At 40.4% G+C, this 144,179-nt stretch overlaps 1 protein-coding gene across 1 annotated transcript; it reads left to right on the top strand.

Annotated features, from left to right (window-relative positions):
* Positions 1-36,292: 36,292 nt before the first annotated feature.
* Positions 36,293-95,324, top strand: cdh2 (cadherin 2, type 1, N-cadherin (neuronal)). Its single transcript, XM_071490819.1, has 16 exons — positions 36,293-36,585; positions 38,358-38,466; positions 72,216-72,436; positions 76,656-76,823; positions 78,065-78,220; positions 79,447-79,591; positions 79,946-80,118; positions 81,523-81,660; positions 82,136-82,321; positions 82,872-83,125; positions 83,866-84,008; positions 85,126-85,359; positions 86,267-86,500; positions 86,775-86,914; positions 91,234-91,398; positions 94,077-95,324. The coding sequence occupies exons 1-16, from the start codon at positions 36,526-36,528 to the stop codon at positions 94,281-94,283; spliced, it is 2,733 nt and encodes a 910-aa protein (XP_071346920.1). The 5' UTR covers positions 36,293-36,525; the 3' UTR covers positions 94,284-95,324.
* Positions 95,325-144,179: the final 48,855 nt, after the last annotated feature.

The following is a 144,179-nucleotide window of genomic DNA, read 5'->3' as shown; positions in this document are numbered from 1 at the left end:
GAGGTGTATGCATGTGAGGAAAAGTTTAGAAAATCACCAGGAATCTCAACAACTTAAAATCTTGTAAAAGTGGGATTATGATTTCGGAGTCTCTTTTATATCCCTGAGCCTGACAGCGCTGTTGGCCTAATACCAATCAAAACAACCAATTGTCGAGTAGACGGATAGCCTCAGTCTCCTGGCGGTATCAAGGCATGCTGCGGAAAGTGAATTTGACAGAATTTCAACAGAATAAAGCTATTCAGACACCACTGCCAGGGGGTGCAGGTTAACAGTAGCCAGGTCTATATCCTTACATTTCTGAAGGAGGTTAATAAAATATTTTCCCAACACTTCACATCGATAGAGCGTCCTTTGTTGATGAAATCCATACATTCGCACATTTTGCAGAGGCTGGATGAGGGCTGTGTATAGAGAGGTCTATCATGCAATGAAATATAATTTAAAAAGAAATATACGTCATTTTATTTTGGCCTTCACACAATTTGCTTTTCAAAAGTGCAACCAGATATGTCCCTGGAAGGCATCAGAACACAGTGTGAGAAATATACACTATTCAGAGACAATATGAGGATATAAAACAGGATATTTACATTGTGCAACTCATTTAAGAGCCTTGCTGTTGAGTAATTGGCATCAAGTAATATCTGTCTAACTCCATGTTAGTCTAGGATATGTTAAACTCTTCATTACAAGGATGCTGACCATTATCGCACAGCACATACCGCACAAATAATAGTGTAATATTAAATTTTTCATGTACTCATTGTAATTATCTTGACATGGTGGGTATGAAAACATATACGGGTGAAACAAGAGAAACAAGGGAGGTATTAAAGCCCTTGTGTGTGTGCCTTGAGGCTTGCATAATTTCCATCTCTGTTCAAATATCCCGTTAATTGTGTTTCATGGCCATTTATTCTGCCAACTGCACACTGGCAAAAGACACAATGTATTCCTCATAACATACACTCCCGTTTATGATGCATCTGATGAATGTAAAGCCTGGCCATATGGACACATACTTCCACCTACAGCCATATTTATGTGACCTTTTGCTACCACAGCTCCTGTGTAGCAGACTGTGGGTTTGTAGTTTGCTGGTAGCCAGAACTGTGTGTGCTGAAGAAATGTTTTAGAAATTGGGCGATTGACAATAATATCATGTCTTAATGCTGAGGGTGCTGCTCTTGTAGCGACCAGTTGCAGGTTTTTCAGTATCTGCCCATGTGTTTTACTGCTGTGTGCTTCTGTGTTATTGATGTTTTGCTGTTGCTCCTAGATAAGAGACAATAATAGTGAGATGAAGCAAAAAGAACTAGAAGTATCTTGTTATCATGACATTTTAATATTAACCTTTATAAAAAAAAAATTATTATGGTGTGATGATAAAACCACTTCCGTCAGATTACAACATGGTTAGGAAGACCATTATTTGATATGACTAGAATAAAACACAATTCATTGGTTCAAACTTCAAAAGAACATCCGTCTCCTGAAACTGAGTTTTAATGAGTAAAAGTACCATTTTTGCCTTTACAATCTGAGATTACAATTTAATTATCTCTGTTTCTCAACATAACAAATAATAACATGTGTTAAAAAAGAAAAACACTTTCCTTACATCATTACACCATCAACAGTTTACTTATTCACCCTACAAATTTAAGTATTTAGGATATGTTACACAACACGTTTCCAGTTTGCCTGCAGGGATTGTTAAAGTTTAATCTAATTTAGTCTAGGACAATTAGGAGAATTTAGCTAGATGTTGTATATTTTGACAAAACTGAGACTCACCTTCCTTTATCAACATCTGCAAAACTGGTCTTTTGGAGTTAAACTGTTGAACTTGCAATATATTGAATGTTGAAAGCCGACCATCGTGAAATTGCATTAAAATTGACATTTTCTGTTCCATTAACAAGACTGAATACAACAAATAAACAACCACACAAACAAGAGACAAAGAGAGATATGCAGAGGCAAAATGCTGCATAGAGCCGCATTTAAAACAGCTAGGAGCAGACTGTTGAAAAACGCAGAATAGCAGATAATCCTTTCTCATTAAGTCACTATGTTAAAACTGTCCATAAGTTTAATCTCTGAAGTTTTTCAGCTGAAAATCAGATCTTGATTTATTTTTTTTTTCTGATGCTCTCATCTCCCTCTAAATGAAGACAGACTGATTCATTTATTTGCATAATTTATTTCCTATATTAATTTGTTATTCATGGGATACAGCAAATCGGCAGGAGTGTTTCCTCCCCTGTCTTCTTCAGATATCAGCTCAAGAGCTGCAGATGTATTCCACTCTTTGATTGAATGACAGCTTTTTATTTTAATTGCCAGGTCTGTCGCTACATTTGTCCACTCCTAGCAGCATGTTTACCGCTGGATAAATCATGCAAAATGCCTGTTTTTAGGTGTTTCCCTGAATCCTGTTTAGTGAACAGGGTGCTACAGTCCTGTCACATCTGCATGGTAACAATTCAGAGTTCATGAGGCTCAGCCAAGGAAGCTCAGATGTTTTTTTTTCCTTTGGTATTTTCTCACTTTGATTCCAGGGTCTGGGCAGAGGAAAATGATAACTTTTTAGCAAAATAAGATTTGACTGGAGATGTGCTTGTCATGCTCAGTGCCAGTAGATATGACTGGATCATCGTGACACAGAGGGAAATGTGTTTAGCAGAGCTTACATGAAACAAATTGTTCTTTTTTTGCCTTTGGGAAAAGAAACCATAGCATTTACAAGTAGGATTAATATTAGTCTCTAAAGCTTCACATCTGTTTCTCTGATTTATCAGATCAATGATGAACTTGATGAAATCAAGCCTGATATAACATTCACAAGACAGTTAAAATGGAAGAAAGGGTGATGTAATGCATTATACTTTACAAACAAAACAACAGCAAAATGTATGAATTCTGCTGTATGCTACATATTTCTTCCACTTTCAAGTGATTTATGATTAATAAAGGTGAACAAGTGTGAAGCCAGAACCACCTCAGCCTTTGTGTGAGCTTATTTTCTTCTGTTCAACTGATGCACATCGACCTCATTATCCATCTCTGAAAAAGGCTCTGAGTGCCTGGTTAATGTGAGAAAGAGAAATGCAGTCTTTTTTCTTCCTTTCCTTTTGCATTTGAATGCAGACAACTACCACCAGAATAATAAAAATGCACTGAAATCCAAGTACAGTAGGCAGGTGCCCATCTTATCTCACAATGATAATTCAACACTTCATCCACATCAGAACACTGCCTCAGGGGACGAGGATAAGAAACACAGATAGGGCCTGTGTATTTCTTTGAGTGATGCGTAGAGAGAAGCTGAAACTGTCACATAAATCATGGCTTGTTTTTGGGTGCACCATTATAAGGCAATAAAATCATATTTCTTACCTTCTAATGAGACCCACTTGTATATTAACAATGTGATGGAAAAGATCACCAGGGTCTAGGTTGTGATTTCTCATAGTAAGTAGTTGCATATATAATATTTATAAATGAAATGCAGCAGTTCAATTAGCAAAATTATAACACTTCAAAATAAATTCTGTTACTTGTTAAAACATTAATCATATTTTTTAATAGCAAATTCACATATTAATAAACCAATATCTATCACAGCTAGAGTGCAGACCTGTCAACAGTGTCATCAGTCTGACATAAAAATATCAAGTATTATATTATATTATTATATTATTAAATTACATAGTCAGATGTGACTTAACCTACTAGTAGTTGGCAACTATCAGTAAGTATAACAGTGCTTTTAAAATCCATGATTACAATTGAGTATAAATAAGTAATATTAAGTCAACCAATAAAGTATTTTCTTGGTAAATGTGGGCTAACGTTGAGCATTATCCTTTGGAAAACAAGTTTACCGTTGACATTTACACTTACTGACTGTTTAAAACAAGAAAACTGGAAGGAAAGGCATCTAGAGAAGCGACTGCTATGGCTGTCACATTTCAAAATCCTGTTCAAATGAATTAAAACTAAGAAAGATTCAAAGAAAACCCCCGTAGCATAATTCTATACTGTGATGTTGTACACTTGATATACCATCAATTCAAGGTGCCTCTGCTGTTTCAATGAGTGACAAGCTGATGTTACAGTGTAGCAAACAGCCTCATCTTAATTTACAATTTCTCCGTCTCTCTGTCAAAGCCAGAAAGCTTCCACGTATTACTCCTCATATGGGTTGATCTGTTCAGCGAGCTCAGTAGTTTTCTCTATGTTGCATTAGCAAAGAGAACAACTAAAGTCTTGTTAACTTGAATTGATCAGGTGGACAAACCCGACAAACTCAAGTCAAACTCAGATCAGCACGGATCATACTGTTCAATTTTTCAGACAGCTCTGGCAACTGTACGGTTAATCTGATTCTGTTTTTCCTTCAACATGAATCTGTTCATGTAGAAACAAGCTTGTGATAATGCTTGGTGCAATCATATCTTGTTAATTACTATGTAGACACATGTAAACACACAGTTTATTTTAAAGAAAATAATCGCAATCGCAATGTTGGTCAGACAAAGCACAATTACATGTTGGGCTCAAATTGTTCAGCCCTAATTATAACTGTACAATACATCACAAACAACAGATTGCTGGTTCTTTCATTCTCTCAAATGACACATCCACATTGTTGCACAAGATAAATATCTATTATGAACATTATATAACAGGAACTGTACTGCGAGGTAAAAGGTAAAATCAAGAAACAAAGCATTAATCTTATGCTGAAGCTTCTACTCGTTTGTGCACACACACACACACACACACACACACTGGAAATAAGACATACAGTGACTTACAGATTTTGTTAAGAACTTTTGCAAATGCTCTAATTTGCAAACAGACTAAATAAATATGAATTTCATTTTTATAATCCTCTCATGACAGCGACACAAGAGCGTCATGTAATTATTATTTAAACTTTGATTTCCTTCAGCAGTTGCAATTTCTTTTTCAAACCACTGATCATGAAGAGAGAAAACTCTGTCAGTGTAGTCAAGGATTTAGCAGTGGATACAAGTAAAAGATTCAACAAGCTCCTGCTGCTTCCTTAGATTTCCTTCCACGTCCCAATCAGAGCAATATGCATCATGAGCACTGATTCAGGGATAATTGTTCCATATAGTCATCTCCGACTACTGGTTATACAGACCAGTGGTTTAATATCTAATCAATCTGAATGAATTATGAGCTCCTGTCAGCTCTATTAGAAATACAGACTTGACCATTACATTTTTAATTAACCCCAAGTACAACATATTGGAGAGCTGTCCCAGATGTCACCATGTATAACTCTGGCTAATAGAATGAAATGGCCCCACATATTTCACATACTGAATTTGAAATCACATTGGAAAGTGAATGTCTTTGGCCAGCAGATGAGAGCAGGGTTTGTACTACTTATCAAGTGATTAAGGCAATCTCTTTATTCGTCTCTAGTTTCCATGGAGACGTGGCTTGATTTGACGAGCACAATGTGTGCATGTGTGTATATGAGAATATGTTTGTGTGTGTGTGTGTGTGTGTGTGTGTGTGTGTGTGTGTGTGAGTGTGTTCTTTAATTTGCACAGAAGGCTGAAGTGGGAAAGAGATACAGCTGAAAGTAAAACCCCAAAAACCATTTTCCCAGTGTAAAATGTACATCCTCTACTATAGACTTTAGGATCCCAGTAACCATGGCAACCAGAAGCCCATAAGGAACAAACCGTTTTGATGTTAAAGACTGTGTGTCGACTGTAAAATAGGAGATTGGTCTTGTTCATCTATTTACCAGGAAGACTGTAATTGACTAAAACTAAACACAGTCAGAATCAGACACATGGTGTACGTGGCCCAAGGCAATATACAGTGTCTGGAAAGCCAGATGTGATTTTTAGTGATAGACGTTTTCAGTGCTATATAACAAACAAAAAAAAGAAAAAAACTACTTGAAAAAGCTGCAGGGTGTGGAGTTTTACCAGAGGCAAGTCTTGTTTGATGAATAATGCAGTCATCTATGATCAACAAAAACTGCAGAAATCCTTACAGCACAGGTTTGCACGTCTCACATGCTAGCTTTTAATATGCAAAGCTATATGTCCAAACAGCTTCTTAAATGTTGTCCACCACTAGTTTCACACAGATGAAAACCAAAATCCTAGACACACCTAAATCCAATATTAAATCATAATAGCCTACAGCCTTAAAATCAAAATAGAGAATCAACACCTCTGTGGCAGTGTCAACAAACACTGATTACTATCAGTCTGACAAAGAAAGGATTTATCACAAAGTTGTTGTATTAGATTGTGTGTGGGTTTCTGGGGGAAAAAAGGTTATATCAGTGTTGGTTGATTACTTTTTTAATTAGTTTCGTTAATTACCAGATAGACACCTAAAACACACCTGAAAGTGAAGCATTTTATGTTATATGCATGATAATACAGACTCACTCCGTCATACAAACGCACACACATTCATAGTGTACACGTGAACACATGCACTGGCTTGGATAAATACACTGTGAGAGAAAGTGGGTTTGGGGACTGCCTGAGGAGATTCTGAATTCGCTTGATCCTAATTGCACTGTCCTGCTGGGGAGAAAATGTACATCATTACAGCCATTAGCTCTAATCATCGCCGATTAAGGCCAGAGTTAGCATGCACATGGGCCAGGCCATATCGGCTAACATGGGCTCATGAAGCTGGCTATGCAACCGTTATCACATGCGATGAGCAGCAGCTCCTTGGCCAGGGTAACGTGACCGCGACTGCTTGCTTCGATTTCTATGATGTCCGCGTGGGATTGCGTTGCAAGGTGCGGACATGGCATTGTTTCATGGAACAGAGAGATTTATGACGAGAGATGATTGGTGGATGGTTGCCATGTGCCACAGGTTAATGACCGTGGGTGATGGATTGTGACAAAGCTGGGTCAAATTTCCAGATCTTACACCTTTGAAGAATGAGGCTCTGTGAGGCTTTGTACCCTTAACTTCTGTCCATAATGATAGATAACCCTAATATATATATATATATATATATATATGTGTGTGTTTTTTTGTAGCTTTCCTTTATTTTGGTCTGGTGTTATCTTCCAAAATCACATCCTAGCTTTAGTTGCCACATGAGAGCCCAGACTAATCCTTTGAGCGCATCCTTTCTCTGTGGTACATCTATTACACTCTTCTCTCAGGGTGTACGCAGCTACAGAGCAGTAGAGGTCATCTGTAGTTCAGTCCGCAATTAACTCTACGCAATTAATTGCTGATTTCAGGAGAATAAACTGTTCTGAAAAATAAGGCACACTGTGGAATTTGGAAGGCTATGGTTTGATTGGCTTTCATGGTAGCTTAGGCTGAAACGGTTCATGCATAATAGCTAACACTGTGCATTAGTATGCCATTAGGTCCCCTTTTGCATATGGGAATGAGTATGCATTTGGCAGGAATATATAATCAAATAAGCCTTGTATGTTTGAATTACTATGGAATAAGGGGTCTCTTATTGTATTATTTGTCCAGGCTGCCCATTAGTTATCCTTGACTTTCATACAAATTAATTTAGCCTTCAGACCCGAGAGGAAGACACAGCTATTCAGTATGCATTGCCTGCTACATTATGATTGTACAGTTTCTGTACCACCACAGGTCAGAGGTATAGGTCAATTACAACCTCCAGTGGCCCAGTGTTATAAGCCCTACGTGAACCCAGGTTTGATCTCTAGAAGCGTGAGGAAGTCAGGAAAAGACAAGCAGACTGTCACAGTCAGGGCTGTGATCCGAAAAAGAGAATTAGGCCTCTTTGTCTGTTGGAAGCAAACGACTTTGAGACAGAGCCATCCCTTTACAATTAGTTCAAGATCTGGCCTTTTTTACCGGGAGAAGAAAGGACATTGTTGATTAATTTAGACAGAAAAGAGTTTGCGGCCTATGAACCATTTTAGAAATGACACGGAAGAAACTAATCAGAAAAAAAGCTTCAGCAGCCTCAAAGAAATAAAGATGACAGGCTAATTAGTTTGGTTCCAGCCTGGTTCAGGATCGAGAGTACTGATGCTGTGCTGTGAACCAGGGTGTAATGATGAGAGAGCTAGAGTGTGACTGCCAGCGTGGCCTTGAGACCCAGAAGTTTTCGGGAGGCGTGGGAGGCAAGGCAGCCAAGCTCTCCCCCGCGACTTGACAATGTTTGTTTCACCATCTGATATTTGACATAATGAGCAAAAGTATGTGTGTGTCCGTGCGTGTGTGTGTGTTTATCTGTGGGCTACTACTTTCTAGTAAGCGTAGCTTGGGCTGTTGGTAATAAATGGGGAAAAAGAGTGCTCCATCTGGTGCTAGGCACTACAACTTTCCCTGTCAACAATCCCTAATCACTGGAGACAGGCCCTATTAAAGGACACAGACAGAGATGTCCGGCCCTCACCAGTGCCCCCTCTGAGTGCAAATCATTACTCTCCATGCGTTAAATAAAGAGATAGCTGTGCCCCTTCTCTCTTGTCAGCACAGGTCATTAACCAGTGTAAATATGCAATGCTCTGACATTTAGGCTATGGGATGGGGCGTAATGTAAAAGTAAATTTAAACTCGAGCAATTAGGAAAAAGAGAAATGTGGGAAAATTAAATGAAAACAATTAAATAAATCCATGTTTTCCTGTCCAACAGAGGGAACTTAATTTAGTACTAACCTTTAGCAACAACCGTCTTCCTAATATATTTGTGTTAAGGATCTGGGATGTGTAATCAAATTCACAGAAGGTCAAATAGGATTCACGGTAAGTATTTCATTTCTCAGTTAATGGTCCAGTGATCATATATTATTAGTAATTGCATGTTTTTAATCACTGTATATGTCACATACTTTGCTGCAAATTAATTATATTAATTGGTGGTTACTCATTAAGAGGGAAGAGTTTTGTATGTGGTGGCTAGTCATTTATTGGTATGGCTACAACTTGCTACTTCCACTGTGCGCTGCTCATCATAAAAGGCACAACTGTATATGCGAGAATGTTTCTAATGCCGATGTGTGAACAGATTGTAACGTAACTTAAAAAAATGAGATCCTCCTCAACTTTCTCAGTTGCCTGCAACAGGAAAATCCAAAGGTTGTGACATTTAAGCTCGCTCCTGAATGCCTCTCTTCCACTCCCCTACAGCGCTAACAGTGTGTAACACTGGCGTTGTAACGTTAGCTCAGAAATGGAGTCGGCTAATGTTAACAAATGACTGGCTCCCAGAACAACACAGACTCCAACACATCGATTTCCACATAAGCACAAACAAAACTTCATCTAGTGAAGCCCGTCTGGCCAAATGGGAATGTGACCGACATAGGGGAAAACTATGGTCAACTACAAATGATAATGATATTAGGCTTTATAAATCCTATTTCAAAAGAATATAACATTAGTCTAACTATAGTCTTGCGTAGCTATAAATATCTCCAGACTTCATTATAGTGCTGTGCCAGTCTAAAATCTAGTTTATAGACAAACCATAATAACAGTGTAACTTTAGTTTCCTCAACTATCAACATGATGCTGATCAATCACATGTAGTCAGACTGTCGGGAATATCAGTACAAATCCAGAAAGTTTTTTACCGTCTCTTTACTTTACCCTCTCTGTATGCCTGTCATTCAGGGTGCACAGGATCCTCGCTCATGCCTACCTGCGGAGTGGGACTATGTGCACGAGCAACAGGCTGCTGACTGCAGTTCACTTGTTATTAATGACACAGCCATCTGTGTCATTAATAACAAGAGTTTTCTGAATGTCACATAAAACCTTTAAATATTTTAGTGACCGAAATGGTGAGGCCACTTTTTAAGAAGATAAATATTTTATTAGCAGGGGAGAGATCACCAAGTTCATCTTCTCACTGACATACAGCACTGCACAATGCAAAATCTTTGTTGTTAAGGGTAAAAACCACTACTGCAGTCAATGTACGTTAGACGCATTATTACATGTAAACATCATCACTACAAGTTGTCTCTAGCATTATATAATATATAATATATAAAGAACATATATATCAATCATATATATATATATATATATATATATATATATATATATATATATATATATATATATATATATATATATATATATATATATATATATATATGATTGATTGAATCGTATGATCAATGAAGAATTGTATTTCCCAAGGATCAAAATGGGTTTGTGTCTGTCAATACCAGATGCAGTCAGTTCTCTCCTCTCTCGGTCAAGTCCTCCATTTAATCTAGAGAGCTTTTACTTCAGGTTAATGTGTGCTATTGAATGGGAGAGCTTATTGGGTTGTGTGTAAGTGGATTTGGCTGCGACGATGACCAAAGCTCAGCACCAGAGATCTCTCAGACAACACATTTGGGGCTTGAGAGAGCCAGCTCTGACCACCTGTCAACTTAAAAGCCATTTAAAACAAACAGCATGGTGAGAGATGCTGGGAGAATATTGACTCGTGCTTTACCCAGGGGGCAGCAGGGCAGAAGGAAATAGCAGTGTGTCAAAGAAATCTGAAGAGGGGAGACGCAGGTTGTTTGCAGCACCTGGAATACTTTGGTGGGTTGCAAGACATGACTTCTGCAGGAAAATACTGATAGTTTCTCCTCTGTGGAGAAGTGCCAGCAACCTGGAAACCTCATAAGTCATTACAGCCTGTGGTAAAAGCAGCTCTAGTGTATTGTAGTCCAGAGGATTTACCGTCCCACACCGTATCTGCTCTAGTCACTCACTGCATCCATCCTTTAATGTTAGCTTTGCAGGATAAGCAATTTAGAAGGACAAAAAGGGCAGCCTGTGTTAATTCCGCGAAGCTCCAAACTTTTAATTAGGACAAGCGACAAAACAACAACAACATTAACAATAGAATACAAAACAATAAAAGGGTAATTATCGTGAAGCCATACTGAGGCTGCCAAGAACACCATAAAACTAATTACCAGTGTCTGACAGCAGATGGTTTGGGGGTGGCAAGGAAAACTGGGAAGGTATATGTACATCAGAGGATATGCTTGTGCATGCATGTAAAAAAAAAAAAAAAAAAAAAAAAGAAGAAAAATTAATAATAATAATAATAAAAGAGTTGTTGATTCCAAACAGAGCCTTATTTGTAGTTCTCCATAGTCTATGTCTTTATTGCAACAGCAATACAGTAGAGTGACAGAAAAGTAAAATGATTGACAGTTTCTCTTTGGAATTTAATTAAGGCACCAGGCTGGCAGGATGTTCAGCCAGCTCTAACAAGAAACTATTCTATTATACACGTAGGAGATGAGAGAACAGATATTAGAGAATCACACCCAGGATGGGACACTCATGAACTTTAAACTTCACTGGTCTTGTCCAGCGACATTTTTAATTGCCTTCAGATGTTATGAAAAGTGACCATTACTGCCTGTGGACCTGGAAGAACAAGTTCAAGGGGAGGTAAAAAAAAAAAAAAAAAATTCTTTAAAAGTTGAAGAAAGTTCAACTGATGTGTCACTCGAAGAGAATAACAAGCAAACATGGCCGAGTCAAAGCAAACATCCAACATCCTGGGAGTGATTTCCAGTTTGATGTACACCATATCAAGTTATTACGCCCTGTCACGCTCACCCACGCAGCTCAAACTCTCCTCTAATGGAGAAACGTATTTGTGTATGTCAGAGTAGACTAATAGCACATTGGCAGGTTGGCAGCCAATTGAACAGAGCCTGTGTTTCATTTAGTTTAATGCTGTTGAGATTCTATCTAGTTTGCTTTTAAAAATCCGACTTTGTTCTTTAAATGCCCTGGCATGTGAGGCCTGTCTGTAACCTGGAAAAGAGTGCTACTTATCGAATTTCAGGACTGATCGCTCAGGCCCATTTAAAAGTCTGAACCTGGAACATGTTGAGGACACCACTTTATATTCCTGAAAGCATCATGGCTGCATTCCAAAAGCACTGGAATAAATGTAATTAACAATTATGGTCTGCCCTGCTTGACATCTCATTATTTGAGCTTTCCTGATGTCCTTCGCCTTTCCTGCCTGCATCTCTTTCTCTCTGCCACGGGAAATGTTTTAGTCAGTCAAAACACACAATGACAGCTGGGGCTGAGACAGGCAGGAGTCTAAGGCAATGCTTGTGTTTAAGTACATTTTTGGCTTGGGCTTCAAAACCAGGGGCTGAAAGAACTTGCAGCAAACAAGTGGATTAGAAAATCCATTTGTGAGCCCTGACACTGTGCTGCCTGCTGATATTCTGACATAAAAAGAGTAAGTGGGTATGTGGTATGCACACATCAAACACAGAGTCAAACATGCCTGTCTGCAGCGAGCCATTAGGCACAGGTGAAGTTGCTGATGGATGATATCTCTGTCTGCCTCGAATCACTCACAACCAGCTCAGTCCAGAGCGTGACTGGATCAGGTCTTGTAGAACTTCTCAAAGTCATGGAGTGAGATGATTGCCTCAACTAGCTCACCTCCAAGCACAGTGACAGCAACGTATCGTTTCTTCCTGAGTTACTTGCATATCATAATGAAATGCTTGAATTTTACATATCACACACAAGCAATCCAAGCATGTACATGTAAAGACATGTCTTTGCTCTTCTCGATATATTTATCTTATTCATGTCTGTTCTCATTAGCAGTCAAAAAATATCATCCGCTAAGACTAGAGGACACGGTAACGGAAAAAAACAAACAAACAAAAAAAAGAAACAGTATAGAAATTTAAATTTAAAAGCTGGAGGGCTGTCTGTCTGAGGTGTCTGCAAGCAAAGAAAAACCTTGTCACTCACTCAGCGATTCCACATTAACGTCTAACATTACTCACCGTCGTCGGCCATGTGCATCAAATAAAAATTATGCATGACTGATGAAACGCTTGCAAAATGACTTTTAAGCACACCACACAGGGCTGACAGAAAGAAGCTCTAACATGGACATAGAGGAGGCACTTCAGCACTCCAGACAAGCACATTCTTTGATTTTTGAGGGCAATCCCACTTAAAAACTAAATTATTCAGTCTGTTATGGAAAAATGTGCGCCTTCAATGTGAGAAAGGAGTGGGCATACAAAAGAGGCCACAAAACAAGAAACTGTGCACTACCCACCCTTCATAGCCCCTGCATGCTGGGTGGAAACATCTGTTAAGGGTGGTTTTCAAAAAAAAGGTAAGCAGTGGTAGCAACTGATGTAGCTAGTCATCCGATGACTGATCATCTAATCATGGAGATTTAGTGCCCGTATAAAGCACCACACTGCATCCATCTTATTGTTACTTTTAAACAGTTTTATAGCATGGAATAAATGGCATTGCAACAGTGTGCGTGTATTTGAAAACCCTCTGATTACTCAACACCATATTTTTTAAAATGAAGGTGTGCCTGCAATAAAAAAAACAAAAAAAAGGTTTTCATCATGTGCGTGTAGCACTTTTGCTTGAATTCAACACCGCACACAAAGATGGAGACTTAGACAGTGACAGTGAAGGTACAAGTGTAATGAGGATTTGATCAAATAAACTGTATCCTGTGAATACAAAGCCTCATACCATTAACGTATGACAATATGTGATTTCAACATCCTACTTCAGTATACCAAATTTAAAACTGAAGCTAACAACCACATCAGATTTTCCCCAATAATCCAGCATTTTAAGTAAACCCGTGAAGCTGAAAAGCAACAAAGATTTGGCAAAATATTGCAACAACACACGGGGTTCAAACAGGTGCCATGATGCCTGGATACCAACTGCTGTTGGCAGGTACGTTTGCATGTTTAATGTTATTGTTTTTATTGTCAAAAGCCTATTATTCCTCCAAACAGTACATTTCAGGTTGTTGCAATCCTAGACCACACCTTTGCTTTGCTTTCAACTTCATCTTTTTATAACAAACATAAACTGAAGTAATTTTACTCTAATACTACTTAATACTGCTACTAATTACCTCTGCTAAGGAGGTTATGTTTTTACACATTTGTTCGTCAGCAGGATTACACCAAGCGGCAGCCGGAAAGCTGAAATTGAAGTCGGCACAGAGGTGCCAAAAACTGCAGTTCTTCAAATGACCACTTGAGGCTGGCTCCAAAAGCTGGTCAATCCCCAATGACCCCCATCTCAAGATGCCCAACTTTATAGCAGAAATAAACCTGTTTACATCCTGGTACAAAATGGTTTTGGTCTGTAGAGCTAATTTCCCCCTTCATGACGAGGCTATAAGTTATGCTCATTGAGGGTGTGGCCACTCTGAGCGAGAGGTGGGGGGGCGTCTGCTCACAACAAACCAGCATGCACCAAAGTCTCAGCTCCACACACCTCTTTGCCCATTTTTGGATTAGCCGGGAGTTAGGTGGAGTCAGGCAGTGCCAAGATGGCGATGGCCAAGCAGCCCACTCTGAGCTTCAAAATCACTCTTCAGAACCGGTGATGTCACTGAGGCTACGTCATTTATTTACAGTCTATGGATTAGGCGACAAGTACTGAACCAATATGACCCAAACTTGGAGTAGCAATGGAGGATGAACCAGAAAGAACTCCATAAAATTTCGGTGCATGTCTTGTAAATTTATCACATTCCTTAACATTGCACAACGGAGCATTTCACTTTAATCAATTTCTCAGAAAATAATGTGTGACTCTTGATGTGAAAAAGATGAAATATCTATGGTGTAGACATGGTATGTATTTGTACCATTTGGTGGACCTGACAGGCACGTGTAGCCTTGACAGAGGTATGTGCCCAATGAAGGCTATTGTAGTTATCAAAATTATTATCATCATTCATCCAGATCCAAAATAAAAAGTTGTGAATAAGAGCAACAAGAAATGCTCCTGTAAACACGGGGCTGTGCAGCATTTCACTTGTGACAGATTTCACTGCGGTGGCATACTGCAAAAATATTTACTTGCAGCGCATCAGCTTTTCACCATTCTGCTCTATCATATCAATGTTAACAGCTTGTCTGGATGTAAGGCACGTGGCGAGTGTGGCCCAGATAAGTACGGAGAAGAGTGTTTTCTCTCTTACTGCTACAGAAATCCCTGCTAAGAGAGAAAAAGAAGCTACACTTTAGGAGAGATCAATACCAGCTCTGACCAAAGTAAAATGGATGACTCGTCTGACCTGCTGAACTCGCTGGAACAAAAAGTCATCAGACTATTATCAGTGCATTCGTGCAAGATGCCCACAACAGTGGAGAGAGCAAGGACAGACCTTCAGGAGCAGCTTGCTGAGGACACAGACTGCACTCAGTAGTAAAGAAATATTGTAGCTGCCAGGTAACGACACTGATAACAATAACATCCAAAGAGAATCAAATTGGGAAAAAGTTCAACTCTGGGTTGAAGAATTTTGTCATGCTGGTGTATGTTACCACAACTTTTTCTGTCATATTAGTATTAGTATTTTATTTCTGCCAGTCTGAGTAATTGTATCTTAATTGATTTGATGGAGCCTGTTCATGTACCTTTTATCAAACATCCTCACTGTATTGATCAGGTGAAAATGTACAATTGCCTTGCACCGCCATAAGAGAGTGGAATCACTCAGGGGAAACTGTCCTATAATTAAGAACCTGCCCAAAACCATTAAATTGCTCAGTAGCTCAAGCCTCTTCAGTTCGGCGTGCACAGCCTCCGATAGTCCATTACTTTGATCTACAGGTCACAGAGGAACAAAACTCAATACGCAGGCTTAGGCGGTGTTATGAGCTATATCAAGTTCAGTTCGGTGTCGGTTGGAAATCCATGACTTTTCAACAGTATATCAGTTGTAATTTCTCAATATGATGGAGAAAGGAGATAAAAATAGCTTAAGACTGTCACAGTGCATCAATTCAGTAATACCGCTCAGCAGCTCAATGGTGACAGAATAAATGAATAGGAAGCCCCAACTCCAAACAGCTCCATCTAAATCCCCATAAAAAGATAACTGCATTTCACCACATTTGAATTTCTGTGAGGTATTTGCCGATGGTGCGCCACACTTCAAAAGATAAACCAAGGTTCTTGAACAGCGAGGACATATTGACACAGCTTTCCATGCCATAAAAATTTAATCATCAACTTTGACCATGAATGTAGGGAGTGAAAATCTACAGAGCTACGGTGAGAACGAATAAAAAATACCAACAAACTGCTCCAATGACCAGGTTACATTTTATAATATAAGACACAGCTGTGTCATCTATTTACCAACATTCAAAATCTACTCGGTCACTTTTAGGAAAAGATCATGGCTCTCTGTTAAATTAGGGTAGAGAACCTTTGGGGGTTGATTCTCACAAAAGGTTGGTCTTGCTGCTTTCAATCGACAAATTTCAGGAGTGCTGCTCATTTTAAAGGTCATTTCATAGAGAATCGTGTCCACAAATGCACAGACTGGAATACGAGGTGAGATTCTCCCTACGTCCTGACCACACTCCTCCTTGGACAGAACTGCCAGATTCCTGTCAATCACTCGTGCACAGCTCAGTTTAGTCCATATATTCTATGTTGTGGTAAGATATGGTTTCACTCTATATTCATCTGTAATGAGTGTTATGTGCTCCACGGTATCATTTCCTCAAAGAAGCTATTCCACTTAACAGATAGCATGTGTTCACAGCTACTACATGGTGAGCATAAATACATATTATGTGCTCAAACTATGTGTGCAATTTACTTACATGATGTCTTACCAAACCTACTGTTGGGTTCCACTAGAGGTTTGCTAATAAATGGAAACTGTGCCACTAATGTGTTAACATTAACTGTTTCCTGCCCAACACATTGTTGTTGGTGTCACTGATTTGTCTTTGGTAACACATTGGACACATATTCGTCGTTCTGTAACTTTGTTTTTTGGGAATCTGCATCTTTTCCCTACAAGAGCTGAATGGGGTAGGAGGAGAACAGCATGGCAGGTGGTACATTTTTACAAACTGAGTCATGCCTCAAAAGTACCTCACAAGACAACTAACTGAGAGGGGTGAAGGGAACAGAGGGTCTGTTTTCTGTTTGCTGCTGCGACTCTCTCAGCTCTGATGCTGAATGTTAATGAAGTCAGCTAAACTTCTGAACCAGATGCTGGTAAAATCTCCTCTACTTGTGTCCAATTTGAGCAATTCAGCTGACAGCACTGTCGGGAGTCAGGCAGGAGAGAGACTCTTTGGTGCATCGGGACTTTATAACAGAACTATGACCAGGTTTAAGAAATCTGATGTTTTCACATTACAGGTAATGAAAAAAATTGGATCAAAACACGAGGCTTAGAGCTAAAACATCTGAGTCCGGATGTCGGTCTGAAGTGCTGACTCTGAGTCGACTCTGAAAATCCAGACTTGGGTATTACCCTAGCCCTCGCCAAATATGTTCTCTCCCTGAGCACACATTCGCATCTGTGCTTTCACCCAGTTACACTAACCTCGTATTTCATGTGAAACTCTCCTATAGCTTATGGTTTCACATCATTTTGTTCCCATTGTTGCACTGTGTGCTGTGGTGAACATGTCTCCGTTGTCTTATGTCCTCTGTGCATAATAATTTTGTTTGGTTTCAAATTCTAGATGAGTTACATGAGTCACAGTCTGGAAAAGAAAAAGAAGGAGAAACTGCAAAGGTTTACAAAAATCTTTTGAGTGAATTATTATATCATAAATTATGATTTCCTTTTATCAATGCTGGCATGTTTTTCCTGACAGTTGCGGTCTGCATAACAATGACGTCAAACTGTTGACATGTTGTCTACACTGCTGGAAACTTGCAAAAAGGAGCTGTCATCACATGGGGGGAAAAAAAAACCAAGGGCTAAAGTGTGGCTTTGTTTCACGGAGAAAGATGATGACAGGGCAGGTTGTAATGGCTGTAAAACGGTCATTTCAAGTAAGGGTGGAAACACCAGCAATATGCTGAAACATCTTTCTATGCAACATGGGCTTAAATTCCAGGAATGCCATGTATGACACTCTAAGCACCGACCGAGCAGCACGTCTGTGATATCCTTGTAACATTCGCACCATGTAGGAAACCTATATGAAAACAGCGGTAAAACAGATGAGCTATTGCACACCTGAGTTACAAGTCTTTTTCCCACTGTTTCTACACTGTGTTCAGACATTAAAACAGTTGCACCAACAGTGTTAACCTGTGCAGGCCTACTTTTTTCTGCACAGAAAATTGATCACCAAATGTCAAAGCAATCGAAAGAATCAAACCTTTAACTGGTGACCTTTCAATTTTCATCCCTAACTGAGCTGGTTTTATACTTCTAACTTTGACTGAAGAGGCTTGAGACAAGGATTGATTTGGTAAAACTTACCATATAACATTAAAAAAAAAAGGTCAGACAAAAGATTTCACAGTCTGCTTCCTTGAATTGCCTGCTGTTTCAAAAGAATTTCACTTTCACAAGCAGTGGCATTGGTAAAAAGTGTTCCAGACTCACACACCTAGTGACTGCATGATGTCCAGATATGTCCTCAACATTCAGAAATAATAACAAAAGTAACCAAGAGAGCTCTCAAAGACTGCACTGCTTTCACAAAATGTAGCTCAACAACAGAAAATTCACAAAACGTCACTGAAATCTGTTCAATTTCAAACAGGAAAATCGACAAAGGAATGGTTGGGGGTAAAAACAAGAAAATTAGGAAAAAGAAGAAACGAGAAAAAAAAAAGGAAATATAGACAGAATGCTGTGTGACACAGAGTGCCGCTGGGCCATAAGTAATGATTGAGTAGTATAATTTAGGCTAATGCTATTTCAAGTCGGGAATCCTGTAGTCTTGTAAGCATCTTTGAGCACTGCGGTTTACACTGGCCTGCTGTCTGATCAACACTTCATTTTTTTGTGTTTTTACAGCAAATTTACCATGAAATTGCTCTAGATTTAACCAAACATGAAACATGGTGTTCAAAAGCTGTCGCGGACCGTGTTTTTGCATACCAACAAGCATGATGTAATGCTTCTTTTCAATCTCTTAGCTCTTGCTCCGCGTCGACGAACAAGCCGATGCTCACAGCTGTACTTTGAATTTGAACCCTGAGCCAAGTGTCCGAGCTGTACTAAATTAAAAATGAAAACACAGACATTAAAAAAACATACAAGAGTGGCACAATTACAGTAATAAATAATACCGCAAGAGTGTGTTGTGAAACTACTAGAGAAATACGGATGATATTCTCTGATTAAATATCCAAAATGTCCTAAAATACCATAAAGTTGCCATTAAGAGCATATGATCTGGCTGAAATACCTACAGGCAACATATGCACTGAACTCCTTTAATGTTTTGTGAAATTGGTTTTCCACTTTTCCCACACTTGGGATAAACTCAGGTGATTTGTCTCCGTAATTACCACCACAACTCTGCAGCAGCAGTTTGAAAATCCTCTTTGGCCTCCTGTACAGCAGTATCATTAGAATATCTGATTTCAGTGGTCTTAACACGCAGCTACAATAAGTGGTAAATGATGCAAAGTTAGTCTCCCCACAGAGAGGAGCGCTCTGACTACTGCAATGAATTTGCAGAAACCCTTGTGAGCTAATTATGTTATATTTCAGGGTAAATTCATCTTCAGCACAAAAACAATAGCATCTAAGGCACAAGCAAAATGCCTGCCAGGCCTTTTTTGTATTATCAACATTTCTGCACAAAAAGGAGTCCAGAATAATCCCCCTCTGTCTACCAAATGTTAAAATCCTACAAAATGCCACCCCTCCCCTTTTTTTTTTTTTTTTTTTAACAAAACATAAAACTGCCTTATTGTTGGGTGTTTTGGAGAGGTGGAAACCTTTACTTTCTAGAAATGCAAGTCTTGATTGAATGTTTCTTCTTTCAGGAAATTTAATTATATCGTTTATGAGGTGAGTAGATTTCCCATGTCAGGTGAACAGCAATATCCTTTTTATGATAGCTCCCGCCAGATCCCAACTGTCATTGCATGTGACAACAGCACGAGTAGCCACATTTTAGTCTGAGAACAGAGTTTTTTTTTCCCGTAAAGTCTTAATCAGAGCTGTTCAGTGACAGTTTGACACCAAAAGATTCTTTGTTTTTCTTATCAAAAAGTCCTTTTCTACAATCAGCCTCTTGTTTTTGTTTTTTCCGTATCTGAAAGGCTTTAATGATAATCATGCTCAACTAAATTTAGGCATCAAAATGTTTTGCTGCTCCTTTGAATAAGCCACATATATCCATTAACTGCAATGAGCAGTAGGGATGTACAATACAGTATATCTCTTGTATCCAAGGGTGGTCAGTCATTCTTTTTAAGTCTAATCCATTCCAAGCACTGTGACATTTTATTAACCCCAGTCAATTCTTTGTGAAAACTGTATTTTAAACGTAATCTTTACTCGGAGAAATGAGAGGTCATAATCCCCAGGGCAGCATAAAAATTAAAGCCAGGGATCAAAAGTAAAACTCTACTGATTTGTTAATTAGCTTCTTCTGGCTGTTTTGTTGTCTTTGGAGTGTAATGAGGATAATGTTCGGTGTGAGAACAGAAGAAAGGCATTTTCATATAATCCTTAAATGGAAAAAAATGGCTCTAAATATCCCTGCTGTTCTGCCTGTATCGGCTGCTGTGGTGTTGGGGCCATTTTTTCATCACTGCTGCCATATTAGCATGATCCTAAGAGCCTTATGACATGCTGCATACACATTTATTTATTTATTTTTTAACTAATGTTTTTCATTTGTATTTGCTGTTTTATCCTCCTGAGGTCCCATGTTGGTTTCCACTTAATCTGAATAGCCCATACTCAAAGGGCTGCAGAGTTTCAAGTGATTATCATGATCATGTAAAAGATAGTCAAGAGAGAGTCAGTGTAGTTCAAAATAAATTCAGACTGGTATTATAGATATGTTAAGATCAAGGCTAGGCTGGGTTACCTAACAGTCAAATCAACCAAACAAGGAAGGAGGGGTAAATAATCCTGAACAAAAATTAATACACCACTCTCCACTGAAAGTCACTGAGACCGGCAACACAACAATGTCGAGCTCCAACAAGTCTATGCCCAACTTAGGCCTAATGTTATAGCTGCATCTCCGTGGTGTGAAGAATGGCTGCAAATGCTCTTCAGTGTGGAAAAGTATATGTTACATGTGGCAGTGGGGGCACAGTGAAGGCTGGTTCCACTGATGCGGCAGGGAAAAAAGCCATCTGCATCCATCCGTGACCCTGTTTTTGTACCGTGCATCACTCACAAATCAGCACGTTTGGAGGAGTGGGAAACGCTGCTAATTGACTTGGTTCGGTGGTTTGTCCATGGCCTGCGGTGGAAGGCAGCGTGTCCTGGCAGAGCAGCTGAAGCAACTTCGGGGGGGGGGGGGGCTAAAGGGGTGCACCTGACCAGCGCCAGCCGGTGAGGCGACTCTTTTGCGGGCGCAGGTGTCTGCCTCTCCAGCTTGGCTGAATTTCCGCACTTGTTGCTCTCGCTTTGACCACAACTTACCCCTCAGCCCCAGCAGTTTTCTCCGGTTTCTCTAAAACAGACGGTGCTTTTGTTTCTTTTCATGTCTCTTGTTAATGTTAGCTAGCTAGCTCTTTTTATAGTCGTGAGTGCTGTTTCATTAATGACCCCCCCCCCCCCAGTAGACAAAATCCGCACAATTTCTGCAATGCCAAGCTAATTTAGGAAATTTATGAAGTGTGTGTGTGTGTGTGTGTGTGTGTGTGTGTGTGTGTGTGTGTGTGTTAAACGTCCGTTATTTGTCACCATTTGTTTGGTCGTGTGCTTTCCAAATGTCATTTTCTCTTCCATTTCTCAAAAGAACACCGCTCGCATTTAGTCCAGTATTTAAAGATAAAGGAGTCTCTCTCACTTCTGAAGAATGTGTTCTGTGATGTATTACTGCACTCCCCTACTGTCATCACACTGAGCGAAAACACATGTGACTGTTAGCTGCAGGGGTAGTGCCAGGTCAGGGAGGATGTGTCACTGCTGGTCCAAGGCATTTTCAGAGAAAGCACTCAGGCCAAGGCCTTTAGAGATATCCCCGGGTGAAACTGAAGCGTTGCCAGCACCACAGTTGAGTCTCACAATCACTGAAATAGTCTCAGCCGCAGCTTGAGTCAAAACCCAAAGTCAGGCAAATAAGGTGTTGAATGTGTTCAGTATTTATTCAGCTTATCTGACTTTGATTACTTCAGACATGTTTATTTTATGACATATTCTCAAAAGCTGCACCATTTCGAGGAAGGTAAGAGCGATGTGAGACTGATATCTGCCGTTGAAATCTGGTGCTTGAGAGTGTAAGAGCTACAGAATAGTAAATATATGCTGCAAAGGAATGTGGTCTCAATTTATGTGTGTCCCCCCCCCCCCACCTCCACTGCATTGTAGTGCAAGTGGTCATTTCAACTTTCCATCTAAACAAAGGGGAATGGAAAATGTTGCTATATTGATGCAGTGCTGAATTATTTTCTGTCTAATAGGCCTGTGAAGTCTGAGTCCAAACTTTTATTATTCCCCAACTGGGAAATAATCACCTGGAAGTCTGCTGTGTAGTTAAGTGCTCCATCTTTAGGCAGCCCTATACGCTAAAAGAGGCCAAGCATGGGGCCACCTAATTTTTCTATTTGTGGCATGTCTCACCAGGAGATCTTGCAGAAAAAAAATACAGCTGGCAAGTTTCACCCAGCAAAGGCTAAGCACTCTCTTTCACAGGAAAAAACATTTGTATTGTTTCACACTTTCTGATAAAGCTTTATTGTAGGCCACATGAATGTGCAAGACACATTATCATCAAATAAACAGTAGTTCAAGCACATTGTTTGTGTGCATTTCAATTATGCTTTCATAATGTCTCCATCTGATGACCACATATAATTGCAAAAATATAGAGAGCTACTATAATAGTCCATTAGCAAATCAGGGGTGATTAGCCCATTGGAGGAAGTGATGTTAGCTGCAACCAACAGTATGCAAATTCTCCAGGTAATTTGTTATTGCACCAGCATTAGAGATATCCCATTTAACAGAGCAGTAGGGAGGAGCGAAACAACAAACAACCACGGACCCTGGCATGCTCCGACTGGACAGGATCATCAACAGATCAGCATGATGTTAATAGCATCTCAGCCATGTTTCCACTAACAAGGATAGGCTGCATTAATTTGTTTATAAAAACAAGTAGAAGCCATGTTATTCTTGCTGTAACCTGCAACCCTGAGGAACATTCATTTTGAAAGATTAGAGGAGGTGCGTGGACTTGGGTGTCGGACAATGTCTAATTTTTCAATTTGTCGAATATGTCCTATCACCCTGTGCTCAGACAAGTGCACACAGTGGCGCTAGAAGCTTTATTTTGTATATAATGCTGGTTAGAATTTGGGCATAAAATGCATTTAGAGATCTACAACTAAATCAAAACCTTGTGAAGTAAGATGTGGCATTTTATCAACATTATCATATAATAATAAAGTATAATTTGCTGGAACTACTCTTTTTTTACTGCAGAGCAAAAGCACATGTTTATACCACTGGATACTGACTAAAACATCTGTCTACTAGTCGAAAAAAATAAATAAATAAATTAGTCCTCATAACTTCAGTCCAAATGCTCAACATCAGCAGATCAACACAAGAAAGAACTCTGCCAGTACACAGACAGCAAGATGTTTCCACTCTGTTGGCAGGATTAATGGTAATCATAAACATGAGTATAGCCCATGAAGGACACTGGTAGGAGAAGCCTGTTTAACATGTCAGTATTCACATAAGAAATCTAATTAGCTGTTATAAGATAACACGTTTTTTTTTCCTACTTTGCATGCAGGGAGTTCTTGCATTGTCCTCTCAAATCATAATGTGGGAATACAAATTTAATTAACATCACAATATTGCAAGGGCAATTTTCAGCCTCCTATTCGAAGCATTTGTTATTTTCACCCAGTGCAGGGCTGAACACATCTCAGATGTCTGATATGTTTGAGAAGCGGAAGCGACACAGTAATGCATATCATAGAATGAAGTGGGTTTTTGAGGTAGATTTTTGCACATCTTCAGCCACATTTTTGACCTATTTTTCTCTAAACCCCAGCAAAGGTTGGGACAGGAAACCAAAACTGTCCAGCTCAAAGCTCAAAGCTTTGGCAGGAGCCACATGATGAGCACAGGGAGCCCCAAAGTTTCCTCTCTGCAGAGTCATCATCATCACTTTTCCTCAATCAAAAAAACAGCTTTCACCTTGAAAAAAAAAGACATGCCTTTGAAATCAGTTATTTCAATCCTGTAAGTAATAATACAGGTTGAAAGGTGATTCACAGCATATACAACAACATTTTAATAGAAAAAAATCGTATACCATGAAATTAGCTAAAAATGAAATTTCATGAAACACAGTTGATTGAACTCAGAAGATAAACTGCAGTATAACGGCAGAAGCATTTAAAAAGAATCAGTTTGTCAAGGACAACAACGGTATGAGAACCTGCAAGAAAAACAGAGAATAGGAAACCAGTGAATGAGAGATCAGGAGGGCAAATGTTGCATGGAAGTTTTCTTCTAAGTTTCTTAAAAGCTGAAACTAAATATAGAAAATCATATGAAAACAGTTACACAGTTTTGGGGCAATGTAGGTATGAAGACAAAGTCACCTTTAGATGCTTTCCTAGATCCAGAATCGCTCAAAGAATTGCTAAAAATAAAATGCAGGTAATGGGAAGTGGTAAATCTAAGTTGGGCTCCTTCTCTATTCTGCCACAATATTTTGTTATTCCAACATGATGCCACAGGGAGACTGGAAGTTAGACCTGTTCTAAGTTCATATCGTGGAGAGGGAGGTTTGATAAGCACAGGGGCTTTTAGCTTTTATCCGATTGTTTCTGTGTGACTTAAAGGCGCTATGGGTTTGTTTTCAGATTTCCAACAAACATGGTATTTGTATGTTTGTTTCTATTCGAAAAAGAAAAAAAAAACAACTAAGAATGTCACTTGTGGGTTGTAGTGAGCAGTGCAAAACCTGGAAACGTAAAAATCACTGGGCTACACCGGCTCTTCCTCTGAGCGCTTGAACAGCATAAGCTTGTCAGGAGTGAACAGTCTCATCTGCTGACTGCCTCGCTCCACCTCACTGCCACCTTGTCTAGCCTGATCCGCCAATCTTCAGCAAGCTAATGCAAGATGACACTTTGTCACCAGAATCCTAAACTCCTACCCACAATACAATTTGTCATCACATTCAGGAGCCCGTGACATTCATAAGAGCGTCTCTGTCAGTATCAATTTCAGTCTTATTTTAAGGGTTGTGAGCCCTGACATTCTCACTAACAGTTGCTCAAAAAGTGTCCCCAAGGTTCATTGCCATTGAGTAAGCTGCGAGTGTCCACATCCCAGACTAACAGCTGCTCATGCTTTCCTATGCATTTTTAGGTTTGCACCTGATTAAAACAGTCATTGTGAAACAAAGAAACAAAACAAAAAAAACCCTCCTTTGCCTCATTTTTACAATGCTGATTATGGCATCACAATAATCTATACCCATTAAAGAACATGCAATTATAACTGCATATTGATTATTGCTGCATGTCCTGCCCTATGAAGCTGAAACTTTGTAACAGCAACCTCCAATCAAGGTGACATCTGTCTAATTTGACCCGCAAGGCAGAACTGAAATTCAGGCGTAATGATGCGTTTATGAGAAGAAGTAAATTAGGCACCAGGGCATTAACATTTCAGCACTTGACCTGGTGGCCATTAGACTAACATTTACATTACTGCTCTCCATATAGTATGAGAAATGTGAAGGAGGTTTTAATTGAACGTTGATGTAACCTTTTTATGTGTAAGGTTGGGCAATCAGTCTTAATGTAGGGGGTGCAATGCTCGGTTAACCTACTCAGGTTACATCAAGTCTAATATATCTGCTGTTTGCAATCTGCCTGCATTAGAAAAGCAAAGTAATGAAGTGAACAGGGAACCTAATTAAAAGTTGACTGCGAATCTGTGTGTCAAAAGGTCAGCAGTCTGTCTTACTGTACACTGGGCCTCATGAAATTAACCTTGTCAAGTTAGATTAGGTTAAAAATACTTATGGCAAATCCAGAAACACAAATATGACCAACTCAGTGTAATCGATTTGAATTTAAAAGGTGAAGTCTTAACCTTCTGTAAGTTACTGCTTCCCACAGCAAGGCCTGGCAAAGTGATTAATCTTTCTATTTTTAGATCAGTTTCCTACTTATTTATTTCTTTTTTACTTTCTTTTTTTTATGTAGAAGGGAGACGGCAGCTCTGCCAACAGAAATACTTTGTCAGCAACTTGATTGCATTTACATGGTAGAGTGAAGCCAAAGCTGGAGCAAATTAGAGAGCTCAGCCATGGGCTGTGCTGAAATAAAAGGCACTTCAAGAAATGCCATGTGAGGAGACTTCTCAGAAATCAACACCTCAGGAATGTGATTTTTTTTTTCCTTAATGTGCCTCGAAATTATTACTACTCACCATGTTTGTTTTACACAGCATCTCTTCAACATCTTTGCCCTTTGATTTCATTTTCTACCCTTAACGTACTGCAACAGGAGAAGAAAATTGGATGCTGAAGACTGTTTACACCAGCAGATGGTGGACCACTTTCCAATTCCTCAGTGAATGGGAACATGGTCCCAGACTATTGGACCACTCTGCAAATCTTAAAGGGAAATTTTGCTGTGGGATACTAGTATAGTACATACAGTGGATATCCATTTGTGAGGTTTAGGGCATCTGAACACACAATTATTTTACAGTTTGTAATTAAAATATCATAAATACAGTTTTGCTTTACCCATTTTCTCAAACTAATAAATATGTCTGTTAATTTTCACTTCTGTTTTTGGATTTCTGTTGTTTTCCAGTGTGGTGCTCAACAACCCAGAAAACTTTCAGTTTGACTTATAGTCAAATATCTAGCCAGCCAGTTATAACTTGGGCAGCCTAGCCTGTGAGGCTATGAAGACGTCCTTGCCTTCAGATTTAGAAGGGTTGATGACAAAACCACTGATGTTTTCAGTGAAGCATTTCCACTGTGATGTAATTCACTACCAAACATGTGGCAGCTCTGGAAAAATCTCAAGGTGACCTCACCTCACTTCACATAAGTCACCAAACAACAGGCCCAGAAAAGTGTTGTACATTACCAGTGACTCTTTGACTGTGGAGTTTTTCTTCAACTGTAGAATGATTCAACTTGAAGTAGAATTTATTGATTAACTGATTAATTTTTACACAGTTGCTTATGTACACATCCAACTGAGACAGTGCAACTTAAACATTCATTTGGCGTCGTGTTTCTGGCCATCTGATGGATGTAGGTCCCAAACTAAGCTCTTTAGCTCTGTTTTGGTATCCACCAACTCCTGCAAAAATCTGGCCCCTGCTGCTGCTCCATGCTCTTCACTGTTCCCCAGGAAGCTGCCAACTTTGTCTGTCAGCTGCTTGGTGCTTTTGTTGCGCAGAAAGTATCAACCTGTTGCAGCTGGAAACGAGGTTAATGAGAGCTGTGAGAGTCAACTGAAACAGTAACGCTGTGTAAAACCAAAACAATGAGCTGAAAATGCTAAAACTCTCCGCAAAGGGGAAGTGCTGAGTTGGGTGATAATTCTAATAATTCTATTTTAATTATCCTATTAAAAATGTAATTGTTCATATAAAACAATTGATAAGTGCAGCTTTAAAAATAAAATAAAATATGCTAAGCATGTGCAGCATTCAGTATTTTGTACAATATCTTTTAGTAGAGCTCACATTCACAAATCATTTTAGAAGTCAAATATACTGATATAAGACATCCCTGCAGCACAGGAGTGCATGTGTAATCTTTTGTTATGCCTTGTGGCCCTGTGGCGCTCTCTTGGATAGAAAATGTATTGCAGTAAGACCTGCTTTTTAGACTGTCTTTGCAATGTGCTCCACGAATCTAAATCTGCCCATTTTGTCCACTAAAATGTAATAATGTCTCCAAAATTAAACAAATCCGAGTTCATGAAAACACCAGTCGCCCATAAAAATCTAAATCAGACAATAAAAGCCCAATTTAGACTGTGAATTTGGATCATAGCACAGTGAATACAACAGTTCTGTGAGGCTGATTCATGTAATATCCCCCTCTCTCAGGCTCCAGAGTCCTGCTGACACAGCAGCTGTGAGCAATACGTACGCGCGTGGGTGTGTGTGTATGTGTGCACTTCTGCTCGTGTGTGTGTGTGTGTGTGTGTGCCAGTGCAGGTGGTAAGAGGGAGGGACAGCAACGCCTGTGAGCTGAATAACAAATCTAGCATACTGCACACCTGAGGAGCTGTCACTGTCATAATCAGCCGTTTATAATGCATGGCAGAAGGGGGACAGGAGTCGAGAGGAGGAAACGAGGACACAGTTGATATCAAAGCTCTGTCTGTATTACATCCTTTTTTCTTATCCTCTCTATTGCTATATGGAGAATTGAAAAGGTGAGTGTATTCGTTATTTCTTTCTTTCTTTCTTTCTTTCTTTTTTTTAAATTTTCACTCTCCGCTCAAATTTCCTTGAAGTTATTACTTAGCTCTCTCTCATCCACTGAGCCACAGATGTCACCTATGGAAAGCTGGAGAGCTAGCTCTACTTCCTCTCTGCCTCCATCCTGCCTCCTTCTTCACACCCCGTCTGGCCAAGCAGGTTTGTGTCCGGACACCTCCTCCAGAGAGCTCAAGGTGACACATGGCTGCTCAGGCACAGATGAGTGGCTGTGTCCCCGGGCCTCTTGATGACCGCCAGTTGGCCCCTCAACTCTTGCTCCCTCTACAACCGTACTAGAGTCCCTGAGCAGTGGGCACAAACACCTCCACCCCACCCCACCCCACTAGAGCCTTTTGTTTTTTCAGTGTGACGCTAATCTATGGTTCTGCTGTGGGGGTCACAGGAGCGGCAGGTTGACGCACTTCCAGCTCACTGAAACAATCATTCAGAGCTTGCATTGGGAGTGCTGTGTGTGTGTGTGTGTCACCGGAACACTGCCTGTTAGACAGCCGGGCTGATATTTTTTTGCAGGGTCAGCAGAGAGTTGGCCAAGCCAGCATCATGGAGGAGTAAATCAATGAAACCCAATTAGACACCAAGGAAGGTGAGAGAGGAATTGAGCGGCTAAAAAAGCACAGACTGAGACAAAAAGTGAAATCCCTGAGACTTTTTGTGAAAATACCAGAGAGTAAATAAAACATCTTTCCCATAGTGACACATGCGAGGGTGTTCTTTATGCTTAACTGTGCAAAGCCTGATATCAAAAATGACATATCTGAATACAGCTTCGCTCACGATTCATGGGAGTTTCAAAAGTATTGCGTGGGACATGCTGGAGAGGTGTGAGTCACATTGATGCATCATTCTGCTTCACTTTAACCAAATAAAGCTCTGCTATAAGACTATATAGCTCATAAGGAGCTTTTGATATCACATGACATATTATTGCTAAAAAAAACTGTTGACTTCAGCCTAATATTTAAGATTTGTGTAATTTGGATTAAACTGTTTTAACATGAACCAACTAACATAACATAACAACATGATAAACTTAGTGTGATGCATATTTGTCAGTCAAACATAAATGAAACAAGTAAGAATTAGATTTATATAATAGCACTAATAAACCCTATGTGTTTTTAATACACAGTAACCAGGTTTAGATTTATATTGCATAAACCTGGTTGTGCATTTTAAACACCATCAAAATACATGAATCCTAGATATTATGCTAAAATATTTTTTTGAGTGTACTAACCCTTTGATATTAATCTTGCTGAAATTCCCCAGCGGGGGGAGAGTGCAGTCATGTGTCTGTGTGGAGGGCGAGAGTAAAGGCAATATGTCTCATGATCACCTCCTGAGTGAGCCAAATGAAGCACCCTTTGCTCTGAGCAACCTGCCACCAACATCTGCTGCTTTGGCTGCAAATGCCCTTCTAACTTGTAGAAATCTTGTCTGCTTATTGGTTTGCACCACTGTCTATAGCACATAGGTAAAAACTTCAACTACATCAGCACGCACACTTTCAAAGAACTCATCTTTTCTCAATTTCAATTATTTATTTCATGGATGGCAGGGCCTTCCTTTACTGAACGTGAACGCGAGTGGAATGCAAGCAATGGTGAGTTTTTCAATGCGTCATATTATTGGCATGTAGGTGTTTTTTTTTTTTTGTTTTTTTTTCAGCAATTATCTGATTCAAATCAAAAATACAGCGTTATTATTTTCTGAATTAATGAAAGAAAAACATCATCTCAAGCTTCTGATAACCTGCTGACTGCTAATGAGCTGCGGAGATAGCAGTATGCACTAGATAATAATCCTGTTCACGTTGACAGAGAAAAAGAAAAAGATACTAATACCCACAGGCAAGTGTGTTGGAGTAGGCACTAAGGCAATTACCATGAATTCAGATCATATTTTAATCTCATTAAAACACAGTATCTTGTATCAAATCAACAATATTGTCTACTGTAAAATAGATAATGTCCTTATTTAGTTGTTGTAACAGCTTTGCCAGTGACATTTTTTAAATATTACATACAGTATGTGTTAGATAAGCTGCCTATATACCACCATAATAAAGGAAACATACAATAACGAGATATTCTAATAGTCCATGTTTCATTTGCTATAGTGGCATATTAACTAGATTGCCTTTTATCGTACTTTTCATCATGATTTTAATCCTTCTAATAAACACACGCTACCTTTTTATTCAGTCTGACAAGCCAGACATTTGCCACCGTCTTAAACCCACAATAATTATTAACACATTTTTGTAATCAGGCTTCACCACCATTTGCATGAAAGCAATCTAATAAATGTGAGGACTAAACTCTCCCAGTTGAAAACATTAAAATAACCAAAAAATCAAACATTTGTAGAAGTAACCTCCAATCTCATTACCACTGTGATTAAAAAAAAAAACAAAAACAAAAAACGAGGGACTCATTCCCTGACTGCCTCCAAAATTAAGCTCTTGATAAGAAAGCCCAGTTGAGAAGGAGGAAGGTGCGGTGGTGAATCAGCAACAGAAACAGCCTTCATATAAATCCATCCAGGCTCCTGTGCTCAGACAGGCTGTTGGCCCCCTCCTAAATCAGACAGGCCAGACTGTCACGACCAGAGACCTTGTCTTCTTGCAGATCAATGGTGATAAAGGGAAATAAATTTTGAGCTGCAAACACTGAAGACACCAACGAGGCACTGCAAAGAGCTCCATAGGTATCTATACCAACTAGTTTTTTTTTATATTACTGTGGAAATATTTCACAGTGAAAGCTGTGATAATGATTTGGTCGACTTTGTTCATGCTGAGGAAAACAGCGAGAGAAGACTGAAAATAGTGTGATAGGTCACTTTGTCACCGAGGCATTATGGTTTTTCTGTACTTGTTTGATGTCATGTGGAATATAGTTGTGCACTGATTGAAAACATGTGCCTGATAATAAAAAGCTATTCTAAATAACTCTAAAATGTTCACTTGTACACTTACTTGTAAGTGAAAGTGTCTGTGTGTGTGTCTGCAAACTCTTGACTGACTCACCTATCATGTATGGAAGATAAAGCCATTTATTAAAATAAAACTTTTCCTGTTTTGTCCTGAAAGCTCAGATAACAACACCACAGCCATTTATTATTTTCTCATTTTGTGCTGAAGAGAGGACTATAAACTTACTTTATCTTACTATGTCTTTGGAGGCATTGTACTTTGTACGGTAAATATTTAAAGTCATGCTATTGGCCTGGCTTTATGGATGGTAACACTGGTTTGGTTTGCATTCTGCCACTGAGGCACAGACTAAATGATGTGGTTGACATTTATGTTTTTATGTAAAATGTCTCAACAACTATCAGATGGATTGCCATAAAAATTTGTCCAGACATTCATGTCTTACTCAGAATAGACTGTAATCACTGGTTAGGCCCTAATCTTTCATACTCATCTGGTCAACACTTTAATTTGTGCAGTGCTTTAGTTTATTACCAAATATTTCAAAGAAACTAATGATATTTTATCAGCCAATTTAATGTTTAGTGCCAGTAACCAAATGTTAGCATGCTAACAAGCTCAATTATGATGGTGAACATGGTAAACATTATAGCTGCTAGCATGCTAACATTAGCATTTAGCTCAAAGCAGCAACATCTCATCTCACATGACTCTAGACTCCAAGTCTTGTTAAGAAAATAAGAACATTTTCATTTCCTCTGTTGTAGACTGCCATATAATTGCTGTATTTTTGTAAGTACTGTACATACTTGGTTAAACTAATTGAGCTTGAATATGCTGTTTTTGTCCAAGACAAATTCAGTGATTTTTCAAATAATTATTAATACAGAAATTCTTTGCATGAAAGAAAATAGAGCATAACAAGTGAACAATAAATAATTGAGACAACTGCCATTTTGCTCACGTGTCATAATCAATAGCCACACTTTTATTGCATCACTAACTAAATATGCTTTCTTCTCTCCTTGGGTTTTTTCTGGAGTTCAACACAATTTGCCTTAATCAGGCAATCAATCACTATTAGATCTGTGTGCCACACCAGCACACAGCAGGCACATGTGGCCCCCAGCAAAAGCTCCAGTCCCTAAATTGGGACAGACACACTCTTGCACGAGCCCTGTGACACAGCAGACATTGCCAGAGCTGCTGCCAGAGCTTGCAAAGCAGCATTTCGCCTTTATTTGTCGACAAGGGGGTGGCACCAAGCTGCTTTACTGACATGTCTTTTCACAAGAAATTACAGAGAAAACGCTCAGCAGAAATGTTCTTGCATGTCTTTGTCACCGTTTGTCACTTTGCATACAGTACAATATAATCGGATCCCTTTTAAGGTTGCAGATTTTCAGTGAAGTAATCACGAAATATTTCATGTCTAAAACGTGCCGTGCTTTATATTTGTGGGAGATGACATTCTGTGACCTTTCTATAAAATACTTGTGAAAGCCAGAAGCAGCTTCAAGTAAGCAGATAAGATTTACACATACACAGTATAGATACATACTGTGCATTTACACGTATGTGTGTACGTGCAATGTAATACATGCACGTCTCTATTTGGTTCCATTGTTCAAAGGATATAAAAGCCTGAATGAGCCGATTTGGCATGAGAGGAGAATAATCAGAGCATTACTGTGGTCCTTAGAGATCCTTTATTGAATGCATCACAATGAAGCTTGATTGGAATTGATAATGGCTTCGAGGACTAGGTTGCTCCTTTCCACTGACTAATTTGTTCCAAAGCAACCTTTGACATGCAAGGGATTGGCAATGACAGGGTAATTAGCCAACTGTTGTGAGGGGTCAAAATATGTGTGTTTATACCAGAAGAGAATACTTGATTCTCCCTTATTGATTGAACATTGAGGCTCAGTGTCATTTCAAAATACTGCATCTGTGCCTCTGTCGATTTTATCAGCAGCCAATAAATTCAGCAGAAATAAGCTGTGTGCATGCGTGTCGCTGAATGTTGTCACCTATATTCATCTTTGAGTCGAAATGACTGAGCTCTGCATTACAGTACGCAGGATCGGAGGGTGAACCCCATGATATTCCTGTATCAACACAAAGTCAGCATGAAGAAGTGCGGTGGATGTGAAAGTGCTGCTGACCTGGTCCATTTTTCTTCCAGTGCCATCAAGGCCACCGTGCTGCAGTGCTCCACACTGCATCCAATTGTGCAGAGTTAAAGGTGTAAAATCAAGGGCTTCTCTGCGCATAGAGCCCTCGGACACCTGCGCTTATGAGAGTCAACCGCAGTGTCAGCACCACGACCAACATGCATCATACAGCTGCCTCACACATGCCTGCAAAATAATGTTATCTGTCTACACACACAGCCAGCGCAGACCTTAGAATACATTAAGCATAGACTGCACAGCGACCTTGATGGTAAATTTTCTCCTCTGAATGCACATTTAAGACCATGCCAAATTCAGGTATATGCTGCACACAGAGTTCTCAGGGTTATCAGACTAGCCTTATGAATTGTGCAACATGATATTGTTTAAATGAATGCACCAAGTCCAAATTGGATTCCCACTAACGCCTCCTCCCCTCCCCTACCCAGACAAGTACTGATGAAAGATAACCGCCTCTGCATTAATCAAAGAGATGGAGCATTTTGATCCCACTCTCAATTAGATTAGATTACATAAATTTAACAATTTGTACAAAATGCGATATCAATTATCAACAGGTCATTCAGTTTGATCTCTTGCCCAGTTCTGCCACAGCAGACAAAAGAAGTGCCCATTGAATTTAGCTCCCTGTGGTAAAAACATGATTTTGCCATGTTCCTTAATAGCTGCGAGAAAAAAACTGGCTGTGGGAAAACACGGCCACAATAGGCTTCTTTAAATGGGTTAAGTGTGTTATCTTAATTTTGTTACACTTTCTTTTTTTTTTTCTTTTGTTAGCATTCTTTTCCACCAAAGAGACAAGTCTAATTATTTTAAAACATGGATGATAAGGCGTGCTAATCAATGGCAAGAGTGTGAAGTGACGTGAAGTGAGCACTTTCAAAAACTATTCAGCCCTCTCTTCCTGTGTATGTGTGCTGACTGTAAGTGGGATGTGATAGTGCTTACTGTTTGTTTAGGATTACAACACACTCTCAGGGGCGGATGATTTGATTTGTAGGAGGAGGGGAGCAGCATCGCTCCCATCACATACTTGCCTGCACCTCAAAACGCCAATAACTTGGAAAACAACAGATTGCCCAGGAGGAGGTGAACCAAAAGTCAGCCCTTGTTTATTATTTGGAGATGGTATAAGTATTTTTCTCGTCCACCAAACTGAAATATCTCTGTATCACAGATGCAATCTATTCCATAGAGCCATCTCTTGATAGTTAATTAGGTGTCAGCGGCACAACCGAGGTAATTTAACCTTCATCAGGCTGTATCACATGAGAAGATAATGTAAGAGAATTATTCATTGCATATTTTAATGGAACATGAAAAAAGCTTTACTGACGAATTCTGGGCTTAAGTGAAGATGAATGAATAGAATGCAAAATTCAAAATTCCATGGTGATCGGGTCATTTGTGAAACAGTGAGCTTATTAGGCGATGCGGGAGACTATGTGCCTAAATATATGTGTGTCAGAGAGAGAGAGAAGGAAACACACACAGACACACACACCAAAAAACATTGACAATTAATAATCCTTAAGATCAAATGTGCAGTAAACAGCAATTATCTAGGGGCAATGTGATCAAAATCTCTCACCTAATGATCAATAGAGTCTGGGCTCTTTGAGTGAGCTGAGAGACAACTGACTGAATCCTGAATGACTTGACGTCCATGACATTCAAATAGCATTTTACTCACAGGAATCTGGAGATAATAGTCAGAGAATTTAAATGAAAAACAATAGCCTGTATGTACATACAACCTGCGCCATTTGAAAACTTCAAAGTCTTACACGAAAAGACTAACAATTTCCAGTAGCCTATACTTGCAAATAAACTACATTGTAAATTATGATGAGATTTGTATAAGTCTTACGATATGTACATTCCCGTATGTCTATTTTGATCATTTGTCTTTCCTTGTATTTCTGTCAGTCACAGATGAGAGTCTCATTTAATATAATGTGTATGAGTAGGCTAAGTGAAACCAGACAATAAGCAAATAAATGGCAACCTCAAACTGACCTTAAAATGCTGAAGTACTGTAGGTCATTGTTGTAATCACAACTGATATGGTATTTTCTTTCAGAGCAAGGAAGTAACAGGAGAGTTTTTTTTTTAAGTCTGACTGGAAAGATAGCTTATAGCTATACAGTATTTATGAGACTCATATCATAATTGGATTGTGTAGGTATTATGGTTTTAATCAGAACACTGAATCCCTGCTTGCAGTTTTGCATTTACTTACAGTACCCTTTTAGCCTGACAATAAAATAAATTAATTATAAATGTTATAAGAATATCACATTTTAAAATACTTTACACGTCAAAGATAACATGCAACAACAGGGGAAATAGGAAAAAAAAATACATACCGTAATGTAAAAATATATACGGTAATGTGTTATAAACCCAGCATAAACCCAGCACTTACTACCCCACACTGTGAATGAACATTACTATTGTCTATGCGGATTATAAAACTCTGTCATTTGGGATGATGGCTAACACAGGAGACCACCGCTCCGTCCCAGCAGTGAAATTGGCAGTGTGACCAGCAGGGAGAGACAGTGAGATGGGCGGTATGTAGACTAGTGGCCGGGGCTTTCTTTTTTGTTTTCGTGTTGGACTGGAAGGGAGGGAGCAGCGGCAGCCTCAGTACCAGGCAGTGCTCTCCCTCAGTACTGACTGGGTAGACAGAGGAGGAGGCTGCTACATGCTGCCGCCGTCACCACCGCTCCTGCTGCCACTGCCGCTCCTGCCTTTGTCGTAGAGAGGGGCGCTTTTCACCGCGGCCACACTTCAGCTACAAGGATATTGTTTTTTTTAAAAGAAATTCCTGATTTTTAAAAAAAAAAAATCTTCATCTACACGGATTCCGGAGTGGGAAATTAAGCAGTTACGAGTGTACCAATGTACTCACTACAAGAGGGCAGCGGTCTGCTTCTGCTGGCGGTCTTGGCAGGACTGCAGGTAATGTAACATCAGCGGTTTGGAGCGGAGTTACGCCGGACACTCCAGAGGCTTGTTCCGTACCGGGCACGATGCTGTTCGTTGAGTTACGAGCCCGCTGCCGAGCTGCTAGCTTCCCAACACTCACTTTACATGGCGTACTGTGTGTTTAACATTGCTTTGTATGAAAAAAAAAAAAAAAAAAATCACCAGAAAGTAGGACTAGCGGGGGCTGTAATTACCAGCTAACGGCTCCCTTTTTTTTTATTTAACGCTTATGAGATACTGCGTTGTTTAAAACAACTACGCACATTTAAATGACTGATTTCAGGTCGGGGAATTCAAAATTGCCCGACTGACTTCGCCTAATTTAAGTTCATGTGGCTGAATCTTTTATTGTGTGGAAGTTGGGTGACACAGGCCCGCATCAAAATCGTTCTCACTTGGTTATATTTAGTTTAGGTTTAATATTTATGTAGATTGCTGCAGCGTGTCCCCCCCTCCTGGCGAGTTAATTGCCTCTCTGGTAAAATCGCGTTATGAGCAACAATGAAAAGTAGCCTACTGCAAATAATTGCGGTGCTACTGGTTATGTATAGCCCGTGTACGAATAGCGGTGGTGGGATAATGAGTGTTTTCCAACCCTAAGAATGGAGGCTGTCGATGTAATGTAGTGCTTTTGTGGAAACAATTTATTTTCTTGACTGTGTGGCTACTTTGTTACAACCTGGTCTCCTGAGTATCAGCGAATAGCAGCCACACGCTTCATGCAAAAATAGTTGATGAAAAGGATTTGACTTGTGTTTTGACACTTGAAACCAGAATATTGTACATCCTGGTGCCATTGTTGCAACATGCTAGAATTCCCAGAACCCCCCCCCCCCTCTCTCTCTCTCTCTCTCTCTCTCTCTCTGCATGCATTTTCTATTTAAATTCCTCTGATTAAGAATGGCAAGTGGCACGAATACCCACAATGCTCTTTTTCAGAGGGCCTCCTCTCGTTTTACATTCTTTTGAGAGTGTAGGCAAAGAAAAAAGGCCAGACCTCTGTTGCTAAGAGCTGAATCAGTGCTGAGGTTGTGTGATTGAGTATATTTGGACATGTCTGGACACCAGAGTGTTTTCTTCAGTTATGCTCTGTCTGTGATTTCTCATTGCCAGTGATTTCTTTCTTTCATGCTAGATTCCTGCTTTATGGAAACACCAGCTGCAGTGATTTAAAGATTTTTTTTTCTTTCTTTGCAAACACCGCCGTTATTCCTTAAATCTTTTGTGTTGACACCCCAAGCACAGAGTTTTCCTTTTCAAAAGAAAGGGAAAAAAGACACTGTATTGATCACAGTCATACTCTTACAGTTTCTTTAGACGTCAGCAGTTGTTATTTCTTGTTTACTCAGACACTCACACATAGATGTTTATTCCCACAACAGTGGATCGTTACCATTTACTTTTTATTCCCTTGTTCCTGCACTTCAAAGTGGAGTGTTTGTCCAGAGTAGTGTGTTGATCAGAGGGGCCGACCGAGAACGAACCCTACCCTGTGCCTGGGCCCCACCAGGGGGACAAATGGAGCTTGTTCTTGCCTAGCCGTGCTTTTTGGCTAATGCTTAACCCTTTTGGCCTCATTATCCTAATTGCAGTCCCCGCTATAAAAACAACAGATGCTTTTGTACAACTGGGGGGACTCCAGAACGTGACCAAGAGGTTTTGGAGGCAACAGGGTGCATTTTTGAAGGTTGATTTATGACTCATTGTTACCCCCCCTTTCTCTCTCTGTCCCTCCACCATCACAGATTGCAGCAGAGGGCAGGGGCACCACACCATGCAGGCCAGGCTTCTCTGAAGATGTATACAAGGTTGCTGTGCCTGATATCACAGAGAAAGGACAGCCCCTTTTCAACGGTGAGTGGTGAAATATTCCCAGTGCTGTTCCGTGGTGAATTCTTGTTATGTCTGTGTTTGATTGAGTGTGTGTATGTGTCGGCATGTGCACCAGTTGTGCGTGCTTGCTTGCCTCCGTGTGTTACATTTCAGGGAGGATCAGAACAAGCCTGACATATTTAAACAATTAGCTCTGGTTTGGTTGTGTGGTACTGCAAGTTGTGTAGTTTGCCTTGTAAACCAGCTCAAATGTGGTTCAGGTTTACATAGCTCCTGTCCATTGTGCTTACGTGCCGTTTCTTCTTTCAAAGCAGGCACAAGCACGAGCAGGTTGTTACCTAGATCATGTGTTGCAGCAAAAAAGTTTTTGCAATTTGCATTTTGTTGAGATGAATTTTAACTGCTGGCATTGTCACATTGTCATTAAATGTAGGAAAACTCTGTTGATTGAGCTGGGGACACTTCCTGTTGCAGTGAATAAAAATCAATTACACACAGATTTGAATTCTTATGCGATTTGAATCAAGCAAATAACCTATATTAAACACTCCATGCCTGATGCTGGAACATTGAATTATACCATTATCATATGCCATAATTATGCATTTGTTTTGTCCCAATTTAACATCAATTCAGTATAGATTTAAAGCATATGCTAAGTATTTGTGTCTGCTACCTTAGACACTTAAATGCCTAAAGGTTCCTGCGTGAATCACATATAATGTGCTCAATTGCAACGTCATACTGCTAAGCCCACTCAGTGGCAGTAATAATGGCAATTTAAGTATCTTTAAAAGTGCATATTATAGCAATTGTCCTCCTGTTGGAAATCCAGTTGTAGTAGGTTTATCTTTTTTTCTAACATATAACCTGGTGCAAACAAGACAGTGAAAAATAATGATTTTTTTTTTGCAGTAGTCCATTACATTGCCACAGGCATGACCAATACTCTTTGGAGTTTAATACTGGCGGAATGAGGATGCAGCTACCGTGAAACGGTATGCAAACCTACAGACGGTAATAAAACTGGAAAATATCACCAGTGTGCCATTAGAGAGGTTAGAGCCTTGAGGTCATCTGGACCAGAAAACATTCTCACTTGTGTTAGATTTCACAGTGTGTGCCTAGAACTTGCACGCTGCCATCGGTGTGAGTCAGAGAGGTGGTGGTGGTGGGGGGGGTAGCAATGACGAGAGAAAAAAGAAAAGAGGGAAAGGAGTGCTTAGATGGGTGGGTACAGCTTTCACTGGGCTTTACCTTGTGCACAAGTTTCCGTTTTATCCTGCAGGTGATGGATTTCCCTCTGTTGGCTTGTGGATGAGCCGTGACCGGGGGTAATCAGGTTCCTTTTTGTTTGCCCCTCGCACTACCCCCTCTCCTCTTTTCTCTGCCTTCCCCTCCCCCAGCGAGCTGTTGCTCTGTGGAGATTTCCTTGATAGAGAGGGGCACTCCTGTGTCATTGTAATGCAGCAGGGCTCAGCAGCGTGGGATGATGTTAATGAAACTGCATTCTCTAATGAAAAGCTCCTGTGGCATGTTTTGAAAGACAAAGCCCCCACAGTGTGGAGAGAAAGCCCAAAGTTTTTCAACTTTGTTTTCACCATGCTGGTTAAGAATATTGTTTCTAACCAGGAGCAGAGGGTTTTTTTGTTTTTCAGGTTGATCCCTTTATAGCTGCATGTAGCAGGCTAATACTTCAAATTTCCTGGTATTTCATTAACTTGGTCAATTGTTCCTCTAAATACTGAATGAAAAGGCAGGGAGTGGATCTTGTTGGAGTTATTTTATTAAACATATCTGAAAGTCTGAACATGTTAGACCAGAACACAATATGCTTGGTCATGTTATAAATAACCAATTCACTAATTCCAGTATGCATAAACTTCTCCTTAAATTATTGATGAATAGTCAACATTTGTCTGTCGGGGTAGTTATTTGAAATAAGATCTGGCTGAGCATTAGTGTAATAATATCAGCAGATTGTCTAAGGTGTCAGTCATATGACTCCTTTGCTCATATTGTATTGCTTTTGACCGCAAATGTGCACTGAGATTCAGTGGGGGTGAGCTGTGAGATATCTTTGTCCCATCTAATTGCACTCTTGTCCTTGCTATTGATTAAGAGAATACACATCCTGAGGCTTGTAAAACCTGGAAATGGTGACACTTAACATGTAAACAGCTCACATTGTATTCGCTAAATTAAAGACATCCTGTGGATTTGATGATGGCAATTGTGGCTAACCAGTTAACCAGTTTGATTGTGAGATTTAATCACATTCCTGTGGGCGTAAACTGGGCCTTAACTGTTAGCTGGCCAAGTGACGCCCCATTGATTTGCAATAGATTTGTTAAAATACATTTCTTCGAAGTTGCTTGGCAGAGCGGGTAGGAGGAAAGCCAGGAAGGACAATTATTCTTCTATGAGAACTCATCTCCAATGATCCATTAAAGGGAGGTTACGCTCATTGTTTGCAAATGCAAAACCACATCAGGCTTTGGAGGTTACCCACTGTCTAACTTCTGGGGTCAATATGACCTTGATTTTGAGGTTGCAATATTTGCTCTTGCCTGATAGTGAGCGAGAAGAAACAACCACATATCATTATTTATTATCAGACCATCATACAGATGAAAGCAGCTAAGTCTTTTAAACATTAGTCCCGTGTTTCCTCTTATCTTGTTTGGTTGCTTGATAAAGTCACTTGTTTTACTAAATTGCATTTAATTTCAGGTAGGCTGCAGCTGCGGGTGGTTTGCCCCTGGGTGTCTAATGGAATTCTGGTGGCTTTGGAGAGCTGACACACATTGTGCAGTTTTTTCCAGATGAGGCCTTTAAAGCATGGTTGCAAAGTGAGTCATTCGCAGCATTATTCAGCAGAGGTTTCCCTCCCTAAAAACTGGGTTAATGAAAAGCCCAAAAGCCTAATTGAGCTTAATACACTCTCTTATGCTGCTGTTCTTCCTTCCCTACCCCCAATCATCTATTCTGCTTTCATTTTTCTTCCCTCCACCCCTCAGCCCTGTGTTTTACTTCTTTTCTCGACAATTATGGGAGCTCTGGTGATGAAAGAGATGTATGTTTATAGTCTGCTTTAGCATTGGTTCAAGTGCTTTGAATGTGAGCGTGTCAAGAGAGTCCAGTGAGCTGGCTCCATAGATGTGTTGGGGGGGAGGGATTTACAGTTGACCAGTTTAATAATGTGATTAAAACAATTAGTGTCAACGTCTGCAATAAGGACATGAGCTCACTTGGACTGAACATATCTCCAAATTTTCAGTTAATCTATCATTAGGTGTAATTACTTCTCTTTACTGTGTTTGTTTAAGACCAACCTTTAAAACAAACCAAAGTTCTCCCTTCTGACAAGAAAAACATTGTATTTGTGAAATCCAAAACTGGCTGCCCCGACTGAACCCACTTTTTTAGGTTGTTCTGGTTCTCTGCGCTCTGTTGAGATTCTGATGGCCCTGGGTACAGCTGGGGCCACTCAGATATGTTTAAGGGGCCCCAATGTTTTGTGAGACATGACCCTGGTCGACCCTCTCCTGTAAACTAGCCCAAGTGCTCAGAAACATACTCAACCCCTTTTTCCTGCTCTCAGGAATGAGAAATTGGGAATGGGGAGTGGTGGGGGTTTCCTGGCGAGGTGTAGATGAATGGAACACAAGCCAGAGAGGCCCTGACCTGCCACCTGGGAGGCCACAAAATACATGGCACCCCTACCTCATGTTGTTCTGACCTACGAAGCTTGTTCATCACTTAGGGAAACAGTCTAAGCCAAAAACCTGGGTTTTGAGGTTGTCTTTATGGCAAGTTTCTAACAGCATTATGGACGGTAAATAACCATTATGGGATTTTTGGTATTGGTCAAGGACTGTAAGAGACTGTCTTTTGAACACTGCAGAATTTCAATTTTATATAGCCCTGATGTTTATTGAAACATTTGGTGATAACTGAATGAGAAATACCTTGAAAAGGGGTATTTGCTAAAGCCCACAGTGTCAAAAAAAGAGAGTCTGCTGTGTTTGAGGTAGAGGAGGGTCTGCATTGATGTCTGTGGCAATGCTGAATAATTCAATCGTCAAACATGACTTTCTTAATATTCAAATCCCTGCTCAAAATGAGATCCATAAGCACAGAGGAGCCATCATGCAGCAGATGAGAAAAATTAAGAGCAACATGAGACTCTGTGAAATGCTTCCTTTTTAACAGTATAGGAGCTTCTGCACATTTCACATATTCTCTTTGTCACTGTGGGACATCAAGAGAAACCCCATGACTACCCTCCTCCTTTTGGTGGGATTCGAAGTCCAGCTCGTCTTCATTTTTTTTCAGGCTAAGGCAGTTGTTTCACTGTAAGTTTGTTCGTAAGAGCAGGCTATTGCCCCCATCCCCCCTCTTTTTTTTTTTTTTTCCTCAAAGTGGATCAATGAATCCAGGGTCTTTGTTTGCAGTGATCAATATGTTGTAATGAAGGCTGCGCTCCAATTCCCAGCTAAAGCATCACTGGCGGGTTGGGGTTGAATTTGTTTTATTCTTTATTGTTATCAGCCTGCATAAATTTATTTTCATCTCCCGTCACTGTGTCTTTTTTTTTTTTTTCCCTTCCTGGGAGCACCATGGCCTAGATAACCACCACATATTGCGACAACAGATTGAATCTTGGCAGTATATGGTTTTGGAAAATAACCTTTTGATGCAGTTTGCCTACAATATAACAAGGATGCAGAGTTAGTTGAATGCTACTGCTTGGGGCAGGGCCACCATTGCCATTTTTCAGAAGATCACAGCTCCATTGCAGACCTACGGCTATATCATAAAAATGAAATAATAATAATGTGAGTGTATTAAAGCAAGTGCAACCATTTGTGGCTAATTTGCGGTTGTGCTTTCTGAGCCTGCAGGGTGGCATGATGGGATAGGATATATTTTATTTATGTCTGACCTTTTTAGGCTCTAAGTTCTTAACCAAACCAGAGGAGGCAGACAGGTACTTGTGCAATGCCAAAATGTAGATAAAGTATTTTGTGCAGGGCTGACATTGCCCTGGTGGCTTCTCATCACCTCTGGTCATATCGCTCTTATCAGCTGCAGGCCCTGCCCTCTGCTATTGGCACCTAACTGTGTGCCTCTGACATTGGGCAGTAGTTAAGGTGTCCCTCTCTCGTTAGTGTGTGTGTGGGGGGGTTTGTCCTTGGTATATAATTAGATTGTTCAACCCAGACAGCTCTTAGTGGTGGACAAATGCTTGAGCTGCTTCTGGTAGCAGAGACTTCTATAACCAGCTTTTGGTAAAGGCTTCTTGGCCTAGACTGCCAGCATTAACACAAGATCGTCTCTCACGAGGTTGCATGTAACTATATTTTCCTGATCAAAATTTCATCGTGTATCATCCACAGCGATTGGATACAGATTTGAAAAGGAGCCCTTTCACCATATTGCTCCTTCAAATGGTCATGGGAAGGTTCGGGAGTGGGGGAGGGGGGTGTTTATTGGTTATTTGGTTCTAGATCACACCTGGGCTCCTCCATTCAAGATGTCATATTGCTAAGGTTTTAAAACTGATGTGTGTGCTTCCAACTGAAAGACTGTCAAAAGAGAACAGATTTATTTTTCCTTCTGAAACAATCCCTCCCTGTTTGCAGTTGGTCATGACATGGTAGGGAGCTGGAATCATTCTCAGTGACTGTGGTGTGGCGTGCCTGGCATTCTGGTTCTGATGGGTTTTATTTAATGTGAAGAACACCCCGAGAGCACATAAGATGACCCCGCTATGTAATGAGGCCACGTATAAATAGCTGTATTGACCTGGCTTTCTGCATATATGCCTCCTTATAACTAGGCTAGTGTTATTTTTCACAAGTGAAATGCTAGAACCAGTGTGAGAAAGAAAATGCCAGCTTGCACCTAGAAGACAATACATCTGCAGTGCGGAGTGAATTGTTAACTTTTCTAGGGACTGATTTGTGGATTTCAGTGCCGTTTTTCTTCAGTGGGACAGCCTTTTTTTGGTTGGTAGAGAAAACAACTCTATATCTCTTTCAGAGATCCTGTCTCTACAAAGAAAGCACTGTTTGCAGTGTTGCCGCAGCTGTTCATTGTGCAATACCGTCGTTCGATTATTACCCAGTTTAGCGCTCTACTGTGCTTGTTTTTCTCATCATGTAAAGCTAGATGAGAGTATAGAGAGCCTTGTCCTCAGGTTTACTATCGGCAGGCATGTGAAGGGAAGCCACTCCCATTCCCCTCTACTTTCTCCAATCTTTTGTTCGTAAGGCAATACATTTAGCCTCAGCTTTGTTGCTCTGAGACAAGAGTGCATTCACTGACTGCCCAGATGCAGATTCAACACCATTACCTGTCTCACGTAGCTGTGAGCGACAGACAGCAGGCAGACACAGTGTCTTTGTGTGCAGGGTCAAAGAGGGAAGCTAATACTCAAATGAATATATTAATGAGAGTTTGAGCAAATGTAGAAAATAGAAACAGGACCAGCCCTGGGTTTTAGCCTTTTTTTTTCTGTATGCATGTGACACACATAGCTGACATTTTCAAACCTCATGCTGTGTTCAAGAGGCTACATGAATTGGCACACTATTATTCCTCTGACAACAAAAGAGAAATTTGACGCAGGGACACATTAATTGACCCAGATAGTCTAACCATGTTCACAAAGGCCAATATCCTGCCTGGGAGGAGACGGCTACCTCCTGTGGGCCACGCCAACTATTGTGTTCCGGCGGAGGCTTCAATTTCAACACACCAGCTCTTCTCTGGACACCGGCCTCTGATGAGTCGCTGGGCTGTATCTCGTGACATTCTCCATGCATGCTGCTTTTATCCAACCCTCTTATCACCTCCACCACTCTCCTTCCCCGTCTTCCCTTCCCCCTCTGCCACACGTGAGCTTTAAGATGGAGGAGCTCCCTCGGCTCTACGTTATGATTGATGTGCCTTAATTGAGTGATGCAAGGGCAGCACTGAAGCATTTAGCCCTTTATTCTACAGCTGTTTCTTGCGGTCATCTTGGTTGCTCCATGGCCTCAGTGATGAGTGCTTTACACTGACTTGTGCTCTGTGTATCTGCATCTGTCGAGACAGGATGTGCATAGAGCATTCACTATTGATTGATCATATAATTCCAAGGACCTCTGGGATGACAGTTATTTCTATTTTTGCTTGTCTTACAAAATAGAGAATATCATTACTTTTATTTATAGCAAAGCTTGGTCATTGGTAACATTACCCCCACCCCACCTTACCCCAAAGTGTTGGCTCATCAGATAACCACATATGGCCCACCATATTACTTGTCTCAAGTGATCTACTGTTACCAGGCCCTGCTGACACCAGTGTTTGCCATCACCACACGGATATTATGATTGACCTGAAGCAATTTCTGGTCTCCATTTGAGTGCACACTATGGCAGTAAGCAACATATCGCTCTGCGGCCTGCGTTGTCTAAGTTTGTTTTATCTCTTCCTCTGTCGATATTTACTGAGGCATTAAAACGCGGGCAGCATGTTGCCACTTTATTTCCTGTAGCACTGCCTGCTCAGCAGGGCAGGGGCTGGAGGGAGGTAGATTCTCACTGAAGGGTATAACTGCTGCTACCAACTGAAGGTCTGCTAATTTCTCCAAACATGTTGAGTCTGACTTTTAGAAAATAACCTTGTGTGTTAGGCGAACATGCACCAGTGAGCTGGCTGAGACAAAGGCATATGGCGTAACAGTCTGAATATGATTTTGTTTTGAATTTGTCTTCTTGTAAATTACTTTCTGCCTCATGTTGTGAGCACAATGAACCGGATTGTGGAGATAATCCAAAGGTTTTTATCATCATTTACCTAGAAGTGGCTAAACCAAGAGACGTCTGAACACATACGTGCCTGTAATACTCCATTGCAAACCTCATAACTATATTTATATTTTTATACTAAATCAGTGTTTAGATTCTTTGCAAACACTTTTTTAGAATAAATCTAGAAAAAGGTAGAGCAGCACCAGCAATCCCAATAAACTCTTGCAAGATGGTTAATGTTTTACCTTGCAAGATGGTTAATGTTCTCCAACAATGACATGTTTGCTTTTGCTCGCTGCCATTTTATCCTTGGCAGGTAGAATCTGCTTGTGTGAAGTTGTGAGCTGGGATCAGGTATCTATTAGAGCCGCTCAATTAATTTTATTAAAATCTATATTTACCTTTATAACTCTGAAATCTCATTCGTACATGACAATGACTTTGCTGGTTTTGGATAAGTAGGAGGTAAATTGCATTAAGCCAAACACACCTAATTTCTCTTGCAAACTGCAAATTGAGATCAAAATGAGTCAGAAAAAAAGGAAACCCTGCTGGTGATGGTGAGAAAGAGGAAATAGATTTGGCACTTCTGACATAAACATGTTTTTACCCAAATGAGGGTCACATTCTTTTTGCATAAAAACTTTTGGATTCTAAGATGATCATGACGACCAAAGCCACATCGCAAGCAAATCATTAAAAACTTTTACACAGTGATCATGCTGTATTGCTGCTAGTAAGACCTCTCATTATGCCGGCTTCGCTTGTTTACACTGAACCAAACAAAGCCGCCCCAGTGTGTGATTTTAGATAGAATACTGGTATTCTGGAGACATTGTAAGACAACAACGTCTGTGACTACCTCCACTGCTGGCTTAAAGGCAGAACCACAATGGCACCCATTCTGTGTTCATACGTTTTATACAGAATGGCGAGTTGGAATAATGGCACAATGTTCCTGCCTTGAACAGGTTTTGTAAAAGGGGCTGCAGTGATAGAAGTCATAAAAACCTCCAGAAAATCCTTGCTGCCTGCAGGTTCTAATCTATTGGTGTTTGGAGGAGAAACAGTAGTCTCAACAATAACGTTCAATGTCCTGGTGTTGCTGTTTTCTGGTCAATGACTGTGGGTTTTAACCAAAAGAAATTAAGAGTATGCCTTTCACATTCTAGCGCCTCATTTGATTCAGTGTCAAAAACAGTGATAAATACAGCAACTAAATTTTGTTCTGTAAACGGAAAGAAATACCTTAGTCCTGTCTCGTGATCTTTGTGTTTATCTCATAACACCATGCACACTGTATGCTCAACAACCATAACGCAGGTTTCCAAATGCAGCATCCCACCTACCTTTCATCTGATTGAGTGCAATACACTCAATCTTCTATAGGTCCTGTGTCAGCCCTTCACTCTCACACTAAGTGTTCCAAGCACTGTGACCTTTGTAGAAGATAAGCTTCCTAGGGCTGACTTGAAGAGTTTGGAATAACGGCCTCACCCATTAATTTATAGCGTTGCTAACCATATGAGGGCTATGAGCCAAGGTTATTGACCTTTCACGCCTGTCACTAGTGATAGAGGAAGCCAGACCCAGGAGGAAAATGAATTGGGCTTATTATAGAGCCGGGCTTCGAATCAAACCTAGGGGGCAACTTTATTCTCCAGTTTTCTCTTTCATTTAATCATTACTTTTTTACACTGTTTGACCAATTGTCTGCTAAAATAGAAACTGAGAGAACTGAGAGTTACACTGAATCATAATGTAATACCCCTGTGAATGTGTCTGGAAGCGATCAGGGTGCAATGTGTGAACTGCCTGAAGGATTAACACTTGGAGCACAAAAACCATTACAGCAGCACATCTTGAACTGAGGTCATCATTATCAGATGAAGGATTTTGTAGATTCCGAATGACTTAATCAAAGTTTTTTTTTTTTTTTGGGCCAAGACGATTTAAACTTCTAGAGAGACATCACAGTTTTATTTCAGTCACAAATCTTTTTGTCTTTGTGGGTCTTTGCTAATGATTTACATTTGTAGCTGTAAGACAAAGGAGGAAAGCTGAACAGGCAGAAAACCGCTTGGTTAATATGAAGCATGTAAAGAATGTTGTGAGGACTGCGGAGAAACGGAGCCATGGATAGAGAAGATTGAGCACAAGTTATTTCAGCCCCGTCCTCCCTCAGAGCTCCCAGTCTGTAAAACCTGGTGGGAGGCAAGGGAGGCATGCATTTATATTGGATCAACATACTATGATGTTATTTTTCCAGCTCCAGTTCTTGTCTTTATAATCATACGTGGTCCCTTATGGGGTTCAGCTAAAACCATTTTTATTGACTCTGGAGAAGCTTATCTCTGCCTGATGCATTGTTTGTACATAGGACCACAATCAGATCCCAGTGGAAATAAGCAATAGATAAAAACAGAGAACTTGTACCACAGATGTGTTTTTGTTATTAGAGGACCTCCGGAGTGAGGTCCAGCCTAAAGGACATTTTTTAATGCTGTACATTTATTCTGTTTATGCATTTGCCTCAGATAGTGCAAGTGGGCTTTGCTCTGACCCCATTTAGTTTGCAAGAATAGAGACAGAATCACTGATGCTGCTTCAGCCATCCACTGTAGTATTAATTTAAAGGAGCTTGTTGAATTTTCAAGTGTTTGTTTATTTGCAACGAGATAACCAGAGGATGAGGTAAAGGGACTAATGCATGCAAGCATTATGCTCTTGGGTGTGTTATTTGTAAATGCAGTGCATACTTGTGTGTTGAGGGGACTTCCTCATGTGTTCAGGTGTACTACTTACCAAAATGTACAGTATGTACAAAATGGAACAAATATTATCTTTGCCTGTGGGTTTCGTATAAGTGGGAGGGCTATTTTGGACTTGAAAAGCTCCATATCACAAAAGCTTCTACCTCGAGCAGTGACTGTGGACAAGTGGGTGCCAGCTGAAGGAGAAATATGCACTTTGGGTATGATCACACTGCAGCTAAATATGGTTGTCATTCTAAATCAGAGGTTCATACACAGTTCAGCTATAAAAGCGGATGGCCACCAAATGCTGAGAAGTAAAGTCACTGCTGGAAATCTTCAGCTGAATTTTAATGTGCATTTATTTGAAATCTGCATCGGACAGCTTTGGCAACATCATAGTTACAGCCTTTCTTTTTTTACACTCTCTTCCTTCCTCTTTGAGGTGTGAGTCTTTTTTTTCATGCAAAAGATGCCAGTAACACAGAGATGGAGATGAGATGTAGCATTCTCACATTTTCAGCCCAGACGCCGCCTTTCCACTGGAGTTGCTCCCACTGTGGGCCATTTTGTGCTCTGGGACCAAATGCTGCACTTTGCACCGAGCACTTTCCTTACAGTTACTAAATTTGTCAGGAGGAAAAGCATATGAAATCACTGCCGGTTTATCACAGCGTGGTGGATAAAATCACACCTCTGGTTGTTTGAGCAATCAAGTCAGGCTGAACGAAAAATCACATCATAAAGCCAGTAGAGACGCCATTATTAATCTGTACTAAGGTTGCTGTGGTTATGGGTGTTAGTAATGGGTAAGGGTCCCAATTCCACTTACCTGTTTATTCTCATCATGCTCTGCTCTGATTTAGTATATCATTTAAAATCCTGTCAGTGGTTGATAGAGCTGTCAGTCATTAACAGTCAACACGAATACCAAGGCTGCCCCCCCCCTTACTCCATTAGTCATTAGGGTTTCTGTCAACTGAGAAATTTTTAGACACTGAGTCAGTTTTTATGGAGAATGAGCCGTTCGCTTGTATTTATCCCTGGGACATTTTAGGGATGTTAATGTTGGAGAAACATTTTATTAGATTGTGCAGTTAAAACAACAAATAGCTTAAGAAATCCTATGAGGAGTGAACAAAGAACGTCTTCAGCTGAGAACAGTCCTAAACGAAGTAATCTGCGGATGGCTCGCCAAATACATAAACCATCAGCATGACTGGCATTATTACTGCAGTTTTTAGTGTTTGTTTAAAGCAGCACGCATACACACACACACACACACACACACACACCTTGTCTTTTAAAAGGGATCTTATTAGATAAAGAGCGGAAAAACAACTGTTGTGAACCCGTTTGAATGTTTCCCCTCTGTCCTACCAAGAATGTGTTGTCTAGGAGAGCTGAGGTCAAAAGACACAAATAAGGCTTTGTTCTGCATTTTACCCGGCTTACTCTGTTCAGAACGACTGGAGTGGGCAACACTGGCACACATTGTTCTTTTCAATCTGCTGAAAGATTGGGTAGTTTATTGCAAGAGAATATATATTCATGAGCTTTAAGACTGTATATTAATTTTATTTCTTTTTGACAGCCAAGATAGTGGCAGTCTTGTCTTCTGAATTGGAATATATTTTAGTTGTGCATTTAGAGTTTTTTTGTCATAGACATAAAAACAATCTAAACAGAAAATATTTATGACCTGCACTAGGTTACAGAGATCTGTAGCTTTTCAGTAATAGATATTTGATGATACAAGATGGAGTACAATAAAATCCACTTTTGCCTTTGAGATTTTAGACTACGGATGTAGTGCATGCAGCCATGCAACGCTGTCAGGTATTTATGACTTCAGACTTCAATATTAGCCTACCAGTTGTTCGTGGTGTTGAATCCAGAGGTCAATAGTAAAGTACATCTGCCTCAATGAATGTCCTGAGTGATAAGGCTGACAAATCATTCCATTATGAAGATGATTCACCCTCATTTTTGCACCACTCACAGCTATAATCAGTACATTCTCACAGGAAAACAGTGTTGCCATTGTTGCTTTTAATGGTAGGCAAACTAACAACTAAAGCTCTCTCACGCTGAGCACCTTATGAACAGGGCTGTTACAGGCATTAAAAAGTATGTGTGTCAGTATGTGTGTGTGTGTGTGCGTGCATCAGTAGGTGTTGGACCCTGCTGACAGCTGGAACAGCATTCTGTGAGACTTGGCTACAGCTAGTGCAGTGTCTCGCCTCTCCTCAGCCTATCCTCTGATCCTGGGCCTTCATTTATTGGTCCGTCTGCAATGTGCTTGGAAAATGCAATTGCCCCACCATTGATTTGTGTCTGTTTGAAATAGGGCGGTCCAGACACTGGGCACATGCATAAGTGGGAGTTTTTTTTTTTTTTTGCTTTTCCTTTTACGGATTTCCTCTCTCATTCTCTCATTCCTATCTCTCTTTCTCTCTCCCTCCACTATGTGTGAATCCATGCTCAGCGTGCCACACAGGCGAGACGATGGTTCCTTAGCCGCTTATCATGCCTTCCACCAGACCACCAAGGGGTCTAAGCATGTGTATACACAGGCAGCTGTGCACCACTGTTAAACTCCATTCTGTGCGGGATAAGTGGGGATTGGCATGTACTCTGCCTGTCAGAGCTGTTTCATCTGCTCAAAAGTGCGACAGCTGGACAGAGCTTTTTCACTCCTCCCATATGAGACAGACAGACAGAAATGAGACATAGAGAGACAGAACAAGAGGAGGGACGGGTAGAGCGGGGTAGCCACAGCTTCCTGACTGTGGCTTGGAGCAAAGCAAATGTTGGCACATGTGTTATGAGTTAGCACCGACATAACTGTTTTTAAGAGTGGCCTAACACATTAAAGATGTGTGGCTGGCTCATCCTCTTTCTTGCTTTACTCTTTATGCTGTAAACACTGAGCAGTAATGGGAGGAAGGGCATAAGAAGAGTAATTTATGTGCGAAGGAGAAGCCTGAGATGAGCCCTCCCTCCGGGATTAATGGGAGTCTCTGTCTCTGTTCAGAGGAAATATGAAAGGGCCTTTGTTGGTAAAGGGCTTGCTGCTGCCAGCAAATAACTAGCCCCTGTCATATCGAAAATCCCGCAACCTCTAAATTCATTGCCTCCTCTGCTGCTCATCCTTCACCCCTTTTTTTTCTGTAAGCCTATGTGTTTTCTGTCAAAGTCGCTCATTTATGATTCCACATCGTGCCTGCTGTACAGAGGCCCAGGAGACACTTGCTTGCGTTGTTAGTATTCACTGTCACTTCTAGAGTTCCGGCCATTGGGTGAGCAGAAGGAAGACTGGGAGAAATAGCGCTGTACAGGTGGTGATTCATAGTTTCACCTCTGATATCATGTTCAGTATTTTCCCTCTCCTGTTTTCTGTCTGATGTGTTTAATTCCCAGACTCACTATCATATTGGGGGGTGGGGGGGTGGGGGGGTGGGGGGGGGGGGCTAGTTCTGCTGTGGTTAATGTGTGACCAGCGGGCTGTGCTGGTGGTAACGGTTTATTTTTAGTGTCGGTGCCGGTGTGTGTGTTGGTCTGCGTGATGGCTAAGCACACCTCCTTAGGCTACGCTAAATAAAGAATGGCCTATCAGTGAGGGGAAATGACTGTTTGGCACTACACTGGTAGTGTGTCTTTCATCAGGTCACACATTGGTCTCCTCACACCTGCGTCTCAGGGCAGGAGGGTGAAAGGCTGTTGGCAGGTGTTAATTGCTAAAAAAGGCTCCAGAAAATGAGGCAGGGTATTTTTGTAGTGTCTTCTGCTGTTCCCTGAGCTGATACTTCACACTGCTAAGTTTATTATTTCTGAACAGTGGTTTAGAGTTTTGTTCATCCACACCAAAGTGGGAGGACCAAAGTATTGTTCTGTTCTTTGTTTGCCTTACATTTGAATTCTCTGTTTGCTCAAGGAATTCAATAAACTATACAGATTAAAGTGTTTGTACAAGAATTCTCCTTTCAGTGGTTCTGAGCGTACAAACCCTCTGAAAGGAGCTTCATTCTTTTCTCCCTCATGTCCAGCGTTTCATTTCAGCACGAGGGCTTTAAAAATGTTTCGTTTACTTGTACATAGCGCAGAAGAAAAACAGTTTACACAAACATCTCTGCCACACCTGAATAAATCTTTGCTGAATGTGTGAAGAAACAGCAGTTGAATTGTTGTTCCCAATTCAACTGTATATTCTTGCTTTAAATTAAAAAGAAAATGTTCCGAGCTGTCCGTGATCATTTCAGCTGCGTTTGCCTGCCCTGCCTCAGGACTTCCACAGTGAAAGCAGAGAATCTATTGGCTCCATTGACTTCCTCAGGCTGTCTCCAATGGATTTGACATGGATAACGCGGTTGTGTTTGTAACGAAAGGGGGAGGGGGCTTAATAAAAGCAGGAGACCCCCAACTGACAAAAGAGGGAGGAAGAGTGAAATGAAGAAGACGGGAACTTAAATGAAGAGGGCTTAACTTGGCAAAAGCCATGGGTTGTCAGGGGCAACAAAAATGGCTCTGTGTAACCTGCCTCTCTCTCACCCTCTCTACAAGACTCTCTGATGCTGGTGTATAGTAGGACTGAATATGAGCCTGACATTGAAAGGGTGAAACAAAATACACACATTGGATGTCTGCCTTATAAATGATTTATAATTGAGTTTTCCCGGGCTCTGCTTGGAGTGTAGATGGAGTAGCGCTTTAATGAGCTTCATAGTTTCATGTTATTCTATGCTTTAATTGTAATACTGAGGACGCCATTCATTTGTTTAATTTACTAGACTGGGAACTGATGGCTGGGCTGGCATAGTAGGGGGGAGTTTAATGGCCATCCTCTGGAAAGGATAAGGCTTATTAGGTCTGATGGGCCTCCTGTCTCACATAACCTAATGTGGCCATGATAGACAGAGGATTCTGGGTTTGGATACATTGGAACTATAAATCGAAGCATATTCCCAGGCCCAGGCACTTTGTAATTGCCCATTAAGGGCCATGTTTGTAGATGGAGGGCCCAGATGTCCCTGATGTGGCTGAGGGTCCAATGCAGGCTTTGAGGCAGCATGCAGTTGAGGAGGAGCAAGGGCTGGACAATGCCCCTCATTAAAGTGACCTGTTCTCTGCTCGTAGACCCATAAAAAAAGCCCTTTAATGTTCTTACCAGAGAAGCTCCACAATTTAACCACAACTCCAGAGCCATAAAAAGGGGAATGGGATTCCATATGAATTCTCTGCTGTCATAGCTCATGGCACCAGCTGTCTGTCCGTGTTTAAATCTAACCCTTGGGCGCCACTACCTCTCAGTTTGGTGTGTTCCATATGTTACATTGATCCTAAAAACTCAGCTCCCACTGGTCTACTTGGGCAGAAGGCTTTAGCATGATTGAGTGGGACATATGCAAGGACAACATCAAACATTTCAGTATTTGGTGTAAGATCACATGACCCTGGTGATGTGATCCTGATTGATTTATGATGCCAATGGGGTTTCTCATGTTACCACTCGCCTCATTTCTCATCCCTATTCCCTCTTTCTTAGTAAATATACGTACATGTGTAGTCTGGTTCCATTAAACCGGTTGTCATGAAACTGTAATTTAATTTACCCGAGGCACACTGTCAGGGATAGTGTGTCAGCATTATACTGTACATGCATGGCAGCACCCATCCCTCTCTGTACACTCAATCTCTTGTTTGTGTTTAGGCTGTAAACCCCCGTACACAGCTGCCACCGGGGCATGTCTGGGGGGGGGGTTCTGTAATGCCACTGACCTCCTAATGTGAATTCCAGTGAGGCAGAAAGGCAAATGTTTGTGCTTCCAGGTCCTCCTGGTATCCTGGGTCGCTACAGCTGTCATGTTATCCCATCCCTGCACCAACGCTCAGAACGCAGCACAATATCTGCTGGCGTTCCAGCTGCAGAGACTTTAAGGTATCTGCTGTTATCTTTGACAGAAGCCTGCATACTTAATCATTAGGCCTCTGGCATAATAGCCATCTTTGAGCCTCAAGCCCCAACTGGAAAACAACAACTGTAGTTTTCAAGGAGGAAATCTGATTTAATTCCCTCATAATGCTATGCTCCCCTATTAGTGCTAAATGCACTTTATGTGAACTACACATTTTTAGATAATCTGCACTCTGAGTGTCCTGGGTTAGGTAGTAAACTCTCTGCTTAGCTGCACTTTGTATGCAAAAATCATAACCTCCCACCAGGCCTTAAATTTTATTGTTTTCTTTTTTGGGGGGATGTAATGGCCTTGTTTGTATGCTAGTCACAATGAGAGCCAATGGAAATCTTATTTACACTAGCTGGCTTTAGGAGTTTTGGCCAGCACAGTGGAAAGTGTCCCCTCTTTGCCAGTCTGCGGGGACTTCACACAGCTCTGTTTCTGACGGATGGGTCTTTTAATGTGACAACTGAAAGAAACCCCACAGTTTCCACCATAGACCTGGATACAATAAAACAGCTACTAGTACAGCTCTGCTTTTACCCCCTCCCTTTCTCTTTGTTTCACAAGGTTTTTATCTGCTTTAGTTTGTTCCCTCTTTTACAGTTAAAAATGGATATGCAATAAACTGCTTCAGGTTTCAGTGCAGGCTGTGAGATTCTTTTAAAATGATAAACTGGGTGAATAGCAGGATGAAGCAGAAGTGCGGATAGAGGGATGGAGGAACGCAGTGCCAAGGGAGGAGCCACTCTCTTGTTTGCCGCTGGGTTAAAAGCAATCAGCTCCTGCCCATTGTGAGTCCTCACTCGAAGGGATTTGTGATGGGGATGATCTTTGACCCCTCTACAACCACATTATGCAAATGCATTTAAAAAAATGAGGAATGATATAACTATTTTCGTACACACACACACTGACGTTTGTGAGTTTGCATGGAATAAAGTGGTTGAAGTTAATGTGACACTTGCTTTAGTTGTAAAGTGGACTTTATGTGAACATGCAGAATTTTAGTTGTGTTTTTACAATACAACCTCCCTAACATTCTGCTTCTGTCTCCTGTGTGTGGAGGTGCTCCTTTACAGTCAGTGTCCCGAGGCATCTAGATGGCATAGAGAAGTACAGGAAGATGAACCTGTTGTCATGTAACTGAGCTTCTTCCATATGTTGTTATGGCAGTGGTTGGGAGGGTAACCAGATCCCACCCCCCACCATCAGCCCCGCAGTTCCCCCCTCCCAAATGCTGTTATTGTCCCTGTGCACAAAGGATGGGGGGATGTGCAACACAAGATGGAGCAGCATACTGAGGTTCATGGACAACGCCCTTTCCCAGACTGTATCAACTGACCAGTCCTGGTCTTAGAAGTGTTACGTTTCACACCAAAGAAACAAGCTGGGAAAATGTTGGCTTCTTTTTTCTGCCTGCCTAGTGCTGCTATAGTGGTGACAACTTCCATTCATGTCAGCCAGAAAGGGGATAAATCTAAAGCCCCCTTTTACACAGAGATCCCGTCATATTGCTGTCAATCAGACCCCTCGTTGACATCAATGTCATAGAGGAACTACAACTTTTAACATTCTCCCATGGAAAGCAAGTAAACATTTATTTACCATTTTTCTGTGTTTGCTTTAACCAGAAACTGAAAACCCACCTTCCACTGCCTTTTGTGTGCAGGGTTAATGAGTGAAACAACACCCTCTTTGACGCTAAATGAAGTTGCATGGCTAGACTTAATGCATCTCAGTATTCCGTATTGTCTTTTTACACACTTCTGTCTGCTTTTATGTTGATTTTTGTTCACTGCAGTGATGTACTTCAGAACGGAGTAATGTGTTTGAAATAAAGGATGGCCTTCAAGCTCAGTTAACTAAAGTAAACTTTTACCCCTGCGTGACTGGCAGCAGTGGGTTAATGTGTGTCTATATCTGAACATGTGCAGGAGGCGGTGGGGGGTTGTTATCTCAAACTCTTCAAAGCTTGTAGGTTGACACTGTAAGGTTTTATATACACAACAGCTTGGATAACTGTATTTATTTTAAACCATATTGATTTTTTTAAAACACCTGAACATTTTTTAAGGGTGGAAAAGGTGTATATTATATCATCAGAAAACAGTCAAAATGAAATACAATTTAATCAGGATCACAGTATCTGCAGGGAACGAGGTCATATTTTGGACATAGTTTGCTGTGTGTGGCTAACATTAGCACTGTTAGCACAAGTAGCTTTCTTACCTCGCAGGATGCCTGCGTTGAATGTTGTTACACATTGCTCCGGTTGAATGGTTTCCACCTTGCTTGTTTACAACATCTGGACATTAGTGCGGGTAAAGGGATGTTGTCTGTGGGGGCTGCAGCCCTGGCTAGTGGCGGGTGGCTGTATAACATCATGAATAAAATGTCAATAATTAATTTAAGTGGTTATTATTCCTGGTGCTGACTAGTGTGGGTAACAAATGTAACCATTAAGTCGACTAATCATACTGTATATAATATACACTAGCACTCCCTTATAGGCTTAAATCCTTGATTTTAAATGGATAGGACACTGAGCTTGACTGTCAAATGCTGTTTTTATTTTTTTCTAATTGAAATCAGTTGCTGGATAATACTGAAATACCAAGACAAGCCAAGAATTTTTTTTTTTTTTTTGTGCTTTTGAATTATGTGGTCACATAAGTACAGAGTCAGCATTTCTACACGTCAAGATTCATTTCATGATGTGATTTTCAGTGTTTTTAATTAATATAGTATTTGCAAACGCATGGGACCTTTGCTTGTTTTTAAAACCCAGTATGACTCTGATGTACTTGATGCAAACCATATGTTGAAGGGGCTTGAAAGAGTTCCCCAGCATCAACAGACACAGCTGGCCAGCAGTCTGTGATCTCATAGCGTGCCATGTTTGCCTTATTTTGCTGCACTCGTCAGCTCTGCCAAAGCCTTACCTCTGCTAACTAATTATTTGCCCTCAGATGCCAAATCACATGCTGATGAATAACCTTCAAAAACGGTTAGTGTCATGCTTTGCTGAGAAAACAATAAGAGCTGGTGAATGTATTGTGGTTTGTTTTAGGGCTCCACAAGTACAATGCTGACGTCACAGAGCTGGTGAGCCTCTAAAAGTGTCAGCTGAATGTTGTTTATGGGTGCTGTGTCTGCCTGTTTGGGAGGGACATCCTGTTGACACTCACGTGTAGCGTTAGCATGAGAATTACAGTCTGCATTGGGAGTGAGGTGGCCGTGGACAGTGAGTTACAGCCTATCTGCCTTCAGCACTGATCATTAAGAGTTCTAACACACTGGGATATTACAGTTTGTTTTACTGCTCCTATCAACAACCGTGCAGGGCTATAGACATGTGTTATTGAATTCATATAATGTGAGTTATTAGGCTGTACATCTTGAGCGTCCTTGTATATTGCCAGATCTGTCCTGTGTGGTCCTGGAGGAAATAGAGTAGCGGAGGAGATCATATTGGTTAATAAGCAGCTGTGCCATCCCTGACCACAGAAGATATTAACAAGAAATAAAAGCTTATTATTATTGTCATTATTATTATTATGATTATTATTATCACCCCTGGACTGCTTGTACATCCATCTGAACACGCTCACACACCTGGTGCAGATGGACTTTGTTCAAAACAATAAATAATGGGGTTACTTTTAGCACAGAGTTTTATCAGCAAATGAAAGTAATGAGATTAAGCTAGTGAAAAAAAAACATAATTTTTGTGCCCACTCCAGTGAATCAGAGGTATGTGGATAAGTGGAGAGAACAGGCTTAGATGAGAAGCAGTGTAAGTAATAAAACCAGCCACAGACCAAGTGATGCAGCCCCCACCATTCCCATTGGTCTGTTCATGCGCTTTAAAAAATAGGATCAATTTCAGTCTCAGGAATTGCTATTCTTATACCTGCAGGCCTAGCAGAGGAGTTTTAAAGAAAATAGGACCCCACCTGGAACAATTTAATCCTCAAACTATTTCCAACAAAGAAACAGTGCTGCATCATGTACCTGGTGGCCAGTTGTTGCCAACTTTACTCAATTCCTCAGTAAAGAAAAAACAGATGAATGTTCATCAAAACCACAATTACATTTTCTTCATTAAGTTAGATGTAGCTTTTCTTATTCGTATGTAAGCTGCAACAAGGGAAAATCTTCTCAGCTGTGTAAGAAAGTCTTACTGCCATTTCTCAGACACAACATCGTGCATTGAGGGATTAATTCTGAATAGTGTTAGGAATCAACTTGTCTCCACTTATGTATATGTGAAGGAAGAAAGCAAGACAAACAGGGCGGCACATCAGGAATTGGGTGGTGGATTAGGGTGCAACAGTGTGGTTTGATGTTTAATCACTCCTTACGCGTAAGCTGTTCTAAGGGGGATAGAAAGGCTTTTCAGTAAGCTTTAATGGCAGTGGGATGTCTTCCTGGTGAATCTTGCCTCTGTTGGCATAACACACTGTGAACCTGCATTTTTTGTTTGCTTGAGAGGTTCCAGTGAAGCAGAATGATAGGACAGCACAGACCAAAACATAGTACCTCACTCCTCTCCCTCTCATCTGTCTCTCTTGCTCTCTTTCTGGGTTGGTTAGAGTGACTCAGGTAGAGACACCATGATCGCTTTGCATTCGCTTTCGCTTGCATTTTTGAAGCTTAAAAGCCCACTTTTACAACTGTGTAGATGTGCTGTCAGGCCAAGCCTGAAAGCATTATGTAATTAGGCAACAATTACCCTGCTTAGTAGCAGATCGGGCTGCTTTTGTGACATTCAAAATCAAGAAATAACAAATGGAAATAACAGGAAAGCAGCACATCAGTCACTGTAAAACCAAGGGTCACGATAAAAACAGTACTGATTGTTGCCTTGAGATACATGCAGAGAGCACACGATAGCACCAAAAGCTGTCTACAGTGATTCACATGTGTGTGCCACCTGCTTGTTTGCGCCACCACCGTCGATGTTACTGTGACCCTGACGAACATCGCTATCACTGCGAGGCGACAGACTATTCCCACGAGTCCTAGTGTTAAAAACCCAAGGTCTGGAAACATTTCCGCAGGCGGCCTTTCCAAATGGAGACAGATTTGTACATGGCCATGCTTGTGGTTTGGTGTTATACTGCAGACAAACTGAGGACAGATGTGTTTGGAGTCATTTCCACCCCCCCTTCCTACTCCCCCATGATCCTCTATTCCCTCCCTCCCTCCTTCCAGTTCCCCTAATCTGGGAGTCATTGTGTCTGTAATAAAGCACAGCTGCACAGATCCTTCTCTGAACCCACTCAGTTCAGCTGATTACACGAGAGTAAGAGGGCTCTCCTCTCACAGCCCAGTCACACCGCCATGCTCCCCACATGGTAATGCTCTACTGTTCCCTTAACACACATAATGCATGTGAGAGGAGACACTTCCTTGTCCTGGATTCATGCCAAACCTAATTGTTCACACCTGATGTTGCATTTGCACTGGGGAGCCGTTACAGTGCAGGGACTGTAATATCCGTTTCTGTTTGTGATGTTTACCGCAGATCTTTCTAACATAAGGGAAATCACGTGCCTTCGTTATCTAAGCACCATGAACTGTTCACTATTGCAGATTTTTAGACCGCAGTTGTGCATACATATTTCTCAACTTTCTATAGGCCTTTCAGAATAGAAAAAACTTTTTTTGAATTATCAAATAGTTTGTGTAGTTTTAATGCTGCTCACACTAAATTATGTGAAGGCGAGACTCCAGTGCAATATGTCAATTTGTCGGGGTGGATTGTGTTAAATTGCTTCTGCTCAGAAATAAAAAAGAAGTCATGCATATGAAAGTGGGTAGCCCTAATAGAAAGATGTGCCTCTCTTACAAATTGATGCCACATTGAGCATCACAGGCTGAACTTTTGCATTAAAGACAAAAAAAAGAAAAAAGAAAAAAAAACAGTAACGGGGATCAATACCAGCTCTGAGCTATACACAAGCACAAGATGCCTGTATCACAACATAGCAGCTTTCATCCAAATCAAATAAACAACTCAAGTTCTCAAAGTCCACATAATGGCAACATTCAAAAGGAAGTTTTAAAATGGATTCTTTGTGTACTGCACGTTTACAAGTTTGTGCCATCAAATTGAAAATATGATTCATCCAGCCTTAAGATACAGAAATTAATTGCTTTGCACAGATGGGTGTTATAGTTCTATCCATCCAGCCATAGAAAAACCTGCCTCCTCCCCCTTTTCTGTTCCATGCAGTTGATCTCTTTTGAGCTCAAACTATGTGTGGGGGAGGGTCAAGCAGGTCGAAGTAGGTTAGTAGCAAGATGCATGCCGGCATTTCAGTTGTAGTTTTGATAGCTCCAGGTGCCAGCGCAGTACAAAGGGATAAGCTCAGTTGACACATTAAGACGACGTTTGTAAATTCATACAAACGCATGCTTTCCTCTCTGTTTTCTTTCTCCGACTGGAGCGGCACATAACAAGCTGTCATGTGTCTGAAAGGCTGTGTATGTGTTAGATATGAAAGCTTTTGAGAGGAACATCGGGTTTGTCTTTAATCTTCCCTCTGTGTATTTTTTCGTCCTTTTCTTTAAGCAGGAGCTAATTGTGTTTCAAGCAGAATTTGACACGTATTGATTCAAACATGCAATGGCAAATGCGCACACCCTGTGTATTGGCAGCTGCCCTAATCCGTCTCTTTGAAGATGCTTTATTTTCCTTGCTGTCACTGTTTTGAGAATGTACTATTTTTTTGTTTTTGTTTTTTTTTTACATTCCCTTTTCTCCGCAACCTTTCAGAGGAGGTATGTTTCTACACCCAGTGACTCAACAGCCTAGGGTTTTTCCATATGTTGGTTTGTTTTGCTCAGATGAAGGCGTTTAGGAGAGGGAGGTTTTCAAGAGTCTCATGATGTGCGGCATAGGGCAAGAGAGTAAAAGGAAGATAATGGTTGGTAGTTGTGACTGTAATGGTCTCCCCACCACGATGACTCATTTGCTTTGTTTAGCTTGAAAAAGAAGCACTGAAATGTCCTTATGGCCTCAACAGCATAAGACTATGTTTTTCCCCTTGTCCTTCTCCTCTTTCTTTAATATTCTTTTGCTTTGTAATTTAAAATATTCTACTCCTTCCATCTAGGAATATTTTAACTGATTACCATCATAACTGGATTTAGATTTGTACAATGTATAGATGTTGGTATGTAGCTTATATGTGTGCCAATGACTCAGTAAATCATTTTCTTTTATTTCCAGAGAGATGCAGAAGCAGCCCCTATCTTACAGTATAACAGTCTTCTCCAGAGGCTGTCAGCCTCAGCTTCCTTTGTCTACCGCTTTGTTTCTCAGCCAAAGAGGATTCACATGCCTTCTCCTTGTTTCTCCCCGCGCCCCATCTTCTCCAAAGGAAAAGGCAGAGAAGCAGGAATTCCATTAGCTTTGTTCTCAAAAACTCAGTGTGAACTTGTGTCTGTGCCACACATGACATAATGGCCACAGAACTGGTCCCAGATCCCCATGCATTCATCTACAGCTTTTATTTTACATCTTATACTGTAGGTGAATGCTTTACATCCTTTTACAGACACTCTCTGTTGATAAAAAAATCCCCCACTTTTTGAATCTGGCTCAAATTGCTGCGCTCTTCTGTTTTGAGGACACAGTGGGATAAAAGGGAACCACACAAGTGTGTGTATGTGCATGCATCCATCTGTGCATGTTAAAAAAGAAATGTGAACAGAATTGGCATGTTTGTGTGTGTGGTTAGGTTTGTAATTGGATGCAGTGGACCGTATCAGTCTTTACCTGAGCTAGTCATTTGCATGGGTTTGATTGACAACTGAGCTATGCAAAGCAGGCACAAGTATTATTCCTTATGAAGGTAGAGAGGCTACACAAATCATGCCTTTTTCATTAGATATCACTGTCTTGTTAATTAGTATTGAGTCATTATTGCTAAGAAAGTGATTGAATTTTTATTGGCATGAAGGCCTAACCACTCTATCCTGCTGTGGTCTATCTACCAGAGTGTTTGAGTTTATATTGGCAGATTAGATCTCAGCTCAGGTTAAACACAGTGGGAGGTTTCTGTAAACTTGTTGAAGTCATCAAACCTATTGTACTCACAAGAATCATAAACACAAGTCCACCTTAACAAGTGCAGCTAAGCTGAAGAAAGGGGATCATCAGGGAGATATCAATCAAGTACAGCCTAAAGACACCATGGCAAAATTAAAAAAAGGAACTAGACAAACAAAAAACCCACACCTCCCCCTGTGTGTCATGTGTACAGTGTCACTAAACACAGAAATGAAACTAACTTCCTTTTTTTTTCTCGTATTCTTACCCTAATATTTTTCCAATATACAGGATGTTGTTTTTTTTACACCCACTGCAATAGGCTGCCTTGACTACCAGTCACTTGTGAATGTGTGAATATGACTCACTAAGCAGCCAGTGGGAAGTGGTGCATATAACTTGGACTTTTATTCATCTTCATTCTAGTTTTGCCTTGAACATTTATTACAAAACCAGGAACACTGAAGACTGTTGGATTAGTACTTGCTGCACAGCTGTGCATAGGGTGTGTCACACAGGAAGAGAAGGCGCCTACTGCTGACATGCATGGTGGTTATTATTACATACGGTGGCTTGATCTACATGCTCCCAGCATTAAATGAACTCCATGTCAAGCAATGACACAAGAGGTTAGACAATTTGTCAGAATTTAATCACATCCCAATGCACAACCGTGCTAATTTCATCAAAATTGATAACGTACAAATTGCATCCTTGGTGGTCAATCTCCCGGGAAATGGCTTTGTCTAGTTGCACATTAATTTGCACAACCTTTGTCCAGTGCAAATCAAAGTTTTAATGAACTGTGCGGTTTGTTGTCTCCCACTTAATGTCCTATCTAGCTTTTAAGTGTGTTGGAACGTATCCAATGTGGATTTTTATATTTGTAAAGATGCAGTGTGTTTATGACTGACTATTTAACTATTGAATATCATCCAATTTGCTCCTGTAGCATAATAAATAATTTGTATGCCAAAATGCGTCTGAATGCACAGCTTATGTTTGTTACTCCTTCGCTGCATGAATGACAAATATGTCAGTGGTTGGGATTTGATCAGTGCAATGTGTTTCCACACACTACTAAAGCATGCAATGTTTTAGAAGAGGGTGGTGATGGTGGTCCAACTGGTGTTGGAGCATTTTTGTCTGGCACCAGCCATCTTTAACCACACAGACGCCAGTAGTTCAGCAGTGATAACAGTTCTGCTCTCATTTTCAGTAAGTGAGTATCTTGTTGCATACCAACCTTAAGTGATTGTTGATATAATTTCCATAAACATGCACTTCTGACTCAGTTAAAATAGGAGAGATACAGTGCCAGTGCTGAGCCATAGCATTGGCGGGCGGGGCTTAACGGGTAATATTTACTACAGCCGGAGACAGTGGAGCTGGAGAGCACAGCTTAACTATGCATGATTTTAACACTGTTAGTTTTCCACTCGGTGAAAGCAGTATGAGACATTGACATCATTGCATAAGTCACCTATTCTGTTTTTCCACTAAAAGCTCTGTCTCGGTGGAACAGTGGCTGGTACAGTTCTGGCCTGAGAGATATATTTCTGTTTCTTCTCTCAGCAACAAATCAGACACAGGAACCGCTCTGCTGGTGTGATTAAAAAGTCTTACAGGACCCAGTGAACATGCCAGCAGAGGTTACCTCATCACTGGTCACTGCCTCCTTCTTTGTCTCTTTGATTTATATGATGGCATTTTGACAGAAATGATCAAGGAGAAGAACTAAATAGCTCTGAGTGTGTGCTTTTGAGATCAAAAGGATCTAATAATGTCACATTACAGGTTTCACTGAGGCAGTTTTAGTGCACGGCCCTCGTGATCAGCCTCTTCAGAAAATACCAGCTCAGCTTGGAACTAGAGGCCTCCAGAGATCAGCTGATGTAGCCATTGCCTGCTTTACTTCCATACTGCATGTCTCTAACAAAATAGATTAAAGAAAAAAATCCTCTATACCATCAGCCCTTTCATCTAATTCAAGACAGTTGTTCACTGCATGTAAACATAGGCCTGCATTTAACGTAGAAATGTGTAAAAGGGATGAAATGGATTTGGTTTTCTCACTTAAAAATTAATTCAGGTTTCTGAGTTAATCTGACTGTGTGTAATACATGAGCTCTGTCTTTTAAGCGTCTTTGTTTTCATTGCAGTAGAATGCATAAAAATTGAAAGCGATCAATATCTGATCTTTAATATTTATGGATATTTCTCACCCAACCAGAGCCTCGGACATGAGTTAACTTTGTGTCCAGATGAAAGCACCTGAGATGCAGTATCACTGTAGCAGCACCGTGGCACAGCAGAGATGGATGCACGGTGCAGCGGAGCATTTACTAAAATGTGTATTACTGTGTGGTGTACGGTCAGAGAATGACCCAGTAATACAGAAACAACAAAAAGTGATGCATGTGGACACCTTAAATGGCTTATTATTCACAATCTTCTAAAAGGCATCTCAGTGTCTCGAACTGCCTCCGTCCTCCAACCTCACAGATCGCTTTATTTTATTTCCACCCCTTGTTACCCCCCCCCCCCCCCCCCCCCCCCCCCCACCCGTTAATCATTAGGGCCTTTGTAGAGTGAACAAAGTGACCAATGCCAGCAGTTCTAAGGTGAATAAGGGTATATAGAGCAATTAAAACCCTGTGACCTTTTACAAGAGGACACAATGTTATGGGCATGAAGTTCAACACCTCATTTCATATAACTCTGAGGTTCTGCCAGCTGGGCGTTGCAGACTGTAGGCTTCAAGATTTAGAGACAGGAGGCTGTACCAGTATAATTATGGTCACATTTACCTAACACTGAACCCCATCATAGTCTACAGTCATTTTAAGTTTACATCTTCAAAAAGCACCAATTATTCTCCTTTAATTTTGAAGGAGAAGGGACTGAAAAAGTGTTTTTTTTTCCTTGAATGTGTAAAGCATTGTTTGATTTACCAGCATATTCATGTAAAGTTTTTCATAATGATCTTCACCTGAAAGTATTTGCAGCGGTCACAGAGCTTTGCTGAAAGACACGATAAAAGTGTGTTTGACATCCTGGTAATGTGGTCAGTTTAATACCCCACTTAAACCTCTGTATCAAGCCGCTCGTCTCAATAACTCACAGAACAAAGTCCCAGTAGCTATGTGCTGATAACTGCAGAAGGATGTAGCTTAGCCTTATCAGCTCTTGGCTCCAGTGACACAGTAATCCACACAATGCTTGGCTGTCATTGTACTGGAAAACACAGAATCATTTCATTTACCCAACAAAGGCCCAAGAATAATTGTGATGTCCCCCTATGCTCCCCCTTCACTACTAAGCCATTGAGATTGCGAATTTTCAAAGGCCAAATATTACTTATTCAAAAGAGCCGAGCTGTCATCATGCATTTTTTTTTCTTTGCAGAGAAACCTGTTTTGCCACTGGAATAAGAGGCTCTTACTGAATGTCAGTTTATGAAGATCACAGCGGTCGGTTGTGTTCGGTTAGCTTCTTGCTAAGAACCCAGCAGGTATCTACAAGGCATGAAGTTGATGTGTCGGCATGGGACAGGCAGTGGAGAGGGTGACGGCAGCTTCCTTGAGGCTAATCACTGCTGAGACACAACATAGAACCTTTTGTACTCAACAGTAAGAGGGAGAAGCTTTGACACTCTGAAGAAAATAGAGGTGACTCTTGGCCAGGTGGGGAGTCTGCTTACCTTGTAATTGTCCTTTGAATACAATAGTTGTCAGAGGTATTTGCTGTATCCTTGGAGAATGAATGACCATGTGCAAATGTGGTATAATTGTAAGTGTTTAAAGAAAAGAAAGACCACATCAGAATGAAAGAAAATAGTTTCCCTCTCCTTAGGGCCAGTTTGCTAGATCAAGGCAGCTTAAAAAGTCTCCGTGTTTGAGATTGAGTAAGCTCATATGGCTCTCGCTGCTTAGACATCCATGGTGCTTATGTTTCTCTGTGTGTATACCAATGTGGGTATGTGTGATAAGGGAAGGTAGTATCAATACATTTTAAGAGGGCCTCTTCATAATTCTATAATTGAGGCAGCAGTCTTAGGAAGGAAAAATAGCTTCAACAATATGCATAAACTACACAAAGCAAGTGCTAGGGGAATGGTCACTGCAATCAAACTAGGAAAATGAGCCAGCTGCTTGTTAAATGTGTTTATGCTCTGATGCAATTCCTCTTTAGTTTTTATAATTGCTAGAGACAGTGAACAGAGTACAAACATTGCATGTTTTTTTCATGCAAATCCCTTACATATTTTAGGAGCAGCTATAAATGCATGGAATGCTTTGCGCGTTTGAAGTGCAGTGCATTAGTAAAACGCCTTCAAGGGCTTTAGTCTGGTGAAAGGGAGTATCATCATCATTCCCAGATCCAGGCTTCAGCTAAAAACAGTTTACTTTGTTTGAAGAATCCCCTGTTTTCTAAAAACAGAAATATACCTTAATCTCATCTCTGCATCTCAGGTTCTGTGAATAAATGGACATTTAGAAATATCTTGATTCAGACGAGTAGTGTGACATAACTCAAACACCAATCCTCTACCAGTGCTGGTTGTTTTTTAATAAAAAAGAATCCACCAAGGATGCAATCATGTGTTTGCAACTGCACTTTTATTGACATAATTCCTGACACAATTAAATGTAGTTTTAGATCATCAGTTTAAATGTGCACACATTTGTATTAAAATGGAAATTAGTTTATTGATTGTATCAGACCAGACAGTCATTTTCCACTGAAAGATTTACTTACAAAAATACCCTTACATTTTAGGCATCTTCATGGAAATGGCTATAATTGCGAAGAATGGGATGTAATAAGTTGCATAATGGCGTTTGTTTACTTACCAGCCTTCAAGCTGTGAGTAGGCCTTCATAATAATAGCATCATGAAAATACAGTTAGAAAGAAAAAAACATAGGCATGCACAATTACACATAGCAAGCAGTCATTTTATTAAAAAAAACATTAGTGCATTGTGCTTTTAGCAGTATGTGCAATAATTGGGCAATTAGAATACGCTGTGAAGGATATTTTTGTGGTTGGGCACAAAGTCTGTGTGCCGTTGACCTTAATTTAGCATATTCTCCCCAGTTTGGGATGGGATTAGAATTTCATATCACAGCAGTTTGAATTGAGGTACCAGAGTGCGAGCTCCACTGGGGCTTAACAGGATCTTATAAACAGTGGTGCTGGCATGGATGTCTCTCACAGCACATTCAGTTGGAGCCTCCGCGTCATATTGCATTGTCTCATCGTCAGTGCGGGCCACTGTACTAAACCTGGTCACATTCATTTGTGAATAATGCATTTTGTCAGGGGTGTTGTATCGTTTGCCAGGGTTGGGTGGTGATGGTGGTGCTGGGGTTTTACCACTGGGGTATTTGCCTGGGTCTGCATTTATCTGTGGGAACTGATGAAACACCTATGCTGAGTATTTCTCAACTGTCAGTGACCTCACTTCTCAGAAATGAATGATGGTACGTGGGGATGATCTCACATGAGAGGTTTCTGTCTTGTCACATTTAGAGGGACTTCCAGCCTGCCCATTTGCAGCCACTGTATTTGGCAGGCAGGCGTAGAAGCTGAGATTGTGGAACATTTCGTCTGTGCAGTCACAGAGTCGACATTCCATGTTCCAAATTAAATGCATCTCTCTCTGCCTCTCCCTATCTCTCTAACTATTTGTGTCTGTCTGAGTTAGAGTTATCACGTGATGAAGCAGACAATAGCGAGGCACTCTGGCACTACGGAGAGGTTAGCTGGGGTTTTTGTGTTGCTTGTCAGTGAGGGGGGGCATCTAAGCCGTGAATAGGATCATTGAGTCGGAGATAATTTTGGGCCCCGGTGCAGGGCATTAGTTGGACAGGCCTTTCTGCTGACAGGCTTGTTTCTCCCTCTCTCTCTCTCCCCTTCTTTTTTTTTTTAACCCCAACCCCCAATTCCCCTCTGCTGCATCGGCATTTCTGTCCAAACCAAAGGCCTTTATCGTTGTGCCCATGACGACATGTCTGATAGGGTGTGGCAGCCAAGATCTCTTCTAGCCCTATACCTTGGGGAGCCAATACATCTAGATATAGATAAGTTGGAGCAGCCAGGTTTTAAGCCAAGCCACACTACACATTTCTGTGGTTTTATAAGCCACCAGAGTCTGCCTGATAAACGAATAGGCACATGCTGGCCATTCCTATTCATTATCATTGGAAATGGTTGTGCCTGCTGGGAGTTTTTTGTCAAGATTGCCGTGGGGGCTGAATGTTGAAGGGCCTCTCCGAGGTGTCCTGATGGCTAAATTTCAGACAATGTTAAAGAGCCAGAGCTCTGCTCAACAAGAGGCTTAGGCTAAAATAACCCACACGGGGAACACTGCTGTCAAGTACCCCACTACACACACTCACAAAAATGTATAGTCAAAAGTGCCAGCAGGACAGAAAATGGGAACACATGGGCTGCAGCTTCGAGGAGCAGAAAGGCAATATGTGTGAATCCAAAATTTGGCAGCGAGTGTTACATTACTGGTGTCTAGTTACTTCTTAATGACAAAATGCTTACTGGAATGTCCTAAACACAGGGAGGGAGGAGGAACAGGACAAAGTATTGCAGTTTGCAGCTGAAGGAATACAGAAGTAGACAAAAGCATCAGACAGTTCGTTTTAATCATTACGTCTAGCCAAGCTCATTCCTGCCGGCAACATATATCTCAGCTACAACTCATTTAAATAATCAGCAGTGTTAAGTTTCAGTATATAATTAATTACAATTTCCTTTAGCCAAAGGGGACGTCTTTAAATTGTTTGTATTAAGCAACCAACACTTCATACTATAGAAATATTTCATTTATGATTTAGAAGACAGATAATCAGCAAATCTTGGTATTTTTCAATCACGAATCCACTGGTTGTTTCAGCCCTACCTACATTTGCTGGATAACACTGTAGAGTATTCTTACTCCAAGCAACTGAGTCAGAAATGGTGTGAGTGAGACTTTGCCCACCAGCAACATTGTGAAGCTTAAATCTATGGACTTTTCTTCTGCTGTAGTGTGAGTTATTTTGACAGTCCCTTACTCTGTATTCCACCTCTGTCTGAGTATCTGCTGACTTGGGCTGGCTAGGTTGATTGCCTGAAGGCTTTGAGTTTACAGGTGGCTGGCTTTGAGGCAAAACCTTCAGAAAGAGAAAGTCATCCATCTGATGTCAGCTTTGCCCGACTCAAAGAGAAAAAAAAACTAATTGGTCAATGGTAATTGAACAAGAGCATCCAGGAAGGTGAAGGTCAATATCAAATGTATTCCAGTATAGAAGAAAGATATTGTCATCTTCTATCTTCATTATTGAAACCGCTGTCTCTCCGGCAATGCCACTTCACCTTGTAGGCAATATTTAGATGAATAGCAATGCTTCAGGTAAAAAAAGGTCCAGTTTGCAGTGCTGCTTTCTTCTTTTGTCACTGTTTAAATCTTTTAGCAGGCTGTAATGGAATGCAGCGCATGGTCCTTGCAGAAATTTGTTCTCCCTGTTTGGGTTTTGATAAAGTAGAGTAAGATTGCATTTTCATTCATCAGGATGAACACATTGTGAATACACTGCATGCCAATTTCCAAACGTTCCTTGGACGACCTCGTATTTTCCCCATCTCTCTCTCTCTTCTCTCACTCTTACGTGCATTCTTCTTCTCTCATTCAAAAACATGCTAGTTTGTATAGGATGCTTGCTGTGGTATTTGGGTTTTTTCCACCCGTTTCTTTTCTCATTTTCACTTTTCAATAATAGTTTTTTTTTTTTTTTTTTTAGAGGAAGATTTGCCTTCCCTTTCCTCCTCCTCTCTTGCATTCAGCCGTTGTGCCTTTATTTGCTCAGGTACATCTTTGTCAGTGCTAGAACCGATGCTCTGAAACCATTTGCCCTGTCGGCTGTTACAAGCAGCAGAAAAGTGTCAAATTCACCCCTGTCATCATTTGAGAGATTTATTGGTTGTAGGTCGTGGTGCACTTTGGCAGAATTGATTGCAGCGTTTGGGTGATAATATTAAATTAGGTCTTAAGGGTAAATGTATGACTTCCTTTAGACCCCGAGCTGATCTACTGCATCCTCTCCTCAAGCCCAGAGGAACTCTATGCACTCAGACTGCAGATGATACTCTTAAGACATCAGTGCGTCCCCAAGGTAGCAGCACAAAGGAAGATTAGGCACCCTTCTTCAAGGCTTTTGTTAAGTAATTCCACATCTGCTTTAATAATTCAGAGCTGCACCAGCAGAGCCTCCACACAAACAATATATGGTAACATTGTGATCTCTGAGGCCGGGAGGAATTTTCATCTTTCCCTTTATGCCGTTTCGTGTGCTATAAACATGAGGTGGGCCTGCCAGGGAAACATATCCACACAAAAGGATGACAGGGTGAAGCTCTTATGTGTTGAAGTATGTTTGTGTGTGTGTGTGTACGTGTACATGTTTGAGCTACGTCAGTTGTGCTGTACTGTCACTCACTTGTAACATGAACTGGTGTTGTACCACTGCCACTGAGGCACCTGTGGGACTCAAGCCCCCACGAGCAGCCTGTCTGCAGTGCCTGTATGCGTGCGTGAGTTTCGGTGTGTTGTCTCTGTGAACACGCCGATGAAATAAACATCACACGCACTTACTTCTGTCTCCCGAGGTGCTGAGGATAGGTAGTCATCCGTGGAAGCCATCCCTGTACGTCATGGGGGACAAAGCTGGCATGCAATGGCCTTAGCTGGGAGCAGAATAAGACTTATCCAGCAGAATTTAACATCTTTATACGTACTGTATATATTTTCTCAAACCTAAACACACAGAAGCGTTTAGACAGTCTAATAAACACATCAGGTTGTAAATGTATTGTTTTGGGTTTTTGTACTCTTCTTAATAGCCCTTAAGGGGAACACTTCCCTTTTTTCTTTAGTTTTCTCTCCCTCTGACTCTCTCTTCCACTGCACCTGTTTTCAGTAATACCTTTGGGGCACAGCTTGAAGTGAATAATGTATGAGCGAGAAGGAGAATCAGAAAACCTTTGTGGACCTTCTGTCTGTCTCTCTGTCTGGCGGGCTGGCTGTCTGTCTTCCACCCCCTTTGTCTATGTATCTAGTTTTTTTTTTTTCCCTAGGTTTCTCTCTCACTGGTAATTTCTAACTTGAATCCATCTGTCTCTGTCTCTTGCAGTGAGGTTTCTTGACTGTGGTCGAGGTGGTATGGTACGGTTTGAATGCAGCAATCCCTCTGACTTCCGGATAGAGGCCGATGGAGTAGTTTATGCTGCCAGGAGTCTTCAGCACTCTACGCTCCCTGTGTCACCGTTGCTGATCAAGGCCAGCGACTCCACCACGCTGCAGCAATGGGTGACCCAAGTCACGCTGATGCCCTCCACTCAATCCAGCCAGCAGGTGACTACACCTCAATCACTTCTATAACATTTCTGACTTGTTTTGTCAATTGTCTGACTGATGTTACAGCCATAGAAAGGTGGAATGATCAATACTTCCCTTGTATCAAATAGCATACGGTTATTAGACACACTGCACATTCACAGATGACTGGTTCCCAGAAAGCTGGCTCCACATTAGGGGATAATTGGGCAGATTTTGGGTATGAGTCGCCCCTCCCAACAATCATCTGGGCTCCCAATTCGAGGCTGGTCAGAACCAGTTACCTGCCCAAATGTCCCTGTAGTGTGAGAGGTTTACAGATATAATATTAATGTTACTGACTGGATCGAAGTCTCCCTGATTTCCTGTAGCGTGAAAGAACAGAGATGGAATATTGAGCAGAAACCTGCAATAACCAATGAGCGAGCTGATCACCACATATGATATTTTTCTACCCAGCAATTGTCAGTGACTTCATACAAGTCCACAGAACAGCAATATTAATATGGAACAGCATCTCCATGGCAGGGGAATGCTAGAGAATGTATAAGATGATTTCACTCTCCCCTCCACCTATTTACAAATACCAATAATGTTGGCTTGTAGCAGTATCTTGTGCTAGTCTCATCTGAGACTAACAAGAACATTTTGTTTCCAACTCACCTCCAGCTCGTGCTGCAAAATATATAAGCCATGCAGATTTTTTTGGTGCAAACCATAGCACAAACAAATGCAACCAGCCGATGACCATAGTCCACCTTCATGTTTGTTTTGCATGGAAGTTTCTTTGAGATCTCAAGTCCTTGGAATCACCTCAGAAATCATTTAGTATAAACACAAAATGTGTGGTCCTGCGTCATGACTGAATGGTCTGTGGTTTCCCTCATTTTTAAAATTGGTTAAGATTTGGAAATCCTCTAGTGTGCACCAAACCTAAATTGTAGCAGGTGTTCCAAGACACTGGGTGGATGCTTGCTCATTAAAACCTAATGTGTCAATTTACTAGGGGCACAAACATATACTCAACACGGTCAGTGGGTATCAAGAGCAGATGCAAAATAGCTCCTCATAAAGTTGATTTCAGTGAGCATGCCTTGTGATTGTGAGGTTACTGCCTTATCATCCAAAAGGGGACGCACCTCTTTCAGTACTTTGACGGGAAGCATCTGTCTGAGCTGTAGAGTGCCGCTCTAACCGTTCTGCTGGACGCGCTGTGCAGTCATCTGCAATTAGTTAGGATGACCGTGTGCTCATATGTCAACATTGTGGTTGGCCAAGGATCAGAGGAAGTGCACAAAAAAAGCACCGCACATGTCCCATCCGTCTGCCTTGTAACCAGGAAATGAAAAGAAGCTCTGAAGGCTGTGTTATTGTAGAGGTTTTAACTTCAGTGCCAGTGGATTATGTGATCCTGCTGAATTAGATAATATCTGTTGCTTTAAACTTACAGGATGTTACACAGTGATGCTACACACACAGAGACACACACAAGCTATTCAACTCTGTATGCGGCTCCCTATTCTGACCCATTCTCTCGGGTTATAAGTGAGCCTTTATGTGCATGTGGTAATAATCATTGTGGTAAGATCTTAAATCATTAGCCGTCTGGTGTCTTAATGAACACCCCCAAATGCAGTAATCGTGTTTGTTTTACAAAGAGCAATGTGCTTTTCTTTTTAATCCCTGTAATACATTTAAACAAATGGCCACTTGTGGCCATTTCTAAACGTGTGGTGCAGCAAATAATCTCAGGAAAGGCAGGCATCATATTTTATGTGGGTGCAGATTAAAAGTTAATGCCGACAGTTATGTGTGGTTACTGTCAGTGCAACTGGTGCAATGGTCTGCTGGGCTGAAATTAAACTTAGCCGGTAATGATTTCATGGCTTTTCAAAGCGCCAGCGTTAGCCACTGACAGTCATTTACTATAGGGGCTCCTGCAGGTATGTGATTTTAATGATACCATTAGTCACTGTTGTCAGTTGGTCAAAGGCAAATACATATGTGTCCCAAACAGGTAAACAAGACTCTACCGGCCTCTTTAGGTGTTAAGTAAAAGTCAGAATCTTGCATGTGTAAAAAATTGATCAACAGTATGATCAGTGGCTGTACTCTGATCTGTATCTGTTGAGAGTTGTTGAATTTGTCCTGATTTGTCTGTAATGAAATCAGGGATTGACTTTCCTGTATCTCGCATGTTTATGAGGTCATGGGCGGTTATCTTCCCCCCCAGCACAATTATTGTCATGAATCATCATGCATCTCTTAATCACATGAGCGATTAAATTTTTTTATTAGTGCCATGAATGCTGCAGCCTTGGGGAAACATTTTAATCAATGGCAGCCAAACAATATCCTCATTAACATGAGAGTGTCCTCGCCCACTATCACCACCGCTATCAGTACCTCAGCTCCACCGCAGTCCGTGAGTGGAAAATGTTTCAGAATCTGAAAGAGGCAATTTTTCTAAAAGGGCAAACACACACCTGCGTAGTCCTTTCCACACACTCACACACACACACACACACACACACACTCAGACCGAACACTCAGCCTAACACTCTCCTGGACTCTGAAGTAGACTAATAGTCAGAAGATGGAGGGGGTTCTGATAGTGTGGATGGGTGCAGACCTCCAGCGCACCAAAGATGGATGTGTGTTGGGCTGAACAAACCCACCATGCCATACATCATTCCAGATGCAGGTTGCAAATAATTACTGCTCTCACTCAGACCCATTTTAATAGGGTAATAGATATTTCTGAAGCGTGCCCCTTCGTTATCTGTTCGCTTGCCTCTCTGCATTTCCAATGTGTGAAAGCAATATAATCGGATTTCAAACATGATTAGTGGAAGCTCTCCGACAGCTCCCCAGATGTTAGAGGAGGGGGAATATGGGATATGGGTCAGGATATAAGGTGGCAAAGTGGTAATTAATTTCTCTGTTTGCACAGGACATTCTGTAGTAGTTTTCTGGCCTTGACTACCTCACAACCAATCAACATCCACATAATTACATGCAACAGTAAGGAAGATACTTCAAGGGATGTGACAGTTCCATTGAAATCCCAGCTATCATTCATTGACATTGACAGATTTTACATATTGTTTTTCTGTTTTCCTTCCCACCGTGTTTTGTTCAAGGTTATTTTAACTTTCTCTGGCACTACTTCAGTCTTCTCAGTCTCTGGAGCAGCATAGGCAATTTGAGCCATCTGTGTGTTTAGTGCCTGGCTTGCAGGTACCATCCTCCTTTGTTTCAAATCTCATTCATTACAGCCGAGGGAGGATGGCAGATCCATTATGGAAGCTGGTCTGTCTGTGTGGGTGCATTTTATCAGCACATAAGAAGAGGTCTGACATTTAAAGCAAACCAGTGCCGGTGCTGTGCGGCTGCGGCAGTAGCCACACCAAAGTGTTTCAAAGCATATCATCACATGTTGAACTGCAGATATTTTAAGCTACAAAGAAAGTTATGAAAGAATGGATTGTTTGATTGGACCCACATTTAGAGTAGGTATTGCATTTGGAAGAGCTTATTAGGTTTTGCAGAAAATGGCAGCATTTTTCCTTTTATCAACACATCACAATTTTTTTTTTTTTTTTTTTTTTTTTTTTTTTGCATAACCAAAAGTGTAGGGTCATCGATCAGCCTACCATTGCAATAAGGTGTTGTGCTGCTGTTGGTCATTCTAATTACATGATCAGGATTAAGGCTTTCCTTCCTACAGGGTAAACATGATAACAAGACTCTACAGCTTTGCTAGCAGCTCTGTGAGGCTGTACTAAAATGGTGATTTGAGCAAAATACTAATGTCAGCATTCTAACATGCTCACAGTGACAATGCTAATATTCTCATGTTTAGCAGGTGTAATCTGTAATTTTTCCATGATTTTAGTTCATTGTGTAATATGCTAACATTTACTACCTGGCACAGAACACAAATGACATGACAATCCGTCCAATAGTTTTTACTCAGATCAACAAATGTCAACCTCATGGTGGTATTAGAGGTGATGTCAGTGAATCAGCAAAGTCAGTAGGAATAATTATCCAGAAAGTATGAATAATTGTATTAAATTAAGTGGAAATCTATGAGATAGTCTTAGGTGGATCGACCAACATTTCTATCCATAGAGCCATGCCAGTAGCGTGGCTGAAAATGTACATACTCAAATTTTACCATATATATGTGATCACTACCCAGCTCTTGGACTAAATCATTTCCTTTTCACAGGTCCAGGAAGTTGCCGTCCCTCCAGTCATGTCCAAGGATTTGAAGGAAATAGTGTTTCCGTCACGAAACACGGACAGCCAACTCAAACGCATGAAGAGAGACTGGGTCATCCCCCCAATCAATGTCCCAGAGAACTCACGAGGCCCATTCCCGCAAGAGCTTGTCCGGGTAACGTAGCTCCCCCGAGCACATGCATGCACACACGCCGCTCTCACAGCTCCAAAGAAAACGCTTTTTGCTTGATTTGACAACCTTGTAGGCCCCTCTTGCTCCAAGCTCCCACTCTGAGGGTCACAGACATGAGACTTATGCCTTCGACAAAATGCTTATATTTACAGCACTTTTCTAAAGGTCGGGGCGCTTTTTTACACTGTATTATTTATCTTTTCTTTCAGGGGGCAGTCGGTACCAATGTAGCATGGTATTATTTATAAGCAGGGAGGAATCTGAAGTGCTCACCAGCACAATTGTTCCTCAGTTGCCTGTTGAGATATTATAGTCCTTTTATCATGGCTCAAGGACACAAACGGCCCAGTTCATTTGCAACAATTCTCTGGTCGGGGCTGGGTGTGGGTGGCTGACAGAGGATAAACAGTACATAAAGAAGCAATACTAAGAAGAACGAGATTCTTTTTTGAGCAAATGAAGTTGACTTCCTTACTGAATGTTAAGTCCTGTACATGTCATCTGTATGTATTATATTTAATCGCTCATATTAGAAGGGATGTTTCTGGGCTTTAGTGGATGATATCAGGATGAGGAAATACTTTGTTTGCTCAGCATGGATCTGGGGTGTAGGCACAGAGGGTCTCAGCTTACAGGACAAACAGTGTAGACAGCCAAGCCAAGACAGAACTTCAATACTACACAGACACACACACTCTTTATATGCACTCTTCTACTTACATAGCAAACTATTTTTAAACCAGTGCTGGCATGATTAGTCGATAAATGAGTCAATCGACAGGAAGTTATTGGCAATCTTAATTAATAATTGAATAATGAAGATTTGCAGAGTATAGCTTCTCAAAAGTCAGATTTGCTTTTCTCTGTTTATTGTTGATATTACTGATACTTTATAATGGAATACTCTAATCTAAAGACATCTCCATGCACTCCAGAGAAATCTATAGAGAATTATAAACAATAAATAATTAATCAATTAATAATTAGAAAATAAAGATGAATAATGATCTCAAATTGCAGCTAGCTTTGAGGCACCCTGTTATTGTGGGTATTAGGTAAATTGGGGCAGTATAGTGACCATTATTACTTTATCTTTAGTTGAAAAGATTTGTTTATGTAGATTTTTTAACTCTAATATCTGTGAGAGTCTCAAAAACTCAGTATGGCTCAGGCTATAGCAACATTGTTGTTAAGCAGTCATTAACAAATCTTAACACCCACAGATTCGGTCGGACCATGACAAAAACCGGTCCCTCAGATACAGTGTGACAGGCCCTGGCGCTGACCAACCTCCCACTGGCATCTTCATCATCGACCCGATCTCTGGAGAGTTATCAGTCAACAAGCCCCTGGATCGAGAGCACATCTCCAATTTCCATGTAAGTCAGACACAACAGCTTATTAAAAAAAAACCTGTAATGATCTCTCTATTATTTGCAAATGGTTTTTCCAGCCTACTTTGTCAACAGAAATGTGTTCTCTCTGGTAGTCTTGTACATTCCTGCCAGTTGGCATGTGCTCAAGGGTCATGTGCCCAAACTGCCTCCTCAGACTCAATAAAGACTGGGGTCTCCCAGGAAATCTGACTTATCCGTCTGAGAATTTAAAGGATTTAACATGTTTGACGAGTGATGAATGAATTTGGTGTGTGTTAAATACATTACGAGAACCTCCGCTCCTTGTAGAGCTGCTTTGTTCATTAGTGGTTCCTCCATGACATTGCTGTGGTCTTTAAATTATATAGCTTCATTATGATGGTATATTTTCATGTGCTTCAACACAAAGTGGTAGACATCAAGCAAGTAAAACAATGGAACATATTCATCTAATGGAGTCTACTTTTGTGATGTTTGTAGGTCCCAAAAGACTCACAAAAAACTTCGTAGACTTCCTTGCTGGTTACTGTATGTGAACCAGAAAACTGTAGAGCAACACATGAGTAGCTCAGTATTGTTTTCATTGAGTATGTAACTGATATGTGAGTTTTCTAGTTAAATTTGCTGTATGCACTTGACACTTTGACATAAATTCATTGATTAATATGCACTTGAACTAGACTGTAAGGTAAACATGCAGAAGCATATGATCTATACTGTGCAGAGCCTTTAAATAGAAACTGCATTACTAATATTTATTCTAGAGCATGAGTCCTGTGTCAGGCACCAAACCTGCAGTTATGTGTCTGTAGGAAAAACATGTACTTGAAGTGCAAAAAGATTCAGCAGATCCGAGTTGTTTTCACAAAACACAGCTGAACCTGTGCTGACCCAGTGTTAGGCCACTGCACTGAGTGTATGTGTTTGAAGAGACAACCATAAAAACACAGCTAGAATGCTTGTGTTGTTGTTGACTCTGGCAGGTATCAGACTAAATCTAATCTCTGTCTTTTTCCCTGCACGTGCTAGAGCTTCTTCTTCTTCACAAAGAACGTGTTCCCTTCTAAATTCATTGAAAGATTTTAAATATGGTTTGTGGGGTTAATTATCACAGCAGTTTAATGGGTGATATTCAGTAAGTGAGTCCTCCCAATATATTGTTTGCACAGTTGATCGCAGCCCTTGCTTGAACAGTTGTACAGTCCAGATGTGTTTGTGTTTTCCTCCAGCTGAGAGCTCATGCAGTGGACCTGAACGGCAACCAGGTAGAAAACCCTATTGACATTGTGATCAATGTAATCGACATGAACGACAACAGACCCGAGTTCACCCATCAGATCTGGAACGGCACAGTCCCAGAGGGTTCCAAGCCAGGTAATATACCACATAAAGCCGAGCGCAGCACCACAGTGTATGAGCAAACGATTGGCTGTAGTCTGAGCCTCCACCTCCACATGTCGCCATAGTGTTAGCAGATCAAACAGCATTGATAGCATTCCTGGAGTGCCCACTTTGTTAACTCTCTTCTGCTGTATTAAAGCGATCATTGGTCTTTTAAGATCACAGGAAAGAACATTGGATGTCTATTTTACAAAACTATAGATCTAATAGTGTTCAAATAGCACTATTCACTCAACTTCTACTGTATTTTGACTGGCAGTAAGAGAAAAGCAATAAATAGAATCATAACATGTGTTTGCAACTTGTCTCTGTCTTTCTTTCCTGTAGGAACATTTGTTATGACAGTAACGTCTGTTGACAAAGATGACCCCAAAACAGCTAATGGGATGCTGCGTTACAAGATCCTGTCTCAGAATCCAGAGAGTCCGACCTCCAATATGTTCACCATCAACAATAAAACAGGAGGCATCATTACTGTGGCGGCAGGGCTGGACAGAGAGGTGACTGATACTTTTTCTTTCTTTCTTACTTTTCTTTTTTTGCCCTTCATACCTTCTCTCTCTCTTTACCGTCTCCTACATCTGTTTATGAGATAGCTTTCTCTCTCTTGATTTCATACTCTTTAATGTTGCCATTTCCCTCCATATTTAGTGTTTATGAGTGTAGACTTATTATAAAATTGTCGGCATTTAAGTGAAACCTTCATTAGCAAGGCCATCCATTATATTAATTCATTTTTGTTCTGCATTTGCTGCTTGTAGTAGATGTAGATCAACATATCCATTTCCATGTTTACATAAATGGACTGCGCATTTTTTATACAACGACAAAACACAGCTTGAATATCTTTGCTAATATCCAGACTGTCTGAGAGCTAATGAGCCAAAGTGAATTTTGCTGATTATCAGCTAAATGAGAAGTAGAAATGGACTTGGCTCTTTCACACTTATTTACTCTTACATGGATGCAGCGTGCATCACTGAGCAGCTAAATGTTTCCCTTACCCCATTCTCGCCTTCTGTGTTTTTTTTTCCTCCAAAGCAAAGGCTTTACTTGCATTTTCTTTCTCTCTATTTCCTGTGCTGTAAATGCTCCCACTCTCTAATTTAATTGGATCGCATGGCTGTTTGAGAAAATAAATAAAATAATATAGAAAGCTGGAGCCAGTTGGTGCAATTCTAGTGAGGGCAATCTGGCTAGGTGGCTGCTCAATCACTTCTGCCCTGGGGCCGCCGTTTTATGTCTGCCAGTTGCCACCATGAAAGTAATTTGCCCGACTCTCATTACCTAGCAACTGGTCCGTCACCTGAGTGGCTTTTAATGTGAAAAGAGTCATTTGTTAGCTTCATGATGTTGTACATAGCAGAGGTGTGAGTTTCACACATCCACTCACAAACTCATACCCCCCCATAGGGAATAGTCAGATTTATAAAAAAGACACCATTAGCCATCATAATTAAGAAGCTATCCATTTCAGATTTGTTTCATTTTAGTTGAAAACATTAATAGTCATGCACACTGAGTTACCAGCTTATTAGGGAGACTTGTAAAGTGTATCGTAATCCAATATAATAGCTCACAAATAAATCTTCATGGAGCTCATAAAGCTCAGTTTTTGCTGACACTGAGTCAGAGAGGTGTTGATTCAACCGTGGGGTCATTTTTGAGGCTGTAATTTGTGGAAGTTTTGTAATGAACTGAATTATATACAACAGTGTCTTTAATCTTTTGCCTATCCTCATTTGCATACATGGTGGAGGCATTACATACTATCAAAACATGCTTAATATAATGAAGTTCAAAATAACATCACATCTAACTTCACTGTTAAAAATGGCTTCATCATTGCTATACAAAGAATTTTGCTTTAATCCTGTTTTTGTTTCTCTTTCCTTCCCTTGCAGAAAGTGCCCCAGTACACACTGATCATCCAGGCCACTGACATGGAAGGCAACCCAATGTACGGCCTCTCTAACACAGCTACTGCTGTCATCCGAGTCACTGACGTTAATGACAATCCGCCAGAGTTTACTGCTGAAACGGTAAGAAACAAACTCATATCTGAGGCAACAGTAATCTTAGTGAAAGGAAAGCATCTCAAGGACCCTCATGTCACCCCAATGTGGATACATGCACTGAACCATCAGTTCTGCTTACTTACCTGGTTCTGCTTGCCCAGCATTTCTGAAGCCATACAGATGCACAAGTAGCCAGCCATGTGCAAAGTGTCATATCCCCCTTCAAATGTTGACACATACTGCTACGGGGATGTCTGCTCAAGTGAAGGAGGCACTTACTGTGCTCGCGAATCACTGAAATTTGTAATGGTACTGTTGTGCTATCAGGGGAGAGCAGGGAATGAGATGACCATGACGACATGATAAGTTACCTTAGATGTCTATTTACCCAAGATTGGTCCTGCTGTGCTGTGTAAGGCAAGGCCTGGTGTGTTTTCTGCTGCCACAGCAGTATCACTAACAGCTCGCTGTTCTGTGCGTTCATGGTTTATTCATGCAGTTTTTCGGCGAGGTGCCTGAAAACCGTGTGAATGTCATTGTGGCCAACCTGACGGTGACTGACAAGGACCAGCCCAACACGCCAGCCTGGAATGCTGTCTACAAAATCACCGGGGGCGACCCCACTGGCAGGTTCTCTGTGCCCACTGATCCAACCACTAACGAGGGCCTGGTCACGGTCGTCAAGGTAAGGCCCCCTCTCTTCAAACTCCGCCCTTTCCCTTGGAGATGAATATTAAATGTACCATGTATGCTATACTGACAGGTTTGAGGGTGTTAGGCTCTGCATTATTTCTTGTCAGTTTAGAAGTTATTTCAATTCCATTGAATTTGATAGAATTGAAGATGTCTCAAATGTTGTGTTTAGTATGGCATAAGAGCTACTAGCAAATTCTCAGCTTGAATTTTGTGTCAGTTCAAATTCATAATACATGATTAAAACTAAGAGCACAATTTTTAAATTCAGAACGCATTTCAGATGAAATTGGTTGGTTGCACACCTCTTACAGCAGCTCTCTTGCTGTTAGGTATCCTTGAACTGGCCACAAAAGGACACGGTCTCTTTATCTCATCTCATCTACAGTGAGCTTTCACAATAATAGTTTTTTAGCCAAGACGAAAAGAAAAAGCTTTCTTTCTTTGCATAGCTCTCTCACCAGTTTCACATAACCAAAAGTGCAATGTGATTTCATTTATCCTGCATTTTGATTTAGATTCTGTCTTTTACTGTTTTCCAGCCTATTGACTATGAAATCAGTAGGACATATGTGCTGACAGTGGAAGCGAGGAATGAGATCCCCCTGGCCAGAGGCATCCACTCTCCTCGTCAGTCCACTGCCACCGTCTCCATCAGAGTGATAGATGTCAATGAGAGCCCCTACTTCGAGCCCAATCCCAAACTCATTAAACTGGAAGAGGGAATGATGCCTGAGTCAACTCTGACTACCTTCACTGCACAGGACCCCGATCGCTTCATGCAGCAAAGCATCAGGTATTTTACAGTAAAATGGGAAAAAAATGTATTAAAGTAAGCAGGGGGGATGGAATTAGCATAATTTTCTCCATTGTCACATGTTTTATCAAACATTTAGCTAAAATAATTTGCTGCAAATGTGATAGGGACAATGGTAGGTGCATTACTGATTATGTAATGCCCTAAGTGTGACAGTAGAATGACATGATAGGTTAAGAGTACTGTACACTCTGGCTGCTGAAGTAACACTAAGCGGTTAGCATGTCTCCATCTCGTTCTTGGTGAACAAGCCTTTTTTTTTCTTTTTCTTCCTTTTCATCATCAGCTGTCTTGCCGCACAGCTGTTTGGCTGTGGATGAGTTTATCTGCCTGAAAACAGTCCATGAGAAAAAAGATGGCTCTGTAATTCCACAGTTTGTCCTACAAATGAGTTTAGAGCAACTGATAACAACAAGCCAGTTTTGGCTCCCCTGACGGGCTGTTCTCAAAAGTTGGAATAATTATGTAAAATGTATGACATCTAAAATATTTATTCCAACAAATAAAAACAAAGGCATGTTTAGAAGAAAGAGATGCCAAACTGGTAATAGATACTAAATCCATTAACTAGATTCCCTCCTACAGAAAACAAAATTGAACCTTTTTAAACTTTATCACTACTTTAAAAAAGAACTTCCAGATAACTCCCAACTGGAAATTCAGCTTAAAGTGAATGAGTGTGAATCAGTGTGTAAACCTGTTTGTTTTCCTTCCCTCAGGTATTCCAAACTCTCAGATCCAGCCAACTGGCTAAGGATTGACCCCAACACTGGTCGTATCACAACAATCGCCATTTTGGACCGAGAGTCACCCTTTGTGAAGAACAATTTGTACAACGCAACATTCCTGGCTTCTGACAGTGGTAAGTAACCATTGAAGTGGTACTGCAGTTGCCATAAATACCTTGTTGAGGTCCTGTGATGCACTGGTTACATGTTCTAGGTGTTTTAGCCAGGCTGTTACACAAGCACTCTATTCTAGGCCATTACTGTTAGAGCATTCAAGAGGAGATAATGCTGCCTTTTCGAAAGGAAGCCTAGCTGATGTCTAATGTAGCCTCCCTCTCAAAGGTCAATCTTCCACCCAGCATCACTTTGACTACCTCTGTGATGTTTTTCACCTGGAGCCAGTGCACAAACACACCATATTTGTGGGAAAACCTAAAACTATCTCAGTTACAGCCACAATGACATCCTCCATGCTTGAAGGTCAACCAGACACTTGGCCTGTCTGGAACACTGACCATCTTAGTTGAAGGTTAATGTGCCAGCAATCCCAGAACCATCCAGCATGGGGATATATTCACCTCTTCCTGCACTGGTGGGATTTACCTCTGTTCAGGTTTACCCTGTTCTCCAGAGCATAGCTTAGGCCAATAGGCTTAAAAACTCTACCAATAAAGAGGTTTCTCAGCATTAATGGGTCAGGATTGGATGACTAGCTTCTTTGAGCGTGGCCTGAATGGTAAAAAAGCCTCTTAGCTGAGTGAATACATAGAGGAGCCTGAGAGAAGCGACAGTGGGCTCTGTTTGTCTGCTTTAGTATTCCCATCCCGTGTCCTTCATCAGGAAGACGTTCTTCAGGCACACACACACAAACACACACACACACACACACACACACACTCTTTAGCCAAATGTTCTGATATCTCCCTCTTTCTGTCTACCTCCTCACTTGAGATTAGATTCTCAGATCAGTATGCAGTTTGGATGGGTCTTCCCCCACTAGAGTAAATACCTGTTTAGAGTGTCTTTATAGCATGAGGCCCAAAGAATAAACTTCATACTTTAGTTTGTCTGTCGAATGCATATTGAGTGCAAAATGAGGCCTGGAATTTCAATAATATAGATATATATATATATATATATATATATATATATATATATATATATATTGCTAACCGTATGGAAATTTTTAAAATCTCTTTTCTCATAAATATGTATGTGCTAAGTGTGTGAGTCATTATGTGGTCCATGCAGGTGTACCTCCAGCAAGTGGCACAGGTACTCTCCAGATCTACCTGCTGGATATCAACGACAATGCTCCCAAGGTGTTCCCTCAGGAGGCAGAGATATGTGAAAAGCCGGAGCCAAATGCCATCAACATCACCGCTGTCGACGGAGACCTTAACCCGAACGCGGGGCCGTTTGCCTTTGAGTTAGCCCACAGGCCCCCTGATGTTCGAAGGAACTGGACCATCACAAGAATCAGTGGTAAGGCACGCAACACACACACAGTTTTAATATAAGGCTTATTACATTCATATCAGCCTACTTATACTGTACATATGAGCAAAACCCTGGGGTGCAGAATGCCTGAGATAACCTGTCAAGGACATTAATTCATCTTTTTGAAAATGGCCTTTATTTGTATTCATTACTGGAAAGTGAAAGGAGAGAAGGTGACCATTTTCAGCCTTTTTCAATCAGTGACATTTTATAATTACAATGAAAACTGTAAAATAGCCCGATAAATAAATAAATATATATATATATATATATATATATGCTCAAGACTGTGATCTGAGATCCCTCTGAGCAACAAAACTATGTGTAAATAGCACACTGCAGAAGGGTTAGGTAGAGCTGAGTAGACAGTATAATGTTATATTAACCTCACCAAACAGTCATTAATTGTTTATGCTAATTTGAAACAAAAATACATGAGTGGATGAACTCATCTGTTGTGTGTTAGCTATTAGATAGTGTGAGGCTGAAACGCAGTGAATATATCTTAATAGGATAATGGCATTTGGATTATCGCAGCTAGGAATTTAGCCTAAGCAGCATTATCAAAAGGTATTCAGTAGATTTATAAGCTCCAAATCTAAATCCTGACCATGTTTTGGATTAGATATGCTGATGCAACTTCCAGGTAGGAATTTCTGCTGCATATTTGTGGTAATAAGTGTGTAATCGTACTGTGAACATGGTCTATACAAACGACTATTCAGAGTTTTGGTTTAATCCCCTCTGAAAGAATTATCTGCGAAAGAAACATGTTATTTTATATTTAATCACATTTACTTGCTCAATCTCTCACCACTTCATATTTATGTCGTCTGAAAATGAGCCAACACAGATCAGTCACCCATTCTTTTTTTTTGTCTCCATCTCTCAGGTGACTACGCTCAGGTGAGCCTGAAGATTGGCTTCCTTGAAAGTGGTATCTACGAAATCCCCATCATAATCACAGACTCAGGCAACCTGCCCATGTCCAACACCTCCTACCTGCGAATTAAAGTGTGCCAGTGCGACATCAACGGAGACTGCACCGACCAGCAGCACATCATGGCCGCCGGTCTGGGCACGGGGGCCATCATATCCATCCTCCTGTGCATCATCATCCTCCTCAGTGAGTGTCTCAGTGTCTCTCTCAATCAGCACATCTCACACACACACACACACACACACACACACACACACACACACACACACACACACACACACAGGGATTATAAAGACAGCTAAACATTATCTGAGATACTACTAGATTACTGTTGGATTACCAAAAAGATCAGGGCCCCTGTCCAAGCTCTAAAACATCGGATCCGATTACATTTGTAGGAAAATATGTAAGTTATTATGTTTTGTAATATGAGATCCCTCTCTGTCTGTCTGTCTGTCAGTTCTCGTGCTGCTGTTTGTTGTGTGGATGAAGCGCCGCGATAAAGAGCGTCAGGCCAAGCAGCTTCTCATTGATCCCGAGGATGACGTGAGAGACAACATTCTCAAGTATGATGAGGAAGGTGGAGGAGAGGAGGATCAGGTAAGAACCATGTAGTAAACATGCTCCTTTAAATATTTATTTATAGTGTATTATAGTTATTATTTGCAGTTATCTTATTAGCAGTTTTTAGGGCAGGTCATTTTCTTCCTGTAACCTGACATTAACACCTTTTTTTGTCTAATTAAGAACAGTTTTGGTTATTCCAGTTGAAAGATGTTGTCTGTGCTCCTTTGTCTCACTGGTTTGGAGGGTGATGCCACATACCTCTGAGCACCAGTCAGGATTAAGCAACATTTAAATCAGCCTCTAACGACAGCTGTGTGGGTGTTTGCTTCTCTCTTGCAACAAATTTGATCAAACTTGCACAATACTGGTGAAGCAGAAAGCTGAATTTTTGAGTATTAAATTAATAATAATTAAAGTAATAGATTATACCTTTCTGTCTGAAGTGACACTTGTATTATGACTCATTTAGACATGAATATTTACATTAACAGACAAATACTTCAGGATTATTGTGTCACATTTTACCTACATGCAGTAGCTCAGTAGAGAGTGACATTTCTTTGAAAGAGTGACAGAAGGCGAGTGTGTGGTCTTAGTTAGGGGGGAACATTCAGGTCACAGCTATGTAGCACAGTAGCAGTTTGAAGGACCACGAGGACAAAGAGGACCACCTAGTCTTTTTCTGCCAGCATACATGCTTCATACTTAGAATGCATTCTTTCTAGTGTCACTCCTGCTCATTATGCTCCTGCACCTTGCAGTCACTCAAAATGAGGAGTAAGACAGTTTTCACTGGAAAATGGAAATGGTAGTTTTTTTTTTTCCTAGAAAGGAGCTAGGAATCGAAGTCTGGAGTCAATAAGGCAAACACATTTTGATCCAATCGGTCCAGGAAATATCGGAAATGTTTCCTCAGCTGGAACTGGTTCCCACTCAACAACCCTAACACACACAAACACATATACTCAATAGAAATGCAGTGCCACAGGCATCAATAAAGTCCCATCTCTGTAAAGTCACAGCCCCCCCTGCACTGATCAGGCACATACAGACACAAATTCAATTGTCCTAATGACCCCTTGTTAGCAGAACGGAATCATTTCATAAAAAAGGCAGTAATATACCAAATGGGCTATTTTCTTGCTGCTAGCTGAAGTGCTCCAGTTGCTTAGGTATAGCAGAAATGAGTGGAAGACCCTGGTCTGACCCAGCACAATGCCAAATTAGCCTTGGAGACTTGTAATTGGTAAGCTGATGTCATTTGGAGACAGACATCTGCTGTGGCACAATAATGAAGCTCTGTCTAAGGTAACAATATGACTGGAAAGCCATTATACATCTGCCAGTGATTAGGCAGGAGGGAGCACACCCACTTGTGTATTCACATCCTCACTTTGACACACAAAATGCACAAAGTTGTGGACCAGAACACTTTGAAAAGGAAACTGTTGCATGATATAACACTCCTCAAAGGCAAACAAACGGGTGCAGCAATTTATTGAGGGAAAACAAGCTTCCATTTTGACTGGCGCAGAGAAGTGCAGGGCGCCAGGAGAAAATGGTCTTGTCTGCAGAATCGGGGAAGTCAGTGTTGGGTAAAAAATGGGCCTGACTTTCCCGGCGATGTGGTCTTTATAATGCCCATCTCTGTTCTCCCTATCTCCCGCTGGGGAGGAAATTGAAGTGTCAGACCATTGGGCGCTCTCAGAGTATATGATTTTAGTTGCTGCTGCCATTGCCCTGGTTTGTATTGGTTTGTGAAGCACTCATTTCATCAGAGGCAGAGGGCTGATCTGGCTGCACTCTGTGGACATGGAAAAAATAATGCAGAAACAATAGTAAATTGAGAAGTTGTGTACAGGTTTGCAGGTGAAAAAAAGAAACAATATAAGACAGAGATGAGTCATCTGCAGAAGCAGATGACTCATCTCACAATAATTTGATGCACATTAACCTTAGACAGTGAGGCTTTGGAGGCATGCATTAAAATATGTTCTGATTTGTTTTTCAATCCCATGCAATAAATAAAACAAATAAAAATCAGAGCTGTATATGCAGATAATATAAATGCCTCATGTATTGCTCACTGGAGAAAAGGGGAACACTGTAATATCTCCTACAGGATAATTCTGCTGTATTTCTACATGGGGCTAGTTTTTGGACTTTTGGCCATTATTTCAATTATGTTAACAGTGTAAAAACAAAGTAATTGCTAAGATTTGGGATCATGGTCATTACCATGTCCAATGGGGCAAGAAACACAAGTGATCAGATTTAAGAGAGTGGTTTGAAAATTTGGGACATATGTTTATTCACTTGCAGATAGAGTTAGATGATAATGATGATTAATACTATGCTCGTGTGTATATAGTGAATATGAAACCCCAATTAGCACAAAGACTGGAAAAAAGTGGAAAACAGCTAGCTTGGCTTTCTCCAAAGGTAACTTAATCTACCCACCAACACTTCTGCTTCCAGTCTTTATGCAAAGCTAAGCTACCCAGCTGCTGACTCCAGCCTTTCTTTTGCACGGACAGACATGAGAGTGCTATGAATCTTCTGATTTAATTCCCAGCAAGAGAGTGAATACACATGTAGCATTTCCCAGAATGTCCAACTATTCCTTTAAAGAATGTTGTAAAGAAACCAGCACTTTAGCTGAGCCAGAAAGTCATTCTATAAACTACAATGGATGTTTACGACAAACTGTTTGGGTAATGATTTAATTATTCTTCTCCATTTGCTCTTCCAAACAACCTGGTGTTTGTTTAGAACGTGTGTGATCATATGGCTGGCTCATGTTTCATACCCTATTGCATAATGTTTTAGAGATGTAGCTGCTTTGCCAGATCTCAGTAATTAAATTTGAATTTGTATTATCTTATTATTACTTGTTGGAATGATGGCAAAAAAAAAGAAAGAAAAGAAAACGTGAAAATAAACTGAAATGAAACCTTATATTTTAAGGGAGGTATTGGACTTGAAGCTCGCTGTTGGCATGATGATAAATAAACTCAGTTGAGTTTTAAATTGCTATAGCAACGTCTCACTACAGATAGAGTGTATGAGGCTTGGCAATGTTCAGTCTCTCATGTTTGAATGTGGGTCATGAGTGCCAGAGGCAGCCATTTCACCAGGCCAGTGTACGTGTGAGGAGTCAATTCCCTGAAGGGGGCTGGTATGTCATTAGACCTTCCTGCTTAGTTCAGCCATTATACGGCTCTGTTGCAGTTCCCGTCACCAACTCCTGACCCCTCCAGTGTGCGCACTCAGGGAAGGTCAGACGGGAGTCAGACTGAAATGGACCAAAGATGATGGATGGCATGATGTGTGATGACCATTGTTCTTCTGCGGCTAGCCTCAGCGTGATTGCCTTTCCTGTGAAATCTAATTACACGCGAATAATCAATGCGCTTGTTTTAGATTTGAGATGATACTTATTAGTGTGGAGTTGAGTCGGTGTTTGTCAAGTGCCCGCGCGCTTTGTCGTGTTTGTATATCTGGGTTGTTTGTGCATCATCACAGGGTTTATATTTATTCTCACGTTTATTTTTACATCGGAACGTCTGCAGGCTTTTATTTATTTATTTATTTATTTTCCCCCTGGGAGTGAGCGTGCATGCGCCCGTGTGTGTAGGTGCATGTGCAACTGAGCAAAGACAATTTTGAAGGGGGGGATATTAGAGATGGATGGATTACTGAAAATCTTCTAAAGAGGGACAATCCATCATGCACGCTTATTAGGCACACACCCTGATTCTCAAATGGCATTTTCTCTATCATATCTGCTGTCACCGTGATACCATCCAGACATTCAGCTCAGCTCAGCAAGGCTCCTTCTGTCTCTTAACTCCTTTTCTGTCTTTCTGTCTTTCTCTCTCTTTCTCCTCCTCTCCTCCTGCCCATGACTTTGCACAAACTGCGAGCCATTCAGGTTGCCTTGGTAATGTTAATAGGATTAGCAATGGCTTATGCATATCCACCATCCCGTGTCTGGGCATTGATTAGAGCAAAACAGTCGCCTGCACATCCTTCCTGCAGCACACTGCACAAGTACAAACACTCTGCAGCGTATGATGTGGTCCTCAGCTTGGCCCCCCTCACTGCTGGCTCTTTTAATGTGTCAAATTGTCCCTGGGCTTGTGCTTCACAGACAAGAAGATTAAAGTTTTCCTCGTGTTCCCTCAACTCTCCTCGCTGCATTCTGAACTTTAAAATCTTCCCTCGACTTAGCTGAACTCTTCTTTCCTCTGTACAGCACAAGAACGTGCTTACCTATTTAAATAATCACACTGGGTTTGGGGTCTGGTCACACTGCTCAGCTAACTCCCATCTGTCTATGTGTTCCCCAGGATTACGACCTCAGTCAGCTCCAGCAGCCGGACACGTTAGAGCCTGATGCCATCAAGCCGGTGGGAATCCGTCGTCTAGACGAGAGACCCCTCCACCCTGAGCCACAGTACCCCATGAGGTCAGCAGCACCCCACCCCGGAGACATCGGAGACTTTATCAATGAGGTAAGAACACCAGCCAGCAACAGTTAGTGAAAACTGAAATCAAATCCCAGGAGCTATGAAGAGAGCTGAAATGAAAGGATCAGTGCTGTCACAAAGCTTGGATTTCATTTTCAAGTTGAATGACTTTCTTATAATAAATTTGTGTCTAAATAAACAATTTGGCTCAGTATGGAGGAGTTAAGCACCGCCTTGTAGTGAGAGAAAAAGAACTTTACTTTAAATTGAATCAATTATTATTAAGATAGTTTTCATCTTTTCCCAGCAGAAAGTAGAAACTTTTCTCATCTCACATATATCCGCTCAGACATGTACAAAGCCCAAAAAGTACATGATGCTAAGTCACTTAGATATAATTGTTTTTCTCTTCACTTTCCGTTAAAGTAGTTATAGATGTGTCAGCATAGAAATAGGAGATGAGAGGAGCAATACATTGGTTTTCTAACGGAGTGCAGTGTTCAGAGTGCCCTCGTTTGCCTGAGGCCATCATTGACTCCAGCATGAAGGGAGAATGTAAAATGAAAAGAGCAGTCATGTATTTTTCACAAGCTCCAACAGACAAGAGTTTCACAGCATTACAAATGGAGTTCTCTCCTAGTTTTTGGATGGCGCCCATGTTTTTAGATTAGAACTTGCTCTTTCAGCTCTGCTCCCCGACCATCTATCTCTCAGATCCCTTTACACAGGCACCACTCATTTTCACTCTCACCGCCGTGTCATGAATACACCTAATACACTTGTCCTAACAGCAGTTACGGAGTGAAATTTAATGTTTCGCGCCATCCAATAAAGAACAGCTCGACAGTGCACACCATCCTTCATCAGACTTGTTATTTTAATATTCTCACAAGACTTACGAGACTTTTCAAGTCTGAGTATCCTGACCCAGAAAACACTCACTGCAACCAGGCAGCGTTGATCTGTTTTTAGTCCCAGATTTGACTGTCGCTAAAGCTCAGTCATGGTAGCTCCAGCGCTCACATAGAGCTGGAATCTGACCTAACTGATAAGGGCTAGCTGCCAGAGGAGCAATGAGATGAGTAGTGGGGGGGGGGGGTCTGATCTTCATCCTGAAATGTGCACATGCCCCAGGAGCTTGTGGCTCTTAATTAAATTAGAGGGACAAAAAAATTAGGCATAGATTTAGCATAAGGACTTTAACCTCACAGTCGGACAAACAAAGGTCTATTAGTCAACTTCTGGTCTGTTCCCACAGGCGGGTTGGGGGGGGGGGGGGTTAACATTAAATACATTAGCAGCAACGTGACATGACCTCCTGTTGGTCACAGGTGGACACAGTGCCACAGAGGAAGATAAAGCTGAAGTGACTGCATTCAGAATTTTGCATAGTGCCTTGTTTCAGTTGTGTGTGAACTGAAATACCAGTGGGTTTGATTACACATCTCTTCTGTTATCTGCAGGACAGAGCGGCTCCAAAAAAATTAGGACAGTTGACCATTTCACTAAGAGTTGTGATTGTCTGTGGCCCAGCAGATGATTCAGTTCTAATGAAATTATGAAGCTGAGCTGTGTGATTGACTAATCGTATGAGACCGCCAGTGGGGTTTTGGTCGTAGATAGAGGGGGCTATAACCAGCAGAGCGATTATTGTTGTAATTGTAATGAACGATCCATCTGTCATATTTCCCACCAAATTATCAGCACCACGGCCCTGAGCAAAATACTTAACGAAAGCTAACAAGTGGAAAATAATCGCTAAGTGCCCAGGCCCTTTAATTCAATCCATCTTTTTATTTGAGAGCATTTCAGCGCTATAATGGCAGCATAAAGGAAACAATAAATCTTTGACAACTTCCCAATGAGCTGAGGTCTCGTTTCTCTTGTGTTATGTTGCTTCACGTCTTTTAATTCATTTATTATATGTTGGGTGTCCTCACTCGTGGCAGTAACAGGGAGAAACCAGGCTGGGATCCAAAGTGGTTCATGGCCAAAGCACATCTCAACTCCTAGATTAGCAATCCATCAAGTCTCCAGAGTCCCATTAAGGAATGAGGCTGGAAATCAATAACAATCCATAAGGACCTCTCATGACGCTATGAGGATTTCTGGGAATGTCGAGCACAATCTTCAAAATAGAACCAACCCCACCAGCACCATGAGCTTTGTGTTAACACGTGGAGACACGCATCTGTGGCAAACACACACATGCTCCTTCTTCCTCAGTTGAGTCTTGTGCTTAGTGCTGCTGTTTAGGCAAGAGTAAGATAAAAACGCTATATTAACGATATGGCTATCTAGAATATAGATGACAAAATATCAGTGCTGGAGTTGTACTGCCTGCACAAGGCTTTTGAAGAGAGAGGGGGGCCTTGCACAAGGGTCAGTGGGGGAGGGGGAGATGATTCTACTTGACTGAGGCTGCTGGTCACGCTCAATCTTGGCTTTTGATCAAGCAGTGGATAATCCTACATCCCAGAAACATCAGGAGAATGCCAACCAAAACACAGAGGAAACTCTCGGGAACACCACAGCCTGATTTCCTGAACAAGTGGAGGCAGAACCACTGACTGGTTTTAGGATAGATTAGCCTGTTTGTGTACAGCAGTGGGTGGGGGTGGAGCGGCGGGTTTGCGTGGTTCACCCCTTGTTGCAGACTGTGTCGGTGTGCAGACAGGGCTTAATCTTTTCATCTAACCGTGGTTTTATTTCCTTCTGTGCAGGGACTCAAGGCAGCAGACAACGACCCCACCGCTCCTCCCTACGACTCCCTGCTAGTGTTCGACTACGAAGGCAGCGGCTCCACAGCTGGCTCCCTAAGCTCCCTCAACTCCTCCAGCAGCGGGGGCGACCAGGACTACGATTACCTCAACGACTGGGGCCCTCGCTTTAGAAAACTGGCGGACATGTACGGTGGAAGTGACGACTAGGACACACAGCCACTCCTTGAATGATGAAAAAGGCGGAAAAAAAAAATGAAGAAAAGGAAAGATTTCCTGTTGATGGACATCTACAGCTTCTGATATTCCCCAAGACAGAGTGACGGAACTGTGACAGAAAAGAAACAAAAAATAAACATTGATTCAGAAATTTTTTCAAAAACCAACCTAGGCTTATTGTTGTAGTCTACGCATACATATGCTTGTTGAAAGCTTAGGCATTGGCTGTGGTCCAGTTATGGTGGATGTGGGAGGGAACACTGGTGGACTGTCACCACTCGGATTGTTGGTATTGAATGCGCTCAGTTACACTTGAATTTCACAGTACAGAAGCACTGGGATATAATGTGCCTTTTTGTACATTTTTTTGGATCTAAATGATTAGTTTTATGTTCAAGGCTTTAATGGTACTGACTTTTGGAGTGATTTCAAACAAAGTATGTTACACTCTGGTATGCTTCTACATGCTTTTTTTCTTTGGTTACACTATGCTCCTGTTTGTTGAAGATTATTTAAATAAACTACAAAGAAAATGAAGGATCATCTGTTAGCTTGGATGGAAAGAAAAACAATTAAGAGCAGCACTGTACAGTACGCTAGACTTGTAGACTTTTTCACTAAAAAATTAAAATTATGCAGCTGGTTGCAAATAAAGGGAGTTATGAATCATACTTTTGTAGCAGATTTTTTTTTTCCTTTTTTTTTTGAAGTGATGTAGTATTTTACAAAAACAACAAAAAAAAAAAAACTGTTTTGGTCTAATCTATGTACACTTCATATGCCTTAGTCATCATCTGATATTTTCAAGTTTTACTTCACTGTAAAAAGATGTGTGTACATAATGTTTTTTTTTCTTTATCTTTTTCTTTTGATGTAGTATATGAAGAAGTGCAAAAAGTTCCAAACTTGTAAATGTATAATTTGGACTACAAATTCAAGTTTTTTGCATGTTTTTATCAACAAAAATGAAAAATGTTGTTTCCCAAATTTATTTACAAAGTGAAAAAATAAAAAAATCTGGGTGACATTAAATGTGTAGAGTTAAGAGAGTTTTTTGTATTTAAAAAAAAAAAAAAAAAAAAAAGACATCGATAAAAATTGAAAAGTAGTGATCTTGTCAGCACAACTGTTGAATTTGTACCAAAAAGGGGGGGGTGGGGCGGGATGACATGCTAGGCACTAATTAATGAATCAGCTTTAAGACTGGAAACGGTTTTGGACTTAAGCCTTGTGGATAACCATGTGTACTGGAAAACAAATTATACATCTCTGACCCCAACCATCCAAATAAAATGCTAATTTTGGAGCTAAAACTGCCTCTTTATTTATTTGTTTTTACTCAAACTCAGCGTTGTTGCAGGGGCTTAATTAGATTCGGAATTGTGCAATCTATCTCAAAGGACAATAGCTTTAAACAAAAAATAGTTCGTTGGCGTTCCAGAGGCGAGAAAAAAATCATTTATACACTTATTTATTTGTTGTTTGCACCCATTGTATAAAATCCAAAATGCTTTAGGCTCATACAAGTCTGTGGATGATAAGTTGTTTGAGTTGCAGGCTGAGAAGAAAACAATAGGCTCATTCTGAAACAATATCTGTGTGTCCCTAAGCCAAGTCAAGGTCAAAAGCTCACTGAAAAGCCAAATCCATCCAGCACCTGTCTGCTATCAGGGATTTGTACTGTACAGTACTGTAGGTCAGATTGGACTTGGACCTCAAAACGAAGAGCGCCTCCAAAAACTGCCTCTAGGGACAGTGCATGTATTTGGACTCCTGGGACGTATGGAGGGATGAAGACAAGAATGACATCCGTGTGTTTGCGTGTGTGTGTGTGTGTGTGTGTGTACTGTATGTGCTGGTGGTAGCAGCGGTAACGATCTGTTCAGCTGTCACGTGCGTGGTGTCTTGGGATGATGAAAGTCACAGAGCGTCAGCCGTTTAGCCTTCACCTGCCCTTCCTTTCCCCTCCTTCCTCTATTACTGTGGGACTTGTAATTCGCAGAGCCACTGCTTGCACCTAGTTGAATAGGTGTGGACATGGCTTATTAATTCAACCAAATTATAGAAGAGCAAGTTTGGTTTTGTAGTCCTCACACAAAGCGCAATGAATGCCTATTAGAGAATAACCAGTGAACCGTAGTTGCCTTTTGTTTTTCAGCTGGTGTAATCAGTGTAGCTGGTCTGTGTTAATCAGTTCCACATCCTGTACCTCTTAGGAACACTAGTAGTTTTTCATACCTCCTCCTGAATGAACCGAGGAGTTATATTCTTAGAGTTCTTTTCAAATGACCTCGTCTGGTGCATATCGCTTATCTCTGAGTGCGCATAGCTATTCGCTCCATTTGCCAGAAGCAACATGAAACTTTACAGTGCCTAGTCGGATGAGATGTTGAACAACAAACTATGTGACCTCGAGGTGTTGTTTCAACTGCGCCTGAGTCAGATTTGTTTCGCCGTATCACTTCCTCTGACTTTGAGTTTTTCAAACCAGATGGTTGGTTTTAATGTACCGTACTTCCTTTTGTTTCTGCTTTCCTAATAGAGGGGTTTACCACTTTAATCTTTGCCTAGCTACGTTCTTTGCTTTGATCTAGGGCAGGCACAGACGTGGTTAGTGACTCACCATCTGAGAAGGGCTTCATCAAATCCTTTTTATAGTTTAGATGTGCCCAGAGTTAACAACGGTGCAGCCAAGCAGGACATTGTTTCAGAGGAAGGTTTTTACACCATTAAAGGAATAGTTTGACATTTTTGGAAAATGCAGAGAGGTAGTTAGGAAGATCAATTCCACTCTTATCGTACAGTCCTCTGTTATAAGACTAAGCCAGTTATCTTAGCTTAGCAAAAATGAGGAAAAAGCTAACCTGGCGCCGCCTCATTAATGTAACAAAATCTGCCAGCAGTCTAAAGCTCACAAATTACAATTCACTGTTTTATGTTGGGTTTTGTCAAGCTTTTTTTTTTTGTTGTTGTTTTAGCTAGGAGCAGATTTATCATTTTTACACTTCAGTTTGGATGGATTAAAACAAATGCAATACAGCAAGCCTAGTTGCCTCCCCCTGTTACCAGTCTTTGTGCTATGCTAAGCTAACAGACCGCTGGCTGTAGCCTTATATTTAAAGGACAGATACAGGAGCATTATCAATCTCCTCATCTACCTCTCCACTAGAGAGCGAATTAGCAATTTCCCAAAATGTCAAACTTTTCCTTCCCATTATACACATAGCTGCAGCACAAACTACTGTGTATATTTGTTCAGTTCTTAATGCCGCCTCTTCCCCAGCTTGAAGTCCTGTACAGGCTCTCCCACCCTGCCGTATTGTCATCTGATGATGTCAATTTATATTCCGGCACTGCACTTCAATTTCACAACATGGATTATCCCTGAAGGAACGCTGGCAGTCTGTGAGAGCCCAGGACATAAAGGCAGCCACTATATACAGCTCCTTCACCATCCACACCCAAAATATACAGTTCTGTACCATTTATAGACATGTAGCGTAAGAGACTGCTAAACAATGCAGTGAAAAGGGTCTGCTTCAGTGAGAGCGATGCTGGAATAATATTATACGAGAAATTAAAGGACAATATGTTTGAGGATTCTATTCCATGACATTGACTGACTGAGCAGCAATTGGAATGACAATTGTGTGAGAAGCATTTTTTTTTTTTTTTTTTTTTTATCATTTATTTGCCATATGGCTCAACAAGGATGGGTGAAATAATTGCTCAAAACAGTATCTCATTTGCACATTTCAGCTAGCTGACAAATGGACAAAAATAATAATGCAAGGGAATTTAAATATGCAGAAAATTATTTGCAAAGCTAATGAAGTTGGATAGGAATGACACTGGTTTCATCTGACAGTTTAAGTGAATGCCTTGGACATACAAAATGCATATATATGTATGTATATATATATATATATGTATGTACACTTCAGGAATACAAAACAATAAATAGATAATCATTTGCTGGCTAGCACTGCGGTTCTTGTTGTCTATTCTGAACTGAAATCTGGCTCTCATGTCCACATTTCATTCCAGTGACTCCATATCTTTTTTTCCCATTAGATACTGCAATATGTGCTGGGCAGATTATTGTTTTAGTTTTTATGCTTGATATTAACTCTAAATACGAGGAGGAACTCAACTTATAACCCCTGAGTACTCCCAAGATGTTCTATTTGGAAAATGGCTGCAGATTGCTGTTCTTACAAGCACCCTGGGGCCCCTTTTATTGACTGTGAAACAATGCTTTCACCAACACCCCCTCACCATCTCAGATTTACAAGACAGCCATCCTCAGCTCCTCAATGTGAGTGTGTGTGTGTGTGTGTGAGTGTGTGTGTGTGTGTGTAGATGTCTGAGCAAGTGTCACAGAGCTACCCAGCCTCCATGGGGGGACTGTCAGTAAACATGCAGAATACAGACTAGAATCCAATGCAAACCAGCTTCTAAGTTATGCTGCGTCTGACCTTTGGTGGACTTTGGGAAGATGGATGCTACCCAGGCTATCGATAGAAATTTCTGGCCTGCAGCAGCAAGAGCATATTTCTTATGGTCTCCCAGTCCCTGCATGCTACCTTCGAATGAATAAGTAAGCAGGCTGGATGACAGGAAGCGCACACACTGTGCACATGCTGTCTTTAATGTATTTGTGTATAGACCTAGTCATTTGGGTAAAATCAATCAATTTAATTTCTACTGTGCTGCCCTCTAAGTGTGATATTAGATCAGTTTGTTTGGATTGCTTTACCCACAGAGAGTGAAAGGGACCTGCTCTTGAGTCCCAGTTTTTTTTTTTTTGTGTGTGTGCATGTCACACCAGCAACCAGCCTTGATCTACAGCTCCCTGCGTTCTCACTGACTGCAGGCAGACAACTCTCGAATGGCTCACCCTCTGTTTCAGCAGATATTGTGCTACCTCTCTTCGCGATGCTGATTTATCAGCTCTCATTTATCAGGCCCCATCCTGCCATTATTCTCAGTCCACACAGAGCCGTGACACCGTGGTCACAGAATTGGGGAAGGGGGAGGTGGGATGATGGTGGTGGCGGCGCAGTGAGACAAAAATGATGAGCGCTGTGTCTCTCGTAAGATGCATATCGGCTGAGCATGAGATTTTCAGCTTGTATATGGACGTTCAATGTCACTTTCCGCTGCCTGAGAGTGCATGGAAGGCATTTCTCATCTCGCTGTGGTTCCTCTTGCATGAATGGTTGATGTGCTCCACAAAGGACATGTAATCATAAACCATGTGCACAGACACCCAGGCCCACTCTTCCAGTTTCTGCTTCTTTCTCTGTCTCTGTCTCATACATTACCATTAACCGTCTTTATCACAACCTGAAAATGACACACAAAAAAATGCATTAAAACTATAATATGTAACTATTCCACAATCGAATGTGTAAAAACCTCTATGTTATATATTTTGCTGAGTTGTGTTTTTACACAATCCCAGATGCCTGCAGCAATTTTCAAACCCAGCGAAATCTGCGATTTTTTGATTCATGGTGTTTCTTTCGGTCGCCTGTTAGAAGGGATCAAAATTGACCCTTTGTCCAGTTTTAAAGGGGCTATTTGTACATGTTTAGGGGTTTAGTTGGTTTAGAAGTGATAGTTGCTTGACGAGAGGTTGTAATACATCTTCTGAGCAGCTCTACTTCAAGGCAGATTGGAGGCTGCAGTTAGTCGCCATCGGAAGGTGACGAGATGCGTCAGGACTAGCTGGTTAGTGTGCGAACTTGGTGAGTAAAGAAAGAAAGTTTGATGTTGAACTCACAACGTTTCTTATAGACTGTAAGTAAACAGCTAAGTAGCTAATGTTGACACTGGCTGTGTAGCACTGCCAAAACATACAAATAGCTCCAATTTTGAGATCCTGGATGGTTTTAACCACATATTTTAATTGGATGAAGAATTTTAGTCACTGGGTGTCTGGATCTTAAGTTATCAGGGAGACAAGCTGAGCAAACATTAGCAGCAGCTCAGCTTCAAGCCTCTTCAATATGTCCCGTGTCCGCAGAACAGCATCAGAGAAACACTGATGAAATGAAGCTGCTTTATTTTTTACTGGATTTAATCACCTGGTCTGTTTGTTTTGGAGAGAAGTTCATCTCTGCAGATAAGCTGAACAATTGACACTGAAGGAATCATTACTGGGAGAAGCTGAGTGCAAGTGAAGACAACAACTCCCATCATCCCACCCTACTTCATGACATCACCAAACTCTTTCTTCTGGGATTGTGTTGATTGAGAGACCCCTAGCAGCAGCAGCGACTACACACTCTAGAGAAATACTTTTTAGATGTTTTCATTCTCTTGTGAAATAAAACAGGCAAAAGTGGAGTGAGGGAAAAAGACCAACAAGGGAAAAAGAGGGGAAACAAAGACTCCCTCGAGAGCCTTTAGATTTATGCATGCTTTTAAACGCTTGACATTCCATCACCCGCTTGTCATTAAGGCTTTATTTCCCTTGGCCACATCCACCCCATAACTGGATATTTTCTTCCAATGAGAGCAAATCTGTTAGTTTTGGTATTGCTGCTGACTAGTGAGGGGGCTTCCATGATCTGGGCTAATAAAATGCGCTGAAGGCTGGATGGCCCTGAGATCAATGTGCTGCTGATTGTACAATGGGGTCATTATATTACTGTCTACTGTATATGGGACAGAAAAGAGGGCACTGGTTAGGCCAGTCTTTCCTGTCTAGTGACTCTGTTGTAGTCACCCATTCCTATGGATAGCTGAGGGGTAGAGTGACAAGAGTGACAAGTCGTCAGCCAGGCAGGAACAAAACTCCAGAGCACAATTCAGTCAAAAGAACATCAGCTTTCATTCACCACATCGTCGAAGAATGCGAGATGTGATACGAGCATGCACATCAATTCAAATATTTTTTACTCAGCCTGTTATTCACTTGACATCTGTAAAATGTCATGATATTACATGAATTACCGCTCATTACTGTAACATAGCAATGAATTAGTGACTGAAAATCATTACTCAGCTCTGACATATATGTCAAGCCATCCGCTGTGATTGGCTAAACACAATGATTATAATCATGATCCTTTTGACACTGTAAATTCAATTGACAAATTCCCATCATATAATAAATACTTGTAACTGGGATTTCATGCTGATATGACGTTGCCCCAGCCACTCTTAAAAGGTGTAAAACAGATTTATATTGTGACTGGATGATGTTAAATGAGTTTTCACCCTATACTGACTAATCTCTCTTCAGGCCATCGTTTTTAAAAATTCTTCCTTTTCTTGATTTGACCCTTTAACCTCAATTCTAAGTGGAAAGGAGCTTTAAAAGCAGGGTGGCTTACGGTGAGAAAGTCTTTGCTTTCTGTCACAGAAAGTTTTTACAAGCTGTCTCCTTTAGAAGTCCAAAGTCCAAACACAGATTTTACTCAGAGGGGATTTCAGAAGTGTCACATTGGGTCTTATTGCTAACCTGGAGTCACTGGCTCATTTGCATGTCTCTTGTGGATGGAAGAGATAAAAAAAGAAAATGAAGAAAAAACATAAAACACCATCCAGGTGCAGCACAAGATGAAATGTTCAGATAGGCTGACCTATGTTGGTATACAGCCTCCCCGTTATCCAGCTGAATGTCTTTTTATTTTGCATCCATGAAATACCTTTGCCATTTATTACAGCTATAATAACACCTTAATAACTCCCACACAGACTGGCGTATGAGAGCAGAAATAACTGCGGTGGCTCCACAGTTCTAAATATTTTACAATATTCCTTGGTATCTAGCTCCAGAATATATATTTCTTGCTCCTTTCTTTCGTTTTCTGTTTGTCCACACAAGTATTTTTAGCACATACACACACACACACACACACACACACACACACAGAAAAAAAGAACAGGACTGACTAGCTGCACAAAGAAAGATCCTTAACCAAAGCAGTGAGAGAAAGGCTTCGCTCAACTTGTTTATAGCATGGAAGAATTTTATTATAGGCAAACAAATACGCAGACAGGCCAGATGCTACCCAATCCCACAGTGCTGGGGTAGGTGTTCAGTATGATGCTGTAGCTGAAGTTATTACAGCACTGGAAAGGATTTCACAATGTTTATCAAAAGATCAACATTTACATTCTGTTAGGTTATCTACGTTTACAGTTTGTATTATATTATCTTCTTTATCAAACTGTTTTTGTACATCAGCCCATTCTGCACATCTCAAAGGCAGAACTGCAGCCAGCCAAGTCTGGTTCTATCTTAAAGCTCCTACATGCATACAGGCTTTAAGATACAGTGTTTAGATGGTTTGTTTTCTCCTGCAGTATAGAGACTGTTTCCTCTGTAAATGAAAAGCAGCGTGACAAAAAGACAGATGAAGACAGCAGTGCCAAAGCTAAGAGCCCCATAAAGTCTTCAGTTTATAAACAAGCAGAAATGCATGCCTGCCAAGACGGATAAATCATCCTCACGGCTTTAAAGCCACAAACGCAGAACTCAGAACTCTGAAACGGCTTTATCATCAGTATGTAGAGCATACTGGCAGTGGTTTTGGTCAGACACACAATTGCAACAATCACAATGCACATGACAAAGAAACAACAATGCCTGCATGCCTTTTTATATTGCTGTTTGACTGTTTGACCAACAAGTACAAATATGCAGTGAAAATATACATTCGGTGCAGTAGAATGTACAGTACACAGCATGTGAACGGAGAAAGCTCCAGAGTCTGGTGCCAAAGCATTAAATGGTTGGTTAAATGGAGTTAAATAAACAAATGTAACTATTTAGTCATCTGTTAATTAATTTAATTCCCCGCCTCAGAAATTTGTGACATCATTTACATGGTGTTATGAGACCTCATGATTCCCTTTACATCCACAATTCCTTGTTCAATTAGAAAGGCAACACTGTAACAATAACACAAATTCATTCTAATTAAGAGTAAAACATGGCGGGTATGATGCCCAACATGAACACAGGACGTAGCTATCTCAGCTCATTATCCCCATCTATCAACAGCACAGCCGGGCTGCTGATTGTAAATGCAACTCTACATGTGCGTTTATTGATTTCCCTCATTACAATATGGACTACAAATTGTATCATTGCAACTGAAAATGTCTGTAAATGTTGTTGTTGTGTGTCTGCAATGATGCCCCACACCCTGATGCATTTTGACTTCAGACATGCTTCACAACCTCAGTGAAAATACATCAATAATAAGGTATCCAAGGACTGAGACATCAATTGCATATGAGGCCCAGATCAATAATTAATTTAATATAACACACCACGGTTTGAGATCTGTTACTGCCCATTAGTGTCTAAATAGGAACCATGGAGACGTCATTAAGACACATTAGTCATGAAATAACTATGCATAGCCAATAACTCCATGGTTATAGTTGGCTGGGAGAGTCATTAAACATTCACATACAAAAAAGAATTTAAAAGAATTTGAACAGCACTCTCATATGGCAAAAATATCCAAATTTGTAATAAAAACACAAGTCGAACTGCATGAAAAGATCTTGAAGTGTGAGTCAGGAGTTGAGGATATTGCCACCTTGTCAAGGAACAGCACTGCACAATAATGTGGTAGCGTGAACTTGTTATCCCGGCGTCTCGATGTGAGCTCCAACACCATTAATGGCATAATACTGTGATCGATCACACCTTATAATAAGAAAGAGGTGAAGCTTGTCTCAGTCCTTCACCTGATTCCGTCTTTTACCTGTTCTATTCTTCCTGCCGCCTTTCTGACACTTTCAGATGGTTTTATATTGCTAGTGTACTGCAGATGGTTTTTAAAAATAAGTCGATATTTCTTCCGCTGCTTGTTTTTTTTTTTTTTTTTTTTTTTTTAGAGGTGCTGGTGTCATTTTGAGACCTAGAGCAGCCGGTCATAGTGTAACTCTTCAGTCCTACCGTAGCTTCCACTAGCAGGTCACTTAGATTTTGTACTAACGAGAGTTTGAAAGGAAAGTGGGAAAATCCAGAAAGGCGAAAAAAAAAAAACATTCCAATAACCTATTAAGTTACCTGTACAGTGGAGTTTAAGTATTTTATAAACTTCACAAATCTATCTGCTTATTTCATATTGTCAGCACACAAACATGTATATTATGTATATTTAGTACATTTTACAGAAGAAGAGACAGAAAAAGGATTACCCCTATAATCATATAATCTCTTGACAAAATATCCACCAGCTCTAAAAATGAGCCATTGTACAAAACAAAGGATAATCACACAGTAAAATTCCTTTAAGACCACTGTAAGATTTCCATTCCAATATAGCACATCGTATGCATGAATGATCCTGAAGTCATAACCAAACAACACCCAACAGGTAGTTGTTTATTTATTTGTTTACCTGCCATCTATTTAATATTGTGTGGAGCCTGTGCTTTCTGTCCTGGCACACAGACAGGAAGGACCTGAGCAGAATGGTAATCCCCCGCAACTGATGAGCACGTTCAGAGGAGCACTGGTGGATCATTGGCCATCTATCATCATTGCTGGACTATTGGGCACAACCTTATCAAGGACGACATTCATGTTTACACATTGGAAATCACCTCAGATGAATGTCTGATATGGCTTTCTCTGGTGTATTACTCCACACGCTTCACTGATAATCAAGTGTTACTGCGATAGATTACATCAGAGAAAACATTTTCTTAAACATGGGACACAATGTCACAAGGAGAAAAGAACATAATGCATCATTAAAAATGATTGGAGTTATGGCTGCGGCTTCCACCCACAGTCCAAAGACATTCAGGTTAGGTAAACTGGCAACTCTATATTGCGCATAGATGTGAATGGTTTGTGTCTCTATGTCATCCCTTTGATAGACTAGCGTAGACTAGCGACCTGTCCAGGGTGTACCCTCCCTCTCGCCCATTGTCAGCTGGCATGGGCTCCACCCCCCAACCCAGGACCCTTAAAGATATATATATATATTTATATATAAACATACAACTATTCAGTAGAATGGATTGTGTATTTTCCACACAGTAAGTGCTAGAGGTTTAAGGTTATAGGTTTCCAATTAACCATATGGAGACATCCACACACTTTTCAGTGGAATGGAAGATCAGACAGGCCACTTATATCACTGATGCTAATCAATGATATAAAAAACCAAAAAACCCACACTTTAGATTGGCTTAAATTATGAGTACAGAGTAAGAACGATCACTTCTTCTTCAGTGAGTAAATATGGAGTCCCAAAGTGGTAAACAAAATAATAATTAATAAAATGTAAAATATACAAATGAACCAATAGATTGTAAAATGAAAATTATTAAACGTTATGATATGAAATGTGACTTTAAATCAAAAAACAACAAAAAAAGAAACTTTAATAAAAGTTACTTTAAAGTAAAATATAAATGATAAGAGTTGAGACAAGTGAAATAGTTTCACAAATTATTGGTTCATTTAGAGATTTTACACAATTTATTCAGATTATTTTTTATTTCATATTTATTTATTTGTTTAGTCATTTTCTGGGGCTCCATCAGGAGCATGACTGGACATGAAGCACTTTATACGGACTATTATTTAAATGGCGTAATTGATGTGAGAATATGACTGGCTACATTCCACCGGTAACCCTGCAGTGTTTGGCAGGAGAAAGCCATTGTCTTCTAAGCACTTGACTTGAATCTTCCTCTGAGGTTTGATCATCCACCATATGAAGGAGAGAGGGAGACTGGGGGGCCCTTTAGCAGAGGCACTCTTCTCTTTTTGCCAACACCAACACTCTGCATCTCTCAGCACCCAGGGACAGTATTAAGGTGAACACATTTCTTTTGTGTTTCAGACACTGTGAGGGCTGGCAGGATTTGGAGGGACTGATTGGCGAACAGAGGGGAACCTTTGGATGTGTGTGGGTAGGATGCAGTAGCAAAACCAACAGGAGCTCCTTTTTCTTGAGAGGACACCCACAGACTCCAGTGGGAGATGTTCTGACTGAGCTGCCTACAAAGCCGGAGGTGGAGAGAAGAAGAAGAAAAAAATAATAAAAGAAAAGGAAAAAAAAAAAAAGGAATTATTTGCTGGAGCTACAGAGGACAAACGGTGGGATACTGGATGCTAGAGAATCTGCTCATACCATGCTCAGCTTTCTCAAAATAACCCAATTTAGACAATATTATACAGCATGAGGGAATTAGCTGTTCCCGGGGCCCTGCAGGCAAATTAGTGGGACACTTGTACCTGCATGGCAATACTTACAGGGATACCGCTCAGCATTCAGAGCACAGGGAAACACATCAAACACATGAACAATTTGTGACTTTGGTATGAATGCCAGTTTGAACACTTTGACACAGCTTTCTTTATAACGAATGAAAAAGAGAATGAAAAAAAGCCTACTGGTCTTGAATTCTGTCTGATATACAGTATGTGCTGTCTATATTTCCACATTCTCCTCATTATGAATGGCCCCTGGGTATGATATCAAAATATTCTAAAATTTAATGCAGTGATAATTAGCAGCACATTGTAATGTATGTTTACATCACCATTCACATCTTTTTGTAAAAGAATCATGTTATATGTTTGTTAACACCATTTTCTGCAACCACAGAGGAACACGTTACTATAATGTTTATATAGAGCTAGTTTCCAGGACAAAAACAAAACATAAACCAATATTTATGGTAGGATATGATTGCAGCGAATGTCCTTCCTGCTTTATGAGGGCATTAATATTGCAGGCCTCCCACTCGTTTTTTTTTTCTACAGGTGAGCAGAGAGGTGAAGAGGCACTGACCCACTTCAATAATGAGGAACAATGAGATCCATCCGAAAGCAAGCAAGGGTTTGACTGTCCCTCGTGCACAGTCTATATTTTATTAATATGGATATTAACACTGTGCAGGAGTGGGGATAAAGACAATAATTAATATCAATATCTTGACAAAGGAAGAGTCTCTAAAATGGTTGCCCAATTTGTGCTCTTCGGAAACACTTTTATAGAAAAGACAAAAGCTGGGTGATTAGTCAGGGCTCATTGGTCCCGGAGCTTGGAAACAAATGAGTAATGCTTTATACACCCTGTCCCCTTGTAAGCCCCCAACCCCCACCACATACACACATACACACACCCCTCCATCCCACCCAAGAAGTGGCACCAGCGATCAGAGCGCCATTAGTTGAGCACAGGGGAGTTTCAGCTCTGGACTGCACCAGATTTATGATGGCGGGGGCCCACGCACCAGTGACCCTCTTCAGGCTGGCCCTTTGTAAGGTTCCACCATAGATACAGTTAATGGATGCACACAATGAGCCTCAATGGCCCCGCAATGATGGATCTGGGGCATTGTGAAAAGCTCTACAGACAAACCAGGTATTTCAGATGCCTGTCACCCAAACTTAGCTGTGGGAGGAGTGGGAGCAGAGCGCACACTGCAGAAATGTTGCCGGGAACATTTGGAGAAATATAATTGGGACACAGCGCAGTATTCCTAAGTGGTATTTTAATTGTACAAAGAGGAAACAGATTGGATTAAAATTTTGCCAAGGAACTGACCCAGAAGTGTCCACTGAATAAGAGCTTATTATATGCATATATGTAAAGACCGGTATACACAATACACACACACACACACGCACACACACAAATTTTAAGCCAGTATGCATAATGTAGAGTCAAGATAAAGCAAATGATTCTTTTAAATACAGAACACAGACACAAAAATGGTTAATCTTTATGTCATAGGTAAGATTCTGTTGATGTTAGCTGAAATTTATATTTTATGAATAAAAAATCAATTTACCAGTGTCTTCTGTGATATACTATAACATGATGTATGATATAATTTCTTAATTTGTGATATAATAATGTCAATATTTGCTCTTTTAGTATCACTGTTGTTAATATTTTGCAGTATAGTGCAGAGTTTTCTATTGCCCCTATACTGTAAGGCTTTCTCAGCTTGCTGTAAATCATATTTTCAGGTAAATATACTGTAAACTCTCACCTGTTTTTTTTTCCATTTACCACCCTATTTTTTTTACAATGAAACAAATACACAACAGGAGCCCAAAATATCAATGCTTAATCCACACACAGATGAGTTTCCACCTTGAATCCAGTCTTCCATAACTTTTTGACCATAAGATTTTGAGTGTGTTTATACATGTTTCACTTAAAACTGTGTATTCCTCATTAGATTGCAATAATAAAAAAAATAATAAACAATAAAAGGAATTAGTTGTTGTCCAGTGTCAGTGCAGTTATGAACACAGCTGTAAACCAATTCTTGAATAATAGCGGGACACATTGCTGTGTTTACAAATTTATTTTTCATTTAATTCAAGATTGTTTCGCCTTTAACAAAACCATATCAGTCCAACCCTTAATTGAGTGAAAAACACACACATGCGCTAAAACAAACTCTGTGCCTTGTATAATGATCAGAAAAGCCTCTAGCTACTGTATTATGAGGAAGAAGAATGACATCATGCAGTAAGACTGAAATCAGTGAGCATTAATTACAGCTTTACAGTCGCCCACACAATTTTGCTAACGCTAAATCACACCCACCTCACTACCCCTGGTTAATTCCACCACCCCATTACATGTTTTTACTTGCTCTGTCCCCAATCAGCTTCTCATCCCAATGGGCGACCATTAACTCTGATCCAGGAGTCGTCTGCTGAACTTTGCCTCCACTCAGTGTCTAATGACAGTGCTGGTGGGTGTGGATGTCACATGTCTTTCTCCCTCTGCAGGGATGCAGCTCCTACCGGCAATGCTCGCTGCAGGGGAGAGATGTGGTAATTATTGTGCGAGTAGGCAGATTGTGAACATGACAGAGAATGCAGGTTGTTACCTTGTCAGGTTGATTACAATGTAAGGTGATGACCGGACCTCACACTCTGATGTGTGTTTTGTTGTTATTGTTTTTGTCATGCCTCAGGTAACAATATGATAACTGAAGAAATCAAGGCTTCCCTTTAATCATGTGCAGTTGCAGCTCTCACGTCCCGGCTTCCTGTAGGTTTACACCACGAGTCAGTGTATAGGCTGCAAAGCTATTGCTTGACATTAGTATGGTACTTATGATTAATGGATTGTAACTGCACCCCCATTCCATCCCATGAACTGCAGTGTCAGAGAAACTTTGTGTTGAGGTGCTCTGTTTCACCACAGGGCCCTCCCCCTGGCCCTTTCCAATCATTGTACACAGTGTTCTCTTCCACTCAGCAGCTTTGATCATGCAGAGATTGTTTGCTCAAGCCTGTCACTGCTGTCTTTCTTTCCTTCCAATCATTCTCAGTGCCAACAGAGTTGTCCCGAACTCTGGTGACATGAAGAAAAAGGAAATCAACAATGGGTCTCATTTGCCAAACAAGAGACACAGAAATGTGTACTGAGAGCCCCGCTAATAATGTGCGATCAAAAATAATTAAACTGCCAGTTAGACTGTGGCTAATCTTTACAAACATTTGGCAAGAAGGTTTTGTGCTATGAATCTGTTTTGGCTGAGGATCCTGATGCCTGTCAAGACACTAAACAAATGTTTGTATCCCCAAACATTATGTAAACATAGATAAACTGGGTGTTATAAAACATTCTGAGTATCATTATATTACCTTGGGTATTACATTATTTATCATTTGTTGTTTCTGATAATTTAAAGCATGAGCTGTGAGACTTTCCACAGAGACAATTTTAGCAGGAATCTCATTTCTTCTTATCTCCTCTGTATTTATTACATTTAGGGCTGACAGGCTTAAGCAAACAAATACTATAAAAACTAGATGCATAGTTTCCAAAGTGTAACTGCTCTCATATGCATGTGCAATGATAAGTGTATTTTTTAATTAGGTTAAGTAAACACCAGCAGCAACAACAGCAACACCTCCTTCCTGGAGGCATTTTCTAAATGTGGTATTCCAAGGCACTGGATCAAGTAGAAACGCTTTCTCTTTTAAGATTGCTTTTTTTGTTCTTTTTTTTTTTTTTTTTTTTTATTTATTTATTTTTTTTTATGTCATTGTACAGAAACGCTGCTGCTGCCAAGGACCTTCCCTAATCCAAGTTCATGGTCACTCTGTTCACAAAGGCTGAGAAAAATACCCAAGCTTGGTGCAACAGATAGTGAGAAGCAAAGAGGAATGACAGACAGAAAGGTCACATTGACTCCACAGCTAATCGCCATCCTCTCCAGTCAAGTATACGCAGTGACAGACAAATGAGCTCCTCTCTAATGTATTAACACCATAAATAAATGTGCATTTATGCATCCCTTTCCAACGCTCAGGTGCCACTGTAACCTCATACAACAATGTCTCTCCTTTGTATCCTGCTGGGCGATCTCTCTATTAGCCCTGTGATTTGGAGTCTGATGAGTCTATCACAGGTGACAGTGACAAGGAGGTCCCTCATTATACTTCCTATAGACCTGATATGAGCACAGCTGTGCACTTCAAAAGAATTCCTGGATGTCCTTTTTGCTGCTTTCAGTCACTTTATCATCCAGGCACAATGACACCATGTGGCCAATGAATTACAAGCCAAGGCGGATAATATAAAAGTGTGCCTCATGAATTATTCTTCACATATATTTAGCCTAAAGAGGAGAAAATGTTCCATTTAATAAGGAAAATATTCCCTTCTTATTTTGTGGGCCAAGGGAGCTGGCTGCCAGAAACCAGAAAACAAGAATGCAATTTGTAATGTCGGCGCAATTATGCACCTGAAGCTAAAGTAGATTGATAAGCTATACATCTGAACTTAAACATCTAGATGACCTTGATATAAATATTATGTCATTATAACTGTTTGACAAGCAACCTAGATGCTGTCGTCCACATGTTTTTCATTGCATATCAAACTGCAGCTTTGCCTGGCATTAAAATTAGAGGACATGAAGCAGTGGATGTTCAAATTTAAGAGGAAAATCAATCATATTTCCCCTAAATAATTGTGTGTGTGAGTAAGTGTGTGTGTGTGTGTATGTGTGTGTGCAGCAAGAAGGATCTGGCACAGAGCATATGGTTGCGCTGCCAGTCCTACTTTCACAGTTTGGTAGGTGCCAGAGTAGTCAAACTGATTCCTCACATGCCATGTGTTCCAATTGTTCTCAATATGCAGCTAGTGAAACACAATGAGGAAAAAGGTAAAAATCAGGAAAAAATATGTTTTGCCAGCACATTACCCTGTTCGTCTATCTTCACTCACATTTGTTTAGCTAAGCAGCTTAAATTGCACATAGGGAAAACGTGTTCTACAGCAGGAGCTGTTTGGTACTGAGGTATTCTGACAATCCATCTATCTCTGCCTCTCCATTTGGCTGCAGCGTTGTGCTGACCTGATGCTTCTCCCTGTTGCACAGAGACTCAGTAGAGATAAACGGTAATTCTCTTCCAGTTCACTGGACCCACACTTAAATTAAACAGCTAATGTTTAAAAGAAATCATTGGAGCTTCTGCCCTGCAGGGATCCTGAGAAACTCACTAGCTCAACTTAACTTCTGTCAGGTCAGGTATTGCTTTTTTGTGTTTTTTTTTTGGATTGATTTTTGTACCAGAGAAACACGGCTACTGCCCTTTACCCATATGACATGTACTCCATTTTCATGTGTGAGTGTGTGTGTGTGAGACAGTTGTATTTGAGGGTATTTTTTCTTTTCTGACATTTTTTTTTTTTTTTAACATCAAGAGGTGCCAGAGTAGCATCCACCAAAACATCTATCTAGTTTGACTATATAGCTTATACTGACATGATGTCAGTCTTCATATAGCTCTCTGCCAAAGTTTGTCAATGAGCAATATGTTTATTCACTTTCTTGCTGAGAACTAGATGAGACCATTAACGTGTGGATATGCAGCTATCATCAGCTGCCAGTTAGCTTAGCGTAGTACGGAGATAGGGGGAAGCTGCTAGCTTGGCTTGAAGGCAACAAAGTCTCTAAAACTCACTTCTTAACAAATTGTGTCTTGTTTATTTGTTTCATACGAAAACTTAAGAGTGAGAACAACATGTTTTACTGTTACTTCCTGGACTCTGCTGATTACCTTACAGCCTTAAGGTGACAACAAGATTTTCACAGAACCAAGCCAGCTGTAGCTTTGTTGTAAGCAAAGCTAACCAGCTACAATTTCATGTTTACTGTTCAGATGTGAGAGTGCACATTAATCTTCTCATCCAACTTTCATCAAGAAAACAAATAGATATATTTTTTTAATGAAATTAATTCAAGGCTTTCCCTCCGAGCAGGAAACATATCACGCGATCAATTCATTTGACGCTGAATTGTGTCTTAATCATGACAAAGCTGATCTCAAGCATACCCAATGTCAGCTCGACTTCAAGAAATTTTGAAGTGGTTTGTGGAGCACACATTGCTGCAGCGTGATGATGTGGCCGTGCAGGCTAAGACCAGAAGCTCACGGGCTAAGCTTCAGGAGTGGCTACATGTCTCTCAGGAAAGTGGTCGTATGTGCACAGAATGAAATTTTACAGAAAATGAATGCCTATATAACAAAGCATAGTCAGGTCATATGAGAGTTTTGCTGTACTGTGAGTTTGTGTGTGTGTGAACATGTGTGAACTGCTTTACGTGTCTATATTTGGCGCTTAATGTATAAGTGTTTTTGCACAGAGGTGTATGCATAATGATTCTCATTTCTACTCTCGCTCTGGCTGCTGAGTGGAGATCAGCGAAGTGTCACAGGGGAAATAAACAGCAGCAGCTCAGCAGGATGGACCTAATTAAAGAGGGTGCCTTAGCACTGCAGCCTGCAGACCATGCTGCGGCTTGAACCGGTCTAGACATGACTGGTCCTGCCATGGCCGTTGCCATGATCACCGGCTGCCACTGCGAGTGAATGCCAGCAAGGAGCAGGAGGAGGAAGTGGATGGCACCTACAGTAGCTCACCCCTGCTCTGTGCAGCAGTTATACAGTATTGAGCTTGACAGCACACAGTCAGCACAACAATGAGGTAGTCCTGAGGAAATGGACATAGATCTTTGCTTTTTCATCCTTTACAAATGAGAAAGAATCATTGGAGGCAGAAAGATAACTGATAATGGGCTGAGGAACCTCACATGAAGCATTTCCACAACTTTTAAGGCTCATAAAAGAGCTTATAGTGTAGTTTTTAAGAGTCAGTATAGTTTTAAGTATTCAGATGTTTTACTTCACCCCTCACCCTTCAAACCCATAGGACAGCCAAATATTGTTGAAACCACCAGTATTTTATTTTAAATTCTGTTGGAGGTCCCACAGTTTGGAAAAATACCAAACGTGTCAAGCTGAATTTTGGAGGAATGTGTATAAAGTCTGTCACTCAGTGAAAAGATTGCCTGGCTTCAGTGAAATGCTGGAACAAGCTGATACAGAATATATTTGATTTTGACACACAACCACCCTTTCCAACCACAAAGGTAGTCAAGAGGAAAAAAGTGGATAACTGCATGGCAAGGGGTTATTAGTTACCACAATGTAGAAGTACTCGAGTCCTACATTCAAAATGAAGTAGAAGTACAGATCCAAGTATAAAGTATTTTATCAAACTGTTAGATATTATATTGATAGATTATTAGTACTGCTGCATTTACATGTGAGCTGTAGATGTTCGAAGTGAAGTTACTTTTGAACTACTTTATATACAGTTGGCCATTTATTCTATGACAGTATAACATCAAATTTAATGTGTTAAATAAATGCATAATTATTAAGTAACACAAAATGAAAATCATCAAGTTCCTAAAAATACAGTACTTGAGTAAAGGTGCTTCCACCACTGTGTAACACCTTTGAAGTCAAGGGATTTTCTTGTATATCTACTACTCAGTCCCACTTGCAGCACAGCACAGAGTTTGTGTAATATGTCATGAAACTGGAAGAGATGTTTCACAGGCTATTCTCTCCCACTGGTCGATGAGCAGATGAAATATCAGAGCTGCCGCCATGTGATTTACACCACCAGCCTGCAGTGAGAGCTGTTTCTGACTGTGTTTGTTAAGGTCTCACAGGAAATTACGACAAGCTTTTTGTGAATGTTTGTGAGAAGGTGTGAATTGCAAGGTTGAGAGCAAGCCAAGTCTTGGCTGATAGTCCTAATGCAGCTTTTTCTGCTGCAGAACCCAAAGTACTGACTCAGGTTTCAGTTCTTCTCTGTTTCCTACAGGCTTCCTTCCTCCTTTGTTGAACAGTACATAATAGAGGATGACAGCAGAGATGTTGGTGAGACAGAATAACATACGGCATAGCATTTGAATCAGAGCAAAACCCACAGCATACCCTGGCATGTACCTCAGTCATCTGATCTATTCAGCACCCTATTCGCCTGTTCTAACCTTGTAAATTTCATTTGACCTCTTGACTCTCATGGTGTCACTTAAAATAAGCAGCTCCATCTCTATTGCTATTCTTAAACCACTTATACAGCCAGAGAGAGAGAGAGAAAGAGAGGGAGGAAGCTCATTCCCAGTGTGATGTTTATCTGACATTTTCCACTGGCCCGTGACTCAGTGGGCTGTGATTGCTAGCAGAGCACATCGGGCTGGCAGGGGCTCTCCCAGCGTTGGCTATAGGGCACCACTTACTGGATGCTGCATTCTTGCATCCGCGCTCCTACAAGAGCCAGTAATGACAAAATATTCCACCAGGATTAGTGGGGTATTCAGACCCATTTGTGGCACTTGTTTCCTGCATCTGCACTGTGTGTCTGTTTGTTTTGAGAACATTCACATTCATCTGTAATTTTATTGTCCTGGCGAGTGCACTATGAATGCTGTGGTGTCTAAATCTAAGACCAAAATGGTTGCTTTTTCTCTTAATTAATAATTCAAATCATCAAATGACTCCCCCCCCCCCCCCCCCCCCCACCCCAAAAAAAAGCCCTCTCTGGGTACTTAGACAGTGCTGAACATGGTAAAAAGCTTATAGGAATCATTAAATAATGAGGTGGCCATGCAGTGCATTGCATATAGTCCATCTATCTCCTGCACAGTAACAATGCCCTTGTGTAGAAAGATGCAGATGAGTCTCAGTTTGCACTGTGGAAACTAAAAATTTACAGAGTGATGATAATTATTCCAAGATTTTAGCTTTCATTTTAACTCTTCTGATTCTCTCACTGCTGGCCTGTCTAATGACGGGCAGTGAGAAGCTGTACAGCTCTCCTGAGATTATCCTAAATCAAACAAAATATATAAAAATGTTTTTTTATATTTTCCTTTTTTTTTTTTTTTTTTTTTTTTTACTTTTTTAGCTTCTGGCTTGTGTTTCAATATAAAAAAGGAGCATTGATTTTGATTTTGGAGAAGGACAGGGGCTTTATGCTTAGTGCCTCAGTAATCTTAAATGTGAAATGAAGACATGCAGCCTACAAGAACAGGTAGGCTATAGCACAGAACTTGTCTGAGTGGCAGCGTAATGGCCAGGTGTCCTGAAACAGCAGGTATGGATGGCACTCCTCCATATTCATATTTCACATTCATTCATGTTTCGCAGTGGAAGAGTTATTAGCATATACAGTATATCATGTCACAGCCACCTGCCAAGTTATTACAAGTTTTATACCGCACCGGTTACTTTAACAACTCTTTCACCAAACCCCCAAAAAGTAAAATTTTAATGATTCCAGATGTTACACACTAATGTATTCAGTAACTGTATCTGCTGTGTGGGTTTCAGAGCATCTTGATGACCATATTAAGATATTTCAGCGCAGGCTGCACAGCAAATGTAAAATAAACATTTTGGGAAGGATATTTCCATGTCCTTGATTCAGAACAGCTTTTAAGCAGTTAGGGTCATTGCTTTTCAAAACCACACGGCGGCCGCTTATAATCAGAGCCACATGTTGAGCAGGGGCAGAGTCTGGTCACCAAAATCAGCAGTGTTAACAACCCAAAGCAGTAGCCTTGACACTTTTTTCGATCAGTTTGCCCTAATTGTGTTTGTCTGCTTTCACAAGAATGTTCTCAGATGATTTTTCACAGCAATGAACATTCCCCCTATTCATTCCTGTGGCTTGATCTCTGGGGACACAAATTACCTGACCACATCCGCACAGGGCTGCCTGCGTGCACTCTGTGACTGTGAATGTAAAATGTAGGGTGACTCAATGATGAATAGATAATACAAATAACACACGGTATAACTTCTCTCTACTGCAAAGAGTATTCCCAACAGGAATGATCAAAGAGGAGCTATGGATGCAGAATGGCCTTACCAGATGACAACAAAGCAATAATCAATAGAAACAGTGGAGTAAGACCATGATGAAACCACCAAGAAAGCTCAGCATTAATTATAGGAGCATTCAATACTATGTGGCACAAACTTATCTATTACATTACATAGCCATTTGAAATAACAGCAATTAAAATTCACAAGTTTAGTAATAACTTATTTTGTTTTCAATTAATAAATTGTCTTCACTCACAAATTCTTAATACCTTATATTATTTAAAATTAACAGAGCTACTAATAAGGCTACTCGATTGTATTTCTAAAAAAGTATACTGTAATTTTCTGGCCCTTTGGTTTGATATAACCTTCCCCATTTTTAATGACCGCTGATCCCATCAGCATTTCTTGAAAAAGTTTAATGAAAAGACATCTGACTGAAACTGATCCACATGCATCATACTTTATACAAATAAAGTATGATTGATTGATTGCAATTCATATTTGGAGGTGAAGCTTATTTTCATTTCAATTTGTAAATATAACCTGTATATTTCTTTAAACCAGAAGGATAAAATGTAATATCTGTGAGCTTCAATTACATTGATAAGTGCAATACCAACTTTGTAAGCTCAGAGATGTTTACCAGAGCTCTTAGCAACTGCTGCTGCTCTGTCCATTAGCATGGAAATCTGCTTAGGTAACATCATCTGGGATTACTGCACTGTCTACAATTTTCTCTGTCACTTACATCTCAGGCCTAAGAGCGTGTTCCTATAGACAGATTTGCACTGGACTTGAGCTTTTGCTGTATAACTTCCTTTCATTGGTAATTTTCCCTCCCTTAACTCGAGCTGCTACAGTAAAATGAAATCACTCAGTACACTTTCAAAATAGAAAAACAACCTGAACTCTGCTGAATGACACAACCGTTTGCAGTTCTGCTTTTAACCCAAACTTTTGTATTCCATACAGCCAACCTTCACACTATTGCAAAATTTTCAATGGTTTAACACATCTCGGTGGCCATTAGCTTTGCCTCAGAAGTGCAAGTCCCCCTTGTTTGGTCTCCTTGGAAAACGTGAGACGTCTGTCTTCAACCTAGTATGCCAAAGGCAGAGGCCAATAGCACCACTTTCTCTGATGCAAAGAGCGTGTCATCACATTTTCATCTGGTACGTTCGGTGTTTTCACCTGGTCCATGTGGAGTGAAATCTGATCCGATCTTTACACGGAGGCTCCCAGTGCATCACCTCCGCTGACACAGCCGTGATGCAGCAGGAAGGAGAGGGGAGAGACAACGAAATGTACTGGGAGTGAAAAAAAAAAATCTGGAATTTGGTAATCTGTTATGGACTTCTCCGATGATATTCATAGCTCAGAATACCTTTATGAAAAAACCCTTTCATCGTTGTGATCTGTGGACCCTTACGGACTAATGGATTACAAATAATGGAGGATTGGACAGAGAATACGGCTTCTGGACCTTCAAACAGGTAGCGAGATGCACCCCCCTGGCTGTTATATCTGGTACACCATGCTGGTAAATATTAATAAATTATGTTCTTATGGTTAGCACAAAATGAACTGAACATCAATTTTAGTGACTCTAACCACTGAAGCATTTATTTCTCCAGAACCTGTTCAGAACACTGTCAGAACCTTCAGAACGTGCCATCCCTGGGCCAGTGGGGTGTAAGCCTTGTGTAATCATTCTCTTGATAAGCTCCTTTCAATAACATAACAAATTCCATTTCACTACAGTTCTCTGTCTTGACTTGTGTCAAGTGTTCGTCATCTTTGCAATAGGCTGCACTGACCACTTGCTTTCTTGCATCGAGCTAAAAAATAAGAATAGCCTAAACTGTCAAGCTCCATGACAGCAACCTCAGTCTACGCTTTTACAGGATAATACTAATAATTCATAGCTAGCAAAAGCAAGCATGAGCGGGCAAAATGATGTACATATTTAGTTATCAATTATGGATGTTTGAGAAAATGTAAGACTTGTATTTTTCAACAAAAAAAAAAAAAGTTGAAATGAGGACAGCAACTCTGTGGGATCTTCATCCTTTTATCACATGTGTATGATATGATATCCAGATATACTGCATATATACACATAAAAAATGTATATGCTGTATATCCATGTTGTTATTGTGGGGGTGAAGCTTGTAGTTACCCCTCAAAATCTCTCTTTTGTGCATTGCTTGGGTTGCATTTAACTCCCCACTGTCCTCTCATGACATTTGTTATCTGGTCCTCTATGTTTAATTCAGAAAGAAGCAGTGTGACCTGCCCTTAGCTGAACCTCCACCACTGCTTCACATTTGTGGTGAGTTTCTATTTATTCATTCTTCTGCTTGCCAGAGGCAGCGGAGGCTTTAGTCTGTCTCAAAGCTAATATCCAATTTATGAACAGTTTAAGTAGCCATGTTTGAAGTATATATAATCATCGTGGTGCAATTCAGCACATGCCTAACAATATTGATTAACATAGAGTCCCTGTGGTATACAGTATGTACTTTAGGATATGTTTACTGAAGTTAACACTGTAAGATAAGTCCAGCTTCTACAGAATCAAGCGTCCATTGCTGTGGAGAGTTGTTTCATCTCAGCAGACTGTACTCAGTTCCCTCCCATGTTGCTTAATGGCGTTCAGTTTTTATATTTTCATTTTCTGTTTTATTGATTTATTTGTTGTGGAAGCCGCTATGATAGAAATGATCTGATATGATCAAAAAAGCAAAGAGAAGCCCTGGCTCTTGCAGTATTAATCATAGTGGCGAGGGAGGTTTTTTGGATTGCCTTTGTCCCCGGCTCTGGTGTAATCAAAGGGTCAGGCCTTGTTGTTCACAGCCAGAGACGTAGCATTTAATGAGGATGTTGTGCTCCCTCAGTCACACTAACACTGCACTGATTACAGTGCTTTATTTTCCAGTTTTCACAGGCCTCTGATAGTAAGACCTTTCAGTGTTAGAGGGCTAAATCCAAATACCTGGACATTTCTCGCACAGTGCAATTTTGGGTATTTCACAATGACTGGTAGCAGGTTTGTGCTGTATGTTCAATATAATTACAATGAAATTAAACAAAATGTCCAAAGTATCAAACTTCCTGCGGATAAACTGACCATTTTTGCAGTAAAGCCAGTGAATCACAGTTTCTTGGTAAGAATGTGGACAACATAAAGCTGGCTGACAGAATGCATGGATCATGGTAAATAAATATGCCTATATCTGGAACAAATTGGTCTTTTTCCAAAGTTGTAAATATTTCAATTCACATTTTTTACATATCAGCTGAGAAGCCTGCAAGCCATTTCAAGAAGACAGCTGAAACTGTAGTGTGTTTTATTTCAGGTTTCAGGTTATTGAGCTGCATTGTTCATTTGCTAAAGCTGCTGTAGCGCTTGCTGCTACCAGTACTGCTCATGTTGCTTTTCATGAGAAAACTTACCTCCTAAGAGTTCAATCATTTCGCTTCAGGGTGGCTTTGTGGAGGAAATAACTGAGCTTTGTGGAGAAATAATACTGTTTGCACCTTGTTGCTGTGCGGAGCTCCTCGACTGCAGGTGTTGGTTGTTCTTTCTCTCACTTCTCTGCCTCCAAAGATGCACTTGAAGCAAGGAGACAGTTTCCTCTCCACGCTATGGCAGTTTGAGATCACGTTGAAATTCTCTGCTGAGGTGGCAGGGATCACTACTACATATCACCAAGCACACTTCACCAAACTATTTTCTGCTTGTGCTAACATGCATACATCATTGTCGTGGCTCTGCTCCAGTGTGTGTGTGGTTGGCAACTTTCAAGGCTGCCAACACTGCTGACCGTGCTATCCACTGTAGATATGCTCCAAACTAGACAGCTGCCATTATTGAACATCCTTCACAACAAACATGCACACTTTATGTTTGGGAATGACCAAGGCCACACACACACACAGGTAAAAACATATTGCATGCCATTCTCGTGCACATCTTCTCTCCAGGGAGGATCCATTGCATCCATCCATTTTCTATAGCTGCTTCTCCTGTTTAGGGTCCCAGTGGGGCTGGATTCTTTCCCAGCATGCATTGGCCAATAGAAGCGTATACCCTACACAGTTCCATCACAAGGGTCTAAAAATATACAGGTGAATACACAAACAACAGCCATGGACATTTGTCATGCATATACTGATATTAAAAATATGGTAAACACAGATTTTATGTTTTTCTATTCCACCTACCAGGTCATAGAGAGCGGCATTTATAGCTGTGGAACCAGAATCAGAATCAAAATACGTTATTGATCCCCAGGAAGAAATTAGGTGACCTTACAGAATAGCAATGTAACATGAAAGAACAGAGAATAATATAAGATTAAGAGGTAAAAATAAAAAGATAAAGGTAAGTATAAATATAAACATAAATGTAAAACAATATAATGGGTAATTGCACCGATTATTATTGTCAACACTTGGACATGCTTTATTTAAAATTGTGATTTGTTTCCAGTGTTTTTTCTTTTTTCGTTTTTATTTTTTATTTTCTTCAATTTTGTTTTTTTGGCCTCTTGGTGTTGGCAAATATTTCTGCAGATCCACGCTGTGATAGCAGCTGCTCTTCATTGTGTGTTGACCTTGCTATGTCAGATTAAGACTTAAGCCACGGTACATTCAAAACAAACTCTTGTTTGGACTGAGTGGTGGAAAAGGTGGTTTAGAGGAGTGACCTTCCACCGTTGAGAAATTGGAAATTTTGTGATTTAAAGTTTAAAAACAAGAAATCATCCCATCATTAGGGCCTCTTCAAACTTACTGAAATGATCACCCATGACTGTCCTTATGGAGACCACGATAAAAAAAAAAAATGCTGTGTTCAGCTAGTTAAGCTACACATTTATTGTACAACAATCAAGACACAGGAAAGAGATAATGGGGGATTGCTGGCTTTTGCAGGTATTAATAGAAATACCAGGTATTCCTGAAGGTATGGTCAGATAAACAATTATTTTAGATTAATGTGAAGTTGTTTTTTATTCATTTTCCCCACATTGTTAAATTCACCATATATTCACAGGGTCTCAAAGGGAATAAGGTTGATGGATCTCAGAAGTGTTGCATATCATCCTGGACAGGATGTGGGAGGGGATATTAGGCTAATGAGTATAATTATAATCGTAATAGCCTCACTCTCGTACAGTGTTATTAAAGGTTCAGTGTTCTATTAATTCTGACCTCTATCACTCTCACTTCTTTCTTATTCCCTCTCTCTGTATCACCTCCTTCTGCTGCTGTCTGCGGAGATTGTGCGCACACATAACATGTTTTAGTAATGAACCTGTGCGTGTGTATGTGTAGGTGGTTGGTGGGTGGATATGTAACCATTCCCAAGTTGTACCCCTGGTGACCTGTCTTACTAATATGGCCATTAAGGAGACTTATTGTGACCACATGGCAGCGTAATGATTCGTGTGGAATGCAAATTTGTAAAAATGTAACAGAGCGGCATCTCAAGTTTATTAACATAATAAGAACAGGAAAATGTTTCTTACACACACACACACACACACACACACACACACACACACACACAAGAAAATGCAAAAAGCTGGATGAAGAACTTAATAATCAACAGCGGACATAACACCATGAACAGGAAAGGAATATAAATTACAGCTGGTTAAACATCTTAGATCATTTAGAGCTTTACAGAGTGGTATTTTTGATTACCCTGAATCAAATGACTGTACTCCTGGAATGTGAAGGAGTGGCTTGTACGATTCTTCACTTCAAAGTTTGATTCCTTAAGATTTTCATGAAATCAAACCCCACGTTTGATACTATTTATATCTGCAATAGCTATTCAGTGTATTTACATTCACTAATTACCTCTCTTTCTAGGAGTTTACATTGTGCTGGAGTCTGCCATGTATACAGATCTCAGGAAATGATGCATGCATACATGTCCTACTGCTTCTGCTTCACATTGAAAACTTTTAAACTGATGAAACATGGGGTGGCTTTTATTATGAAGCTGTTACCTCGGTTAAGTCTACCTGCAATGCTTCATCCAAATTGTGTCTACAAAACTAGGCAAAAGAAATCTTTGGCATTTTCTTTTTGGCAAAAATATTACAGGAAGAAGAAGGGACAGCCACAGTAATGAAGAGCTGCAGGAGATGGGCTTAACACATCCAACTCATCAGCAAGGGAACCAGCTTCACTGTGCCGTGCTTTTGTGTGGAACAGCTCTCGCTCTATGTGAAATCAGTTTGTGTTTGCAATTACTATCTACCAACTTTTTTTGTTTGTTTGGTTGCGCTGCAAACTGATAACACCAGTTGTTCCTCTGTTGTATGTCTGACAAAATAGCTTCTTAGGTGCGCCGGCTGCCCACAGAATTCTGGGACCTATAGCGTTATGGGGTGCGTCGGAGTGACCACAGGTGCTAACAGACCTTGACCTCGTTCTGAAATCTTGAGGATTACAACTTTAAAAATCAACACCTGGCTCTATAGCTTTTTTTTGTAGCTTTCAGTCTTTTACAGCTAAACATCTAGAAAGCCAAAAAAATCCAGATATTTTTTTCCTCAGGGATTCATGGACCAAACCGGGGCTGAAATATGAGCGATTATTGGGCTTACATTTGACAGGTAGGCTGGAAAAAAAGACTCCATTGGGATGCCTGTGCAGCTCTGTGTCTGCTGGATGTGTAAGCAGCCAATTTTCGACGAACACTTTAGCCTTAAGCCCTTGATAAGCTGATGGTATATCAGGGCTCTGTTGCTGTGAATTTGTTTTGGAGTCTTTCTTCTCTCTAGTGGTAAACACTTAATGCAGGTTTAAGAGACATTCATTAGCATATGACAGTGCATGACAGACTGTCCTGAGGGATGTCTTATATGTACTCTTAAATTTCATGTTTAATTCATCATTAGACTAGAGGCATTTTGCAACAGCGGCACCGTCAACAGAATGCAGCAACTATAAACAGATAAAATTGGGAGGCAAAATTGATCATGTTATGTTCCTGAGAGTGTTGCCGAAATCAAAAAGGAAAAAAAAATGACAACACACCAAATGTTAGCTTTTATAAAATGCACAAAAACTTCATGTGTCAGAACATTTATGATTTATGAAGCCTTCACTGTATTGGTCCAGTATAGTTCATGACAGCTGACAAAGCCATTAATCATGTGATGTGTATCTTGCACTTCCCATGGGGCTGATCTACTGTCATTGATCATTTTTATGTCACCAGCATCGGGCCTGAGACACAGCCTGGATATATTAAACTTTAAACAAAGATGATGGGGACATTTCCTATCATGGCTTAGTGGGACTGACTTGTGGATGGGCCATCCTGTAACTCCACAGGCCCTCTGAAGCTGAGTCACCTTACCTGTGAGTTTACTACATGAGTGGTCACTCTCAGTCACTGGAGATAATCCCTTCTTGGATTAACCTGGATGTTCAGTGATGTAGTAAATATAAAAAGGCGTCAGTTTGTGCTTTCATCGTAATTAAAGATGGAGGGTGTGATTTCAGGCAGATTAGATGGCGGCGACTCTTTGGAACACCTCACATTTGTCATGCCCTTATCCTCAGGTAACTTACATTGGACAGAGCATTCAGCAGCACTGAGAGAATGTATATGATAACAATGCAGGTGTAATAATGACAATAATAATCATTGCTGTTTGTTGTGTTTATCTCTGTGGGTGTGGACAAGACTAACACTGTCACACTCTGCAAGCTGCACCACAGAGCTACATGTCCAAACCACATATCAATTCCTTTTACGTACTACAGATGGGCACTTTGCATCTTATACATACACCAGCCTGCCAATTATAATCACCTTCCTCTGTATAGCCTCAAGAGAATGAATCAACTCATGCCATTAAATGACAACAGATGAAAAAAAAGGCTGTGGACACATAGCAGGTCCAACACATAAATACCTATACAGCTCATGCAGTCAACAACAAAAAAGAACTTCACCAAGACTGACAGCACAAAGCAATATAAACAGTGCAGCTCACAATTATGCACACTGTGTAGTTCCCACATAGAGCGCTTTGCTGCTCAGTGCCTCATTGCAGCGGCTGCTGCTGTCATCCTTTTTTCAAGCTACACGCTCCAAATTTCACCAATTTCTCTGCCTTTTAAAGCAGCAGCTGTACATCCATTGCATGCACCTGTTGGCTGCACAATCCCACTGTGGTTGTGTTTCCATTTGGGTCACTTAGCTAAAGTTTAAGTACAGGTGTACGTAACTGGCTCAGCCCTTAGCATGAGCCCTAATTAAGTCATCCTTAATGTCACTGCATATTGCTTTAAATGTTATTTTGTTCACACACTGCTATTGGTGGGCCTACCCCCCCCCCACCCCCACCCCCCACCCCATCCCCCCTCAACAAAGAGACTGACAGTGATTAAACCGAACATTTCGAGAACTCAAACTGTCGCCACAGACTGTTGCAGAACGCCTCACCGCCCTGTTAAAGTTCAAAGAATATCAATAACGCGTAGAAACATGGTAATCGAGTTTCACACTCTACACAGTACAGACTGCAACCAATTTTCAGAGGAGATTGTGGGTAAAGCCTGCAGCACTCAATGGCAATAGTGTTTTAATCACTCTGTCACAGACTTGAGGCCAGTTTTAAGAGCACAGTGAGACATGATGAATGATGGCTGAGGCTCGGCACAACTGGTGTAGTCTGCAGGATTGCTATGATGCCGCGATGGAAAAGGCTGATTAGTGGCATCTGGGGGGATGATTAATTGATGCAAACACATTCCAATTTAACGGCTCTTTGATCAATTATTAATGAACAGACCCCCCCACCCACCCACCCCACCTTCCCCCACTTCACTCCCCCCTTCTTTTATTATGTACAACTTCAATTAACAGGCTCTGTGCTTTGACCTATCACTGCCCTCTCCTGCAATTCTCAAACACTGGAACTCTGCAAGCAAGTACATCTCAATGAACCATAAAAAAAAAAAAAAAAATTGTCACACACATTCATATGTGGGGGAATAATCCACTTTCACATTCAGAGACCAAATGAGAATGACTGTAAATTAAATTAAGACTTCGGAACATATACATGCTTAGGGAGAGGAAGAGCCATCGAGTGCTGGTCAATTCCGACCCGATCATCTTTCCATGAAGCTCACGGTTTCTCCTCCAAATTAATGAAATGTTATAAAGAGCTTGATTCCCCATTTATAGACACTTATTTCTCACATTTTTGCGGAAGCTGCAAAGTGGAGCGCACGTGTCTCTGAGGACCTTTAGGTGAGAGAGTGGTAAGTTGGAAATTGCTCCCCTGAAGGCATCACTGCCTTTAGTCTTGTAATCTCACTTGTCTTGTGGACTGATGGTGAAAAAAAAAAAAAAGGAAAAAAAAGCAAATCAAAAAAACACATATTGAGGTTTGTCCCTGGGGCCTTACTGTTAAATCACTTCCAGTAAAGTATTTTTTTATTGGTATTTCTGATTTCCAGGTAGTCATCGGTAATATTTGACACTCATCTGAAATTGGGTGAAACCTGAGACCAGAGGAGCAATTTAATGACTATGTTTGCACTTACTCCACCACCGAGGTCAAGCTGCATTAGAAAATGGAATATTTAAGAGGATTTAATCAATTTAGTTTATGCTGCGGCCAGGATTATTACAGTTGAGATCAATTGTTTATGCTTCACAAATTAATTGTGATGGAGTTTATGACAAAGGCCCTTGCAATGCTAATCAACCTTTTTTGATTCAAGGTTTCCACGGTCTCACTCAGACCTTGTGTGTTCCCTGAGAATCATATTCCTTAAGAGTTTGACTCTTTTTAAAGTTCAAAGATCGTGCGTAGCCTACTTTGAAACCCATTTTGGTAAAAGGGCAAATGATGCTTTCCATATCATTTTATTGCAGTGATCTCTCCTTTTACTGGTATGTTTACTCTGAGGGAAATGCTCTCTACCCCCTCACTCTCCCCACTATAAATAATTCATTAAGGAGCCCAGGATAATAAGGGTATAAAGAAAAATATATGTATTGCTAGTGATCTGGGAGAGAAGCCAAAGGATATATCAGACACAATTATGGGGAAAGGAGAGAATAATTCCTCCCATGTACTCTTTGGCCCCACTCGTCTCTTTGGCTCTGTTCTCAGCTCCTCTAGCCAGTGTGGATGGGTGCATTAAGACACACAGGTGGAGTGATAGGGGTTGAAAGTGACCCTCTGCTCTCAACACTGGCGCTGAGCTGCAGAGCATCAGGCTAAGCCACTTTGACTCTCCCAGCTCTCTTAATTGCTCAGTGAACCTGGCTGCAGCATTGAGCTGCCTGACTTACTGGTCCCCCGAGAGTGTATTAGGAGTGCTCTGTCCAACTAATCGCCTCCTTTGTCCCCCATCATCCCCACACAGTTTGTCCACACGTAGTGACAGGCCAGTCATGATGATAGTAGCACCATCACCCCTTTTCTCCTGCTCCCCAGGTCCCCAATCACTGTCTTATTTCCTCAATATGCCATCACATGCAGATACAGCAGAGTGTAACTGATGAAAGGAAATTGTATTTTCTCTTTTCCAAAGAAAGGAAAATATTCAGCATGGATTTCTTTTGCAAATAAACACTTATAGGAGGTTTAACACAAACCGGCAGTTTTTGCATTTATATGACTTTGTTTCCTCTCTGTAAAAGCTACCATCAACATTCAAGGACACAGGGTAATTTGATTTGTAAAGACTCCTGTTGGTCAAAGTGCTCTTGTAAAATATAAAGAGGTTTCCAACTAAAAGGTGCACTATAACTTATTATTATCATTTTTTTGCCACAAATTTCCACAAGCTTTGGAAAAGAGGTACACAGCAGTGGACGCTGTGGGGCATCCTTTTGAAAGCAGAGAATGTGACAAATTAGAACAAACGGTGACAACTTTATGGGGCTAGAGCCAAAATATCTCATCAGTATCACGAATATTTTAAATTGGTCCTTTGATGCAGATCAAAATGTACAAGGTTGGAAGTACGTGTTCACTGTTAGGTAGAACACCATCCTTTATTTACAAAGGCATCTTTCATGAAATTGTCTGCGGTACTGCCTGAGCGTCATGACAATACTCATCGTATCTCAGAGTGTTCTGAGTGTCCACATCCTACCTGATTGTAACATTTAGAGTGAAAACATATATAAATGTAAATTATGTTATGGGAGTCCCTCAAGGCAAAAAATAAAAGCTACATCACAAGAGCTAAAATTCAAACAAGACTGTGGGCAGTTTTTTCGAAGTTATGATAAAGCAATATTTTACGGTATGTTAAGCTGCCTTTGCAACTGGCAGTCTGAGCTTTTACACCCACAAGGAGGAGAAGAAAATGTGTGTCCATGGAATATAGTTACACCACATTGTCTATAAAGTCAGTGCCCTTTTCACTGTCAAGAGACCTTTTCATGGAGTGACCCCTGTTTGTTGTTTTACGATGGGCCTTATACTGTCGACTTGTATCCTGGGTTTAATGTTTTGTGAAAGACTTCTTCATGAAAACTGTTTAATATTATAGTGATTTTAATCCTTTGGACACTTGTTTCAATGTTTTAATGTAGCTTAAGTCTCAGATATGGATTTAGATAAATTCAATCTATGAACTCCTAAACATTCAGTCTCGAAAAGGCGAAAAACCAGATCTGTGTTGCATGTGATCTTGTGTTATCCATGTGGTTTTTGTGTATGCAGACCCAACTGCAATAGCAAACACTCCGTACTACATCATTTTGTTAGGATGTAAATATTTACAGGGCATAAGTATTTACAGACTTTTAGTAACCTGTTTCTTATGAAACATCATAAGAAGTGACCTGATTGGATCAACAATTGACCGCTCACTAAACCCTTTCCCCAAACAGCTATTGTCCACTCATAGCTCTGCAACTGTAGCTATGCATGCCTGTCATGCAGGACAAAGTGTGGCCGTAGTAAGAGAGAAACACTGAAGAGAGTTTGGATGGTGGTGCTTTTTTAACTGTTTTTCTTAAACATGGTAAACTGTCAACTGTAAATATATTTTTTCAATATTAAAATATCATTGGGGATTTTACATTGAGTCTTTATATTATCACTCTCTTACTGCCTGAAACTAAAACTAGAGACTAATTGTGAAGGCTGAATATTCAATTCTATGAATCAGCTCCAAAGCGTCATTTCAAAGGCAAAAAACACAGATTGCACTTGCTTAGAAAATGACACCATTTTTGTTAAAGTTGCAGCTTGACGGTTTGAGTGAAGTCTTTCCTGTATTATTTCCCTGTGTTGATTTTAGGCAGAGCAGGAGATAATTTCAGGATGTGAAACTGTTTACCTAGCTGTGCTGTACATAGCACTGCGGTAGAATGAAAAGCTTATGAGCTGCAAATTTACATCAGTGAATGAACAAGGACATGTTTCTCAGAAATTTCATTAACATGGATTATACCTGCCTGGTATGAATAAAAATCTTTACTGGTGGAACTCTAAAGCAAGAGACCAAAGAATGGATAAAGTCTGTTGAAAACATAACTCCATTGTTCTGCTGGAATTGCACTATGACCTGCTGCTAGCTGATCCGCAAAGATGATGTGTAGATGGATAACAGATGAAATGCATTGGTGGTTGGAAGATAACAGGGCAGATACAGTGTGAGGATGAAAGCTGTTCTTTGCAAATGACCTTAGCTGTGATTTTATTCAAGAACATCTGCCCTTTTGCATGAGCTATGAATCAGTATTTGGGACATGACCTTTAAAAACAATGGGATATTTACCCAAAGGAAGGTGTTGGCATATTATCAGTGGTGAAGCGATGAAAATATCTCCATACAGTATGAGACTGGCTGAGGGCATTACGAGGAGGATAATGACCACCTCAATAGCCCTTTAAATGGTTAAATTTGATCATTATGATGCAAAGCCACCATATACAACCCCCATATGTGCTTCTTTTATCTTTTCTCTGTGCAACCATAACTTTCTACCCATATCTCTCCTCTCTCTAGTTGTTTATGTGCACATAATTTATTCATCTATGTTTATTTGGTTTTTAAAATGACCCCTCTCCCACTCAGACAAACACCCACCACACATACCTACACTTACTGAACACAGAAATGTGCCGAAAATGTTCTTTTAATTGAGCATGATGTCAGTGGAAGGACAATGTCGTTAAATGGGAAATTGGGACGCAATTACTGGCAGCTTTTATTGTACAATTCGTGGTTGCCTCCTTTCATTCCTGTCTTTGTCGGGCTAAGAGCACTGTTGATAATGTCTGCCAATGCAAAGTGCTCTTTGTGCTTTTGAATGAGGCTGTGCTTAGTATCAACAGTGTTAATGAAGACTCTTTTCCTGCACATTGCCACACATCAGCAATACATGGTTATGAGGGATTTGCTGCTCCCATCCCTGTGTGGCTTTTCTATCCGTCTCTTTGTAATTCTTTCTTTTGTCTATTCCCTCCCTTCCCCACTCTTCCTCTCTCCTCCTCCTCCTCCTCCTCCTCCTCCTCCCTCCCACCCCATCGTTCCCTCCTCCTCCTCCTCCTTTTGGTCTCGCTCCTTCCGCTGGCATCAAAGAGGTGCATAACCTGAAATGAATGCATGTGTTAATCACCATCTCCTAAGAATTAAATGATCTTCAACCACTCTGACAATTCATGTGCAAAAGAGAGCTCTCAGTATTCATAAGCACTGTGCTGAGCATTTACATGGATAACAGTGTCAAAACATTAAGTAGGAGGTTCAGAGAAAATGGCTCTTGCAGGAGATCAAAAACCTTTCAGTGTTCTGTGTGAACTGGCTTCCCCCTATGTCTCTGCTGCAGTCTGGAAATGCGTTTTGTAAGCGAGACATGTTCATAAAAAGGCCCTGCTTGGATGAGATTTTTAAATTGATCTTTTCTTTCACTTTCCTCCATCCAATTCCTTCATATGAGTCCTTCACAACAAACACTGACAAACAATTAAAATGATGAGGAACACTTTGAGGAGTTCTGATGGAATGGTATGCTGACATTAGCAACAGGCCGCTACACTCACAACACGTAGCTTTATGAAGATGAGAATGAAAATGTGTACCACAGTAAAGAAATACGCCGAATGCGATCAAACATTTAAAACCTGCAGTAACTAATTGTTTATTCTTTTGATGGGAACAAGCTGTGAATAAAACACTGTCACTTTGTAAGTTGTTAGCAAACTTAGTTGGTTATTTAGACATCCTGCAGACACAGAACAACGTTAGCATTCATTTGGATTCATATTTCTGCCCACCTGATGAACGCTGAATCCAGCATTTACTAGTCAGTCCTGACAAAATTATTTGGCCCTAAACTCCACTGTGTTCACCAGCCAATAGCTGACATTGTCTCTCTGCTAGTGTATACAGAGTATTTTTCTGAAAAGCAGCAGCCTGCTGTGTCCTAAAAAAAAAAAAACAACACTGTGAGAGTGGTGACAGTGACCTAAAACATTACATTTGCCCACACAAAAACCAAAACAGTGAGCTGAGGGATGCTGTTAAGCACAGACAGCTTAATAGCAGATGATCATTATGTGGGTTCATCACTAGGAGGGAACCTTTTCACACATGAGCCATTGTGTATGCAAAAGTATTGATTATAGCTATAGAAGATATAAAGAATATGTTCTATTTTGCAGTTGAGGATTTGCCAGTGGAAGAGCCTGTTTAGCATTAGCAGGGCATTACATTTGTTTTTTATGTTTTCATCTCCTTGTGAAATGACACTGCTGCCCATGCTGTCCTAGTTTGGGCAGTCACTTCTAAGGACCAATGTAGAGCCACTGAAACCTTTTCAACAAAGTGAATTCAAGACCAAACTGAAAGTCCAATTGTCCCAGACTTCGTACTTTTCGATATACTGTGATCTCTAAGACAGAGAAGCTTCACTGACTGAACATCTTGCTGCATGTAGAGACACAGGGATGAGTAGCAGAATTCCTTTGAGTCATTTTAGTCCTTCTTTTCTTTCTTTTTTTTTTTTTTTTAAGGATCTCAGGAGGAGATTTCTACCACAGGGCTCAACTTGTGATCACAGAGTCATGACATAAAGCTATGAAGCAGATAACAAGTATAAAATGGGTGATGGGGCTGTTTTTGCTGCTGGGTTTACATTGTTCGAAAAACACTTATCATTTAGCAGTAGCAGCAGTAGGTAAATGAGAAGGAAGTATTTTTCTGATTTATGTAAATGGAGCTGTGGAAAAAGCACATGTAATTGTGCAACACTGAAAATGGTTTTACTGTATGCTTTCAGAAGTATTTTGAACTCAAGGAACCCCCAAAAATAATGTCTGAGTAATTGACAACATTATGTCAATTCATGATGTAACATTAAGCCATCCCCTCCACGCTGCTGAAGTGGTTCCATTTAGTCAAGGCAAGGATTTTTGTTTTTGATAATTTTCTTCTTAAAAGCAGCAACAGCATCGAGAGAACTCAAGCAGGAGCCGTCAAAGCAATCAACAAACTCTTCAGAACGGAGTGGAAGCACAGAAGAAGAGTTGGAAGAGAAAAGGGCTTAAAAAAGCTTCAGTAAATTTACTGGCAGATGCAAGATGGCAATAGAAGCTGCAGGATTGACTTCTGGCAAAAAAAAGAAGAAATGAAGTATGAGTAGTTGTAAAGCACACTGGAAAGGAAACGGTGAAACTTCAAGGAGAGAGATAATGAGTGTAGGTGGATGTTGAAGACTGCAGAGCTCCTGTTAATTAGTGTGGAAGTAATTTAAGAATAAGAAGCAGAGAAAGAGCAATGTCATGCCATACCTTAACAAAAGATGTTCAATAGCTGCGTTAGTCATCATTTTAAGTCCATACCAAGTGCAGATACTAAATATTTTTGGCTTTAAAAATATCATATTGATATATATATTTGGTACTTATTTGATACTCTTGTCATTACAGTAACAGCCATTTAACTTATTTCTGTTCTTAAGCTAATCTGTATGCATTCTGGTCTTTGTTAGCACAATGACTCTGTGTTTCTGCACAAACTTCAAATGTCCAAAGACAGTAGCAGAGGAATCCTGTGTCTGATTACTGACACGACTTGTTTTGACAACCACTTACACAAAAATGTCCGCAGCATAATCCACTTCATTTTCTTACTGTATGTCAGAATCTTCCAAACATCTTTGTTTACTCAAAAATATTTCTACATATAGCTCTTCCATCATAATTGCATCATCAGTGCACTAAGTCTCAAGACGGCCCTGCAGGAAAGCAGAACAACAACAACAACAACAACAACAGCAACAGAACAGATCAGTCTTGAAAAGTACGAAGATTCTTTTAAAGTCACACCAGCAGCAAAGGGTAAATCATTCACAAACCTAGCCTTAAAAGGCTTCCTAAAAAACACCAATTACATGCAGCAGCTGTCTGTTGTGATGACATCGGAAGAAACAATTGGTAGACTGGGGAGAAGATACTTGTAAAGAGCTGAACCAAACCCTTCCATCAAACTAAAGAACAGGAAACACAGACCATATCAAGCACTATTTCTCTCCTTTCTACAGCAGTTTTGGCTTTTGGTTGGTTGTTTTATTTGATTTTTATTTTTTTATTTGACTGTAATCTACTCTTCTTTTATTTACATTATAAAGACAGTGGGATAGAGGGTTAATAATCACCAGCCTTTCTTTTTGTATTTTCTCCGTTTAGTATGTTGTTCTTAAAGTACCTATTTGTAAGTTTTGCTATTGCTACATAGCCAGCATTAGCGTTAACAGTTGTTTACCTACCAGTCTTGCCAAGAGCTTCAGCCATCATTGTGTTTGCAAGACAAGAGGTTATAATATGTGAAAAGTGCTACTTCTTCAGCGCCAACTGGACACCGCAGTGACTAGGTATTGAAAGTGGAAGAAAAGAACTGAAATAGAAGCAAAACAAGGGGGGTGTTTTCCACAGAGACAACTCTTGGTGAGTAAAGGAATGAAGTTCGATAACAAACTCGCTACATTTCTTGCTACATAGCAAAACTTACATATGGCTCCTTTAATATTTCAATGCTTCCTAGCCATTTCATCCATTTCGCAGTTGAAATAAGGCTCAAGTGAACTTCAGTGTTGTGCGGCTGTTATGAATGAGATGTATCTACACAGACATTTTGAGTGGTCTGACATTGCAGTTGCAAACGGAGACTGTTTTCAAAGCTATCCTTGGCGGGTGCATTGAAGGGCTCTTCAATACTCAAAGAACAGGTTGTTGTCAATGGAAAAGTGCTGCAATCATCAGCTATATTGTCAGAAAATCCAATTTGAAAGGCCAAACAAGTAAACGGTTGTGAAGGAGATAATGTGAACTTGGTTATGTTATATATTGAAATATTTATGTTTACCAGCTGACTTGGGTGTCTTCAATATAATGGTGACCTTGAAACTCTCTTAAGTAGAGTTTTTTGTTTCCTTATGAAAAAAATAAAAAAAATATTTTAATAAATTGAAGAAATACAGAAGCTGTGATGGAGTAGGCTAAATCAAGTTTCGAATCCCTGAAACCTTATTTTCATCTTAAAACTTAAATTTTGGAAAATGGCTGGCAGTAAGGTAAAACACAAATAATCTTTAATTATTGTAATAAAATTCAAGATCAAAGATTCATTTATCACAAACTCCACACATCATATTTCAATATGTACAGTATGTATTATCCTCAGTGATATTGTAGCTGCAGTTGTCTAAAATTGATTTTCTGTACAATAGTTATTTCTCCTGATACCTCTGATATAAACCATTATTCCGCTATGAGTTTTACTTTTTAACATTTACCCTAATCTCTGAAGTTTGGCGTATCTACCAAAGTTCCACAACATTAAAATGAATAATGGGCTGTTGAAGCTCACACAGCGTCAGGCTCCTGAGGCAGTGTGTCTGTTTATTTCCCAGAGTGCAGTTTGTAAAGGAAATTGGTTTATACTTATGAGCCATTGATCCACAGAGAACAGTACAGTTTGTCATTCAGTAGGGTCTCTTGGACAGAGGATGGAGAGATAGCGGGAGAGTCCAGGGACAGATAGATCCAGATAAGTTACTTCCGCCATCGCTATCAGCGTATAGTCTGGGAGGACATGCTGTTAGAGAGGATATGATGGATCATTGCTAAAAAGATTTACCAGCAATGCTAAATACATTGGTTTGGATGCTCAAAGGTCAGGGTCTTAACTTCTTGGCAGACACAGATGGGCAAAGTGACATGACTTTTTAAAAATTTTAGCAGCTTCTATTTGATAGATTTAGAACAATGAAAAAAACTGGGTTGTATTTTTTTTTTCCACACACATGGAGTAGATTTAGAATGAGAAGTTGTGAAGCCCTTTTACATTCAAAAATGCCTCTGATCTAAATTTTATGAAAAGCTTTTGAAGCTAACTAGTTATGCAGATGGACCTATTTAAAAGTCTATTCTTCTCTCTTTGCACAATTGCTGAACTAACTATTTTTCTGCACAAAAGAATTATTTTAGCTATAAATACTAAAAAGTATATTCACACTACTGCTTCCTTAAAAGACAGAACATTTTCATGCGAAATACTTAGGTTTTACTGCATAGCAGCTGATAAAGGGGATATTTTTGATGAAACCATGGTTGTTTGCAACATGTTGAGCTCACAGATGGACAGAGGAGAATTGTACAATGCTGCAGGGGAGGTTTGAGATGATATTATGACCTTTTGATACGTTTTTCCACTGGAAAAACCTCGAAGCTACTGTAACTGATATAATCGACATGAATTCAAGCTCACAGCTGCTATTCTTAAAGGCAAAGATGCCTTTCGAGCCTACATGGGGGTGAATATTTAATATTAAACAGATAGATTTGGGGCGTCACTTTAAAACAAAATAATTGTACAGTTCTTAAACAAAGTTAGAGTCTTGAGGGGCATTGAATTACAGGCAAAAAGGGAAAATTGGTACAGCGGAGGATCTTACTTCAACACACACAGTGGACAAAAATGAAATGTCTACACAAATTGCAACACCCAGTGAAAGCGCAACATCTTGGCTGCTATTGAGATTAAAACACAGCATGAATGTGTCTTTTCATGCTTGTAGAGGAGGTAGCTAGGAAATTGCATCCATCTCAGCCTACATTTTGCCCAAAAGGATAAAGGCAGGTATATTAGATTTTTGTGCTTTGATGCTAATGAATTAACTCAATAAATGCCTTTCTTGCAGAGAGGCAGTGCAGTCGTTTGAAGGAGAAGATTGCAGAGCTCATGGTGCCTATGCTCCACTATCTGCATTCACAATATGTCATTACATACTCGAGCTTCAGAAGAGCAATTCATGCTAATGGAAGTAATTACATAGAAATTATAACCTGTCTGAGTGCAAGACTACAAATGAACAGGCATGTGACTGAAATAGGTTCTCCTCATACAATCAACACGTCTATCTGTGTATGACATACTTCAACACTGTGCTCCCTGGGTCACTGTTCTCAACTACAGAGTTGAGAGGAATAGAAAAGACTGACATTTCCATAATCTTACATGAATTCTGACTTTGACCGTGTGTTACTTAACACCCAGCACAGCTCAACACTTGAAAGAACTCTTATCTCCATTTTGATGAAGTTCAGAGGGGGGAAGTGGATTCATCCCTTTTCCCCTGTGGAAATTCTGAAGGTTAAAATCTACTCACTGGATATTTAATGTATGATGGTGAATTTGATGTCTATGATAATAAAGCTACCGCTTTTTTGTAGTATTACTGAGCTCAGTCCACGTTTACGGTACCAGAATTTGGTAGTGCTTTGGTAGAGCTGAAAATGATTACTCAAAGGTTTTTATATAAAATCTATACTTCTCTGCTTTAAAACCTTATTTCATCCTGGAGCAGTTCTACAGCACAACGAGCTGACACTAAATTGACTGTGTAAGCGGAAAACTGAGAAAGGGCAGAAGGAGGGAAGAGCGAAAAGAAGAGACAAGCAGTAAAATGAAAAAGAAAAAAAAATCTAAACATGAGAAACTGTCAAAGTTTCTGAAGCATTATGTTTAAAACATCTGTGGTGCTGCACAAGCAGCCAGGCCACAGCGCCTGCTGTGTAAAACTGGCAGTGAAATATAAGAACCAGTCATTTATGAAAGGGCATCATGTTATGCTTGTGACCAATATGTTTTTCTGGACTAAAACATTAATGAGGTTGTTTGTTGTTGCTTCTAAAATGACAGCATCACTTGTCAACGTCTTCCAAAATGTATATGCAATATTTCCAATGTAACTGTTTGGTGATTTGCCAAAGGTATGGTTAAGATTTCGTTAATAAACTAAACCCATGGCACTAAACCCATCCTACTTGGTTAATGTTACTACTGTTAGTATTGTTTATTGTAATTGTACATAAAGTAATCTTTACATAACATTATATCATTGGCTACTTGCAATGAAACCAATAATTGTCATCAGTCAACTGTGTATCTAATTGCCAAAAGGCACTTTAAAACAATTATATCCAGCAACTTAAATAATTATCAGGACAATCTAAAAGATCTCTGATCAAAATAATTGTCTGTTACAGCTACTCTATGTTCCATAAGCTGTGGCAGCAGGAAGTCAAAAAATAACTGCAGTAATCTGTTTGCACAACAGCCATATAGCCCCACAAAGATGTTGTTTGTACGTATGAAAAAACAAAACAAATGAACAACAAGCTTCAAGTAAGTAAATACAATTCATTCATTATAAACCAGACGGTCGTGAGGGATTTTTGGGATTTATAATGAGCACAAAAGCCATACATCCATGTGGGATTTATCCATGCATGGAGCTCATTATAATAAAGAGAGATGCCTTCAATACAGTGTACATATCATGGCTAATTGGAGCTGAGGATACCTTTACTGTCAGTGGTTTCGACTGCGACCCTGGCATTTTCAGAGAGAACAATCTCTGAACTTAATCCTGGACCTTTTTGGTGGGGTTATGCAGTGTTTTAAAGAGCTTCATAATGAGTGGTTGGGTTTAAAAGCTAAGGGACCAGGGTACCACTGAACCCCCAACCCTGACTGATATAACATAGTTAAATTATTCATTTGAAGTAATAGTCTTGCTGATGAAATATTCATCATTCTGTAATGAGGGATGTATTGATTTAAATAGCAGCACTTTGTTGAAAGCCCCAGCTTGAACCAGGGAAAAAAAACACAGAAAGAATGAAAGGTATTCTGCAGATCATCGTTTTGTATTTTATCAGCACTGAGCACTTGTACTGATTACTAATTAGGCACTTTTGTGTGGAAGCTATGTGGAGAAAATCACACTACCTTCATACAGTAGATTAGACATCAGCAGTTACTGATAATGAAAACACTGTTACTCTTTATTGCATCATTTCATTGTGAACTTCATTTGCCTGAAGCACTTAATTGTGCAGACTACTCAGTGACCACTTGTTGCAGTGAGTCTGTGTTATATTTTAAAATCAGGAATTTTTTGAATCACTTTGGAATAATTCATTACTTCAGAGACCTTTATTTTCTGTGATGAGGATACAGCAATTTGGTTAAAAACAAAACTGATCATTTTTATTTAGGAAAAAACATGCAAATACATGCTGATATTACGCCCGAAGTTTGGCCACATTAATCTTCCATCCTGTTAGTATTCAAGCATTTTATTTGCCAATGGCAATGGCCAATACAAACACCTTGTTTGGAAATTATTAAATCATTACTGTGGCAGTGTGTCATCACCTCTTTTGAACAATATTACACCACCAGACAACAAACAGCAGCATCATTTTTATACACTGTTTACATTACGTGATTAGTATGCTCAATATTTATTGATTACCAACATTGAAACAATGACATAATATCCAAATGTTACTGTATAAACTACTGAAGGGCAACATGGGAATGGAGGATGCTGTAGATCATATTAATTCCTGTTTATTTAAACTCTCATTACCCCTTTTCCTTTAAAATAATAGTTACCTGGGTGTGAATCCAGTTTTGAGGATGGGATAGCCCCATATGAGCTGTACCCTGAGACAACCTGATGCTTCTAACCTGGCCCGAGAGTATAAGATAGTTCCCATTTAAGTCAGGTCAGGGGTATTCTAGTCTCTGGGACCTGGATCCTTTTCTCCAGACCATTGAGATTTTCAAATGTAATACTAACAAACGTAGATTAATATCCATTATTTTTGAGGATCATATCATGGTGGGTGCAGTTCAAGACTGGCCTGTTTAAAAAAGCTTTGTTCAGTGTCTGTATATTGTGCTTTTTCATATCCCATTGATTTGTGTTTTCTGACATCTGCTCTTCAAAGACGTGATATAAGTAACAGTTGAGTGCCATGCAGCTCTCTGCCTCCTGCTGAGAGACAGTCAAAATCAGCAAGTCATAATACAGTATGTACTATAGTTCTGCAGAGGCTGCAGTGTCTCCATATATGTGGGGAAAACAGAGAAAATGCATGGAAGCCAGAGCGTAGTAAGAAGAGAATGAGGATGTGACCCAGTCATTCTAGATGGACAAACTGTAGTAGTCTGTTTCATACTAAATATTGATTGAAATGTGTCTGTGAAACACAATCTTGATGTACTGAATTGTTAAAACCAGCAATAGCATGCACTGTGTGCCTGCTTCCTCAGCACGTGGGTGGTGCGCCCGTTAAACAGAGGACAGACAGGTTTGATAAGACAATGAAACATTTGTCAGGAGAGTCTGAACTGATGTACCTGAAGGTGTCTCTCTTTGGGGAGAGGATTGGGTCCATAGGGAATAAACGAAGGAGCAGAAAGACAACCAGGAGGCATCTGACTTAAAATCACAGTCTTTTAAACTCACTAAATTCTACATAATCCTCAGCTTGTAATGTTATCACATGTACAGTAGCATTCAAGTTGTAATGACTACTGTTGTGTTATTTGAAGCTAGCCTTTTTAAAGTTCAATAGGTTTGTTTATAATGTTTGAGATACATCTGTTGTCATAGTAAAACACCAGATTTTTTCCTATGATGGAAAAGTAATAAACATCTCCCAATGAAACATAAAACATGAAAAGCTTTTTCTCCTGCTGTGCAGGAGCATAAACAGTGTTACTGTGAAGTGAAATCCATCCTGATGGTAGCTTTGATCTTTATGCAGTATGGCTGTCATTGTAAGCAAGTCCTGTCAAGAAATTGCTGTTTGTGTGAAACATGGTACCGGACAGGTTTTCAGACACTTTATGTCAGGGAACAAATGCCTTAGGATAATTTTGTTTACGGCCGTGGAAAACATGGAATGGCATAGAATGGCAGCCCCATGTGCCAGACTTAGAGGATGTAATTTAAGGATCTAGAAGAGGCACCGTTTGTCTTAGGTAAGCACCAGCCTCCATCTTTTTCATGGCATAAACTGCTGATTAAACATGACATACAGAGGGGGGGTTAAACAGGGCTTTGGAGAATTATGGCACAATCTTAAACAAGTAAGGAAATGTGTCCCTGCTGGCTAGAATTAATTAAAATACAATGCTGCTGCATTTCTTCATTCAGCTGAATCATAGTGGACACATTTCTAGTTGTATGCTTTTACAGGAGCAGCTGATTAAATTTAATTATGGTGGACTTAAATGAAAAGGCTTGACCTTAATATTGGTATTTAGAATCCTAGCCTCCATTGTAAGTAAAGTTAACTTGTTATAAAGTAGAATATCAGCAGTGAATGAAATGACATTGATGGCTTGTTCCCACCTTTACAAAACATCATGCTGGAAGGAACCCTAATTAAATTGTGCAAAACTGAATAAATAGTTCACTGGTTTTGTAACTGTAAGTATTAAGAAATCTGGCAGATACAGCATACTTACTAATAGGAACCTTTCTCTCGCAGTTGACATCACACACAGTTGGAGACATAAGCTGAATAAAAGTCAAGCAAATTACTAATTTTCAAATGCTGGCAATTGTTTTGAATGCATTCTAAGCTGATCCTCATAATTTTTAATGTCTAAGATTGACTCTATTTCCCCACTATGCATGTGACTGTTTTTGTGTGTGTATTGACCTAGATGTGAGCTCTTGAGCATTAGCACATGTGCCTCATCAGCTGCCTATGCTTAACATCCTGCTTTAATTATTGTAGTATCATAAAAAATAAAATGATTAATGCAATCACGCTTGCCTAAGATTTTGGCAATAATGAGATACAGCAGGATATTCATTTTACTTTGCAGCTGCTGTTTGATAACACTGCATGTAGCATCCAGTGGCAAAGGGGATAAAAAGCTAAAAATGCTAGCACCATACAATTAGAGGAGAATAGAGAAGCAGTTGCTGCACTTTACCTGCTGATTGGGACAGTGTATCCCACAGTCAGTGTTTACTATGATAAACTGTAGTTCATATCTTCCTCCCATGGCCATTATAAGCTTGGGAAAATTATACCTCAGGAGATGAAAAATGGGATATCATATATTCCTTCCTTCACCCTAGTGGAAATGAAACTTAAGAAAACTGCTATATCATTTCATTAAATACTTCTTTTCCAAATGATCAGCAGTGCATTAGATTTCTAGTTTTTACCATGAGCCCATGTAGCCAAAAAAAGGCAAAGGGCACAAACAAAAGAAATCACAGGACATTAATTTCTAATTTTAGAAAGATGACCTTTTTGATATTCTATATATGGCAACAATATTTTTGTTGTCAGGAACACTCATACGGTGTTGCAAATACAGATGTCAACACACTTTGACATGGCAGTATGGTTCTACTTTGTGGGAAGCTCCCCGCTGCTGCAACATAGCAAAACAAGTAGAAAAACAACAGCATAATAAATAATATGCAGAGGGCACTGCAAACACTCCCCAAATGGGAATAAATTTAGAAATAAATAGACACCAGGGCGCATACAAAGGCTGGGATGGAGGAGGCTTCTGCCAATAGCATCAGAGGGGTTGTTTGGACTTTTAAACAGGCGCACCTTTGACATTAGCAGCATGGCAGGAACTTTGTTGATGGTCAGTGGTGTAGTTGTGTAATTATTTTATCTTGCACAGTTGTTAGCTCCATGTGGTAGCATTGCCAGGCCTGGAAGTGTTTCTGTTTGCTCGTGATGCTCGCAGGTAGTCTGACTGCTAATTTGGTTGACATTTCAGCCCAAGTCTGTGGGGTGACTCAGGAATGGGTTAGGAGGATGAAGAACAATCAGTTGATTGCTTGTGTGAAAGTAGAGGAGGCTGAGTTGAAGAGCCAAATGATGAAGCGTGCTACTGCCCGGCCTGATTGATATTCTGCAGATAGGGGTTATATGGTTGCAGAGCAGGACAGAGAAATAGCAGAGCAAACACAACACTCAGAGAGCGAGGGATGCACTAGGAGGGGTTGGTGTTTGGAGGTTAAGAGGGCTGCGGCAGAACAAAGAACTCAGCCAGTATTTGATATCAGCACTTAAGCCCCCTCTTTATGAAGAATTCAGTTCATATTTTCTTAGAGGTGCCTAAGAAGGTAACTACTTATGGCTCAATAGGTAAAACACTTTGAAAGAGTAGTTGCACTTGCTGGGAGGAAGTTTACAGGTCAAAATAGAATAGAATAAATAATGTTCAGTATTTACGAAGGCCAAATAACCCAAACACCTAACAGATAGGGATGTTATTCCTAACTCAGATGAAATCTTTTCTGCTTGTTAAAAGCTAAAAAAGAATAGATTTCAGCCTTCAACCAGCTCAATATAAGTTTAACTCTGACTCACTGCTGGTGAAGGTAGCATCTCTTTCGAGTGTACCCAGCTGACCCTCAGTTCTGATAGATCACATAATTTAATTTGTGAAAATACACAGTGTCAAAGCAAGACCATGTAACCTTTGAAAGAACAAATAATTGAATTTGCCTTTTACAGAAGAAAAGTTAAATTTGCTAGTGATAAATGCATCAGTTCATCAGTTCACACAGTGACTTAATGGCTCTGCATTTATAGTATTTAAAGTAATTTCTGGGCTTCTGTGCCTTAATTTAATAGGACAGTGGGGAGTGACAGGAAAGGAGCAGAGAGAGGGGGAATGACACGCAAGAAAGAGTCACGCCAGTCGGGAGTTGAACCCTGCGACTCGCCTGCTAAGAGCATTTGTGCTCATGTGGTGTAATCACTCGGCTATCCAGTCGCCCCCTTCATCATTTTATTATTGGTGTCTACGAAAATAATGTGCTGAGTGCTGAGGAATATATAAACTTTAATTTAATTATGGAAGTATACACATGGAGTGCCTGCCGTCTCTTTTCCTTACATGGACACTAAATGGAGATATGCCTTACCTGTATTCATATTTATTGCATGTGTCATGTAATTATCCCTGTTCATGCACATGTGGATACTATTAGTGTCAGGGTAGGATTTACTCTCTTATTTAAGCCGCATCTCTTCTTGAGCCTGATGAAACACTAAGTGAAAGGTTTTGCTCATGTCAACAATAATTAAATATCCTTGATCATATGTATTTTAATGGGCTAAATGTGCCATTACTGACACTCATTCATGGCTTATTTATGACTACACTGATGTTCTTGCAATTTGTGTCCATAGTACACACAGTGCATGAAGCACCTGCTTTTCTTGTTAAATTTAACATTTGCATTCAGTGTGGGTTAAAGATATGAAACTCAAAGCAATTTTTATTTTTCATTTTTTTATTTTGGTTGAATGTGAACTCCCATTTGCTCAGACTTGTGACCTGCTGAATAACAAATACAAGACTAAGCATTTTAAATCACAATTTCTGCTTCACTAAAAGTACAAAAGGCTCAATATGATATCATTTTGCAATATGCAAAGCCATTGATGCATTGCTACAGGGTTTATATTCTTGTCATGTGAGTGTGCTTGTGCACAACACACAACATTTTCAGTAGTCTTAGTCTTGCAAAATGTAGCCTACAGTATGTCACACAGGACCAGAGTGCTCATAAATCAGGAATAAGATTCTTACTTGTCAAACTCAATCTAACATTTTCTCTTTCAAAAGCAAGACAAAAGCAGATGACGATAGCACACTTGCCATCGCCTAGTTGGAACCATGATAATTTATGCAGTGACTGAGGAGGTGCTGCAGACTGTGGCATGTACTCAGTGATAAACGTGGGTGGCTATATCAAAAAAAAAAAAAAAACGTACATTTGCTCTGTCCAGATGATCTACAAAGCTTAATATATCAGTTGAAATTGTGCTGCTTGTTATTTTGCTACTTGCTGTAAATATAGAGACATTCAGATCCCCTTCCTAACATTCAAACCAAGACCAGAGTTTCGTTAAAATCTTATTTTTTTCCATCTCTAATAAAGCACTGTCTTGGAAGCAGCTCTGTGTGGGCAGAGGGCACAGCGAAAGTGCAAAATAGCATTTCATCTTTTTAACTGCTTGTGAAAAGCGAGGTGTTATCTAATGAAATCTAATGAAAATGAGAAACACTATTCCCCCTGCAGGGTCTTTGCCAGAGGAATGTCAGAACAACCGAGCTCTTGCCCCCACTGTCGCTCCTGCTTCCTTCTTTCATAATGAATTTAACAGGCTTCCATAACGAGGCTATTATAGACTCCAGCCTCCCAGCCGAACAGAGAATTAGATAAGAGGACACCTGGACACTTCAGCAGCCATCAAAATAGATGCCAATCAAATTAGCCGAGGTCTGTGTTTCTCCCTTGTTTTTCTCCCGAAAGACAAGACTATACAATC

Source organism: Trachinotus anak, unplaced genomic scaffold (genome assembly GCF_046630095.1).
Source record: "Trachinotus anak isolate AG129_WGS33_773 ecotype Australia unplaced genomic scaffold, CSIRO_AGI_Tana_v1 ptg000012l, whole genome shotgun sequence".
Classification (NCBI taxonomy): domain Eukaryota; kingdom Metazoa; phylum Chordata; class Actinopteri; order Carangiformes; family Carangidae; genus Trachinotus; species Trachinotus anak.
This window is presented reverse-complemented; position numbering and strand designations above follow the sequence as displayed.

Coding starts and splice junctions, on each gene's coding strand:
- cdh2 (XM_071490819.1), top strand. CDS start 36,526: ATGTACTCACTACAAGAGGGCAGCGGTCTGCTTCTGCTGGCGGTCTTG. Junction 36,586..38,357: donor CGGTCTTGGCAGGACTGCAG/GTAATGTAACAT, acceptor CCACCATCACAG/ATTGCAGCAGAGGGCAGGGG. Junction 84,009..85,125: donor ATTCCTGGCTTCTGACAGTG/GTAAGTAACCAT, acceptor TGGTCCATGCAG/GTGTACCTCCAGCAAGTGGC.